Source organism: Hippocampus guttulatus, chromosome 2, assembly GCF_054856545.1.
Source record: "Hippocampus guttulatus isolate MCC_2025c chromosome 2, RoL_Hgut_1.0, whole genome shotgun sequence".
NCBI classification, from domain to species: domain Eukaryota; kingdom Metazoa; phylum Chordata; class Actinopteri; order Syngnathiformes; family Syngnathidae; genus Hippocampus; species Hippocampus guttulatus.
The window spans coordinates 18,011,704-18,155,882 of record NC_141262.1 but is presented as its reverse complement, the minus strand read 5'-3'; the positions used below and the strand labels follow the sequence as shown (position 1 = coordinate 18,155,882).

At 43.4% G+C, this 144,179-nt stretch overlaps 6 protein-coding genes across 10 annotated transcripts in view; 1 reads left to right on the top strand and 5 right to left on the bottom strand.

Annotated features, from left to right (window-relative positions):
* adam19b (ADAM metallopeptidase domain 19b) overlaps positions 1 to 4,643 on the bottom strand; it is a 21,756-nt gene extending 17,113 nt beyond the window's left edge. Inside the window, exons 1-3 of the mRNA XM_086100206.1 lie at positions 4,386 to 4,643; positions 3,491 to 3,576; positions 3,325 to 3,395 (exon numbers count right to left, since the gene is read on the bottom strand). Of these exons, the coding sequence (XP_085956332.1) occupies positions 3,325 to 3,395; positions 3,491 to 3,576; positions 4,386 to 4,500 (272 nt within the window). The 5' untranslated portion in view covers positions 4,501 to 4,643. The remainder of the gene's footprint in view (positions 1 to 3,324; positions 3,396 to 3,490; positions 3,577 to 4,385) is intronic.
* Positions 4,644 to 8,650: 4,007 nt separating this feature from the next.
* On the bottom strand, positions 8,651 to 12,593 carry thg1l (tRNA-histidine guanylyltransferase 1-like). 3 transcript variants are annotated; one of them, XM_086100194.1, is made up of 7 exons: positions 12,177 to 12,593; positions 11,626 to 11,829; positions 11,353 to 11,547; positions 11,105 to 11,274; positions 10,900 to 10,988; positions 9,935 to 10,042; positions 8,651 to 8,842 (listed from the first exon to the last, which is right to left on the bottom strand). In XM_086100194.1, the coding sequence occupies exons 2-7, from the start codon at positions 11,817 to 11,819 to the stop codon at positions 8,681 to 8,683; spliced, it is 918 nt and encodes a 305-aa protein (XP_085956320.1). In that variant the 5' UTR covers positions 11,820 to 11,829; positions 12,177 to 12,593; the 3' UTR covers positions 8,651 to 8,680. The 3 variants fall into 3 exon arrangements, with proteins under 3 accessions (XP_085956320.1, XP_085956303.1, XP_085956312.1); XM_086100177.1 differs by having other exon boundaries at positions 11,626 to 12,593; XM_086100186.1 differs by having other exon boundaries at positions 11,353 to 11,529; positions 11,626 to 12,593.
* On the top strand, positions 12,581 to 14,815 carry lsm11 (LSM11, U7 small nuclear RNA associated). The gene is made up of 4 exons (XM_086100165.1): positions 12,581 to 13,036; positions 13,462 to 13,601; positions 13,673 to 13,756; positions 14,311 to 14,815. Exons 1-4 carry the CDS (start codon positions 12,598 to 12,600, stop codon positions 14,605 to 14,607), a joined length of 960 nt encoding a protein of 319 aa, XP_085956291.1. The 5' UTR covers positions 12,581 to 12,597; the 3' UTR covers positions 14,608 to 14,815.
* Positions 14,816 to 16,798: 1,983 nt separating this feature from the next.
* clint1a (clathrin interactor 1a) lies at positions 16,799 to 30,301 on the bottom strand. Its single transcript, XM_086100152.1, has 12 exons — positions 30,141 to 30,301; positions 26,655 to 26,759; positions 25,354 to 25,450; positions 24,942 to 25,050; positions 24,349 to 24,513; positions 24,069 to 24,252; positions 23,566 to 23,785; positions 23,398 to 23,485; positions 22,527 to 22,592; positions 21,818 to 22,116; positions 20,162 to 20,354; positions 16,799 to 18,820 (listed from the first exon to the last, which is right to left on the bottom strand). Exons 1-12 carry the CDS (start codon positions 30,179 to 30,181, stop codon positions 18,471 to 18,473), a joined length of 1,917 nt encoding a protein of 638 aa, XP_085956278.1. The 5' UTR covers positions 30,182 to 30,301; the 3' UTR covers positions 16,799 to 18,470.
* Positions 30,302 to 60,977: 30,676 nt separating this feature from the next.
* On the bottom strand, positions 60,978 to 124,970 carry LOC147208735 (transcription factor COE1). Of its 3 annotated transcripts, XM_086100122.1 has the most exons (17): positions 124,261 to 124,966; positions 123,442 to 123,598; positions 122,676 to 122,739; positions 122,105 to 122,160; positions 120,917 to 120,990; positions 119,510 to 119,578; positions 93,698 to 93,779; positions 92,239 to 92,380; positions 89,834 to 89,964; positions 86,267 to 86,393; positions 78,185 to 78,273; positions 74,072 to 74,137; positions 72,839 to 73,001; positions 70,397 to 70,576; positions 65,934 to 66,131; positions 65,631 to 65,699; positions 60,978 to 63,212 (listed from the first exon to the last, which is right to left on the bottom strand). In XM_086100122.1, exons 1-16 carry the CDS (start codon positions 124,392 to 124,394, stop codon positions 65,632 to 65,634), a joined length of 1,800 nt encoding a protein of 599 aa, XP_085956248.1. In that variant the 5' UTR covers positions 124,395 to 124,966; the 3' UTR covers positions 60,978 to 63,212; position 65,631. The 3 variants fall into 3 exon arrangements, with proteins under 3 accessions (XP_085956248.1, XP_085956258.1, XP_085956265.1); XM_086100132.1 differs by lacking the exon at positions 65,631 to 65,699; XM_086100139.1 differs by lacking the exons at positions 60,978 to 63,212; positions 65,631 to 65,699; positions 65,934 to 66,131 and adding an exon at positions 66,145 to 66,298 and having other exon boundaries at positions 124,261 to 124,970.
* A 6,824-nt stretch (positions 124,971 to 131,794) lies between these two features.
* On the bottom strand, positions 131,795 to 135,382 carry il12ba (interleukin 12Ba). The gene is made up of 7 exons (XM_086105986.1): positions 135,295 to 135,382; positions 134,924 to 135,202; positions 134,720 to 134,825; positions 134,273 to 134,505; positions 132,685 to 132,857; positions 132,449 to 132,570; positions 131,795 to 132,241 (listed from the first exon to the last, which is right to left on the bottom strand). Exons 1-7 carry the CDS (start codon positions 135,380 to 135,382, stop codon positions 132,232 to 132,234), a joined length of 1,011 nt encoding a protein of 336 aa, XP_085962112.1. The 3' UTR covers positions 131,795 to 132,231.
* Between the last annotated feature and the right edge of the window lie 8,797 nt (positions 135,383 to 144,179).

The window sequence follows — 144,179 nt, the reverse complement described above, 5'->3', positions numbered from 1 at the left end:
TATTTATTCAAATTGATTATGTATTTGTTACATTACTTGGAATCTTTATTTGAAGAGGAGAAAATGGATAGATGGATAAAATGAGCTTGTTCTTGATGTCACCAGAAAATCATGCAGAGGATTTTCTCAAAATTTGCAGGTACATGAATACATTTTAAAATCTCTTAAATTAACCTTTGGACATATTATTTTTCCTTTTTGTCATTTTTAACGAAAATAATTTGACGATTAATAGATCCATGTGTGAGGAAATATGTGTATTTAATCAGGCTCATTTTTGCAAGTGTAGTTATACACTCAAATGTGAAGCTGAACCAAGGATGAGTTGAATTTAGACACAAGAATCAACAACACAATGATCGAAACTAAACTATGTACAATGAACAGTGACTGAGAAAGATGAAGACAACCAGTTTGGGAGGGGGTGGGGGGATTAAAAAAAAAAAGCATTTCTCCATTTAGCCTTAACTTACAAAACCCCTTGAACTGAGACTCAACTTGTTCTGCCACTCATGACATCGCATACAGCACATTACGCCGATTGACTGCTGAGTCCAAACTGCGGCGTATCTAAAAGCCTCTCAGTTTAATTCTATGCTGCTCAATGACGCAAGTCCTTTTAAATGAAGACTATTAAAAAGCGGGCAAATAAATGTGCCAGCCTTCGGGGACTTTGCAGAGTTTGGATGATGTCCAGGATGAGGACAGATGCTGTGATTGAGAAGCACATTGCTGGCTGAATTAGGCTTGTTTGACACTGAGACAAAGATTTGGTTCAGCTTCTGTTGGGAGGGAGGCGGGGGGTAGCAGCGGGAAGCTACTTTGGAGATGGTGAAGGAGGGGGGGTGAGGTGAAGAGAAGAGAAGGGGATGTGGGGTAATGCATTAGGGTCAGTGGGTCGCATTCTCTCATCGTATCAGATGACATCACTGCACACAAGGAGAGGGGAGACAGGACGCCGATGCTTGGCAGAGGACGATTTACAGGCTTTTACTGCGCGGCGAAATGGTGCGGTTGGACGGCCCGCGTGTTTGTCATGAGGCGAGCACAGGCGTCTGCAGGCGGACCTTTGAGCAGACTAAACATAATGTGAACCGGGGACAAGGAACGACATCTCCTACTGTCTGATCCCTAACCCTGAAATCCATCAAGTGTAGCCAGCTTGAAGCCTTGTTTATGTATTCTGTGAGCATGAGTGGCGTGTCTGCGTGAGGTCAAAAAAAGCAGGACACCAGTCAACGAGCGGGAGATGCATGTTTGTCCTCGAAGCTCTGCGGAATGTCGGAGGAGAAGAAAAGAAAGGTGGATGGTCTCGCTTGTTTGAACACGGGTTTTCCTATAAGGATGTTCTGCTGCCGAATCCTATCGCATCCATGCGTGATATCAATTATGTTTTCGATTTTGGATCTGCTCACTAATGAGTATTTTAACAATCAAATAATCTGTAAAAGATTATTTTTTTTGATTCATTGACGAATCTGATGTAAAAAAAATTCACATACGATCCAAACTTCCATCCCATCACGATATAAAAACAGGATATCATATTAAATTGAAATTGCCGAAAATAAGAAAACATTTAATATGATTCAGTTACTCTGCGGACTGCTGGTGATTGTTTTTTTCTTTTTTGTTGCTGTTGTGATTAGCAATGTAAAGGCATTGATCGGCATATGCCAATCACGTACTTTTCCACAATAATTGGCTGACCACGATCTGTGGCCGAGCGATCAGACTGTTTCAACATAGTATGAAGAACAATTAAAAAGTTCAATTATTTACTTCAAATTATGAATTATTTATATTCAACAACACCTAAAAAAAAACAATCAAAAAAACATATAGTTGCTGGATCTAATCAACTAAACTCGCTGAAGGAAATCCTTACTGCTACCCGTGATGATTGACATAAACTAAGCGTGAATGAGAAAAGCCACCAACCAATAGGGCTGAGTGTAATGACTGACATGTCGACGAACCAATGAAAACTGAGTATCATAGGATTGAAAAAAATCTGTCTGAAGAGGACCCACTTTTTTTGTATTTACATTTTCCTTTTTGCTTTTCCATTTTTCACCCTACAAATGATCAATATCATTCACGCACAAAACACAATCTTTAACCAAATCACCGCCTTTCATTAAAAGATAAGACCAGGCAGACACACGAACCAAAAAGGGAAGATAAATGGATTGGGTCTGGACAACGTCGAGCGCTAAGGAGTTGTGCAAACAACTGAACCCCTCTGATGTGGCTCAATACAATATTCTGAATATCAGGAACACTTCTGTGACAGATGCAAACTACAACCACAAAAACAAACATTGTCAGATGAAGACTTGTCTGATAATGTATTGGTGATGTATTTCTTTTCTTTTTTTATTTTTATTATGTCATGCCCAACACGCCATGGCCAAAACATATCACGCAAAGACAACATTGTGACCCCTGTTCTGCATTAATCTCCATATTCCCCACATGACTTCTCTGCAACGATCAAGTCTATAACTTCAGCGAATTAAAGTGAAGCTCGCAAGATGTTGAAATAATTTACATTCCTGAAAACTGATGGGAAGTTGCTCAAAAAAGTTTCAAAACGTTTCTGGCCGGTAAGTGAATAATGTAATCAAGTGGAACATGCTGTCGTTGTGTGTGTGTGTGTGTGTGTTTCACTCCACATCCAGTAGCTACACCATCAAGTGATTGATGAAGCATCCCTGCCCAGAAGGAAATACAAGAGTGCGACCACCTGCTGGGGAGGGAGCACATATGGGGTAAATCCCTCAGGGGAAAGACTGGAGTCGTGACTTGTTAATTCTGTTTGTGTGGCTGTGCGAAGGTGAAGGAATGGAGAACTAAAGGCATACATACATTCTTGGGGTAAAATATGCTTCTAATGCTCATAAAACCAATTGCACTTGTGTGTTGGTTGTCACCGGGGACATCTCAAGAGCACCGACTGACAACCTGCCACACTACTTTGTACCGCACTGTCCATTAAATAAGACACAGTCTTATTTATTGAAATATCACACGGACTGGACGGGAAACGCACTCAGAACCAACAGATTGTGGGATGTTAAAAGACTGACTTCCTGTTAGGCAAAGGCGCACAGATCGGGTGACAGCAAGCATAACCCTCTGTCTTCCAAACACATTACCAGTCATCTCCATCTGTGTACCAACGGAGGCCCTGATGTCATCCATGTGCCTATACGTCGATTAACATGTAATAAGCCGATTGGGGCCGGATCAATTTAGCATCTCTATATGTGCCTATAAAGTTGCCATGCATAATGTCTATGCAAGTGAAAAAAGACTCACTGATTCCTCTCCAGATGCAGCAGCAGCTGCTGGCCCTCAGCTGAGATGAGAACTTCAGCCTCGGCAGGATGCTGGGAAGACACAGTAGAGACTCAGAGCTCAGAAAAACAATGCGCCACTGTGTCTTTAATCATCTTGTGACGTTAACCGAGTGAGACCGACTCACCTCTCTGTCGACAGACCTGCCGTGCCTGCGAGGATGCAGCCATACGGGATAGGTGATCTCATAACTCTCCGCCGCACCGCTTTCTCCTGCAGAAAGTTGGAATTTATGATAGCACCAGACATACTGATTAGATGAATTAGTTAATGCGATTGTGGCCCAGTGGCCTGATACACGCCAATAATTATTTAAGGCCACTGTATTTTAGCTTGTTGTGCGCACCAGACAGAATTTACTGAAACATCCTACAGGGCACTCATTGAAATACTACAAGCATCATCCAAATTGGAACCCTCAAAAATTATTGTGGCAAAAAAAGTGTGTGTGTGTATATACTGTATATGTATATATATATATATATATATATATATATATATAGAGAGAGAGAGAGAGAGAGAGAGAGAGAGAGAGAGAGAGAGAGAGAGAGAGAGAGAGAGAGTGCTCATTAAGTTTTGCCTGGTGAGAGGAAGCACCACTTGAATGAGGCCACAGTACATTTCAACGCAGTTGAGTTTGCACTCTGATGGATTAGATTGTAGATTGCACAAAAGAGACGAAATTCGATACTGATGTAAATAGTGGTTTTCGAAACCGAAAACAGCAGACTGGTATTTTTTATTTACTCTATCCTATTGAGTTTTGTGCAAATCTACCTTTAGTTGTGACCAGCGAGTGTACATTACTCCAAACAGCAATTTTCCATCATGCAACTTTTATAAATACCCGACCTGTTTAATGCATACAGCTGTTTGTTGAAGGCTACACAGAAACTATAATCGTATCGATTGCTTCGTGCGCGGTAGTGAGCGTCTCTCCTTCATGCAACGAATCGTGAACGCTTCGTCGAAGGAAAATCACGAATCATAGCTATTTATCGATGTAAACAAGTGAGACTCACGGCGGCCAATAGCGACTTGCGCAGCCGGCTGAACCCAGTGAAGAAGCGCTATGAGGGACACGCAGAGGAGAAAGGACGGCGCGCCATGGAGAGGAGGCGGCGGAGGAGGACGCATCCTAAACCCAAGACGACCCCGGTGGACTGGGACGGGAGAGACATCAATGTACGCGCTGGCTGGGATGGCTCACATTCGACGCAAGGAGAGTGAGTCTCCCGTCGGTGTGCCACGGCGAGGAGGCGCCGCTCTTCTGAGAGATGATGGACATTCTCCTTGAGCCCTCCCCTTCAAGTACACGCGCGAACACACCCATGCGCGCGTATAGGCAAGACAACAAGACCAGTACGTACATTCAACTAGACTTCATTCGTTGTACTGTCTGTACAGTGATCCCCACGACGGTCAGAGATCCTGATGTTGAACACACACACACACACACACACACACACACACACACACACACACACACACACACACACACACACACACACACGCACGCACCACTATAAGCAATTTAGCCCACAATATTATTGGCCAAACTCGCATTGCGAAATCATGACTACAAAACAGGGGTGGGTAATTAATTTTGAGCCAACGTGAGAAACTACAATACATTCCAACAGCCAAGCCAAATGCTAACCTTAACCCTGTACTGTACAGCCTGCAATGCATGTTTTTGGAATGTGGGAGGAAACCGGAGTACCCGGAGAAAATCCACACAGGCTCAGGGAGAACATGCAAACTCCACACAAGGAGGCCAAAGCTGGAATTGAACCCGGTACCATAACACTGTGAGGGCGACGCGCTAACCAGTAGGGCACCGGGCCACCCACAACTTCATCTATTGCTGATTTACCTATTTTGTTGGGGTTCTTGCAATTTTTTCTTCTAAGTCAAACCAGTTTTAAAAAAAAGCAATTTTTGAGGGGATTTATATATGTCCTGTATATTTTTTACATTAACCGAGCCATTGAATATTAGACAGCTCATTAACCCTCTGTGGTCAAGCCAACTGCTCTCCTGCACTATTGGTGTACAATATAAAAAGCAGGATTATCCATTGCATTTATATCGAGTTAACAGTAATCACTGTTGAATTATTATTCTGGTGATTATGGCCTGCTGTGTTGTGTAAAATTAAAAAAAAGACCACTGTACCTTTAATAGTTCAATGAAAAAAAAACATTGCAAAATAAGGACAATTATTTAATGACCTACAAAAATACAAACAACACAACAATATTCCATAACCCGAGTGGACACCTGGCACTATGAATAAATAAACAGCCGGCCACTACTTTAGGAAATATGATATTCCTAACAAGTTTCAAGAGCAGGCTCGAATGTAAACACATAGTGACTTTAAATACAGTAAGTGAGCCACTTGCTGCAACATGACCTGCTAAATGAAATGTGTTCCATGAGGTCAGAAACTGGGTTGAGTTTTGTTGTGTCCTAAGAGAAATCTCCTGAATGCAGCTGTGTTGGTCTTTTTTTTATTATTTAAGAACACCAGCGGAACATTCATTCATTGGCCATACAGAAGCATTTCTGAAGCATTTGTGGGGCATCTACAGGAGCTTGAGAGAAGTCACCTGACCCAAAAATAAAGCACTTACAGTTGCTGTAGTGAGATTATGACAGAAATGAAATGCAGCCGGGTCGCTCCGCCGCAGCCATTCATATCAAGGTTGTCATTTAGAAGTGCAATGATAAATATGCCACGGAGCACATGTCAGGGGGATCGAGTGTACTCCGGGTGTGTGAGGGTATTCTTAGCACTGATGGCGGTGCAGGCCCACACATCCATTCACTTCTCTAAATGGCGTCCTGGCAGTGAGACAAGACAGAGCACTCCTGCCAAGCGTTTTAGTGTGTACTGTACTTCAAGCACACTGAGTGCGGTGTGTGAACAATGTATAATGTCTTTGGCCAAAAATAATGATTGGTTGTGAGTGCATGATAGTTTATAAGTAGCTTTAGTCTTTGGGGAAGCTGTGGATGAGTGGTTAAAAAATAGCCCTGTGAATAGCAGAACCACAAGCTTGATTTTGGGCTGAGTTAAGGACCTAGTTCCGCCCAAATATGATGGTTTGACGACACAAATTTTGTACATGCACACACCTGACACGGACGTGCAGTCAGGCAGGGATGGGGCTCCACCGGGGTAGGGGTGCTACATGCCTGTCAAAAATCTTTGTAGCTCAGTTGAGCACCTCCAGCATCTTATTTGATCTTCTGTAATATCCATCCATCCATTTTCCGAACCGCTTGATCCTCACTAGGGTCGCGGGGGGTGCTGGAGCCTATCCCAGCTGTCTTCGGGCAGTAGGCGGGGGACACCCTGAATCGGTTGCCAGCCAATCGCAGGGGACACAGAGACGAACAACCATCCACGCTCACATTCACACCTAGGGACAATTTAGAGCGTTCAATCAGCCTGCCATGCATGTTTTTGGAATGTGGGAGGAAACCGGAGTACCCGGAGAAAACCCACGCAGGCCCGGGGAGAACATGCAAACTCCACACAGGGAGGCCGGAGCTGGAATTGAACCCGGTACCTCTGCACTGTGAAGTCGACGTGCTAACCACTGGACTACCGGGCCGCCCTTCTGTAATATATATTTGAAATTATTTTTTTTAGACCAACATGTATCGATCAAGCCCCCTTTTAGCCCTGTGAGAGAAAAAAAATCCTGGACTGCAGGTGACTTTTGTGTTCATGTGAAGAGTAAAAAAGCAGAATAAAAAAAATATTTTCCATTCTAGTCCTAGAGTCAGTGCTTTATATTTTCTTTTTTAATCTTAATCCAATAGTGTCCGTGATTTAATTGTTAGAATAACCCCCCACCCACACACACATATTATTCTTGTGCTGTGGCTCACTGATGCAGAGATTGCATTGTGCAACAGCACCTTTCATGGTACTACAACAGGGACGGGTTTTGGGAAATGCATGTTCTCCTCACCTCTCGGAAGGCCGTCTTCAAAGATGTTGAGATATATTGCGAACATTTCTTTTCATCAATCCCCATTAAAAATACGTTAAGTGTAATATTTGAATAATGTTTTTTTTTTTTTACTGGCCTCTGATTTCAAAACTAGTTATAATTTTGTTGCGTACGGTATATGTAATATGAGGGTATCATACATTATATTTGGGTTCACAGTCATGACCCTCCAATTATGATGTAGCGCACGACAAAAATCTGTGTTTGCATTCAGATTAATATCGTGTTTGTGTAATATTCATTTGGGATTCAGTGGATTAAAAGGGGTCTTACCATTTTATTTATTTTTGCTGAGAAACTGTATAAACGGGTGTCTACTAATGCTGTCTACAGGTCCTGGTCATTATTTTGACATTTTTATGTACGGGTTGGAAACTCGGGCGGCCCGGTAGTCCAGTGGTTAGCACGTCGGCTTCACAGTGCAGAGGTACCGGGTTCGATTCCAGCTCCGGCCTCCCTGTGTGGAGTTTGCATGTTCTCCCCGGGCCTGTGTGGGTTTTCTCCGGGTGCTCCGGTTTCCTCCCACATTCCAAAAACATGTATGGCAGGCTGATTGGGCGCTCTGATTGTCCCTCGGTGTGAGTGTGGGCGTGGATGGTTGTTCGTCTCTGGCAACTGATTCAGGGTGTCCCCCGCCTACTGCCCGAAGACGGCTGGGATAGGCTCCAGCACCCCCCGCGACCCTAGTGAGGATCAAGCGGTTCGGAAAATGGATGGATGGATGGATGGGTTGGAAACTCCGGTTCCTCGAGAGCCATATCCTGTCTGTTTGAGATAGCCTCCCTCCTCATACACATTTGATTCAAATGTTCATGATCGTTTCAGGCCTCTACAGAGTTTGCTGATGAGCGGATCATTTGAATCAGGCGTGTTGAAGTACAGAGAAATCTAAAAACAAGCAGCATATGGCTCTCGGAGCCCGAGTTCCCTACCGCCGTTTAAGTGTTTGTTAAAACCTTTAATTTGGGTCAAAAACCCTCGGTGTGGCGCCATCTTCAGGTTAAGAACAGTACTCCACGTGTAGTGTCATTTTCAGTCGACTGCAAGCGGCGCAATGACCCCCCCCCCCCCCCCCCCTCCCGAAATAGATAAACATGCGTGGACATTGCTGCTAAATTCACAATCCAGAAACACAATATTAATCAGAATACTGTGTTCAGACTAGCGGGGTCGCATGGAACGTGTTCTTGTAAAGAACATTTCTGACTTGACTTTCACTTTTAGTAAACAAACTGATCCAAACGGACTCTCGCACGCACCGTGATGTGTGTTTATTTTTCACAACACTAACAGCCATCGTCTTCTAGAATGTTTGAGTGTTGCTGCCAAAACTCTTCTCCTATTATGTCACAGTGGTAGGCCTGCACAATCTTCTTGCTTCGGGTCACGCGTATGTCCTTCCTCTCGTCAGTCACTCCTATTATTTGTTTGGTAACAGTTTCATCATGCTGCAATATAAAAAAGGTAAATGGTTACACTCTATAAATATTTTTATGAGGACATACAATGGGAATTTCAGAGTGAGTAATTAAATATCTTAAAGTTGAAAAGGATACTCACATATGCATGCCATTTGCAGCAGATACGTTCATATTTTATTGGTAATTAATTTGATATGTTTAAAATGATTTTAAAAATAATAGAGCTGGCCACCATGTTCAGTGAACACAACACTCGATAATGTTTGAGGTGTACCTTAACACAGGGGTCCCCAACCGCCGGTCCGCGGACCGGTACCGGTCCGCAGGACATTTGGTACCGGGCCGCACAGAAAGAACTTGCCTTATTTCCGTTTTATTTATTTCGGAATACGAAAGATGTTTTATTTTGAAAAATTACCGGATTCTCCGTTACATCCGTATGTGTCACGCTTGACTCACGTCAAGCCACGCTTCTCGGTCATGTGACCGATGACGCTCAAAAACAAAACGCTGAAGCCTGCAAAATGAGTAAAAAAAGCTGCTTGGAGATCGCAAATGACGGCGGCCTTAAAAGTACGTTCGAGACAACTGGATTCAAGTTATGGCTGAATACTCTGAGATCGCCACAATAGCACTGTTGCTATTTCCGACATCCTACCTGTGTGAAGTGGGGAGTTTCTGCAGCAACGGCGACTAAAACAAAATTACGAAGTAGACTGGACATAAACCACACACTTGAGGTGTCATTGTCTCCTATTACCTCGAGATGGGACTGTCTGATTGCAGAAAATCAAGCTCGGGGCTGTGGTGAGTCATCATTTTCATGCACTTTGAATTAGCGTTGTATCGTATTTTGAAGGCATTAAACATTACCATAGCGATAAGAGTGTTGCGACCAGATTAGACGCTCCTTGTGTTTATTATTATATTTCGAAAACACCACGGTTTTCATGCAGCTTATACCATATTATTTGGTTGTATTAATCCGCCACACCTTAAATGCCGGTCTCTGAAAATATTGTCTGACTTAAACCGGTCCGTGGGGTAAAAAAGGTTGGGGACCCCTGCCTTAACAGATCTCATGCAGTAATCAATAAAATGAGCATCATATCATCTGACCTTTTCCCAGATAAGAGTTGTGCCTTTCCTATGAATGGCCGCTTCATTGTTGTAGTTGAGGTCAAACTCTGAGAACAGGATTTCATTTTTGTCAGCAGCTAACGTTCCCTGTATGACAACACAAATGTGAAAACGTGTGCAGAGACTGTATTAAATTAGGCGTACAAAGGGTGAAGATTGAATGCATAACTCCACAATTCAATTTCTAAGAGTACAGCTGTAGGTAAAAATGATCGAAACCCCTCCCCCAAACATTTTAATGCATCATCATCAATAACTTTTTCTGTCATGTTTAAAACAGTCAAAAGCATGCCACGTGTTGTCAGACTCTTAAATGAACTATCAATGATTATTCATTGCGTACAGATGGTTAGAGAAATTGCGAGAATTCGGAAAAAACTGTAGGTTGCGAGAAACATAATCAGTTCCATCTTGTGGCAGAAAAAGAAAAACCTTTCAATGTGGTACTAGAAGACTGAAATCCACCAATTTTCGACCACTATAGAGGAGAAATATTTGCTGGTGTATATCTTCCAAAAAAAAAAACTTTCATCATGTATTGGTACATTGCATTGAGAAAGTTGGCATGCAGCATCCTCTGCCAGTACGCGGATGCAGTGAAATCGCAGTGGGTCGGACACATTGGTTGATGCATTTCACAGACAGGAACAGCGCAGGATGAACTAATTTGGTCTCCTTAAGCGTGCAAGCCAAACCACTGTAGTAGAGCTATTGCTTTTTTGTTTCGCTTTTGTAACGGCTTTTCAATTGATTACTTGAATGGCCTAAAAGTATTTAAAATCAAATAGTTCCTGTAATCATGACTTTACCACTGCGTTAGCATTGGTTAGTAATAGAGAGGAACTCTGTCATGAACCTGATGACTCTCTGCATTCTATATACAGTACTGTAAATATGAATACAACTCAGATCTGAATTCACTATACCAAGTGTAATATGGTCACCTTTAAGCGCTCTTCTGCTTGAACTGTGGTTAGTTCACCTTTCTGCACAAGAGTCCAAAAGACTGTGTTGTACAAATTATTTATGTGACCTGCAAGAGACAACAAATACAGTGATACTTTGGTCATCATCGCCTTCATTATCATCATCATCATCGTCACCACCATCATAATCGGTGTAATGATAGTTATAACATACTGTACTTACAGTCTGCTTGCCTCCAGCTCAGATAGTCTTTCAGGTTGCGGTTGCTAGGATACAGTACCACACGTCCATCAAATCCTGGTGGGTAGAGGAGAGGCTGCTCTCCAAAAAACTCTTTCCAGTAAAAGACATAAGAGGACGAGAATTGCGAGGCCACGTGGGTCATCAGCTTGCTACCAGGAGAAATTAGGTCAAACACAGAACAACAACAACAACAACAATAACACAAGTATAATTACACACCCAATTACCTAGCTCTCCTTTTGAACCAGTTGGAGGTCCTCTTGAAAACAAAACTAAACTCATCACTTTGTCCATATGCAATGATAATATCTTCAAGCTCCTCCATGACCGAGCGGGCGCTGCGGGTCATCAGGCCCAGGGCCCTGTTGTCATTGGGTTTGGTGAACTTGTGCTGCTCTGAAAACCTGAAACACAACATGATACTATGATTCTGGACTATAGGACCACAAATCTACTTTCCCACAAAGGTCAAAGGTGTGCATTGAGAAAAGAAGACTAACTTGTGGAAGTTGCGCCCATCCAGCCTCACGACAATGTAGCAGTTTCTCAGACAGGTGTCATCTACTTCAAAGTTACGCACATATTCAAACTTGCTCTTGGCCATGGTACGAGAAGAAGTAAAGAAACAGGCCAGGGGCTTTATAACACGCAATTTGACACCGTTGCGGAATCGGCACACATTTATAATCTGCATCAATCTGCCTCTGCAACAAAAACACATCCAAATTCATTAATAAGTGGTGTAATATGTAGTTTCAACGCTAATATGACTAATTGGACAAAATGAAGACGACATACAATGTATTTTACCTTTTCAGTGCGTAACTGTATGACTGTTTATAGACAGTATATGGTATATAATGCAATAAATGTAAGCTATATGTGTCATAATATGGTGTTAAATTAATTACAACACGATACAAGTTTTTCAATGCAATACGATTCGCATTTGTATTTGCGTTTATTCTAACTAAATAATAACACAATAAAAAACACAAATGACAATGTACTCCTCAGTGGTCACCAGTGCTCTGAAAGGAAACAGGCTTACCATACCACACTTGGAAAGATGGAAATCTTTCAGACGCACGATAAACAAAACTTTTAACTTAAAACGATTTCCTGATCACCGTCTTATCTTGACAGTTAAAGTGGATTTCATAAATATCTTATACACTGAAGAATGTAATACAGCGAAAGACGTTTCTGACGCATGTTCTATTTGGTCCGTCAGTGTGTACAGTCATATTAAAACACGGACAGGATTATAAATGGTTCCGGATTACAAACAACGACTATTACAAAAAATACACGCCAACACTTCCATCGTGTGAAATAAAAATTATAATACACTGAATTATAGTAAAGCTAACATTTTGTGGCGTGAATTTACTGTGTAACTTCAGAGTTGATCAATTTCCCATCATGCTTTGCAGTACGCGTTCGCCTGCTTGCGGCTGTTTCAAACAAACATGGAGGAGAAAGAGAGGGACAGGCGAAACACGCCAGATCCTAAAGAAGAAGAATCTGCTTCCAGCTCTTTTGCCTCATCGGTGCCAAGAGACGATGACGCTTCTAAAACAGATGTGTGTTCTGAAAAGTTCGACCCACTTCTGGCCCTATACTCGCCCGCGGTGCCGCTCCCGTTTCCGAACATAAAATGTTTCAACAACGTCGCCGAGTACGAGGGCTTCCTGAAGGGGGGCCCCGGTAGAGCCAAGCCGGAGAATGTGGAGAAAAAGCGCCTGCAGGCCATGAAAGGAGTCGCCGACCCGGAGCGCATCGAGAGGCTCAAGAAGCTCATGGTGACCAAGAAGTCAGCGGACGAGGAAGACGAGGGGGGAAACAGCAGCCGAACGCCGCAGTCACGGAGACGCAAGCCTCAGAAAAATGTGCTGACAAGGATGACCCGTACGTCCAATACACAGCATTGACAATACACTTCAAGTAAATCACTGTCAATATTTTTTTTTGTGTCAGAGAAGGAGATGTAAACGTGTAAAATAATTGTATCAGCTTATTTTTTTTGGGGGGGGGGTGAAATTATTCATTTTTCCAATATATATTCGTGACTGCGAGGGTTGACCATAGAATAAATATACAAGTTATTTAAATACGTACATATATTGCTCCATCTTCTGATTGAGTATCATCTTTATCAGACCTTCTGATCGCTGATCTACCCCAAAACCCCGATCTCGTGAAGTCTAATCGACATGTGTTACCTATTTATTTGAATTCATCTCCCAACACTCACTCGGGCAAGGAGGTTGTCCAACACACTGAACTCTAAAATGTCACAGTTGAAGTTAACCTGAGATCTGTTTTGTGTGCAGTTTGCAAAGGCAGTCCTTTGGGCGAACTGCACAGATGTGTGGAGGAGAGGATTCGAGTCAAAGTTCACATCAGGACCTTCAAAGGACTGAGGGGTGTGTGCTCTGGCTTCGTTGTGGCCTTTGACAAGTTCTGGAATTTGGTGAGTGCTTGGATGCGTTTGTGATTATGATTGCGATTAGAGACAGTTGCCGATTGTTGTCTCGTCGTCAGGCCATGGTGGACGTTGATGAGACCTACAGAGAGCCTCTTATCGGGAAGGCCCTCTACCATGAGAAGGCCCTCACTATTTCACGGGTATGCCATTTTCTTCCAAGTGTCTGCTAAAATTTCAGCGCACATTTTTGCCAGCTGCTCCAAGGCCCTCAGATTTACAGGGTGCCTCTTCCCAGCTACTGTGAAATCTGGAGTCGGGTATTCTCCAGGTTTTCAAAGTTCCAAATAAAATGATTTCATTTGAGGAGCAGCTTTTGAATCTCCAACGCTTTATCTTAAATGATTTCTGTGTGCTTTTTGAAGCCTGCTTTGGGTCATCCTGCTTTAAGACCTCTGATGAGGAAATCGACACCTGGCCCTACATTGTCCACTAAAATTAATTGATAGTCTTCATGCTTCATAATGCCATCCAAAAAATTAAGACGTCCGGTACTAGAAACAGAAGAGCAACATGACGATAGGTTGTGACAACTGCCTTGATCCAGTTTCAAAGAGGAATCAGAAGCTTGGGTCTTCTTGAAAGCATGTTTATTGTAGGACAGGCATAATCCGCGCATAATTTCTGGGAATTTACACTGTGGGAATGTTTCACATACATGTTGACTCATTCCAATGTGGTTGAACCTTTTGCCTAGCTCTTTGAGAAGCTGAAGCTACAGGAGAGCTCAACAAGTGAAGGAGCAACAAAGAAACACTGTGTCCTCGGAGAAAGTGGCCAGTGTCTGCCTTCAAACCTGAAGGTGACTTCAGAACACTCATCCGCTCGCCCTGCCAGGCAGAGAAGTGACGACAAGCCAACGGAGCCACCGAAGGGGACGAAGACAGGCCAAGAGAAAGAGTGCAGGGTGTATGGCAAGGTCCATACTCGCCACATCAACCAGTTATTCATCAGGGGAGAAAACGTTCTCCTTATCAACCCTCAACCGCTCTGACAGCTCCGGACTGCATTTCTTTTTGTACCACTTCATCTAAAGCTACGTGTTACCATCTGCATTGATAGACATTAAATGCTGCTGAGGAGCTGTCAGAAATCTCTGCCCAGAGTTGCTCATACTGTATATCATGTTGATATGTAAGATTTGCTTTGTGTTCCACAGAAATCACCTTGTGGTTTAGGAATTAAAGCTTGTTGCTTGTTCATTTTGGTGTCCTTTTACAGTACATGTCACACCGTCTTCAAGATGAGAACTCAGTCATGCACAGGCCTAGATTACATCAGCATGAAATAATATGTCCACGTGTTGCACACACGGACACACATAAAACCAGCCGTGGGGGCGAGTTGAGAGTTGATCCCCTCCTGAGCACATTAGTAAGCATTGGTGGAAGTATAGCAGTTTATTTGTAAGGGCCTGGGGGATTCACTGTTCCAATTTCCTCTGCAGAGAAGTGTAAAAGTGGCCACTGGCTTTTGGAGAGAGGCTGGTCTGCTTCCTGCCATTCAGCAAGGCACTGACCCTGCTCTCCCAACACAAGAGGCTATTCACACTCACACTTCTGCTTGCATGCCAGCATGCTAATGACGTGGGCGGTGTAAATTGAAATTCTCTCAAAGAGATTATAACGAGTATAATAAAATAACTAAAATGAAATTGGACTTTAATTGAACCTTATATGACCCCAAATTTAGAGGGCCTGCTGTCTCATTTGCTTAAATGCTCAGTGGGCCAGATTAAAGAACGCAGTGGAACACGTATGGCCCATAGGCCACACGAGCCATCACCAAATAATTTGGAAGGGGTCTTCGATTTACGACAGGAATATTCCTGCGTTGGCAACATAATCTGTGTGTAAATTGGAATGTATGCGTCTCAGACACAGTAGTAAAGTCCCAATAATAAAGTAAGTTTTATTAAACACACTAAACCACAGAAGAAGAAAAAAACCTAATCAAATAAAAAAACGGCTGTAACTGAGCATGCAATGTTTTATATTATTTGTTCTAGCCAGAAGTGAACAAAGATGAAATTGGTTCGTTGGCGTCACGTGTACCATCCACCCATTAAATTGGCCGGAAATCATCACCCCCCCCCCCCCCCCCGCGACACCTCCATTAGTGCGTCCCCGCACCATCCAGCAGGTGTCAGCAAACACACGTTACTTCCGGCGAGGCTGCCATCTCCAGCTTGTCTCTTGATGTTGCTTTTCCAGTTAGTTTGAACAAGAATGACAGCGCGGTCTCAGCGGACTTCATAAATGCATTATGAATAATTGAGTTTGCGATGGTCGAGATTGCAGATGGCACTCAAAAGCTGTCATTTGTCTTGACGTCTCGAATTGCTTTTACTCTTTAATGGGCACATTACTCATAAAAGCACAATTTACTGCATCTCGTGGAAGATTTTTTTTCACGGCAGAGGTTGCTCATTGTCTCACTATTTCTTGTGTATTTTTCACATTTTATTCATATTGCAATGAAAGTAGGTCAGTGGCCTTAATTTGAAACCAGAACGTATTTTTAGGAATTGCTTAAAGAATCAACGTACTGAACGTTTTATGGCGTACAGTCACGTCCACAATTCGTCAACGCTTCACGTGTCCTCCAAAATTATATGTATAAAAAAAAATTTAAAAAAGGAAAAAAAATGTTGTCCATCCATCCGTTCACTATCCGAACCACTTTATTTTCACCAGGGTCGCGGGGAAGATGGAGCCTCTCCCAGCTGTCTTTTCTCAATAAATTAAAAATAATAAACCATACCTGGTGTTTATTTTCCCTCTGAGCCCAGTCAGGTGTTGTGGTCATAAAAACTAAACTTTCTGCAGTAATCTTGGCCACAACATTCAAACTTGTACAAGATGTCCTATAGCAAATTGCACTTGAGACGTCATCTACTGCAATTACAAAACAGAAATTGGTTTGGTCTATAAATGCTGCCAAAAGTGAGCCATGACAATAAAATGTCAAACAATTATGTAGTCACTATTAAGATGACGATCCCAAATTCTAAACGTTGCTTCTACGGCAGGGCTTTGAGTATTCACTTGCCTTGCACTTTTGATCACGTTGATATTAACATGAAGTAATTTCTACATTGAATACAAACAATCCACTTGTGCTGCTTGAAGCTCTTTCTAATGACGCAAATGACAAAACGCACCAAAATAACACAGACCATTACATCATTTTAATCAACGGTTTAATGTTGTAGATAAGCAATATTGCTGTGTAAATCAAAATGGGAATAATGCAACAATTCTCCAAGGACTTTCTTTTTGATATTTGCATATACTAGTGTTTCTATAACAACCCGATTCTTACTTACAGAAGATCAAAAGTAGATTAAAAAAAACCCTGGATAAAACAAACTAATGAAAGAGAACAGATTTTGGTCATTGTAATGTTCCAGACTTCAATAATAAAAGGCTACATTGTATCGGTGTGCAAGACCTCTTGAGGCCCTCCAAAGCTGCAGGATCCACATCCTTATACTCTGGCGTGTGAATTATTTATAACATCATTGGCCAAAAAAAAAAAAAAAAAAAACCAAAAAAAAAAACAGGCACCCAAAATTGATGTCATGTTACAGTTACAAGGGTCAGGAGGCACTTGGTCCATCCAGCGAGGAGCTGTGCCTTGTATGTACACACCAACAGATTGGCATCACAGTTCGTCCTCTTGCTCATCTGCTTAGTCGTAAGGGAAATGCACACACATACACACGACCCGACGAATACTGCATGGGAGCTGTTGTAAATGCGAAAATAAAAAGTTCAACGCAAATGTGATGCAATCGGCAAACAGTCTGCGTTAATAGTATGACACAACAAAAGAGAGGAAGTAAATATGTCGAAGGGACAAACCGCTTGAGTGAACTAGTTAAGACAACTGCCATGGTGTACTGACAGTTTACTTGGCTTGAGGCACGAGTACAAACCGGCATTATTTGTACATGGTGTGGTTGCTGCCTTCAACACTGCATATGGTCATATTGTCTTCTTTATGGACGTGAACAGAAGAGGAAAGGCAAAGGTCTCGCAGGCACTCTGGGTTGTACTCGGGAGGGGGAGGGGAGGCGGAGGGGGGAAAGAAAAAGAACATTCCCCAAGTATTGATTATCTTCTTTAAACGCAAAGCGATCATACTCTTCTTTAGAAGTCATTTATATATGTACAGCAACAAGAAGAGCCATAACATTGTACCAGTAACAAAGGGTGGGTGGTCTGGATGTGGGGAATCTGCTTTTTGCAGCCAAAGGTCATCGCGGCATGTCGGAGAGAAGGTAACAATGTGCTCTTAATTCAAATCGCTTTTATGTGGATGGCGTAACTGTTAGCAGCCAACTCAACTCACTGCAGATCAAAGTTCTTTCTAGCTTCGAGGAAAGAGATGGAGATTTCAATTGACAGGTTAAAGAAAGACAGAGGACAAAATGAGAGGTAACTTGGAAGTTAAAATGGCTGATCATGTTCACCAAAAGCATCATTCAATAGGAGCCATCTCGAAAAGTGATGCATCTACCGATATATATATACACATACATCCATTTTTGCTATTCTGCTGATTCCGTTTGATTGAGGTCATAAAAGCAAACACAACTGACATTCATGACCAGCAAGGCACACAATTTACAGTAGCCGTCTGAAGACCGCATTGATCATTGGTTCAAACGGCACACGCATGCATTCGCTCGCACGCACGCGCGCACACACACACACCCATTTAGATTTGCTTAAAAGAAAGAGATTGCAGGGTGTCGGTAGAGTGAGAGTTGACATGATTCAAGTACTCTTTGTTTGGAGCTCAGAACAATCCTTCACCAATGACCTCTTGGCTCATCTCTGCTTTTCTTCATCACTTCCCGAAGTTCCCAAAGTCAGCGAAACTGTCATGTTTGGACTGCTGAACCATTGCCGGGTTCATTCCCATTCCCATTCCCATGGCGCCGGGCATCGCCATCGTCACCCCTCCCATGTGCATGCCCATGCCCATTCCCATCATGCCCTGGTTGGAAGCCATTGACATCCCCATCATTGCCTGGTTGGGGGGCATCCCCATGACCATCATTCCAGGGTTGGGCGCCATCCCCATTCCCATTCCAGCACTGGGGTGCATCATAGCATTGACAGGCGGTCTGACTGCCGAGGGTCCAAGGCTCATGGTCGAAAATCCCTGTGACAGCATGCTGGCATTGGCCTGGCTGCCTGCAATGTATTCAAAAAGTTACATTTAACTGGGCTCTTTCGGGGCACGCATAGCACACACGCACACACAGTGGTACTTTGGTTCATAAAGCAATTTATTAGTGAACTGAGGTTCCATGTATCCGAGTTCTGTTTCACAGCAAATTATTGCTGATGAATCCTTCAACATAATTCCATCGTGGTTGCCGGGTTCAATTGCTCGCCATCATTGAGGTAGCAGGAGATGATGACTGAGGTTGCTCTGTCGTATTTCCACATTTGGGCATCTCTTGTCTGAATTTGTTGGCAATTACTTTCAGTGAGCTTGCTGATGGCAAAATATAAATCTCGCTTATTCTTACAAATATCTTATACAGCATCACCATATTGTGCGGAACGTCAGCTCGACAAGAACGGCCGAACATCAGTTAAGTGAGCATCAAAAGATTAACTGGGTCTGCACGCATTGTTTAGTTAAAAAAAAATAATTTTTTTTTACTTTGCTTTGTGGCAACTTGTTATTCAAGATAAGGGGTTTACAAGAAGATGGATAACACAGCCAATTGTTGAATGATATTTACATTCCAAGCTGTAAGCCATCAACATAACATCCGCATTTTACTGTCAAAGATATGAATTTGATTTGGTTTGAAAGTGAAGCCTGCTTCACACTTGCCATGGCAGTCATGTTTTTCCGCTTTCTGAATAGTGTGTAAAGTACCGATGCAGGGCTGCTGGGCCATGTCAACCCAGGCATTTGCCAGCTTCCGTCAGCTAAAAGAGGCAGAACGGCGTCAGCTGTTTAACTTGCCGTCTTTAGAGCAACTGCCATCGCACATCTAATCATCTTAATGGGGAAAGTCACAGCTATGAAGAAAAGCGTGAGGAGCCCCAGTGGCGCAGTGAACGTCTCTTTACCTTTTTACCGACAATTGTTTTAATTGTTTATACATTTTGCCAATAGCAGTTCTTTTAAGACTGTTAACATGCCATTTTTGTTTCTCTCCCTTTATCTCTGGAAGAGATTAGCGGTTCCACTGTTGATGAAATCACATTCATTGCAAGCCTGACTGTTTGCTGCCACATTCTTTAGGACAACATCGCCATAAAATTGCCAGATTGACAAAATTCTTAATGACCTGAATGATTATTTATTTACGAGCATCCTCCTAGTTAGCCTACTTGCGAGTGTACAAGCCTTTCAGCTTGAGGTTGAACCATGTGGCTCCACCAACAAAGATGCTAATTAATTCCTTGTTGAATGCAATCGCAGACTGCGCTGTATTATTAACGGGATGCTTAAAAAACAACAGCCGCAGCACGTCAACAGAGTTAGAATTTATGTCTATGTCTTTCCTTTACCTTGTTGAAGTGTGTTGAGGGTGGGTTGACTCTGCTTGGGCGCCTGCATGCCGGGTCCCAGCGAGTCGAGGCTGATGTTCACCGAGTGGTCTGACCAGGTGGAAGGGAGCGACGCTTTGGCTGCAGCGCCCTGAGAAACGACTCCCTGCTGAGCAGTCTGCGGTTGTAGAGGCGTCCCAATGTTCTGTAGGGGCTGGCAAAAGCATCAATAAAAATGGACCTTGAAAGTGCAGTCTTAACCACAAAGAGCTCTGCCAAGACCTTTGTCATAAATAATTAAATAAATAAACATCAGGTTTTTACAACACTAAAGAAATCGTAATCTTGATACGATGCGAGCAACAGTAATCTCATGACACAAGTCTCCTCTTTGTTCTTGGCAGAGAAAATTATACTCATTTTGAGAGAATTATTCCATGCTACAAATTAATCACCGTATTATACACTCTAGTGTAGATGATAAAGAGCCGGAGGTGCAAGTACTGATCTCAATTCATTTTAAGGAAGTGGCGGTTGCCTACTTTTTATGAAAGGGGAATTCAACTCAACAGCCCCTGGGAGTAAAACCACAGCATTTTGACTAATATTGCGTTTGCGGAATATGAATTAAGCAGCAAAATTCACCCGTTTTTAGCCTTCTCTGGTGGCAGCCATTTTGACACTTGCTGTCAACTAAAACGATGACAGCACAGTAGCTCTGTTTTTCCAAGTTTGGTCATGGGACTTTTGCAAGATGAGCCACGATTGCTCGTTACTTGAGCAAGCACCTCTTTGCATGGTTTTGTTAATGTTCATGTTTTTCATGAACATTAACAAAAACAATTGAATCATGTATTTACCTTCATCTCAAGCCATGAATACAATTTCTCACTCCCTATTTAGTTCCTTGTAGGTAGACTTTGTACTGCGCATAATAATCACCTTTGATCATATGCCTGTGTTGAAGTAATTATCTCTTTTGTTTCTTCACCGTCATGTTTCTCTTGATCACGTTGTTTCTTTTCTTTTTGGAGTTGGAGAAGATAAAAAAAAAAAAAAACTACTGGCAAAATGATGCGTCTCCAGAGGCAACATTGTTTTAGCAATTCCGACAGCAGATGTCACGAAAGGTCATGTCTCCTCTCCTCGTACTTAATGCGGAATAACAGTTATTCCAGCTCAGGTTTTGCAACAACATATGTAAATGTGCAATGCCAAACTCCACAAAGTGAGCGAAAAGGTTTGTTGCTCCAAAATTGGCCTCCGAAGTCAATATGTTGCACGTCATGTTTTGTTGCGTTTTCATTAAGAAGGTATCTATTAGCTTTTTTCATTTTGTTCAGTTTTTTTAAAAAACATTCCCAAAAGGCTTTACTTTCACAAAGTTGTAGTTAAAAAGTATTTATCGATTATAGCACAAATTTTCTCATGCGATGCACTCGTCGTCACACTATTGTGATTGAGTATATTGTGTATTCTTTACGTGGCATGCTGTCTGGTCCATTTTGAATCGTACGCATCAGTCAAGCAACATTAACTGCTCATTTCAGCACCCCAACTCTTGTCAATGCAAGCCCCCCCCAAAATGTCAGCATGAAACCGATGTCATGTAATGCTAAGCATGTTGATAAATTATTAAGAATGGACACGTTGGTGTTTGAGTGTAACCACGCATACCTGTGACCTCGACTGAGGCAGGCCTGTGGTGTTCATGCTCTGTGTACTATTCATGCTGAAGTTGAGGCTCTGAGAGGAAGTAAATGTCTGAGTTGGCCCCATCAAGTCAAATAGATCCGCTGAGGTCGAACTGGAGCCCACAGTGGCGACGGGGGCGGGGGCAGGAGTGGGGCTGGCTTTCATGGCTCCAAAAAAGTCATTCCCACTGGTGTCTACAGGCTGAGCAGATGCTGGCATCTGGCCACCAGGGAATGCATTCCACTCTCCAAAGTCTCTATTGTTGCTGGAGACTGGTGCGCCTGCAGGATGAAAGAGCAAGAAAAAAAAAAGTTATTTGTGTAAACTGAGACAAATAAATGAGACCGGTCCTGGCAAAATCAACAGTTGAGTCAGAGTTTGCTCAGTCCGATTTTACGGATGGTATTCTCAGTGATAACTGATGCCACATTTTAAAATTTAATTGAATTGATTCTGCTTGTTGTCTCTCCATCTAACCCCCCCCCGCCCCCCCCCACACACACACACACTTCTGTCTTCCTCTGTCCCTGTCTCCTTGTCATCCATAACTGGAGCTGATGTGTGTCTGTTCTTGTTATGCAGAGCAGGTAGCACGCACCATATGGCCAGCTTTCCTTCTGAATATTCTAGTAGTATGCTGGAGTAGCTACAAAGGCACAACACACACTTAAAAGGAAGCCTTGAATCCTACCAGATCCCGCGGAAAGTCCGGCAGAAGCAGCAGGTGAAGAGAAGTCGGCAAATCCACTCATCAAGTCTGCAATGAGAAAAGTCATAAAGATGTCCATCTGAGAGAAGAGCTCCAGGTGCTCAGCTGACAGTTAACATTCCTTCAGTGTGTTCAAGAGTGTTAGGCAGAAAGGAGGGGTGCTGACATCTGTTCAGTCCTCCCGCCCTCTTCATTCACCAGGGACGACTCCAAAAAACATCTGGTGCACTTAGTTCCTATACATTAGCTCCCTCCTCCAACTGTCCTCAAAATCTGATGCTAGCACCAGCAGCTGCACATTGTGACAAGTGCGCAACTGTCGGTTTGACGCAAGCTAGCTTGACGGCTAGCTTGTTAGGCCATCAGATCGGCATTTCCCATTGCCTGGAAAAGCCAGGTGCACAGACTCAACAAATCAAATCGACTGGTTGGGCCTGGATTGATCGCGGGGCGTGAGAGAAAAAGTAACCCCAGACAGGCACATTGCAAGTTACGCATTCAAACTCTTACATCTCATGACACTGCAGTATCATTCGCATGATGGGTAGGTATTGATGAAGGAATTTCATTCGTATGCAGTTAAGCTTTGCTGATGCTGACGCAGACTAAACTAGTTGCAAAACTTATCTTTTACACTGTGATGTTTTCAGGTGGAAGTTGTGTCCTTGTGACCACAGCTCATTTTTTGAACGCACCGCACTGCAAACGGCATGTACATGCTTTCATGGTATATTTTGAAATAGCGAGAGCAGCTGGTGACGACTGCAGCAGACGCAACTAGATAAACTAACACGGATATTACAGCCACTAAAACCACGTTTTAAAAAGAAAAGGGTATGACCCAAAATTTTACCAGCGGAAGGAGGCTGAGAAGGAGTTGACTCCACCATAAGTAGGTCAACTAGTCCACTACTCGAGGGCTGCGTTGCTGCTGATTGTGTCTGAAATAGAGAATACAGATAGATCAGAAGCGGGGCATTGTATGGTACTTGCAGCCACATTAAGTGTATTCACACACAACCTGTTTGCTGGTAGCGTTTGGGCTCTTGTCTCCTGTGTACTGGGCCGCCGCCCCCAAGTCCACTTTCTTTGACGGGACGCCTCCTCTCTTGCGGGTGGCTGTCGTCTCTGTAGCTTGGACTATTTGTACACTCTTGGTGGTCACGGTTTCTTCTTCATCTTTGAACTCTTTGCCCGATTTGCCATTCTGAGACGAGCGGCCTCGATCCTCCTCATTGTCACTGGTCGAGGGCAAATGAACAAATTACAGAATGCCAATGCGTAATGCTCTCTGCTGGAGAGATTGTGACATTTTGGATACTGTATTAAAGTCTCTTTGCCCAAGTGATGACATACAAGTCACGTAGGAGAAAATCTAAATTTTGAGCTAGAGGCATTTGTTTGTGGCCACGCATGCATTGACGACTGTAAGTTGGAGGCTTGGGTGCATGCGTGTGTACATACAGAGATATATTTGCTGATTGTTAATATTTGGGACATTGCCACTCACTTCTCTTCCCTTACCTGAATCTGTCTGGTGAGTCATCTCTGTCCTTCTTCCTAAACCTGTTGATGGTATCGTCAATCGTGCTTCCAATCTTGTCACTGATCTCTCCTAACTTATCGCTGAAAGGGAACTGCCCTTTGTTACCCTCCCAGTCATCATCCCACTGGTGACGGGTTTCACTGGAGTCATACTTGTCCCCCGCTGGAAGAAATCACAGTGGTAGCTTTAGGTCAAATAACCTTTTTTTTCTGGCGAAAAGGACTGCGATTAGTTTAGATTGGCCATGAATGTACTTACAGTAACCTCTGTATCCTCTACTGTCGGAAGACACACCAACATATTTATCTTTGTTTTTCTTGGCTTTTTTCCGCTCTTCCCTCAGCCTTTCATCATCCTGGACGAACTCAACCATCTCCTTCACCTTCTGGCGCACATTCACTCCTTGGTCCTTCCCATGCTCATCTTGGAACAGAACATATGTGTCGCATTACAAAATGGACTGATTAAAAAAAAGTGTTACTTTTTAAGTGCTGACTCGCATACACTAAGAACACTGTATATAACCATCGCTGAGCAAACATTGACAAATGATCTTACTTCTTGCACCTTAGACACACACACATGGCTGAAAATAATGAAAGCAGCTTTTGGGGTGTGTATGTGTGTGTGTGTGTGTAATTGTGGAATAAGCAAAGCTGTCATCATAGCTCACACTAAAGCTTTTGTTAATTAACATTCTGTTCGAAGAAAGGCTCTCATTATCAAAGCAGAGCTTGAGAATTAAAGTGACAATTGGGGGGGGGGGGCTTCACATGCCGGCGAATGCACCCCTCCTCCAAACTGCAAAAGGGAAACCCTGAGTAAGTTAGAAGAGAGGGGGAAACACTTACCAACAAAGTGGTAGCTTTCTAATGATCTCAAGTCATAGAGATGTTCTCTGGCACTAGTTACAACCCGCTCTGATCCATTCCTGATTAGATGAGCAAGTAGCAGTAGGGACTGCAAGGCAGGACAGATAGCAATAAGAGTATTAATTTTGAACGTACATACTGTAGTATATGACCCAAAATGATCAAGAGGGACTTTTTTTTTTCCTGGGCCGCTGCAGACAATTCAGCACATGTTAAAAATATCAAACATCAAAATACTTTCAAACCATAGCTGATGTGTGTTAATGAGTCGTAAAATAATAATATTTCTTGCATTATTAAAAAAAGGGCCTGTCAAATGTGAACATGGGTCTTTGCCCTTGTTTCACATACTGTCTGTCTGCAAAGAGTTTGCGGTACATGGCCAGCAGACCTTGTAGACTCTCCTCCAGTTCTTCTTGTTATCTCTCAGCATGCGGGTCCACAGCATGTTCATCACCTCTGGGAACTGCTCATACATGAAGGTCGCTCTGAACGTTGACACATGCACAGAGGCAAGACAAATTCAACATTTTAATCTAGAATGCATCACACCCTATATTTTATCTGGCCAAGTCCTGTAAACATTGTGACCGGGCAAAATGTTGAGTTCACTCAAATGATCTCATGTAAGAGCAAGCATAGAATCAATATTATGGCTGTAAATTAGAGCTCGACTGATATGGATTTTTTTGGGAGGCAGAAAAAATATATAGATTGCCAGTTAAAACAAATATACAATGCATAAAATACCTTCTTTTTTTTTGGTCCTCTAGAGATTTAAATACATAAATTGCATGAAAGGCAACTTTCTAATTTTATTGTTCCCGTTTTTTAAATTAAATATATATTTTGTATCAACCGCACACAATAAAATGAAATATCCACAAATATCCAGTGGCCAGAATGTCCCAAACACGGTTGTACAACTTCTTTTCAAGGAATACAGTCAAGTGCAAAGAATAAGATGGAATACAAGAGTGACAAGTAACATTTAAGGAGCACCAACCAATAATTTAACTATAGTTTTAGAAACACACATTTGTCTTGTTAAAGGCACCGTTTTATTCAATTGTGGTGTCTCAGTCTCTCTCTCTCTCTTTTTTAAACATTTATCGAATATAAAAGTCAAGTATAACAATCAAGAAAAATATCCTCATTCAAGATAAAAAAATGAACAAAGCAACAAAAGAAAATGAAGGAAGGAAAAAAATAGAAAGGTAGAAAAAGGTTATGCTGCATCATGCTTGAGGGGATCAGGGTTTATATCCTGTCAACACTTTTAAATCAATGCAAACTTTTATGTGTCAGAGTACTTGAGTGAAAGAATGTATTGTCAGTGGTGTTTAATTTGTTACGAAATACAAGACTGATTCTTCTTGAGAATTTCAGACTGACCAAGCCCGTACGTCCCGTCCAGCCCAGACAGCGACCCCCACCCACTATTAAAACTTGATGGTGATCGATGGCTTTCACTTGCTGTAATGGGTGGCGCAACTATGCTCGCTGCTAATGCTAATGTGACACACCGTTGGTGCGCTTCTTGCCTCCCGTCAATATATCGGAGGTGAAACATCATGCCACAATAAATCAAATGGAACCCAATTTACAGCTATGTTGTTTCAAAGTATAATGGACCGGCAAAATAATAGGCACAGCAAACAAACCCTTAACATTGTGGACTGTTGTGCTAACCTTGAAATTTCACTCATCAGTTGTCCTGATGGTCCCCAGGGATCATCATTTGTTGCCTCTCTGACTTTAGACTCCACCTCTGAGTAGTTCATCACCACATTGGTTCTGTGAAGGAGAGTAAAAAAAAAAAAAAAGAGAGAGAGACAGGGAGAGAGAGGACACGTAACATACACATGAAAAGTTGCTGAAGTGGAAAAGCATGTTCTGTATTTAATATACAAATCACATAGTCGCTGTTTAAACAAGGAGCGAAAAAAAAACATGAATTCTAAACCCACACATACTTTAGCTTGTCCCGACAGTGAGATATGGGGACTTCTTGCCTGTGCTTGGATTCAGATAAAAACACTGACACTAAACGATACAGAGGGGTGTGGAGGGGTGTGCAAGAGAGAGCGCTCTTGTTTGGTGACATTTAAATGAAATTAAAATGAAAAAGTAGGTCAGCGAAATACGATTTGGCTTGTCTAACTGTAAATGTAAATCTGCAAAAAATATAAACTGTAAAAAGAAAAACAGCAACATTGGTACCGAAGCGTGCACAATGTAATTAATGACGGCGATTCAGTCATCTGTAAAAATACCGGTACTCAGAATTGACAAAATAAACTAACGGCACATGTTGAATTTATCCATTCGATCATTCAGAACAACATGATGCAACTTCTCTTTCTGGTTAGAATCTGACCTCATTGAACAGTCACAAAATGCTGACGAGTAAGTAGAGATCGAACCACAAAATACATGCTTGGAAAAAAAAAAGAATGTGGGGCCAACTGCTGTTCTAGATCGTAACCCTCATGTTCCTCCATTTTCGTAAGTGATGAACTTTTCAGAACGGTAGATCTCAAACGTCTTTGGTGGACCATCATGACAGACATCAAAATAATGAGCTAGACATGGAAAAATCTCATGAGCATCTAATAGACTCCATAATTTATTCTTTTTTTTTTTACATACTTGGGATGCAAGTTGCCACTGATAAAATAGCGAAAAGTTGTAGCGGCCTCGAGGTGAAGACGAACCTGCCAGACACAGGCGGGAATCCTTCCACTGCATCGCGTCAATCATGCCATAACCGTTAATGGCAAGTGGACAGCGTTTTGCTATACAAGAGGAACTCTCCGACCCCATTTAAGAATGACAATCAAGATCATTACAAAGTATAATCTACATTACAATGAACTCATTTCCAGCAAGCCTTGCTTTCCACTTCCTTTGGTTCAGTCACATGTCATAGTGCGAATGATATCCTTCATTTTTATTTCCCAGCAGCTCATTTATTTTTACACTTGAAAGAAAGCTAAGAACATTAGTATTGCCTATACAGTAAAATATATGATTTAAAATTGTTACTCAATCGTCATTATTTACAATAGGGGAAGAAAAAAACTCAATTCGAACACTAAGAAGTCAACTGGTCAACTGAAAATTTGTGTTGGACTACCTATGTGTTGAGTACAGTACTCAACACTGTTCTCGTGTTCATTCTTAAAGTTAGTTCAGAGACGTATGGTTTCTGAAGACTTCAAAATCATAATCTACAGTTTGGTATAACCAAACATTTTATTACGATGAATGAATTAACTTGAAACTGAGCTTCAGCCAAAACATGGCGGAGTTAATGTTTGGTTCCAGCACATGCCAACATGTTCATGTCACCTCAGCAGGAGGCCTGAAAGAGCAGCATTGATTTGGTGGAAGTCAAACCGGGATCCACCCTTTTCTGTGGTTGTGGAGACATGCTACGTCACTATGTCCAGCTGCACGGGACGGAAACAACCATAAAACATTTATGGATGTGGAAAAATAAGTCCAAGGAAATAAAATATTTTTTTTTAACTTGTTGTTTTTCAATAATGGAAAGAAGTCCCTATTTGTGATCCGTTACCCTGATAAAACTTTATGACAATTAATCAATTTCAAGTTCTTTCTGTATGTTCTACGATCAGGATGTATCCTCAGCCTCTTTAGGACACTGCCCAACATCTTGTCTCCTCTTAAAGGAGCATTCAGAAAGGATGTGGTGATGCAATACTTTATCTATGATATTGCAAAGATATTGGCGATAAAGTGGAAGTCACGTTACTAACAGTTCTGACAGTGAAGCACATAAACTTCCGTCGTGAGTCACAAGTGTGTAGATACTCATGAGCTACTATTCACACACCCAGCCATCTTCAACGACATGAACAAACTAAACAAACAAAAGATAACCGAAGCACACTTGTTAAACTGATGATATAACATCAATATGAATGACGCATGACACACTTCATTTTGTGTTAATACTTAAAAATGATCATAATATGCTTCTCAAAATGTACCCCACCCCCACCTTTTTTTAAACATACTTTCAATGTCATATTTCCAATGAGTCTTAGTCCTCAAAATTTGGAAGAAAAAAAAAAAAGAACAGTGAGAGAAGAATTACTCTGGCTATGAGGTTGCTATAATAAAAGCTATTTGAAAATCCTGAAATGTAAAAAGAAAACCATTACAAGTTGCTGGTTGAGTTCAAGGCTAGTATAAATATTTACTTCTGGCTTATGCGTAACGCACAACATAACTGACATTATGATGACTGACACCTAAGTACCACAGTGTAAACCTGAATTATTTGCAAATGCTTGTTCAATCAATTCGCTTAACAGCCTGAATTTATACCTGGTTTGCTTGACCTGGTGATACTGAGAACATAAACGTCTTGTTAGCGCAAATTGCTTTTGGAATACGCTGTTGGACACACGCCAAAAAAACTTATATAACTAACGTTATAGTACAGTGAATTGGCGTCCCTCCATCTTTTTATCATATCTTATTTAGTTGTTCTAGTTTTATTTTCGCAAGCCATGGGACTTGCTGATCCAACCTGGGACCTCGGGTAACGGATTTTGTGCCATATTATGGGGAAATGTGTGTTGGTGTGACGCAATTCCTTGAGTCACTGAGTGCAGTGGATGGTACACATGCACATACTGTACATTCATACAGAGTGGCTCAAGAGAGTACAAGTCGGCGACAAGTAGAATAACTGCCACGTCACAAGGTGAATGGATGCATTGAAATAATATTATTTCAAACTAGGCGTCGAGATTGTGTCACGACAACGTTCTCACTTCATTATCCAAAGCTGTCAAACTAGCTTAGCTGGCTACCCTGGTCAGTTAGCCAACTAGCCAGTACGCTCATGAATTAGCATGTTGGCTAAGTTTGTTAGCTGCCTTGACCTGTCAGGAAGAAACGCCAACAACACACTCAAGTGCCGTGACGGTATAAGCTATCTCACATCAGCTGTCACGAAAGTGACACCTCCATATAAATTGTATCTGTGGTCGTGCAGGGTGATATCCGCTGTTTATGATTAGCAGCGTTCAGGTTAGCTAACTTGTTCGAGCAATGTGACGTCAAAGTTTTTGATACGTGTCTCTTACAAACAGGTAAACTCCGTACTCAAATAAAGCGAAAGATCTGCGAGCTACTCACGCTTTGTCAACCAGCTCCCGAACCTTCCACATGTTCAGCATCTTGGCTCTGTGCTCAGGAAGCTCTCCGCCTCGCTAAAACGCTTTAGTCGAGCCCAACACCGATACCAAACCTTGAAATGGGGAAAAAGTAAAGTGTCGTTACACCTCTCGGTCAACAGACAGGAGGCGCAAACGCACCACCAGGCCGTCAGGAAAAGTTACTGCGGTAATTCGCAACTGCGTGGCGTCATTTCTTTTCACGCGAGCATTTCTAAATAGCATTGCAAAGTGGAAGCTCTTCCATTAATACAATGGTTACACAGTCATGTTTACGTGCGGTCGTAGTAGAATCGGGGGTGCAAATACCTCGATGCATCATTGTAAAACAAATGTAAAGACCAACTGATCGAACACAGCATTGAATTTAGGATCCAAAATGTGATCATAAACGCTACGTCGCTTCATTATTGCCGTACAATTACGTTTAGATAAAAAAAAATAGCCCGAGCAACAGTGAATAAACACATTTGCCCAGTTTAAATGTGCCTCCGCTTTTCATGTTTTCAATTGCATTCGTTATTATTATTATTATAATACTCATGATAAACCTCAAGGGCAAATTCAACTCGCAGACTTCTGTATTTTTGTGCTGTGCACCACACAGGACCACTTCACACATATGCAAGCATGCAGTGAAAGGTGTCAGTGAAAGGGGTATGCAAATGCAGGTAAAACATGCAATTTGAATTATGAAAAGGTGGAGTCGGTACCTTGCTCAAGAACACCTCAACAGTAGTTAGGAAGGAGCCTAGCTTACTTGACCCACCCATCCATCCATTTTCTGATGTGCTTATCCTCACGAGGATCGCGGGCATGCTGGACCCTATTCCAGCTGTTTTTGGACAGTAGGCGGGGGACACCCTAAACTGGTTGCCAGCCAATGACAGGTTACTTGACCCCCGGTTCCAAAGCTCAACTCCTCAACAGATGAGTTAATTCCACTCAAAAATGATTGAATACCTATGATGAAAAATAGAGCATAATGCATGGACTGTATATTAATATTGCATTGGAACTCTTTAGTGTTGTTGTTTAAATAAAACAACGTACGAGGTTCATTCAGTACATAAGGTGAATCTTTTTGGTATCAGGACTTCTAATACAGATACAAGCTAACTTTTTTTTTTTCTCAACATAATCTCCCAGCACTGTCACACACTTTTCCCATCAGTTGAACCTTCCACCTGATCAGGGTGGAGAGTACCACTGGCCAGAAACATGTTTACAATTTCAAGTGACTACAGCTACATTGTGTCACCACTACCTGTTAGATTTTAGTTACACTGTAGCCCAAAAAGTTGGGATACATTTCTTAAAGACATAGTCTTGGTTTATTCGTCCTCACATGCATCAGTAATTACAGTACTTTCGTCCCGTTGTAATAATTACATTTTGTGTCTAATTAGCCATTTGTTTGGTGCTACAGTTCTAAAAGATGTTTGATTTCCACTCCATGAGCAACAGTGTATTTTATATAAAAGGGAACAGGATGTTTAAAGCGAGGCCGATTTATTAGGTTATTGGGTTGTTTTGATCAAGTGGACTAATTGAGGCAGGATGTCGCTTAGGGCGGATGCCACGACTTGCAGGTTGAGTGACTGTTCTTGTTGGAGGTCTGCACTCTATTGAGTCGTTTTCAGTGAATTTTTGTAGTATCTCGATAAACTTCTCACGCTCTCCAAGTCAAACCAAAACCTTTCATTTGTGTCCAAATGTGCTCCAGCCACATGAAAGTGAGCAGGTCATCGCTTCTGCAATCCCTCACTCTCACTCCCTCCTCATCTAGCATTCAGGCATGCAATGGCCAAGTGATGCTGTGTGACAGGCCAGCTCGAGCACTGGCTGTTTGTGTCAATCCAGATCAATCACTCCCTCTTCTGGACAGACGACGTCATCAACACACACAAAGGTCACGGGGGCGCACTAAAAGCCAGGCCTGATGTGGCGAGCGGCGAGGTCAGCGTAGCATGTGAACACTTGACTGACTTGAGTGTCAGTTTAGATATAGAAGAGGAAGTTCATGAGGAGGAAGGAGAATAAAATGACGGGCACTTGATGTCTGGTCATGTTTTTAAATACACATCCGATTCTCATGTGACTTGCGTGCTTATAGGAAAAAACAGCCAAAGCCTTTTTGTCTTATTGATTAATATAACACTGGGACAGAAGGCCAAAGTCCAAGAAGACGCTCTAATGATACGCGTAAATCGGCCAGTGACTTAGACTACTGCCGGAGAGCGGGAGGAAACAACACAATAGCCAAAATACAAGCCTTTGGAGAGAAGAACAACAACAAGAAACAGCACTTAACGGCCCAGAATGCACTGCACCCGTGGGAGCAACCTCAATTACCGTTACACATCTGAAGAGCAGAACTCTCGGAGAAGTGATTGCCCAGATGGAAATGGCCACGTGTGATTGTGCATGTGTGAATGTGTGTTAGACGATGGGTAGAAAGGCACTCAGTAAAAAGATCTTTCTGGAACACTTTGCCTCTGTGACGTTGACGCGAGCTGTTGATTGACATGCACTTCTCGACACAAGCCAGAGCTATCAAGCTATCTGCCACGCATTAGGCATGGCGTGCTCCTCTGGGAGGGGCCTAAGTGGTAAATGATGTTGCTCGGGAGTCGAGACACTCTCTGTCAACAACGTGTGTGTTTTTTAGACTCTGTGAATGCTGAGGAGAGCAAAGTATTCAATCAAAGATTTGATTGAGAAGCCCATGTGTCCTGAAAAATCAGTAATCTGGCGGGGATAGCCTAGGGGCCTGTTGAAAAGCAAGCACACTTGTGATCATACCAAACAATATCGGGCAATTAGAGTTTCACATTAGTAAAAAGAAAAACAAAATTCTGTTTTACATTCATCTCATCTCATGTGACACAGGATGTTTCAAGTGACGACCTTACTGCTTCCCCTGATAAGAAAAAGCAAACAAATGACATGTAATTAGGATACTGGCAGCTAGGGGGCACTCAGACTTCTCTGAAACCGAGATGATTTCCCTGAGCACGATCAGCAGATCCATTCGGGTTTCGTTTATGAAAGCATATTCAAGTGCAATACTGTCAATGAAAGACAGTAGAAAATCCAGGCTGTGATTTTACACGTCCAAAATTTCAGTTCAAAACGTGCGTATAAACATCATCTCAACTCAGAAATGTGCAAGGAAATGACATTTTTATGCCTATTGTTTTTCTGTATTAACGTTTCATAACAGTGCTTATTGTTTTCCTCGCATTAGCTGGAGTTAAACAACTGCGGAGTGGAGTATTTCTGTGGAGTCATTCTGTGAGGCTCCACTTCCCTCCTGTCCTTGTGAGTGTTCTTTCTCCAGCGTTGTATTCCGTGCTGTTTTTGTTGGCCCCTTTGCAGCCCCAGTTAGATCTTAGGTCCTTTTCCCAAGCGATATAACCCTCACACACATCAAGCAGTATCTGACCCCTGTCTCCATGACACATGACAGGTCCACTGTGTTTGTGTGTGTGTTTGGGCATGTGAGCGAGCATTGTGTATGTCAAGTTTTCCTATAACTATGCGTCACACAGATATATACACACAATTACATAGAAGATAGCTATCTCGTTATGCAAGTAGTGAGTGTACCGAAGAAATCAGTCACTTGTGACATGCTCAAAGTCTCTCTCTCTTTCTCTCTCTCTCTCTCTCTCTCTCTCTCTCTCTCTCTCTCTCTCTCTCACACACACACACACACACACACACACACACACACGCACACACACACACACACACACACACGCACACACACACACACACGCACACACACACACACACACACACACACATCCTGCTGTGATCTTAAACCGCACACACAGATGTTCCTAATGGGACAAAAGCAGCGTTCCCATTCCTGTGGATAACCAGTCTGTTTATTTTTCTCTTCAAACTAAACTTGACTGCCACTTTCTCTGGTGAGAAAAAGGATGAGAGATGATAAAATAAAACTGCAGAGAAAGGCTCCCACTGCAGTTTAGGCTTCCATAGTCAGCTGACAGAACTAAACAGCAATTGTGATTTAAAGGGGACACTCATGCACTGTGTAATAGAAGCTGATACCTGGGCAGATTTGTGCGTCTTCCGACATGAGGAAATTAGCTTATTGTAATGTTGAAAGCTTATATTTACGAGTCGCGATGTTCCACTAAATCCGGTTTCCTTGTACGAGGGCGAGACATCATAGGAAGCCACGCAGGTACGCTCAAATCCGGAGAGCATCTGCTCCTTTACTACCTGATTGAATTAGCAATTACAGAGAGTAAAAAGCAGAACAAAACATCTGGAGCTGTAAGGAGTAGAGGTTATAAATCTGAGCGAGAGGAAAGGGGGTATGAAAATGAGCCAAAGTGAGATTGTCAAGGACAGCGTCTCTGATTGGTCCATTACCATGGCAGAGGTGTCAACCAAGGACCCGAGGCAATGGAAGAAATTGGACAGAGCACGGGACTTCAGAGGGCATCGGAGAAATAGAGCCGTGCTGTTCAGTGCCAACGGCAGCGTGATATCCGTGATGTAGGCTCACGAGATACAGCACGCTGACTGTCCTTCCAGGAAGTAGTGGGGGGAAAAACAACAGGGGCAAAATACCTAAACTAGGGCTTCAAAAGAATATGATCTTCATTGGCATAGGAAGGAAAGTTTACAAAGATGCAGAAGAACCCCATCGTATTTAAACAAAATACTTTGTGAAGTGGATTGACATTTTGCTGGACAAAGTGGCGCAGGCAGGATTATCTTTAACGCCTTTGTAAACATGAGGCAAGACACTACCACTTGCATTTTCCTCCAAATTTTGGGTCACATTGCCATGAATAAATTACAATAGCCTACAGTGTAAACGATCACCACTCGCTTTGTTGTTTTAATGTTCTCCATTGTAGTTTAATGTCATTTTGGCAAAGTTCAATAGTCACAGGACAAATAGGGAAGCCCAACGATGGAGTGGTTCTAGCTGTCCCCCACACAGACAGAAAGTTCCAGATTTGAATGTGCATTGGCTGAGGCTTTGGAGTTTCCATGGTCTCCTTTTACTTGGGTGGGTTTCCTGCAGGTACTGCAGCTTCCTCCCATCGTCCAAAACGAGGCATGTTAGGTTAATTGAAAATCTTAAATTGCCCGAAGGTGCGAATGTGAGTGTGAATGTGTCATGTCAGCCTTGAAAGACTCCGGCATCCCCACAATCCTGCATTGGTTCAATTATTTCACCAAATTAGCAAAAATGAATGTAATAAGGGGAACTCACTGACATGGCGATCAATGAAGTAAGACACACCAACCTTGGCCGTGATAAAATTGAGCCTGTCATGATTCAACAACTATATTAATGCAGGCGTGGGGATAAATCACTGCTGAATTAAATATTGCAGATCGTTTGCAACATCAGTCCAGTGGTTGTTGGTGAAAAAAAGGCCGCGGGAAGCAAAAGAGGACGATCCTAACTGAAAGAGCCTGACGCAAAAGTCAGTGTTATTGAAGGACATTATCAAATGCACTTTAGCAATTAAAAGCCAGTGTTTACATTTCCAATCCAATGCCAGATACACGGTGGATGTTTCAAATAGGTCAAGGTTGAAGTGAAAACAAAAATTCGTCGATTAGCAGTCGAGGTGCGCCATTCCTAATTTGTATGCTAATCTGGTCGATCATCGCACAGGCCCCGTTTACCAATCTACATCTGCATGTACTCATTTAATTATCCAAACACAATTCACAAAAGTCGCTGGAAACAAACCAAACCAAAATAAAATCATTTGCATATATTTAAAAGAGCAGATAAACTCCCTGGAGGTTGGTTAATATTTTAGAGGCATAATAATAAGATGCAAAATCATTCACATTTTACCCGGCACCAAAACAAAGTGGCTTTGTCGATGTAATTAGGGTGTTTTAGAGTTGAATCACCCTGCCAAATGACTATGTTTTTCTCTCTGGATGATCCGTGTGCGAACGTAGACACACCTCTCCCCACGTTCGTGAGTGTGTGTGCGCGCGTGTGTGTCATATTGTCATGGTTCTCCTCCATGTGCGTGCAGTCTTAGAAAAGGATTGATTAAAGAACGAGTGTCTGTCTCGGAGCAGTTAATGAGGTTTAGTCCCATGAGCTGTGAGGATTTCAGTGTGCGTGAGTGCACACGCAAGTGTGTTTGTGTGTGCACGCAGACCTCGTGGAAGACACTGTTAATTGGCTAAGACTTACTTTCAGCAGAGGAGGGAGGGAGGGGGCGTAGTCAAGGGCACAGCGCCTTCACAATTGGGAAGCATGGGGCATTTGCAGAACACAGTTTGAATTGTTTTTTTGATATCATTTGACGATGCATCACTATTGCATGCTTGGATTTAAAAAAAACAAACAAACACACAAACAAAAAAAAACATCAACATGCCCCCGTTTGTGAATGATACAGAAAACAAAATGCTCATTGAAAAGTGAACGGGAAATCAGTTGTCATTCTGGGCTTTACCTGAAGTTTAGGATGTGAATGAAACATATTTATTGCCATCTCTGGGGATGAGAATGAAAACATAAAAAGAACAAAAGAGGAGATTAAAACAAGAAAGTCATAAATGGAAGGCATCACCAGGAAGAATGGCGAATGGGGCATAATAGTGTAGAGAGAGCGGCCATGATGGATGGACGCCATGTTACCTGCTTGCATTTCGTGACACACCTGTCCATCTACAAGAATGGAAAGACCTGCACGTTCCTTTGCAGTGCAACACTCAGCTAGTCTCAATGATGCTTTCAAGTGGAGCACAGCTCAAAGTAGAGCAAGACTGTGTGTGTGTGTGTGTGTGTGTGTGTGTGTGTGTGTGTGTGTGCGCACGTGTGTAAAACCCAGGCATTTCCCCCCTTGGGACCCGCACAAACACGCTTCCCATCTTTCCTTTGAGTTTTACATTCAAAGGTTCCACTCGTTCAACTGTCAATCATCCTCTCAGCCAATCAAGGCCTTCCCTTCTCAGTCTGTTTATAGATCAAGAGTGGTTTAAGCGTATGGATGTGATGTGACTGGAATTTTTGCTATGACTAATACTAATAGTGTAAATATTCATATTTTATTTCAGACCTCACCATTGGTGTCAATCAAAATCAAATCTATTGTGTCATACTGAGAGTACACTGGAACAATTTTTAAGACCTCAAGCTCTGGAAACACACTAACAATAAATCTGAAAGAAATGCAGACCAAGAGAAATATGTTTAAAATGACTGAATGAGGTAGTACTAAGCATGCATGAAGCAATAGTGAGAACATTCTGTGCACAGACGGAGGTTATTAAAGACATATCTTTGTGTTTATGAAGGCTGGTGAGTGTGTGTCTGCGCAGATATGTGTCATCGGTGGTGTATATAGCACTTTTCTGTGTACGGGGCTGTCGCAACCCAGATATGTCGTGCTTAATTTAGTGGCTGGGGGTGAGGGGGGAGAACAAGAGAAAGAATTATATTGCGTAGGAAATTTGCTTTTATTTATTTATTTATATTATGGTGCAGCAGTCTTACGGAAACGGAAAACACTACAGCAGACTACTTCCTGTTCGATGTACTGTATGATGACGGTTATATACGATTACTCGAATGGTGAATACGAATTCCTTCATGTGCAACTTCAATTAGATTCTGGGCAAAATTTAAACGCTTCACACAAGAGATGTCAAAAATGTCATTCAATCAACAACGCCAGTGGTGGCCTAAGACTTGACTGCAACAGTCCTTCGTACAGTATGTACGGATACATCACATCTTCACATGGAAAGTTAAGAGTGTGATGAACAAATACATCACCCATTAGGTGACAGCTGGCATCACCTCTGATTGCCATCTATTAGGATGGAACAACAGTTTCCTGTGGGATATGCTCACGGGTGCAACAGGGGAAATTAACTCAGTTATACTTTGTCTTCTTTATGCCAGTAGGGAAATTGACAAAAGAGAATGGGCACGATGGGAAAAAAGCGCAATCTCTCATACACCTGTTATTTGGTGAGATAGATAGTTGCCATATGTTCGTACCTGCCTGCCAAGCGTGGGGAATGAGTGGTGACTTGTAATGACCAATAGAGGGCAGCAGAGAACTTCTGAGCTGGATTGGCCCTCAGAGGCCTGTTGGAAAACTTCTTTTTGAGCTAAACTGTCTGGAGTTACTGTAAATGTCACCTCACAGAAGGAACCCACTCAACCTTTTCTGTGCTTAATTCAAGTATAATTGATGAGCTGATGCGGTTTGTGCGTGGAGCAAAGATCGGTTCATCACTTGCCAGACTGCCACGGTGGTCTCACTTTGTCATTCCTAAGTGTTTACCCTCAAATGAAATGAGGTGACAGTTAGGTTTGACCTGCAGGCCACTGGTAATAGTGGACTGCGTGTTCACAGCACGTCTCATTGAGAAACTAGCTGGATCTATTCACACAACATGCAGAGCCGTGGCCTCCAGGCTTGGGTTCCTGCTTCGGTAATGATTGTGTTCCCCTGTGGAATGTACAACATTGTCTCTCCTCAAATGAGGGAGGCACACAAACACAAGCACTTCAATATGCATGAAACACACAAGGTTGTCAACACGTGCAGGCAAAATATGATACACACTTACACACCCACACCCACACCCATACACACGCACACACGCACACACACACACACACACACACGCTTGTCACATACATTAGTGGCACAGTATCAGAAGCATTGATTTTGACTCCCTCTCAGGCTTGCTGGGCTCTGGTGTGATCAATCAGTCAGTGAGCAGTGAGCTGATAGCCCACAATGTGTGGCAGCTTGTATTGCTCTTTCTCCTTCTTCTCGAGCGATCAGAGAAAATCCCACTCCAAGCAAGCGCAATGCACATTCATGCAACTTTAATGACTCTTAAATTAACCATCATAATTTTTTTTGCTTCACTTCTTCACTGACTAAATCGCTTAATATGCATCAACGCTGGCTTCACTTGTGGATTAGCCCTGACATTTTTATAATTCCTTTGCACATTGTGTTTATTTATGAGTGTGTAGGCTTTTTGGGCTGATAAATGGCACAATTAAGCGGCACTGAGACACTTGAGCAGGCGTTTCAGGCTGCTGACAGATTTTTAGTGTCCTCTTCCATGGCTAACGATGAAAGTAAATAATGCCTTAACGAAGTTGCCGCAGCAGTTGTTTTAGGATTCATTTTATGCGTTATATGTGCTTTGAGCAGCGGCGGATGTTGCACACGGCACAGACGCAGCCTGGATTTTGACACTTTGAATCGAATTTAAAAAGCTTGTTAACAAAATCCCCTTATAATCACTTCCAAGGCTACGAGTGAACTTTGAATTTTTGCCACATTTCAACATTTTCCTCGCTGAAGACCAAATGCACGCTTGAGTTTTGCGTCTCATTTTTCACGACAATACTTGGTATTCCTTGGCATGTGGGAGGTGTAGATTGAAATCAGACAGGGATCTTGTCGCTTCCAGTATGCGCTGTTGAAGGGCCCCCGTTGGCTGCTGCTGGTTTCGACATGAAAGCAGTCTGACGCAATACTTTGCAACTGTGCTTTACGCTATTGTTTTACAAACTATCGTAAAGCGTCACTCGAACAGGGGGGAGGATGAGCCCGCTACCTAGGTGGGGGGAGGGCCGGCTTTATGAGCCCTCTGAGGCCGACCAGGGAGCGCCAGGGCTCCTGTGTAGTCAAGCGGTGGGCTGTGGCCCTACAAGCTGCCCCCACATTTACAGAATGCCCTTGGACGGAGTGCGTGCCTGGGAGAAAGAGTGCGGGGCATGCATGCTCATGGGCTAATGAGTGCATGTGTTAATGCCTATGTGTGTTTGTGTGTGCATGTGAGTGCGCACGGACGAGATGTTGCCGGGTTGAGTCAGTCTCCAGAGGGAAGGAGAAGGACAAATGCTCCTTAAAAATAGCCCCTGGGCAGCTGGTGTACACAGTCTATCAGCAGTCCGTCCCTGGGGCTGATGAGGGAGAGGGGGTTGGGGGTGGAGAGACGGAATGGATGTAAGACAGAAGTGTAGTGAGAGAAATGTAGAGAAATGGGCTCGAATAGGAGTGCAATTGAGTGAGAGGAGGGAACAAAAGCTGTCGAAGAGAAATGACCTAGCGTTCGAAATAAAAAGGGCCCAAAAGTCAAAGAGGAAAGAACAAAGTTGGTGGTCAGTGAAAGAAAAAAGGATGGAGAGCGCATCCTCAGTTCCGGCAGAGGTCACAGTGCAGGCGAAGGATTTTAGAGAGCAGCTTTGTCCCCAGACATCTTCAGTTACTAATACAGCAGTGTGCCTTTCTCTAAATCGCTCCCAGTCGGCGAGAGTCGAGATCCACGAGACCCGCTGAGACCCTTTGTGGAAATAACTCGACTCCATTTGCTCTCGATAACGGCCGCTAACAACCTGCTCGCACAGAATATGTGTGTGCGTGTGTGTGTACGTGTGTGCGCGCGTGTGTGCGTGTATGTGTGTGTGTATTTGAATTCACTGTTCACTGCGAGCAATGGCCATGCGCTCATTAGGAATCTTGATGTTTTACAATTCGCTTCAGCAAAGTTATCAAGCTATTAGATATTTATGGCACTGGAATGTTTCAGATTTTAAGGCTCCGGCGTGTGCGTTATGCAGAAAAATGATTAAACCCGGAGAGATAAGATAAGACTCTCCAAAGGAATATCAGGTAGAATACAGTGCGACTGAGAACATTTGTGGGAGTATTTCAACTTTAAAATGAGAAATAAAGAAGTGGAAGTCATTCTGTTTGCCTGAAGGATCCCACACTCTCACAGTATCATCTACACACCAATTAGAGCCCCAGACTTGGGAAGGATCAATGCATTTCTGAGTGTGTGTGTGTGAGTGCAGGTGTGTGTGTGTGTGTGTGTGTGTGTGTGTGTGTGGGCGGTGGATGTGTCTATGGATGTATTTCACTGGTTCCTCCACCAAGCTAATTGAGCTGTTTTTTTTTCTCCAACAGTTGGGAGCTCTTAGGCTGCGGACAGATGCCCTTGGTGTGTATGTGTTTGTCCCAGCGGTCATGTGCTCCACCCCTCCACAGTGATTGTGAGTGTTTGTCTATGCATGCCACAGGAAAACACGGGTGCGCGGGTGTGCGCGCGAGGTGTTTGTGTGCACGGCATGCAGGTCGTTGGTCTGTCACTGGCGTATTTAGCGGTCTCTAGGCATCATTAGTACAGCCGGACTGTCACATTGGACTGTCCTCGCTGAGCTCTTTATAAAGCTCTGTTTAGAATACTCTGGCCACATGTGCTCCATTGCGACTGACGGGCCTTGAGCGGGTGGTGATGGAGTGTGTGGGTGTGTGTGTGCGCGTGAAAGTGGGGTGGTGATGGAGCAAAGCCATCCTGACTGAGATGTTAGCCGGCAGCGGCATCCTGTGCACCACACATACGGTAACTTCGCTTCTCAAACAACCTGTCGTATCAGATTGACTTTAAGAGGAAGGGATACTTGTTGTGGAGCTAAATATGTTTTCCACTCCCAACTTGAGGAGCCCAAAAATGTTTTCTGCTGGTCACATTGACATCCTTCATTTTAATACTACGAGCATGAAATGTATTTTCTTTGATTTGGTTACCAGTTGGGTTGACATCGGCAAATGTAATTACAAATGCACCGACATGCTGTGTTCCTTTCGTTCAGTGCTCCAATGTGCCATCAAAGTTGACAAATAAAGGATATCTTATCTTATCTTATCTTAAAATGTCAAACAAGTTAAAAATAAGTTAAACACCGTAAATAACGTCATAACAAAACAAACATATAAAACACTGTTCACTTTAACAGTTATCAGTTTGATGACAAATGATGGATGGTGATGCTGGAGTCTTGTTTTGAAGAATCCACAAAATGCCCAAATTGCACATTGCTGTATAATCATCTCTTAATAGCCCTTGCGGCAGATCCTGTTGCAATTTGAATACAGCATCCCCACACTATACTGCAGTTCGGCCATGACAGATCAAAGGTTTTTATTTCTAATCTGGGATATACACTTTATGAGCTTTTTAGTTGTATTAAGCCCAAATTTAGAATTGTGCTGCTTTGATGACAATGCTGGACTGCAACATACTTGGTGATAAGGTCTCCTGAAAGAGATGCAGTGTCATAAAGCATATGAAGCAGAGGGCATACCTTTCTTATAACATAGTTATGACATATTTATAATTTATATGCAGTGATAACATACTTTGGTTGGACATTTTTAGTGTTAGTTAACTACCCATATGCAACCTTTAATTCTCTTTTGTTTTATGTCTCAGTAGTGCAGCAGTTTTTCCAAGAACAAAATCTTCAGACTTGGCTCTCTAAAAAGAGCCGGCTCCTCAATTTCTTTGTTGCTTCTATTAATTCATTTAACAAATTAGGTGTCAAATGAATTTCTAAAAAAATCCTGACATATATATATATATATATGTATATATATAATTCACAGGGAGGTAATTTTACATTCGAACAAAGTACTGGCTACCGATATTCTCATTAATGAAAGCAAAAACAGATTTTATCTCAAACTGATACTAAGATCTTACAAAGCACTCAGTGTCTTTTGAATTTCACTTTGAAAAGAGCGCAGAGACAATTGAGCTGCACTAAAGAGAAGGATGCACTCATGACCCTGGAATGGCAGGCTTTGGTTACCAGCATCTGGTTACTAGCATCTGTCACCAGTATGTTTCTTAAGGTGTAAGGACATGAGTCAGGAGTAGACAAACTGTTCGTTCGAAAAAGAGTTGAAGCTAGCATTTCATACATCTGCATGATCAACCGCAACAATAAACAGATTGTTAAATAAATGTCTCTGTCAGTCTGCCAAAGTAAAGAACACTTTTAACATTGTCAACTCAGATTTTTCATTTTAGAACGTCTCTCGTCATGGGATTGTGCAGTGTTGGAGTCATTCTTTTAATAAGTTCATCATTTTACATTGAAGGAATGTCGTCCAGCCTGATTTCAATGATGAATGAAATTGACCAACAGTGCAAAATGTACAGTGTCGTGCAATACATTTGTAACAAGATTGGTTGCAAAACATTTGAGATCCCTTTAATGCACGACTCCCGCTCTTGTGAGAACGACTGAATTTGTTTGGCTTGCAACTTATTTTTCATTTATATACATCTGTTGCTAAATATTGAATGAAAGCTTTCACAAAGCTTTGATGTGGTAGATTCAAGCATCCATTGAATCAACAAGTTGACAATGTCGTTTTCAAGGAAATTTCGAGCTGGTGTTTGCCGTCTCTCTTCACCACAGCAGCTGCCTCTGATGGTTATCTCTCATTCATTTTCAAACACACACGCCTGCAACTCATACACTTGAGCACACACTTCTTTTCTCTCGCATTCTTTTTTTTTTTTTTTTTTTGGATAACTTCCAGCTTAACTTCCAATCAAAATTTGCCACTCGGTCCTCGGGCGTGCATGTGTTGTGTCTTTGAGATACATATGGCAATAGTGTCTAACTTTTTTATTCATTTTCATTTTTATTCATTTTTTTACTCATCATTGGGTTTCACCCCAGGGAGCTTTATCATCAAACTTCTACTTACTTTATAGGATTTACATGTTGTTTTTTTTGGTAGCAGAATTGAAGCAGGAGTTGCGACAACGTTGTTTTGTGGGGAGCTATCCTATGTGAAAGGCTACGGCTTTGCGATGGAAATGACAAAGTTAGTTTGGACCTTTCAGATCTTGAAACTCCCTTGGGTCACCGTCCCTCTCTGTGCTGATTGTGCGCGTGTGTCGCATGATTGCTACCTGGGATAACAGAGGCGAGTCCCTCAGGTCCCTCTGTGGAGCTTCTTGGGTCTGCTCAGTTAACCTCCATCTTTCTCTTTGATCGCAGTCGCTCAGACGACCCGCTGGGATAGCAAAACAAATCTCCGTCAAATGTCTTTGAGCACACACACGCGCACGCCCGCACACACACACACACACACACACACACACACACACGCGCGCACACACACACACACACACGGAAATTCCTCTCTGATTCACTACACATACCAAAAAAACTTCAACATGGACATATGCCAATGCCCACATGGCGTCATTCGCACATCTAGACTAAAGGGGGTAATGCTATACAGGCAGTGTCAGTGAGAGTACGGTACTTAAGGTGCTATTACACCTCCATTACCTTTACGCTCATGTGCAATCAGGGAGAGGTGATGGCCCGCGCTCTGGCAACACTCTTTCCTCTGCTGACAAAACTCGGGCCTGCTGCTCCTCCACAATCATAAGGCAGGCTAGAGGAGAGGATTTCATCAGACACGTGCGTATGTGTTTGTTAAATCGAGAAGGACGCAAGTGCAGCTAAGAGAGAGGGGTCTTACTGCACCAGTGATGAATGGAATGATGGAAATGCCAAGTTTCATGCAACTGTGAATTCCCTTAATGAAACAAATGAAAAGAAAACAGATTCCCTCCCATTCTCTCTCTCGCTCTCCATCTCTCTCTCTCTCTCTCTCTCTCTCTCAACTAGCCCTAGATAGTTTTGCCCACCCCACCCCCCCACCCCTCCATGATCCTCTGGGACCCCTTCTCTGTGTCGTTAATCAGAGCTCCTCTGCTCAGCTTCCCTCTCTTTTCCTTTTTCCAGCCAAGACACACACACACACACACACACACACACACACACACACACACACACACACACACACACACACACACACACACACACACACACACACACACACACCTACAGTACATGCACATGTGCAGTCTTCAAGCCTCCCCCACCCTCCCATGCATCCTCCGCCCCATCCATCATAAAACAGCATTGGGGAAGGTGGGGCTATGTATGTGCAAGTGTAAGTGCACATGACATTGCGTGTGTGTGTGTGTGTGTGTGTGTGCGCACGCGCGCACAGGCACACATCGTCGTGTCTCCTCAGCAAAAATGAATTGAGACTTTACAAGAAGAAAGCAATTAGGCCGGGGCTCTGCCCTATCATTCACTAGCTAATGTATCAGAGGCAGAGTGAATATTATTAACACACAGGGAGGGGGGGAAAGGCTCTGTGGGTTTTTACAGCCAGAAGGTAGGACAAGAAAAGACTAATGATTGTGATGAAGTAACCCTGAGTTGACGGGTTTTAATCACTTGTAGGCTTTGTGGCTTTGCACTTGATGTGCTTTATACGATAACTGCATGGCTTCCAGCTACATGTGCCCGTCATTCGCCAAAGCACTGGAATGGAACAATCAAAAGAGTCATTATCAAACATGGACAAGGATGACTGCATGCTATGCAACACCATCACTCATTCATCAGGACTAGCGGGAGAGTGCATCAGGGCCATGGGGCTCACGAAAAAAAAAAAATGGAAAGCACGATGCACCAGTGTTGAAGAGTGGTGGCATTCAAGTGCAGTATTTGAGGTCCGTAACGTGGGAACCTGTAGTATTTGACTGTCAATTGGTCCAGGTGTTACCACCTCTCACCAAAGCCACTTGCGATATCACAAAAGAGATTGTGTTGGGAGGTTCTGCTTATGAGTTTGTAACAAGTCGCAAAACATTTGTTCATAGAAATATATTGTAAATGTCAGTGGCATACAGTGATATCATTGTTTTCTTCCTGATACCGTTCAGAAACTCAGAATGTTGTTCAAATGTGCCGTTCAGCCATTCACAGTGCCACAGAAAAGGGAAACCAGTACAGACAGTGCAAGGAGAGTAAACAGATTCAGAAATTGGGACGCAGAACGCTCACCCTCCGACGGCACACGAGGATGATGAAATGTCCGCCTAATAGCTATGTTAAAGTTTTTCTTTTTATCGTAAAATGGCTCACCTTAACCAGAATCCCGTGAATCACACTGTAGCAATTTTCCTGAAGTTCAAGGTAACAGGTCAGCGCAAAGCTGCGAGGGTGTGCCTGCGACTACCTTTTTATCCTTTATCCTTTATTTGTCCCACACTGGGGAAATTTACAGTCTACAGCAGCAAGATTGTGGGTGGAAAGAAAAAAGAAGAAAAACAAAGTGTTTGCGTTCACAAAATAAATGTTACAGTTTCAATGTACACCGTTCAATTAAGTGCAATATAAATATAGATATAGTTAAGGTGGCTGTGCTATTTACAATTGTTTTTCGCATCATTTTATTTTTTTATTCAGCAGCCTGACAGCAGTCGGTAGGAACGAGCGGTGGTATCTCTCCTTCTTGCAGTGCGGGTGTAACAGTCTCTGGCTGAAGGAGCTACCTCGTGCTGTCAGGGCGGGCTGGAGGGGGTGGGAAGGACTGTCCATCATAGCTTTTAGCTACACGGCAAATGATTGACACATCGTCAGTCTCAGCCACGTCGTCGTCGGTCTCTGATTCTTTGTTTTTCCTCAGGCACGATAGTTTCATATGATTCAAATTAGAGGTACAAGTTGGGGTCAGAAAGAGCTGGGGGTTTTTCACAGATCATTTTACTCCTGTACCACTGTAGGGTCAATGTTAACAAATACAGTCATACCTCGGTTTTTGACCATAATCCGTTCCAGAAGGCTGTTCGAAAAGCGATTTGTCCGAAATAAAAATTATTTTATTCGCCCATGATTAGGGGCTAATTGTCATGTTCCATATTTGACAGCAGCGGGCAGGCGTTCATGTTTGCCGCCTGCACACCTGCTACCATTTGTCGGTGCTTGCACCAGCTATAGCTAGGCGCTCCGGCAGTCGACTCACTGCCGGAGTATTCCATGCCGTGCCACTGCTGTTGCCCATACCTTCTTGAAAGAACGTTACTTTAATATTACAGATGATTGTTGCCTTTCTTGACTTCTCTCGTGTGTAATGTTAGTTTTTGCCTATTCTTACCCCTTGCCGTTTTTTCGCAAGCGCCTTTTGTTGTCTCGTTACTATTAATTCCTGGTTCCCATTATTAACCAGCGTTTTCTGTTTTTCGTTTAGACGGGGTTCTTTTTGGTTATAATAAATATTATTTTTGTAACAAAGTTCCTCTCTGTGCCTGCTGTTTCGGTGATCCACTTATTCCCGTTTTTGGATGTTACGCACGAAGCGACTCCTCTGCCGTTTCGAGCGTAACGTGACACTAATACACTATGCAGAAAAAAACAGTTCAGATTTGCGTAAATCACAACAAACACAATGAACGCTACACGAGGAAGCGTCACTTCCTCTTGTAAGGAAGCCAAGAGGAGTCAAGTGGCGTATTCGGGTTTGCTCAGTTTGGTCGAAAACCGGTTTTCGGTCGTAATCCAAGGCGTAAAAATCTCGAAACTTTCTGGTCGAAAACCGATTTGGTCGAGAACAAAGACGTTCGAAACCGATGTTTGACAAAAAGTGAATTTTGGAAAATTGAAAACTCCGCATTTAGAGTAGCAGTTGTTTGAAGATTTATAATTACTATTACATCTATGCTAATTTTTTTTGTCGGCTAACATAAATTAGCATAGATGCAATCGTATTTCACATTATATGTTAGCATTAAGCTAGTGGTGCGGAAACAAATTTACATTGCTAGGTTCAGACCGTGTTTAAATTATAATATTTAATTCTCCTTTGTGTCAGTTTTACAGTAACTTTCAAGTGGGAGTGACGAATAAATAGCTTGAAGCAACACACCAAAGCTCGTATATGTAGAACTGCGAGGTGGTAAGAAATTATTTTACAAGCTTTTTCATTTCACTGTTATTTTATTATTTTTTAAATTTAAGTTGGGTCTCACCTTACAGATTTTCGCTCTTCGTATGTGGGTCTGGAATGTATCCCCCCTTGATGAACAGGCATTACTGTACAAAATAGCCGTGGCCCAAATCTTGGAAACCTCATAGCAAACAATGACTGACAAGGACCGAAGCAGGTGTTTTTATTTCAACCATTTCTGCTAAAGTACGACTTCATTATTTGTTTCCGCACCCCCTTTGCCCTTCCCATGATACGCTGCCGTTCAAGTGAAGAAGAGTCAACCCTATAAAGGAGACAGAGGTTACTGAGGTGGAATTTTGATGGACAGAGTCAAGAAGGAGCAGGCAGGAGAGAAGGTGAAGGAGCAGTCTTGGTTCACTGATGCGGAGAGAGAAACCATTTGCACCTCAGCAGAGTGTCCCTCTTCTGTCCGTGTGTGTGTGTGTGTGTGTTGTGAGGGACTAGGTTGAGATCTAGGATAGGTCACAGACTAATGGTGAGGGGTTTTTTTTCCCCCCAACAGCATTTTAGTCGGACATCTCCGCAACGGCCTTAAATGTCATGCATTTTAAAAAGTCGGGACTCACTGGGGACATGCCGACATGGCTGTGTGCACCGTCTTCAAACAGGAACCTGATTTAAAGCAACATTTCATGCTCTCTGGTTACATTTGTTGACATCACTCAGCTCTTAACAGCAAATGTGATATGATAACTCAATCAGGCAAAACGCTAAATATTGAGATAAGCCTGTCGTGACCCTGAAGAAAAATAGGAGGCCCATGTGTTCCAGCCTGGTTCTGTGTTACAGTCACAATTACTGGAGATTACGGCGAAATCACTTCCACATGGGCTCAATGAAAACTTTACAATCTCCCACAATACATGGCCAGGTGACTTTGTTTGGACAGAACCAGAAGAGGAGTGGACGTGAAGGAAATAAAGCAGAAAGCCTCTGTACAACAGGGACTACATGACCTGGCCTTGGTTCAAGATTTTACATGCGAACCATCATGCAGCCATCATTCACTCTCCCGTGGATGGCTTTTCCAAAATCAAATCAAATTGAAAGCAAATGTGCCGGGTCAGACCACACGAGAATAAAACACATTCTTGTTGTTTCACAATCTACCACCAGAAAATAGCTGGCTCAAAGGAGGACTAAAAAAGAATGAGCAAGCAAATGTGAAAATCAACATCAGTGGAAGGAGAGAGGAATGCTACAGAACGGAAGCCCTTGAAAGGTATTTGTTTTCCACAAAGAAAAGACAAGAGCCATCAAGGCTTTTGCGCAAAAAAACTTTTCATTCAGGAAAGCTGGGCGGTTTTTCTTTTGACCGAAGCTTCATTAGGACCATTCCAAAAGATTATTTTAGTGCTTAATTTTGTTGGATTTAGACAAAAATTTAGGAAGTGTTGTAAATCTCGAGCAGTGGAAAAGTGGGGCCACCAACCAAAATTGCACTGCACCACAACAGCTTTGAGAATTCCAACGGTGTTCTAAATTTGCACAGACAACAGAAAGGATTCACCATTTATTCTGAAATGCCAACATTAACAAAAGCACATGTACCGTCTAGACCAGGGGTCAGCAACCCAAAATGTTGAAAGAGCCATATCGGACCAAAAAAAAAAAAAAAAATCTGTCTGGAGCCGCAAGATACATTAATAAATAAAAGCGTTATAACGAAGGAAACACATTCTGTATGTATCTATGTGAGCTATATTAGCCTACTATCTGACTACTATAAATGACTAAGTTCGCTACAAATACACAATGAGCCTTGATGATTAAATGTTTTTTTCCCCTGCACTGCATCCTGTAGAGCAGGGGTGCCCAACCTTTTATGACCGAAGATCTACTTTTCGATCAACCAACCTACCTCGATTGTCCCATTACCACACGTACTTACCAACGCATGCCGACCTACCTTCGTCGAGACTTGACGCGGAGGCATGGGACGCACTTTTGCAACGTGTTCACTATCGTAGCTCACGTGTACCATTTTAAAATGCTTGTCTCTGCCCTTCACATTCTCATTCTTTGCCAGTACCCTCGTTGAATTGTACATGAAACGCAGTTTGTCTTTTTGCAACAGCCACCTGCCTGGCATCCCGCTCTGCTAATAGAAACACGTGTCGCAGGCTATGACACAAATATATATAAAAAAAAAACAACAACTATTTATTCTACACATTTTTACAGCATTGGAAAACGTTAAGAATGTTGGTATCATGTTTTTCCTCCTACAGAAACTATATTAAAACAAAAATATATTTCCCTCCCCCATGTTTATCCATTTTGGAACATTTTTGAAAAAGCTCCAGGGAGCCACTAGGACGGCGCTAAAGAGCTGCATGCGGCTCTGGAGCCGCAGGTTGCCGACCCCCGGTCTACACCGACAGAATTGCTCAGGTTTACTTTCATGTCATGTCTATGCAACCGCTTGTCATTAGGCAGATTTCGCATGGCTCTGTCATATCCGCCCTGCAGGTCAAGGAACACATTGGCCCAAACCATTTGCACCGACTAGGCTTTTAATGCCAAATAATCAATTACATACATAATTTTTTTTAAATCATATAAAAAATAGCTTCCTTAGTTTACCAAACACATTTTATGCATCCACATGAATCAAACCCTCTGGTTCGCTTGGATTTTCAAAGAAACATTTTCACAGAGGAACCACAAAAGCCACAAAAAGAGAATAAAAAGCAAAACACATGCAGAGATGAACACAAAACGCTCTGAGCCGAGGCGTGGCAGCTCAAATTCATGTTTTGCTTGACTTTAGAGGCAAGTTTTCCCCCAAAATTTTGAGTTCTATTCTGAATTTTAGAGATTCCACTAAAGATTATGAAATGGATTGTATTTATACAAGTTCATTTGAAAATGGCATCATAATATTTGTCGTCGAAAAAGGACTGGTGTCAGAGCTGTCATTGGTCTTTGTGTTTGAAGCCTGATACACGCCACAAAAATTACGTCTCCGGGACCAAGGTAATGGACGGCTGTCAATGATTATTCCACTGACATACTAAAGTTTTAACTAGGTTAAACCATCTTTGATTCCCAGTGCATGCTGGATTAGCATTCTTCAGAAATTCAACCAATTAAGAGCTTTAATATCATTTTTATGTGCCGGGGTTGGGTGCTGCATTTTTCCTCTCGCTTGCCGCTTCCAAAAACCCAATGTTTGCCTTTTTTGTGCTCCTCTCCCCACTCAATCATTTTATACAGTCTTGAAGTCATTTAAAGGAATTGTTAGCAAAGGGAAGTTATTTCAACTTTCCCACCCTTAGTCCATAAAGTAAATGTTTTTAGTGTCTAAAAAGTGAAACAATGGAGGGTAAAGTCAGATCATGCAGTCTTTAACTCAGGCTGGCATACCTGTCTTGCTTTTATAGGTGGCAAAAACTACTAATCCTTCAGTCCAATATTTATTTAGTCCAAGTTTTGCTTTCCTGGACCCTTGCTATGCATCTCCTCGGCTCACTGCTTATATATTCCTGGCCCTTGATGTATTCCTGGCTCAGGAAACACGTTTTAGTGGCCCGCAAGGGCTGAGTGAGAATTGACAGTGTGTGCCAAAGTGAGAGGGAGACGTGGGGGGGGGGGGCTGTTTTACTTTGTAAGGTCACCCAGGGTACATCTGTATGGAGTGGGAACTCACTCGCTTTCACTGTCACAACCACTCACAACAGCCATCTGTAATGTTGTTATGTGGAGCACTGTGTCCCTTTGTCCCTCTCACGCGCACGCACACGTGCACGCACACACACACGCACATGCACACACATGCGGGGGCTACACACGCACGCTTCAAAAGGTGAGCGTACACACGCATTGACCTTCAACCTGGACGCTTGCGCGGCTTTTCACACGAAAGCAAATGAACCGGCGCGAGCACACATCGTCATCATCACGCCGACTTCTAATTGCGACTCCATGTGTTTCTCATGAAAAAGTTGTTTTAGGGTTTTATTCCGCTCGGCTGTCAAACAATCCAGCCGTGTTTTGAAATATAATTGTGGGGACCGTAAGAGGTTCAAACCCAAACCAAAACATCGTGGCGATCCTGGTTTCTAATGTTTCTAATTTGTTAAAATATGCTGAGTGAATGACAAAAGTAGAAGTCCGAGCTGCCAAGAAAAACATATCAGAGGCCGAGCTGCGTGGAAATACAGAGTCTCTTTTAGAAACATGATCAATGTAACCTTTGTTACAGGAAGGCGGGGGAGGGCGAGGGGCGACTGGGAGTGAGGGGGCCAAAGAGACAACTTACACAGACACTTGTGTACATGTTTATTTATCACCATATCCTCTGTGGATGCAAGGGTCAAAGGAATCCTCCAAATCTGAGCTGCCTTTTGGCTACGCGTGCAGCAGACGCCGATAGATGCTGCAGATGTACACATGCGCTGTTGTGGTGAAGCCAGTTGCGGTGCGAATATGTTAGAGAGCAATTTTGGTGTGTCAAAGTGTCAAAAGTGGAGTGGAAGAGGAGAGAGCTTTAATCATTCACAGATGGGAAGTGGATCTTTTTCTTCTCATTTATGCTTGTTCGCTCCCAGGCTGGACTCAGAAGGATGTGTAACTCCCCCAAACACACACACACACACACACACACACACACACACACACATACACGCACGCACACACACACACACACACATGCACACACATACTTCCACCCCTCACTTTTCAACCCAAAACTAACATACAGCCTGGAAATGATGTGTGCGCAATGGAGGGAGAGGGAGAAGCAAATTCAGATGGTTGCAACATATCTTTCCTCCACCCCACCCCCGCTGCTTTCTGTTACTCTTTCCCTCGCTCTCTCGTTCCTTCCCCACATATCTGTTTCGCCGAAGAATAACATACAAACCCTCTGTGAAAGGATTCATGGTTTATTAAACCAGAGGTCCTTTTCCTGTTTCAACGCGGACAAGAAAAAATAAATACCACTGTTTGCTTTCTCTCCCTTCTTCTCCATATAGCTGTCAGATTTTAATTTTTTTTTTGGACCTCCGCCAAAGGAAGTTATCCTTGCTGCGGGTTTATTTGTTGTGTTTGTGGGTGTACAGACTCCTCAGATGGCTTTTTGATGTATCTACCTGAATTTTTACCTGAGCCAATCCAAGGCTACAGGGAGGTAATCATGAGTGTGTTTATTATCTCCACCAAGCGACCGACACCCCATTTGATTTGGGAGCAAATCCGGATAAAAATACCCCTATAGGAATTGATTTTCTCTTTGTGCTGTTGAAGTGACAATGGATTTGTTCGCCTTGACCCAGGATGCAATTGGTAGAGTGCAGCATTCCTCACGGTTGCAATGGAATGCATGTGATAGCATTACGTATGCGAGGTGCAAACACATTTAACTTAATTCCGTTACAGAAGTAAAACAGTTGACAGGTACTGTACATTCATTAAAAACCGGGATTACAATTTTCATGCAGACAGAGAGAGGACACCTGGTTGTTCATTTAATCCCTCATTAGATTTAAAGTGGGGGGAGCAACCTTGTTAGCCGTGCAACAGGTGGATAAATTGTGTTAATACATGACGGGGGAGAAACGGGGAAGGTGACACAAGGAAGTGGCTGTTTTGTTTTGCCCCCACAAAAAAAGCAACACAGAGGAAATGAGAAGTAGTGCTATTCACTGTTAGGAAGACACACATTGAAGGACTGATTTTTCTTTAAATGACAATATGACGGGGTGAGCTGGACTCCAGACTGGTATGGCGGAACCATCTGGTAGCCTGCTGCACTGCTAACAAGCGATGTCCCAATCACAATTTTTGAACCAGAGTTAGAGTCCAAGTCACTTGATTTTGAGTATCTACTGATACTGAGTCCTGTTCCAATACCTCTGCAATGCAATCAAGAAGAAAAGGAAGACCACATCCCCAATTTAGTTTTTAAATAAACTTTTTCATGATACCTTTTTATATGGCTGTAAAACATATGACTCAAACAATTAAACACAGCAAATACTGATCAACTGAATATCATGTGATCTGCCCCCGATTTACGATCATGTCGATCGGATTGGGACAACCCTACCGCTAACGTAGATCAAGATTTACCTTCATGTCACAATCACCCCACTGATTTAAACACTATATTGACAAACGGAGTGGAAAAGCAAGTGGTTTTCTGCAGTTAATGTCACATACTGTTGTCATCATCGTTCCATAATCTAGTACAGAGGCGTACAATCAAACTGAACACTGTCATTCTGAAACTACTCTCTTTGACACAATCAAAAATTGCATGGTCTCATCATCTTACATCATCTTCCATAAACCAGGAATATGCAAAGAGTCATCCCCGCATTTTATTAGCAATGTCTGTGCTCTTCTTTTATTTTACACTAGAGTTGGAAAAAAAAATATGACGAGGTGTCCTGATGGAAACTTTGTGAAGGAGTTCAGCACGGGCCAAGGAACAGTCCATTAATTTTTGTCTCAACTTCAGGTGACGGCTCCATCAGTGTTTCCTTGGACATACACCAGGCAGACCTGGCAATTTGGGGACCGGAAATCAACGAAACTTTATGATATGTCTAACACCCTCAATGGCGTATATCTAGTCAGGAAGTGTGCGGATCTCTGTAGTCGCCTCAGATGAATAATTGTGGCCCCCTCCAGGATTTAAGTTGCCCATGCCTGGCTTAAAGGGTTATAATACCGCAACACAATTGCTCTTCATTAGGCTGTTTAACATTTTGCATCGTTTGTTAGCGTTAAGCTAAAAAAAAAACAACAAAAAAAACAAAAAACATTTTTTAAATTTTTTTATTGTGGTCACACTATGTGGTTCTTTTGAAATATGAAATGTCTCTTTGTTTTATATTTAGTTTGACATGACACTTCCACCGGGAGTGGCATTAAACAGCTGGAAGCCTCTTTTTCGAAGAATTGATCACTAGTTGTCCAACAGCTGCTTATTGTTAAGCGAGTTGAACTGAGTTCACGGCTACCAGACAGTGCTCGGATCTCTAACTTTTATTTGCAAGTCGAAGCAAAAAAGCTGAACAGCGACTTCTTTCTCGAAAAACCAGTCACTCACATCTCAAGCTACCACCATATTAAAAAATATATAAAAATATAAAAAAAATGGAAGTGTTAACTTGAGAAGACATTTATCATCTTGGGGGTGAAATTATCAGCTCAGTTTGTAATTAATTTTGAATGAGTCAAATCTTTACTTTACTTTCATTTTACTTTCAACCAAAAGAAATGGTGCCTTTCTTGACTTCTATTTAGCTATTTTGAGCCTCGGCCTCCCTTTGACTTTTCAGGGGATGAATTTGTAAGCCTTGGGGGTGGTCTCTTGTTTTTGTCCTCAAGTCTCCTAGTTGCGTCGCTCAATCTTTTAACTTTGCTCATTTAGTGTTTTGAACGTCCGATAACGTTCTGTTGTGAAATTAACTTTTATTCTTTGGGACACCAATCAGGCACACGGCCCCATTAAAGTCGAGTGTGTGACCGCTGAATGGGTCCCTTTGGTTTACACGCTGTGTCTGCATGGCCGCCGCGTGTATTAGAGCGGGCCAGACTTGGATAACTCAGGCTAATGTATTGTCCTGAGCCTGCACCCTGACACTTCCCCCTGCTGGCGCCTGCCCATTCATTACTGCTAATTTGACATGTTTACGAACCCCCCTCCTTACATTACATACTTAAGGCGATCGACTGACCTTAAATGGAAACACCTACAGCCGCGCGCCACATCAATACCACATGACGATGTTTGTGGCTGTGTCCGTGCACGCTCTCGTGTCTGCGCATCGCTGTGACGCCCTGCATCAATACCGGGTTAGTTATTAGTGGATAATCTGGAGGAGCGGCTGAATTATGTCTTCCAGCATTATCGCGGTAAGTGCGTATAATGCGGCTAAGAGGTCAGCAATTCAAAGTAATGCAAGGTGTGTGTGTTGTGTGTGTGTGTGTGTGTGGTGTGTGTGTGGGAGGATCCAGAAGATGTAAAAAGATCTAGATAAGTCCCAATCGCTTTTGTTTGCATTTTCCCATATTCAGCACTTAAATACAGCATTGTGTCATTAAATGAGCAATCTTGCGTTGTCTTTCACTGATACACAACATTAATCACCAATTAGCTTGTCCTGCGACCAGCCACCTCTCTCATTAGAATATGATCGAAAATAATGGTACTTAATGATGCTTAGGAAACATAATTAAATGACTGAGCTGTAGAACATGTGGATGGACCGCGGTGCATCAATCAAAGAGGACCCTGTCAATCCAGCGTTCATCGAGAGCGCACAGATTTAAATTAAAAAAACAAAACAATGCGCCTGCATATGTGTGCATGTGTGCCAAAAACCACTGGCCTCTATCGCGACCTCATTAGTGGAAAATGAAGGGTGGATGTGTCCCCATCATAAGATAGCGCTGGTGCTTCAAAGTGTGAATGACATTAATATGTGCCTCAGTCACTTGGCCTATCTAGCTGCACTGGAACAGATGAAGAAAGAAAAAAAAAAGCAAAATAAAGGGCGTATCTCTTTCTGAGGTAGGTGCTTCTCGCCCTAATTAGCATCTGAATAAATGGAATAAATAATCTACATTATTTATGGATTTGCTTTTATCATTAATCAACATAACAAAAAGCGTGTCTAATGTGCTTGCCAAGGGGGATGCGTATGGGGAAGAGATCGAAAGAAAAATACTTTTTTTTGAACACACACACACACACACACACACACACACACACACACACACACACACACACACACACACACACACACACACACACACACACTTTGCAGGGCTCGCCTCGCCTTCTCGCTCTCTATATACGATAAAATCTATCTTTGTATCTCTATCGCTCTAACATCCATTACACACCTCAGCCCCTCACGCTCCCCACTCATTAGACCACTGCACAGTAAATTAGCAGCAGCAATTACAAGGCGTATAAAGCATGTGCTCTGCCGGTTTCCCTCTGACAGGTACCACACAGATCATAGACAGACACACAGAGTCACCGCCATAATTACTGTGGGAAACGACCACACACCCTCCTAAGTGAGAGCACAAACCTCAAATGTGAGTGCGCGCTCGTCCGCCGTGTAGCTGCGGAGCTCAAACGTGCTCTGTCTTACTGGCAGCCAGATGTAGAACGGTGCACCTGCAAAAGCACCCACATTCAGTCGCCAAAAATGCACATTTCAGTAAACTTGAGTTCTGGTAATCACAGTGTGGTTCGGAATGTTTAAAAATGTCATCTGGTACAGGTGTGTCGTTGGGAGGGCAAGCAAAACAATAATTGATGACCAAATTAGCACATCGACCCTTCATCTCATTGATGCTTAAATAATGATGTCGTTTTAGGCTCACTGATTAAACTAATCTCAAGAGGTCAGTTGCTTTAAACATTTCACTTTGAGTGCCACTGGTATGCTTCACCATAAAGCAAACTTCCAGAAATAACTTTTGGACCATTAACAGATCAACATTGATCAATCAAGAGGAAGTTATGTCAGTGATTCTCAAACTTTGTGCAGTTTTTTATTAATATACAGGTGTATATCCATCCATCCATCCATCCATGTTCTAATCCGCTTATCCTCAAAGGGTCGCGGGGCATGCTGGAGCCCATCCCAGCTGTCTTCGAGCAGTAGGCGGGGGACACCCTGAACTGGTTGCAAGATAATCACAGGGTACACACAGACCAACAACCATTCACTCTCACACCCAGGGACAATTTAGAGTTTTCCGAATGACCTGACATGCATGTTTTTAGAATGCGGGAGGAAACTGGATTATCAGGAGAAAACTCACGCAGGCATGGGGAGAACATGCAAACCCCACACAGGAAGGGCGAAGCCAAAATCGAACCCTGCACCTCTTTACTGTGAGGCCGACGCGCTAATCAGCCGACCACCGGGCTATATCACTTTTCATTTGTTATATTTTATTGTAACTTTTTGATAATTAATTGCTGGTTTCAAACCAATTGTATACACGGTATGTTTTGTATTGCCTATCTTTGCTTCGTCAACCGATCTGCCTCACTGTTTTTGTTCACATTCACATCAGCTGGTGGTACTTCATTCTGAACTGCCCATTACATAGACTATTGACATCCATATAGCTTAAGCCACATGCAATGCAACTCACTATTCTTGCTGCTGCTCACCTTTACAGCGGTAAGTCCATCCCTATTTCCTGTAGCGCCTGTCCTCAGTATGATTACAGGTGAGCTGGAGCCTAACCCAGCTGACTTTGGGGCATAGTCGGTGTACACACTGGATTGGTTGCCAGCCTGTCGCCGGGCACATCATGTGCAGACAAAACACCCTTTACAGATTCACCCCAATACAGTAAGGACAGTTTCACTTTACCAAACATGCATGTCTCTCCAATGTGGGACGAAGACGAAGTGTGTGCCCTCACATACATATGGTATGTAAGTATTTATTTACAGTTTGCCTGGACAGTTAAATGTGTATTTGATGCGATTAATTTTGAATTGGTGAGAAGCTCGGCCATCCGGGAGGGGCTCAGAGTCGAGCCGCTTCTCCTCCACATCGAGAGGAGCCAGATGAGGTGGCTTGGGCATCTGATTCGGATGTCTCCTGAACGCCTCCCTGGTGAGGTTTTCCGGGCATGTCCCACCGGGAGGAGACCCCGAGGACGACCCAGGACACATTGGAGAGACTATATCACCCAGCTGGCCTGAGAACGCCTCGGGATCCCCCGGGAAGAGCTGGAAGAAGTAGCTAGGGAGAGGGAAGTCTGGGCTTCCCTGCTAAAGCTGCTGCCTCCGCGACCCGGCCCCGGATAAGCGGTAGAAGATGGATGGATGGGTAATTTTGAATTGGATTCTATGTCGAATGCTGACAAACTGCACACTGTACTGCAAAACCCTCAACCTGTGACCTGGACCGCCTCCTAACAGTTAATAAGTGCGATGAGGAATTCGGCTCTATGTCCACTGGAGCTATTTTCCTAACACTGAATATGATTAATATTCATTCCTTGTCCTTGTCTTTTTGCTCACTGACTAGCTGTGCTTCCATTGTCAAACCCACACCGACTACACCCCCCCCCCCGCCCCCCCGCCATCCTCTCCTCTCTCCATTTCTTTCCTTTCTTTATGCAGGATCCCCATGGGGGAATCCTGTTTTTGCTTTCAAATACGCCTCTCCACTATCCTTCCTCTCTTCATGTGTCCATACGGAGAGGGGAATGTGCGAGATGGTGCGGAATATGTGCATTAATATATTTCATTAGGCTACTAGTAGCGCAGAAACTCCTGAGCGGCACCACTCTTGATGTGCGCTGAGGCTGTTGGCGCCTCTGGTTCTTCAGGAGGAATAGTGCCTTTGAATACAAAGTCTCCAGAGGCTGCTGAGGTCTGCCCGGGGCCTCCCACTCCTATTGTCCTCCTCCGCACTGACCACTCTATCTGGGCCTGCAAAGCTGGAGCAAAATGGCATCACCTTTTGTCTTGGTGTATTTATGATTTATGTGTTTGAATGTGTGTCTGCTCAGATGCTGGGTGTGAGTGCGTGCACATTTGGGGAGAGTCCCTGGAGCCGCGTGTTGATGCTCGGCGCGCTAATCAAAAGCATTAGGCTTTTCCTCTGCATGTAGTCACCTCGGTAATTCAATATTCTACCTCTTACAGCTAAATCATGCACACACTTTACTGTTTGTCAGCAAACTATTAACTCTCTTATTAGATCGACAGATCTGCACCATTAGAAACCTGCAAGCCATTAAAGAGAGCACGCAGTGTTTACAAATCCTTCATTCATCACCTCTTCCAGGTTACGCTCCCCGGGCGCTACGGAAGCCTGCGGTTACCGCGGAGACCCCGCAACACTCGGAGGTCAGCAGAATCCCAGGATCCACTAAGGTAATCCAATCGCGGCCTACCTACATTACATATGCAAAAATAAAAAAGAAATTAATTTTCTGCTGATGACCGGGTATGCAAATGATGATTCAATTATGGTGGGCTGGTGCATTTGCAATTAATAACCTTGGAATCATCATTAACTAATATGTTTAGGAGAAAACTTGTCAGGCTAACCATGTTCACCATGCCATCGCTAATGAAGAAATGAATTTGATTCATTAATTAGAGAGAGAGAGAGAAGGGGGAAGGGATGCAGACTTGCTCTTGACCTGAGGAATTACGCAGTACGGGCAACTCCTCTTCCTGTTTGTCAATCTGATGAAGCCGATGATTGCTCCCCTTCAATGGGTGGAAAGTACCTTGAAAAATGATCATAACAAATAGACCTCCTTGTTGGTGCTCCAATTACTTGCAGTTGTCTAGCACGGTACAGAGCAAGGAACCGTAATTAGGAACCTAATGCTGATAATAAAAATAATAATGCTAACCAAGATTCATGTCGAGCCTTTAGCCGAAATAAATATGACAAACCTCTGTTAAGAAACATTAAGAGTTAGATTTTTTGTTTTATTTATGCATTTCAAGATCGTGTTACTTTTTCAGATTTTTCTTTATAGCACTTTAACTTGGCTGTCACTTTTTTCACTTCAGGCACAATAAAATTTGTGAAAAAGAAAGCTTAAGGTCATAATAAAGTACAATGATGGAAATGTAGTCAAAACATTACAAATGTAATAATAATAATAATCTATTCATCCATCACTTTACCAGACTGCCTTGACTCATTGGACTGGTCACCAACAAACATGTAGACAACCAATCATTCACTTATGTACATTCACACTTACTAACTATTGAAAGTTTTCCGTTTGCCTTACATGCATGCATTCAGGAGTGTGAAGGAGACATGCTACCCACAAGACTGCCAAGGTTCAAATCTATTCTTGCAATTTCAATGCATACACTTTCCATGTCGTGTTGTCATCTGCTCAAGTCAAATTACTGAGGGGAGGGAGCGGTGGGGAAGGAATAAACCTTGAGAAAGGAACATAGACGGAGGAATTCCCCTTCCAGGATGACCAGACTGCAATTCATGCAGCCTGGGAAACTTTTATCACATAGTATGGTGCTGTACGATGTTAGTTTCAACAGCATGTCCATTCTATTTAATTTTTTTTTTTAATGTAGCTCTTGATTAGTCATAATAAACATGAGGACCAAGTCACAGACAAGAGGTAAATTTAATTCAACATTGTGAAGAGTCCAAAAGTTATCTTACAGCTCATCAAAAACAATAACAATCTATACAGTAGACTTTTTTTCTTCTCTTAGAGCTTTTGAGTGTATTTGCAGTCCAAGACAAAAAAACAACAACAAACAAACAAACAAAAAAAAACACAGAAGAAAAAAAATAGACACTGGCTATTTGGTTTGCATCGGTCATTTTCGTTGTACAAAACGTTACCAATAATCATAATGGGGATGGAGCTAAGTTTCCAAAGAAGCCATTCATTTGTGTATGACAATAGACCTCTGTGGTGTTTGTGAAACAGATATGGCGCGGCCCCTCGCAGAGAACAACAACCCAAGTGCCTGAAAACACTCATCTGTCAGCGGGCGTCTCTCTCTTCAAATACTCCTGAACAAAACCAGAAAAGCAGAAAGAAAAGCCCCATTCTCTGTCACTCTGTCTGTCCAGCAACAGCTTAAACACGCAAGCACACACACTAATCATTAAAAAAAAAAGAAAAAAAAAGACAACAGATATGAGCTCCTGCTTAGCTTGTAATGAAACCATGTAAGTTGTGGAGTGGACATGTGGTGTTCATGACACAGGCATTGGCTACTCAAGTCTGGACTGCGATTCCATCTGTGTGATAAGATTGTGCTGTGGCAGCGCGTCACTGTGCTACGTACAATTAAACAGCTCAATAAGGTCAAAGAATTTCTCGAAGCAAGACAAGACGTGCCGTCGCTGTTGTCGTTTCCAATGTTTTTGAATTATGGCTCTTTGTGTTCTCGTGTATGTTTGTGCTTTGTCCACCAAGTTCCCACGAATTCCTCTGTGGCAAAGAGACAATTGCGGCGAGGCTAGAAAACTGTACACGTGATTGAATGAAGAATGGGATTGCATTGTTAAGGCATCTAGACTGCTGGTAAAGATTACAGGGATAGAAAATAAGAGTGTAGAGATACCGTATGTAAGCGGGAATAAATAACATGGGGAAAGAAAGGAGAATGTGTGCGCACACGCACACAAGGACAGTGCCACTCAAGAGAAGAGCCCATGCATATTAACAGCATCAATCTGGAAAAAAAAAGGAAACAAAAAAGATATAGCTTTACAGTATATATTAATGTGTGTTTATATATTCTTCAAAAAATCTACTTCAAACAAATACTCTGTATAAGATGCTACTTTTTGCCATACAATAAACATTTTCATGAGGAAACAAACAAAAGCCAAAAACAAAACAAAACAAAAAAACAACAACAACGGACACATTTTATTAACTTATACAAAAATAGACAATGGCGTGTTGGTGAGTGCCATACAAAACCAAAAAAAGGGGAAAAAAAGTCACATTTAAATAGTGAGACGACAGTGAATCGTAACAAAACATGGTGAAGTATGTTCACATTACAACGAAACAAAGGTGATGTACAAATACAAGGGATAAATACAGTATTTATAGGATATCTTACACAAACCCCTTTTTTTTGTATCCAAATCCTTGTTGTATCTCAAAATCTTCTGTACTGAGAAGCTGCCTTAAGACGTTTTTTTTAAACCAGAGCTACTGCAAAAAAAAAGAAAAAAGAAAAAAAAAGCCAAATGAAACTAACCACACCACCACAAAAAGAATCACCTTTTTTATATACAAAAATATATCAAAATTTATTCTAATGTAATATTTGCTTGACTCCTTCAGTACAGTGCTGGCTGGACACACTCGTCATCGGACTTTTCAAGTTTTTACAAACCCTTTTTGGCTAAAGAATCACATCGTATTTTTTCAACTCCTGTGACAAGCTCCGCGGTCACAGTTTTAGTAGAATTCAGACAGCATAAATAGAATAGGATCACTGTGTTATGCTCTTTCATTTTGTTTTATTCGTGTGTGTGTATGTGTGTGTGCGTTTATACCGAGCAAGCTTCACACTCGACTGTTGTTTGTGCACATTACAGTTGGCTTCTCCAGTAATCAAATAAGCAAAGATACATCTCATGAATACGAATCCCCAAGCGACACCAATTCAACCAAAAGAGAAATGACATGGCAAAGGTTGTTCCGTTTTCTAAATCCCAGTGGAGTGGAAAGGCCTGAGTTTTGAACAGAGTTCTTCTCGTCATTTCAGCTGCGGAGTCCAACCAACACGCACTCGTGTCTTGTTCCGCTCAACATTCTTCTTTTCCAGATCGTCTACATGGGTGGAACAATCATCCCCGGAATTGCTGCTTGTGGGAAAAGAGGGGGAGGAAAGTGGGAGAAAGTGAGGCAGTGGGGCGGGGGCAAAGAAAAAGGGAGCGAGAGGTCAGTCATGTGATAGCTGGGTTTCATCTGTCATCACAACAGTGCCATAACCCAAATGTGCTGCAGCAAGGACACGTCTCCCTCCCTCATTATCTCCTCAAATCAAAACATTTCCCCGCTAACTCGCCACACACGGACCCCATCATTCCAGTTTGGCACTGGCTTCTCCCCGAATAGTTTCATGCGAGCACCGCCACTGCTAATTGCTAGCAGCTACACAAAAGTGTGTGAACAAATGCAACATGGCTGACGGGGGTGATGAGATTATGTTTGACTCATGGAAATGGATCGTGAGCCTTTTCGTGCACTCAACCTTGGAGTGTATCATCACACTTGCATTTGGTGCACTTGCACAGCCAATAAAGAGAGAATGATATCACAAATGGCGTGACAAATTTAATAATGTGTGTGTGTGGGGGGGGGGGGTACTTAACTGAACAATATGTTGACAATTGTGGTTGGAGTTTGCACTACATCCCACCGAGAGTTCTTTCTAATATTTATGCAACCTTATAAAACTACACAAGAGTTCAAATATACTATATTAGACAACTCTCTTTATGAAGCAGCACATCTAAATCTTTGGAGAAAAAAAAATCAATAATGACTAATGCAGGGCTCCAGACGGCGATGAAATGGTGGCATTTTGCGACTAAAATTTGAGACTGTGCGACTAAATTCCGCATCAACTCACACATGTGACCAGTAAACGTGATGTTTGTTTTTAAAATATTGAAAAGTTTTTGTTTCAGACAAACTTCTTTACACTTGCGCTCATTTATCAGTAATACAGTGAAAATGAATGGAAATGTGAATATTTACTTCGCAAGTCGATTTGTTATTCGTGTGCGCTCCGAAATTTTCCACTTGTGCCCCTGAACATTCACGTGTAAAATTATTCGGGATCCCTAGACTAATGCATACATGAATGTTGAAACTTGTACTGCCTTTTATGCCAATGGCACCTCATGTGAACGGCTTGAAATTTGGAAAAAAAATATCTTATGAAAGTCAAACAAAGACTTGAACTGAAGGTTGAGCAGTCGTCGTGCGCAAAGTCAGGATAGATTTCAAAAATCATCAGCTCAGTGAGCATGAGACGGGCGGGGTGGGAAAGGTCATCCCCACGAGGGAGGATTTCAGGCCTCATGCCATACTGCATTGATAAAAAAATAGAACTCAACAATTGAACAAATGTTTATTATTATCTATTTTGAGCATTTGAGAGATGTTTACATTTTATTCTCATATAGTTCTTCGGAGGCCTTTATTTGTTTTTTAGAATTGTGTCCAATGCTGCATCCAATACTCTCGCAGGTTTTGTTTTTATGTTTCTCTCTTTTGTTCTTTTTTGACATACACATATTAATTCAAGCAATCACGGTATGATGCCAGTAGGTAGCGGTTGCTCTACGCAAACCCTGACCTGTTCCCTTTCAATTAGGTGTGTCAATTGTCTTTGAAGGGCAATGAATAATTTTCAATGAATACATGACCGACTGAGCATTATTATCTTTGTAAGGGTAGATTCTTTTTCTGACTGCTCTCGTACTGTACTTGATCATGCAGCTCTAGCCAATTTGGTCCATCTATCCAGTCATGCTTCACTCCTTAAGCTATTCCCTGCCTCCCGTTTTACACATAAGCCATCACATAGAGGAATTTTTCATATAAGACATTGGCTTCCTATTGATTCCCCTCTCTCTTTTCACTCCACTAATTCCCGGGTTATTTCCTAAATGCGTTCGTCTTGTTGGGATTAACTGAATGGTACGTGTGTGTGTGTGTGTGTGTGTGTGTGTGTGTGTGTGTGTGTGTGTGTGTGTGTGTGTGTGTGTGTGTGTGTGTGTGTGTATGTGTGTGTGTGTGTGTGTGATCAGCGTGCAGTGGCCCCCCCGGGTCACCATGTTCAATGCTCATCAACGCCGACAGAGGAAGTGAGGAAGTGCTTAGCTTGGGGCTCTGATAAAAATCCCCATCCATCATTTCTCTGGCTCGGGATCTCAACACCATACTATATCCTGCCTAGACGGGCCAACTATGAGCCATTTTGGATGGAAACGGGAGAGCAGAATGACCCCTTGTGGCACGGCACACACCTCCCCATGGATGGCGGACATAGCACAAGGCAGGAAACAGGAAGTGAAAGCAGGAAATGGAACACATATGCGTTCTCACTGACAAGTGGAGCGTGACCAAAAAAAAAAAAAAAAACGAGAAGGAAGGGCAGGGCAGGATGAGCTGGTGCTGTGAACGAGCCGGGTGGGACAGCGTGGGATGGAAAGAAACAGAGGAATAGCAGACAAAAAAAAAAAAAGAGAAAGAGCGGGGTAACATACTTCAGGAGAAGGCCAGGCCCTGCAGGGAGCTGGCTGATGAGTACTTGCTAGAGTCCACAAAAGACTGATCTGAAGTCAGGGGGGACAGTCGGGGATCAAGGAGGGTAGAGGAAGAAATAAAAGGGTGAAGTGGAGGAAGAAAGGGGTAATAAGAGGCAAGAGGAAAAGGAAAGGGTGAGAAATTGTTATTAAAAGGAGGTTAATGTAGCGGCACTGGTGCTTAGCTAGTCATGGGCAGTAGATTGTGTTGGGCTTTCAAGGATCCAGTGTGTACACGTGACTACTCGGCTACCTCATTCTTACCTTGCAGGCTGTTAGCGGTGGCGCTGGTGCACGTGGGGGGTGGCGAGTTTTGGGGTCGTACGACGGGGGCAAAGGCGCTCTTCTGCTTGACGGCGGCGGACACCATGTTAGCAGGGGAGAAGGAGAAGATGCCGGAGGAGCTGCTGCAGTTGGAGGGCAGGCTGGTGGACGACGCCATGGTGGGGCTGGACGGGACGACTGGGAGGTGCGCAAGAGGGGGGGGGGGGAAGTTGGATGGAGGGCAGGAGAGGGAGGTGGAGGGTGTCAGGGAAGAGGGATGGGAGGAAAGATGAAGACGGAAAAGAGACGGGGTTAGAGAGAGGGCCGAGGGCAGAGGACAGGCAGACGGGACGAACAGAAGGGGACTGGTCAACGGATGATGGCAGGAGGGATAATAGTTCAGATAGCTAGCTCACATACCTTACACAGACAAAACCATTCATTTTATATATATATATCAGTTATTGAATCATTCATGTTATTCTCACCCTGGAACATGCTTTGATATCGTCAGACCTGACCCCTCTAGAATTTGACTGGTTGACAGTTACATCCTTGGTGGTATTACCCCCTCCCCCACCCCCCACTTCCCTTCCCCGATAAAAAAAGAGTTTCAACTGAAAGTGGCAGTTCAGCAGAAAGAAAAACAATGTGTGGACACCTGCACAACAAGAAGTGGATCGTGAATCCTGCCTTGACAAAGACTGTACTGCTCATATTTAACAGAGTCACTTCTGGGTGAATATCGTCAGCAGCCTATTGCGTTCGCGCCGACTCACTTTGTTTCTTTCTCCTTTATTGTATTCCCCCCACCCAATTGCTGTTTCCTGTTTTTGTATTGTAGATGTATTGTTAGTGAGTGTCAACACGATCAGACTTATTTTTCCCCTTCTTGTTTGTGATGCCTAACGTACAACCACGACAAAATCGTGCTCGGCGGCTTCTCCTTCGCGATGAATGCTATCCTGGAGGAGTTATGGAGAGGGACGAGAGCTGGCGCAAAAGGGGAGTACTGTACTGTGGTGCCTTGAGATGAGAGTTAAATTAATTGTCAAATTCTCACTCAAAACATTTGCATTCCAAATCATCTTTCACCATTGGCATGAATAGGAATGCCATTTATCCATTCCAGCTTCCAGTCTGCGGGCCACTTGGTACAGTGGTACAGAGACAGACGGAATTTATTAAATTTTTTTGCAGCGCATATACAAAAGCCCCCCAGTGGAACGTGCAGCTGATGGACAGCCAAGCGTTATCTTCCCAGCATTGCTTGTCTGGTGGTATCAGGTATCTCCAAAGGGATGTTAAGTAAAAGAAACAGTTGTGCAAGGTACAGTTAGTCCTCAAAAACAGGCAACATAACAATCCTGTTGAAACAGTTTAAGGAGCATCCGAGTGATGATGTGGAAGGCATGATAATGCGAAACTAATTTGAACAGAATGCATATCATTGGCGTTTTCACCGCTGACAAAACTAGCCCTGAATCTACCGACCAAATCAAAGGAGAATATGGCAGACAAATACACACTGTGGTTTTAGCAAAGAAAAAAAAATTGATGAAGGCTGTGCTGAAAAATGTTTCTCATTTCATCTGTAATTGACTGTTTATTAAATTTTGAGATTTTTTTTCAACACTTGCACTTCCTGACCATTTCTGGTTTGCGGTTGCCTCTTTTTTTCCTATTATTTTTTTTGAACAAAAGAACAAACACATTTTATTTTCACACTGAATGGGAGGACAAATTCTATTTTATGACTGTGGAAAAAAAAATCCCGTGTGTCTCATTTGTGCAGCGACTGTGGTGACGACAAAGTGGCACAATGGGGAGAGACATTTCAAAACATGTCACACAACCTGCCATGCTAATTACCCACCGGACAAAAATCCAGAGAGTTGAAGGGAGCTGTGTGCAAACAACAATTTTTTTTTTCTTCAAAAAAGGCCCCCAAATCGGTTAAAGCCTCATTTAGAGATCTACATTTCTTGATGGCATGCAGGGGGGAAAGAAGGCATTTTCAGATGGTACGGTAATTTATAATTTCTCCACAAACAAAAAACTTCGAACACTCCTGCCCTTAAGGACAACTGTGAGGGAGTTGACATCTGTAATGCGGTGAAGGGAGTTTTTCACAGAGACAAGGGTTCCTTGGGAAAAAAATTGGTGTCCGTGAATACGGACGGGGCTCCCGCAATGATCGGCCGACCTGCAGGAGTCATTGCTCACTTTAAAGGTGACACACAGTTCTGAAGGTTTCTGCACGATCACTGCATTCGTCACCAGCAGACGTTATGTGCAAAAGTGATCGACTTTGAACATGGGATGACTCCTGTCGTGAAGCAGCTGACAGCTGAAAATGGTGACCCGCTATGAGACATACAAATCCGATGGCTCAGAAGTATTGTTGGTTGGTTCGTTTATTTATTTTTTTTGCCATTTTTGAGAGACATCAGAGTGTTCTCGCAAATCAAAGGTGAAGACACCTTGCTGCTGAAGAACAGTGAGTGGACACTTGATCTGGCATTTGGAACGGACATAACTGTGAAACTGAACCATTTGAACTGCAGGCTAGAAGGAAAAGGTAAGACCATTGCTGATATGATGAGCGCTCTAAATGCATTTTAAGCACAGATGAACATTTTCTCCGTGCATTTACAGAGCAAAAAAAAACATTCCGTTCTTTCCCTCTAATGGTGCTGAAAACTAATGTAAATGGGTAATTATAATTACGGTACTGATAACTTCCAAAAAGATGGGGATGATTGTCTTTGATGATAAAGAATATATGCGTAACAGTTGTGTTGTGTTATCTGCGTGTTGTTCCAACATCAGTGTTCAAATATACGTTGCTTCTAAAATTGCGATTAACAATGCTAACCTTCAGAAATGTCAATGGCGTTTTGCATTTTTTTTGTTAGCATTAATTGAAGCAGACCTGCCTAAGGCAAAAGCTGCAGCTGTTTTCAATACACTAAGTTAATGGCCTTTGTTTTATGTTTAATTTGACAATAAAATCGAATTGGGTGTGGCATAAACAGCTTTAAGTTATTCAGTCCTGTTCCTTTTTCTTCCCTCCTAACTACTTCACACAACGTAAAGACTGTGGAACAAGAGCGACTAAAACTCTGGACCTCCTTGAAGCCACTGTGAAGGGAGCATTAGAAACCTTTTTGATGTGAAATCCACAACCACATCACTGAATATGATAGAAAGTTGGAGGTGCTGACTCAATGTTTGGTTCCAGATTAAGACAAATATGGACACCCTGGACTTTGACCTTTATTGATCTTCATTGAGACATTTGTACACACAATTGTTGTTGCGCTGAATGGGTTTTTCGGGATGTCAATTGTTTTGCTTTTGATTTTTGACTGTTGTCCTTGTTTTTTTTGTGTGTGGTTTGGTAATGTTCATAATAATAACATCAAAAAAATAATCCAAATAAGGTAAAGTTCCAAGGTAGAGCAGTATCATTCGTAAATGGACAATATTTTCTCAAATTGTGCAGAGATAATTTGCATGTATTCAAAAGACAAGTTTAGATGCAACTGCCATCCTGAATTCTGCATTGACAAAGATTTTAATGCTCACATCAAAGTCATTTTCACAGCTTTGCATGATACCATGTGAAGATTCTCGTGAAAGGGGCTACAAAGTAAAAACAGAGACTGTATACACAATGGCTATTAGCTGTATTTACTGTACTGTACATGTACGGCACCGGCTTCCTCGGCCAAATTCTGTCTCTCCGACTGACATCATCCCATCCATCCACCTCTCAAGGGTTTGTCTTTTGTCTGCTAATACACTTAGAGCATGTTCCCCCCTCAGTGATTTTACAATCAGCCAAGTCGTATTTCACCTGCCCTCTGATATCTGCTTCTGCCTTTATTGTTGTTATTATCCAACACTTAGCTTTTATGGCCCTTCCTGCCAAATCCTTGCAATAAAGTCATAATCCATTTATGAAGGGGCCTAACTAATCAATTAATGAAAATTGGACTTACAAAGGCAGGCTGAGGGGCCATTGATTGAAAGTGTCTGTGTGGGGCCGATGAGCCTGTTAAAATACTTGTTAACACCCAGGAATCAAAGAGCTGAAATGGAATTGCTTCTCTAGCAATTAGTTTATTGATTTAATCAAGGGTCTTTAATGTAGAGAGTGAATGTGTGTGTGTGTGTGCGCGTGTGTGTGTGTGTGTGTGTGTGCGTGTGTGTGTGTGCGTGTGTCTCGGGGGGAGGGCGGTGATCTGCTCCCCTTTGCCAATAAAGTGAGAATTTGTGTTTGACTCTGTTCTTAAAGAAATAGATGAGCCAGCTAAACGTCTCAATTTGCTCCTCGTCCATCAAATTTTGTGTCCCCCTCACACTGTTTAACAGCATCTCTGCTTTCGGTACCTCCTCATCTGACTCACGTGAGGACCAATTGGCCATAGGCTCGAAGGTGTGATGAATTTACTCACTAGCATACGGTGAGTTGCCTGCGGATCCATTGAGGAAGTTGGGCGAGGTGCCCAGGGTTGCCATGCCAGAGTTAGCGTAGCCATTCATGCTAGTGGAGACAGAGCTGTAGCTACCCTGCTGGGGAGTGGAGCTGGGGACATAACCATGAGGGGACACACTGCTTGTTGTCCTACTGAAACCTATAGACAGGGAAAGATGGGGAGGCAGAGAAGAAGATAGAAGGGAATAGAAGAGAGAGCGAGAGAGAGAGAGAGAGAGAGAAAAGGTGTTAAGGATCGAGAAGAAGGCAGACAAAAATAAATCCATGCAGCACTGCCTTTGAGAGAGCAGGCATCAAACCGGAGAGGCAGACGTCTCTGAGATCAAACCCCCCTGAGTGGCAGCGAGTGATAGACATCACACATTTCACAGAAGAGCCACCATATTGTGTAATTGACTGTAATGAGGAGATGTTGTCCCTCGTTACTTTTGGGTTAATGTTCCCTGAATTTTAACAGGTATCTTAAGGTGCTGCTCAAAAGTCACAATGCATATGAAAGGGTACAGGCGGATGCAATTTGGTACAATTACACCATGCAGGATTTGGTATTTGCAGTTGGGCTCTGTCCCTCTCCACCGAATGCCACATTAACAGTGAAAGTTAACGCTTTTTTACATTTGCGTGAATTGGAAACGTGATTCCCTATCAGTGTATACCTTCATTTATTTGAATAGTAATGTTTTTTTTTGGTTTTTGCACCAAGGAAAAAATAAAAAGACCTGTCCCCATTCTGATTACCGTATTCTCCACACTAAAAGGCGCACTGGATTATGAGGCACACCTTCAATGAATGGCCTATTTTGTAATTGTTTTCATATATTGGACGCACCGCATTATAAGACGCAATCTACAATGCATCCACTAGATAGAGCTACGCTCAAGGAAATGCAAACAGAACAATTAGATGTCAGTAAAACTTGTTTAAAAAGTGACACAGTTCACTTGACCAACAGCAAGTTATAACATTGACTCGTTAATGTTGAACTCTCTTGCCGCTGCTCGATTTCCATGTTCAACTGCGAAACCGATCGCCTTAAGTTTGAACTCTGTGTTGTAAGCGTGTCTCTAGCAAGGAGCAATTTTGGGGTTGACATGTTACCGTAATGACCATACACAAGGCGCATCAGATTTTAAGGCGCTGTGAGCTTTTCATAAAATGGAAGGCTTTTCGGTGCCCCTTTTAGTGCGGAAAATACTGTATTATTTTTATTTTTATTTTTACAATGGCCATAATTTGTACAGAAATAATACTTCAAAATTCAACTTCAGAAGTTTCACTGTAACAGTTTCTTGGATGTGAAGGTGTGTTCCCCAAGTGTCAAGGGTACAAAAGCCGAAAGATTTTAGGGTACAACGCCACTGCACCTCGAAAAGTAGAATGGTGCACCATAGCTCAGTGTATGCACCAACAGTGCTACATGACACAAAGGATGAAGATGACTAATTATGGTGGCATAAATACATCACTTGATACCTTATACGGGAATAATGGCCATGGGGACGAAAGCCAAAAGAAATGTTCGGACAGTCGTGGATGGCATATGGCACGATGAGATGGCAATGAACAGAATGGAGGAGGAGCGATTAAAGGAGTAGTCCAAATACTAAAACAAGCGGCCTCTAACCTGACTGGCTTATCTCCAACAACAACAAAAAAATGTATGTACAGTATATACGGATAAGGCAATTCATACAAAAAAACTTGTGTAGCCTCCTCCGAGATGTGATGATTTCTGCTCTTTATTGTCAGTGGGCTGTAGGCTACGAGGCAGTGAATAGTAGGAGCGCAAGATGAAAGACTCGGAGTATACATCCCAGGTCCAAATGCTGATACAGCAGAAAAAAAAACACCTGGAATTGATCACGAGTGTACTTGCTAGTGCAATAGTGGTTGCACTTTAACCATCAAAGTAGCCTCTTCTACCATAATGAGCACATACTCCGGTAGCAAATAAACCCGCAAGTCAAGAGGCTGTTGTTTTGCTCAGCGCAGAAAGACATTTTGCGATGATGCTCATCGGAAGTATTGCGAGACATCCAGCGGCTGATCCATCCACCCGCTTTTCTCTCCTTCCTTAGATCCATGTGATGAATCACCCCAGACTGCACGCGCATCTCTCTCTGTCAGACGAGGGGGCCGACCCCAGTCCAATAAACACACCCCTAGGACCCACTCATATTTCTCCATCGTGCCTCATCCGTGACTTCCTACTTCTCCACTCGTTGCGATTTCGCAGTCTTTCTCGCCTCAACCGCACTTTTCACTTTTTGTTGGTCCTCCCGCTGCTCGCGGTCCCGGTTTCCCCGTTGTACCTCCTTTGATGGTCTAATATGACTCACACTTGACAATGAGATGATGAAATGATGACCCTCCTCCCCGATCCGTGTCATGTTCACTCACCCTGATTGGCCGTTTGAGCCACCTCTGACCCGGTGAAGGAGTTTACGGCCATCATACCCGCGTGGACAGACCCACTGCCGAGGCCGGCTAGCTGGTTGTGCCCTCGCGGCACAGTCGTATAGAGTGCCTCTGCGATGTCTGCTGCTCGTTTCAGGATCATCTCCTGGCAGTGAGGGAGGTTCAGAAGAAGAGAAGTCAGGTCCTATGCCTTTGTTTGCCCTCCTCTGGTCTTCTTTTCCGAGTGTCGGCACTCTTTTGAACTTGAGTGGATAAAAGCCACAAATCCTTCCACGATACTGTTACTTGTATCCTGCCTTATGAGGGGACAGTGCAAATGTGCTTTTATATTTCAGAAATAGAAACTGAAGCATCTTTTATGGTCACATGGCAGAACAGAAGGTGCAACAAATGAACAGTTTGGACTTTATCAATGATATTTCTATTTTATGGCATTTTAAGATTGGAATACATAACCTTTAATATCATCGCGCGGGGGTCAATTTGCTCAGTTCTGGCACAAAAGGATTCATTCTGGGCTTGTATTTTGCTTTTACTTTAGCGATTTTTTTTCTCAACAATTATTCTAATGACGTGAAAAAAGACAGAGCCTTCTGTTATCAAACTAAATGTAGTGCTTCTATTGTTTTCATAGTTCACTTTACATTGTATTATGTTGTTTATCCCATGATGTCATGTGGTTTTAACTATTTATACCGTTCCAACAATGTTGAAAAGAGAGAAAGGTGAGATGAATCTGTGAGGTGATGTACCATAGCATTGCAGCTTCATCATGAGAGTAAAGCAGGTTGTGTCCAAACCGGGACCTCGAGGGCCGCTGTCCTGCGCATGTTTTACATGTCTTCCGAATTCAACACACTTGATTCAAATGATCAGGATTGTTATTCGGCTTGTTCAGAGCTTGCTGATGAACTGATCATTTGTGATGGTGGAGGGAGACATGTAAAACATGCAGGACAGCGGCTCTCGAGGATCGGAGCTGGACATGCTTGGAGTAAAGGCGTTATTGTATTGGAAGTGGCCAACAGTTTACAGTTGTATGACTGCCAGAATCTTAAAAATAACCGTTTCTCTTATTATTGGTTTTGCCGATGCTATGCAGATTTTAAGATATTTTTAAAAAGAAACTTTGATTTTGTGCTACTTTCAAGAAATCCCACAAAAGAGAGACAACCAATGCATCCGACACAGGACGCTGAAGTTTCTGTGCGCTACCTGGTTGTTGTGAGGCATCCCGTACAAGGCTTCGACCAGGTCTGCCGCTCTCTTTAAGATTACCTCCTACAATCAGGAGCGAAAAAAGGAGGGTGATTGATCATGAGTGTGGCAGCTGGAGGAGTTCAGTCACTTTCATTACATTTCACTTGTAGCATTATGCTGTGAATGCAGAACAGAGACTGCACGACACGAAGACGGCGGTGAGAGCAGGCTGGAGGAAGAGAAATGGCTCTGGCCGTGCACTTTGTTACTGGCTGGGCAGTTTGGGAGCGCAAAGGGAAGATACCGTGAGCTGTGAATAAAACATGAGCCTGTATCTCTTGATCAGTCAAGCATGTTTTGCATCTCCTCCCTCCTTCCTGCTGGATCATGTATCTCCTGGTCTTGATCACATGTCCGTCTAGCGACGTATCAGCGGGGTTACGGGGGATGCGATTCCCCTCTTAGCTGAGGGCACACCTGTCGTCTGACCCTGACAAACCTCGATAATGTTCCACGTGAATAGTCAAGCACCCACTTTGGGAGACAAATGTAGTTGTGGTGTGGAATGGAGTGGAATTTCCCATATCAAACATTTATCCTTGCATAGTGTTGCTAGTCTTTGTGCTCATTTTCCTTCACTTACCCTCCTTTTAGCCTCTCTGTTCTTTTCATTCGTTTAGTCTATGTGTGTCTCAAGGCAGTTCTTATACGTGTGCGCGTGTGTATGTGTGATGTAGACACCTTCAGCCCTACGAAACCCTTTTTAAAAGTTAATGTGCCGGGGCCAGGATATATGCTGGAGGCGCGACAACCAGAAAATTGCAGCCCCCTTCCCTCCTTTGCTCCCTCATTTCTTTCTCCCCCCCCCCCCACACACACGCTGTGCGTTCTACCCTCCTCAGTGTATCCCTCGCTGTGAACAAGCCCCGGAGCATGTGTGCTCTCTGTTCCGTGACACACCGCCTTTCAATCAGACCTCATATCACACATGTACCGACTCACACACACACACACACACACACACACACACACACACACACACACACACACACACACACACACACACACACACACACACACACACACACACACACACACACGCACACACACACACACACACACACACAGCCACACTCATGTGGAGGCTGTCGAGCACGCCCAGGACATGACGGGAGGGTCAGCAAAGCAATAAAGATTGTAGAGCGCTGTCCGAGGTGCTAAATTCACTCAATAATGGGAGCGCTGCTTCTGTGTTAACCTCCCATTACTAGCACTATCTGGGGGAGGGGGGGGGGGAAGCGGCGGCGGCAGGGGTGCGGTTGGTGGTTTTTTGAGAGACAGGAGAAGAGGGGGGAACATAGACGAGGCCCGCTAGGTGTGATTGAGAAACGTCGAGGCCCGAGTGAGGTAAGTGGTTCTTTAGTATGTATGCGTTGTTCCTCGCTTGCCTCTCGCTACTTTTCCACCATGCCAGATGCCTCCTAGGGATTGCTGGATAGGTAAATGGATGGCTGGGGGGGTGGAGGAGAGGAGCTAGGAGGGGAAATGAGGGAAGGTAGAAGCATTATGGCACAAACAGATCCCCAGCTGGAGAAGGACAGTGTTCATGCAAGACGTGTGAGATGAAAAAGGCTCTCAGGGGCCTTCATCCGTTCTCCCCATGTATTTGAGGAAAACATTGGACCAAAATAAAAGTGTGTACTCCATCTTAGTCCCATATTCCAAAAACATGCAGGTTAGGTTACGTTCATATGTGTGAATGTGAGAGTGATGGTTTTTTTGTCTATATGTGCCCAACAAGAAACAAGTCTTGGGCTCCTAATGCAGACAGGCACTATAGAAAATGGATGCCTGGATAGGTAGTAAGCCAAAGAGTCGAGTTACTTCTGATGTGCAGCAATCAACAATCTATTCCAAATATGCCAAGATCTGTCTGATCGGAAAGGCATCAGCTGCACGCAGCCTGCCTCAGGTCACCCCGCAATTTTTAATAAATAAAATTCAAGTCTGGACTATAGTTGGTCATTATTATTATTTTTTGTTGATATCACTGTAGAGTTTGAATTCACATTTATTGTGTCATTTTAATTGGAGATGTAGTGTTGGGTAGAGATAGACGATTATGGAAAAAAAACGTCATGATTGTTTTTTTTGATTGAGACTGAAGTTATGATTATATAACGATTATATAATAAAGCGATTATTCATTGATATTAGTAAAATCTTTTTGGGGGGTAATTTCCAACACTTTTTTCATATCAGTCTACTTTAGACAATGCTATATAAACCGCCATTGAATGATTTGTAAAATCCACTTGACTGAGAGCAACTGGATTCTGTAGGTGTCTTTAAAAAAAAATCTGACGATGCTAGCAAAAGTCCATAAGCATTAACAAGTGACTATAGCAACTACTGTATTTATCATGATGCGTAACTGGTTAATAATGACAATGTGTAGTATTTTTTTTTCATGGTCCCTTTTTAATTTGTATGGACACAATTGTAAATGACATTTTAGGGGGCTGTTGACAACCTGGCCACACATACAGCATCAATTTTCTCTTCACTCATCTATTTCATGTCTCCTCTTCTTCTCCCTCGTTCCCATTTTCTCAATTAATCACCCTTTCATGGTCCAGTGCCCGTCTACTTATCGGTCTCTCGTTAGCGAAGGGATCTGTCCAGAAGCTAAACGCGATTAGGCAGCGCTCCAGAGTCATTCTGATAAACAGATAAATGTGGTTAGCGCCGTGCTGCCTGCCTTGCCTCGCTGCTGTAAGGAGAGACCATTTCCTGGGCGCAGGGTCTCTTCCCGTAAAGTCAGGCCCGCCGAGACGTCAACAGGAAGGGGAACCTGATCCAGAGCAGAGCCTGGCTTCGTCTGGCAGGACGGTCACTCATTAGCCGGCCCCAGATCCCCTCCCCTGCACCACAACCTGAGCTACTAAGCACGTGGGACGCCTGTGATCCGGCTTCCAGCACTCCCTGCTTACATGTCGCCGGAATATTAGCGGCAACACGATGCAGCTGGACACTGGATCATCATCACAACATATGGAGACAAAGCAGGCATTTCCAGGGTTCATTAAGAATCTCCTCACTAAAGGTGCCTGGGGGAAAACTTTGTTCCTCATTTGAGAATCGGCCGGAAAAACAGACAAAAGAAAAGGCTTGGCTTGCACTGAATGGGCGCAAAAAAGTTGCCAGTGTGTGCCCCTCTAATGATTGAGGCCAACCGTTGAGAGGAGTGTGGTCAACAAACTGTTATTACCTAATAAAGGCACAAATCAATAGAGCTGAAATGAACAACTGGGCCTGCCAGCTACTGCTGTTCATTTGGAAGAGAAGGAGACACCGCATAGCGAGGGAAGACTAGGAGGTGAAAGAAGCGAGATGGAGAGGGTTAAAGACATCACCAGGACACGTCCCGTATCCACCGGACATGACACACAACCACGGACAAGTGATTTCTTTATCTTCTCTCTACATCTACCTGGGCTCTCCATCTCCACCTCACGGTGACGTTTGCCGTGTGTACGTGTGTGTCTGCGCATGCTTGTGTGTATGTGCCAAGACGTGTGCATGTGCACGCTGCTCTGTGAGAGGGTGTGTGTTGGAAGTAATAAAGTCCACCCGGGGTTGACTTCGATCCACTGACCCAGCAGGAGGTAAGACTGGACAGCTATGATGGATCACCTAACCTCCTTCTGCCTCTCTCTCTCTCTCTCTCTCTCTCTCCCCCTCAACCTCCCTTCATCCTCCCCCTTTTCCTCCCACCGTCACTCCCCCTTTGCCAATCTAAACGACCTTACACACGGCGCGAGCATGAATAGAGCTGCTTGTGCGTTTTCGGCGCAAAATAAACTGCAGAAAATGACCATGAACGTGTAATAAAATGTTAATGTTCACACTGCAAAGTGTGTCAGCGTCCAGGGAATACAGTCATTTGTCTGTATGTGAGGTCATGCTGCCCTTGTGGCATGTATATCCATGCGCCATATGAAACCGGAGAAGAAAGATAAATACATCTCGGTATCAGTGTTACCAAGACAAATTGCGATGCAATAATTGCGTGTGGCAGAGTGACATGAGCACGGACAAATGAGAGGAGTTGTGGATGCACGGTACCTTGGGTAATCTCTCCTGGTCTCCAGGGTGTCTGGGGATGACCTTCTGTAACCTCTGGAAGCCGTAGTCTATGGTGGGCTCGTTCAGCGCTGAGCACAAACAAGAACAGACAGATGGGAAATTCAAATGCTTGATTCTTAGTAATGAAAACACGTGTGTGCTATGATCTGGCCAAGATGAATGAGTGATTCGCTTCTGCTGTAGAAATGACTGAATTAAGCACGGTTGTGCATGAATACCGCAACATTTAGGCAAACCAGCAGAAAAAAGTGCATATTCAATTAGTCCTGCGTGTGCCTTTGTTTGCTTGTGATGTAATGAATCTGCCTCTCTCTCTCGCTCTTTCTCTCTCTCTCTTTCTCTCTCTGTCGCCCGCTTTGTTGCTTAATAAAAAGCCAGGATTGAGTGTATTTTTGGGCAAGCATGCGTGTAAATATGTGTGTGTGTGCGCGCGCGCGTGTGTGTGTGTGTGTGTGTGTGTGTGTGTGTTTAGTTTGTTCCCCGGAGCGATCAAGCCTTTGTTATATTGGAACCCAGCGCTGTAATTGCTTATATTAGTCGCTGATCAACGCAGGTCCACAGGACACACACACACACACACACACACACACACACACACACACACACACACACACACACACACACACACACACACACACACACACACACACACACACAACGCACACACACAGAAACTGTGTACACAGAGAGAGTCAGATCATCCAGACAACAGGGAGAAAGCATTCGCTCTGTATGCTGTGGTCGCACTACTGTAATTGAATATGAGAAGATTTACTATGAATATTTCAACATTTGAATAAATACAATGAAGATCTGAGGCTTACAGTACAAACACTTCAGAGAAGGATTGTTGGATAAATGCTCTCTCCATATAATTAATTCCAAATGTAGTCAGTCTCATGCTCCCCTTTTTCTCTATGCCCCCTCCCAGCCACCCACTAACCTCCCCCTGCCTCATGGAGGTTGCCCGGGGAGTTCTAGTTCAGTATCATTGCTTCTGTAAAGAGCCTGTGTGGACATAGAAGAGACCTACATAAAGTGCTTAACAAAAGTATCTGACCACCACGCTTTCCAAGGTCTATGCCACAGCTGTCCTAAAGTAATAGCATTGTTAATTACCGACATCAAATGCTCTTTTTAAAGAACTACGAATTACTTTCAAATGCACAGCTTTAAAAAAAAAAAAAAAAAAGAACAGGAGATTTAGTTTTCATAGCTGAACATTCTTCAGTGAGCCGGCTCAAATGTGGGTATAAAAAGATGACTTGAGTTGAACAATTCTGTTCCAAATGGTTAAAATGAGAGTTGTTTTCCAGAGAAAAAAAAAGGGGTGGTGCGGTATATGTGAGGGATTGCCCTTATGTGTTCATGCCGTCCGTCTGTCTCCCCTGTGGGTCACAGCTTGGACGTTTCCTGGGGGCCGATGCCCTGCTCGCCTCACATCTGAGCAGCCAGGCTGACTAGACGGCCCCTAGAAAAAAGGCCCCCAGAGGCTATGAGTACAAGCTGTCCTGCTGGACCTCCAGTAGCTTCCGCACGGCTCCTCCCCGAATGGTTCACTTAAGAAGAAGGCCAAAACAAAGCAAAGTGCAGGGATGGTGGATGATCTCTTTTAATAGCCGGCATGCATTTATACAAGACCTGTCAATCTCCCAATGGAAATGCCTAGCTTGACACACTCACACACAACTGAAAATGAGTAGAGGTAACAGGCTATGGAATTAAAGAGAGTAACTACAGTGTAAACGCAGAGGTCACCACACAATCCATTGCGGGACACTCGATTTCCAATTTGATTTCAAAACTTTCCCTTAAATAAGTGAAATTGAATCGAACCCTTTCCAAAGTCAAACTACTTTTTCCAAACAGTCATCAGTCGGGGCAATGATTGAGGGAACCTTTGGGTAAGGAGTGAAAAGAAAGAATATGTAACATATAACACTGTTTTAACTTGCATCTCATGATGAATGAGGAGAATCAAAGAAAAATTCTAATTTTAGGATGGTATAAATAGAACTTAACGTCAAATCAATCAAACATTTGATAACACGGGGAGTGGGGGGCCCCTATTTTCATTCCCAGTGTAAGTGTAGCACAAAGTGCAGTTCAACTGTGCGCATGGGTGGTGTTTTCTTTCTTTTATTATTTTCCTGCACTCGCACAGATACAAGTGGGCATTTGCACCTTTGTGCCCCATCGTGGGATGGAACGCAGCCGACTCCTGACCAATCGAAGTGGCTCCCTTTATTCCCTTCAAAATCAGGGCGGTGGAGGGGCACGCACGCAGTCCTTGACATTACGGAAGCAGGAAATGACGTGCGACTGTGTGTGATGAATTTTGGCGAACTGGCCGTCATCTCCAGCCTCCGTGTTGCATCGTCTGTGGCTGGCATAGCTTTGAAAGTCTTACGAGGCCGGACTTGCTTTCAATTGGGCCTGTGCTGTCAATCAAAAATTTGCCATTTTCTCTGAAAGGCTTTTGTTGTTATTGCAGATTTTTAAAAAAAATGCTATTATTAGTTCTCCACAAAATGGCAGATGAGTCTCAGATGAACACTCACAAATTTAAAAAATGTACAGTGATAGCCCTGATAAATAAAGAGGCAATGAAAGTAAATGAGAGAGGAAGTCCCATCCTCTGCTAGTTTTCAAGGACCATAAAACAGAAGAGTAACGCACAATCAGCTCTACCTGGCGGTGTCTCTTTGGGAATTTTTGACTCATACATCTTTTTTCGATACCTCCCATTTCACATTGGGAATTAATGCTGGAAGAAAACTCAAGAAGAGTACAACTGGAGAACGCGAGCACGCAGGTGCACTCTGAGATTCACGGCACACTCTCCTGTACAGGTATATTTATAATCTTTAGCTGTCGCTGTGCAGAACAGCAAATCAAAGTCAGTAAAACATAAATGCCATAAATAAATGAATAGATGAGCAACAGCCCTGGACTGGAGGGATTCACCTAGCAATCACCCGCATCAGATCAGATCAATGCTCATGGAAATTTCATGAAGCTTAGAATCTACACCGCTTCATATTTCACTATAATAACCCGCAGAGCCGCAGGGGGAGACGGACCTAAGGGGTGAGCGGCTAAGAGGAAGCGGGGAGGAAGAGACAGAGGTGGGATGGAGAGATGGAGGTACGTACTGGAGGGGAGGACAAAATGGGAGGCAGGAGGGTTGTGGGTTCCAGGAGGTGGAGGACGATAATTGAGAGGTCACATCGTCAGTTGTTACTGAGAGTGGAGGAGGAAAAGATGAAGGACGAGGAGGGGCAAGTACACCAGTCCACCAGTCCAGCGTCACAACTCGTGGGGCCGGGTGAGCGTGTACTTGCAGGGTGAGCTAATTGGCTCTGAGGTTGGGTGTTAGCGCCTTCTCAGGTCCTCCGACAGTAGGTTTTATAGGAGCTGATCATATCACAACATTGCGTCTCGCTGTCTTTCTCCCTCTCAACTCATTCGTATCCCCCCCCCCCTTGCAACTCGGCCCCCCTCCCTTCAACAGTCTCCAGTGCTCAGGTGTGATCTCATAAGCGCTGCTTGGCGATCGATGCCGCCAGTGGCAGGGGGTTCAATAGCCCTGAATTACGGCTTCATTTCTCCCCCTCACCCCCCTACACACAGATGAGAGCTGCCCCCTCCCGCTCACCCACCACTACGCGCACACCTCCCCACCCTCTACTCCAGATCAATACCCTACAATCTAATTTTTATCCATTTTTCCATAAACCCTGAGATTGCGTTTATTTGGAGAATCCGACAAGCTAAATAAAGCATTGCTTGAAAATGTCAGGGAGACTAATGCATGGCTGGAAATTCATACAGAGAAAACAGACGAGTGGAGCTTTTTGCTCTTAAAGCAAGGGGGAGAATGGGAGGAGGAGGGGGTGGAGGGCTGCTAAAAGATTCTACAAATCAATTGAGGTGTGGAAGCTACTACAACCTAAGCTCTAATTATCTGTTGCAAAAAAAAAAAAAAAAAGTGCATGTCGACAGTTAACAATACCTGACAGCACAGATCCTCAGTGGGAGAATGCAAATTCCGAAAGTATAGATGAAAAGTGCGCGCTTGAATTAAGAGACAACAAAACACAAGGAATCGTTTCCCTCGGTGCGTGCTGCTCATTTCAGCGGGGTATAAAACAACCTACATTCCAAATTCATTTACATCATCATCATGGAGCAGATGCTTGTGTAATAAGACTGAGCATGCTAAAGAGGGAAAGACAAGCCACATGATGCAGAAAATGAATCTCAATCTCAAATAGAGGTGTGAATTTCCTTGCAGTTAAGATGGCGTGATTGCGAGCGTGTGGCGCTATCTCAGCTGGCCCTCTGTCTCCAGCTGGAGGCCAGCCGTTTTAATCAACAGCAGGCCTCCACCCAAGCTCAATAAAAGACAGCATTCACAAATAGGAGCAAGACAAGTAATTGATCTCCTCATGCTCACACCCCACTTTTATTGCCAGATGACTACATGCTGCAGTTGAGTGTCGGGGATGTGTGCGAATGCGCTCCTTAAATCGCATGTGCATATGAATGAGGAGTATATCTGGGAGTCTCTGTTTGGGTGGAAAGGCAGCCAGAGGATTTTCCACTCTCATTATGTTGCCTTTTGCACAGGCATTATTGATGGGTGCCTGCATTGGCACCTGCACTATTTAATGAGATCCCGTACAAGAGCAAGGATCAAACATTCTCCCGCAACACATACAATGATTCTCGGTTTTGATTGACATTGACAACGAGGTAATACGTTTAGTAGTGCGGGTGTAGTTTGCGGTGGTGTGGAATTGCACTCACTCAAACTAACAGCTCGGTCCTACTGTATATTTTGCTTCGCTCATATATGGAATAAGCCAATGCTCCACGTAGAGCCATCCATCCATTTTCTATGTCTCTTTTCCTGTTCCCGGTCATGAGTAGGTGGAGCCCACCCTGGACCTTTGCCAGTCAATCACAGTTCACAATGACAGAAAAGAATGCGACTCTGATTAGATTGTGCGAGTGTTCGCTTCGCCTTTGTTTACAAACAGTTTGCAACGTATTCATCTGTCATGATGATTTCAAATGTCATTGTAAAATCAGAAGCTTGGAAATGATGTCCATGCAAGCAGCTTTTCCTGAAACCTCACCTTTTGCGTCGCCCCGCGGTCTGGGTTTTGTCAAATAAGCAGACAACTTTTTTGCCCTTAAAACTAATTTGGATGCCGGGAGCAAATGTGAATGGAGATGTCACTCGTCATCTCATCTGGTTTAAATTCAGTTCATGACTTGTGTCTTTCCCCCTCACTCTGCCTGCTCCTGAATGATGTCTCCCACACGCCTATAATATCCAGCGAGCACGGAAAGACTATCCCTAATGTTTGTCCGTGCGTGTGTGCGGATGCCCTTCTGCTGCATGCGGCGGCAGCCTTAATGTGAGCAAGCAGGGCCTTTTAATATCAGCACATACTGGAGTGGAAGCACTAAGCAGACAAGGCTGCATACTGAGGAGGGAGGGATTGCCTTTTGAACGACAAGGGCGATTCATCAATTTTCTCAATCTGTGGCCGGCACCTCTGCGCCACACACAAAAACACACGAGCAAGGGCCCCTCTGACACGCATTATTATTACCGCCTTATATTGCATGGAGAAAAGAAAAGCGAGCGCTTCGCTGATGAATGTTCTAAAGACAGCAATCCGGTTAAAGGTGAGACACAGCCAAACATGCAATGCATTTATACAGAGTGGAGAGGAGGGTGGGGCTCGGGGGGGGGGGGGGGCGCTGCGGTGGTAAGCAATGACCTGATAATAAGAGAGAGAGAGAGAGAGATTAGGGTGGAATCGAAGCCTCAGAGGTGGGTAAGGCAGAGGGCAGAGAGGGGATAAGGGGATAAAAAGACAGTAGAAGAGCAGAGAATGAAAAAAAATTCTTTTATTCTTATCAGTGGAGAGCTTAATTGCCTTTGATGAGTCTAATTGGAGCTTTCTGAAGTCTAATGGCGAAGGAGTCCTCAGAGACAGTGGAGAACACATTACAGTAATGGCTTCTCTCCCAATCTTTTCTCCAGCATAAAGTCCCCTCCGTCCTGGACTGCGACTGTGCGGAATGTTTGTGTTTGTGCGGTCACACGCTGGTTCTTCTGAAGTGCCAATGAGCACCAAGAGCAGGACTAAGAGAGCAAGCTTATGGTTGATGGAGAGTGTGTGTGTGTGTGTGTGTGTGTGTGTGTGTGTGTGTGTGTGTGTGTGTGTGTGTGGGTGTGTGCGTTTTTGCAAAATAGCAGGAGCAGCAGGATTGGGTAGTGTTGACTTAATTAGGTCTGTGTGCTGCTCGCTTTCCTCTCCTCAGCAGAAGTTGATTAGCAGTGCCAGCTGTCCCCAATGTAATTCAGGGTGCGCATGTGTGCGTGCGCATGCGATATACGAGCGTATGTGTGCGTCTGTGAGCGGGGAACTGTGGTGGCGGCGGCGTGTGCGTATGCGCGCGCTGCCAGCTGCCACGCCGTGCTGCCAATCCTCCATGATTAGTACCCACTGGCAACTGGGCTCAAACTGGTGCCAAACAGACCCAGGAGGGCAACATGGCCCACGGTAATCCAGCATCTCTCCCCAGCATCCGCCTGTTCTCATCCACCTCTCCCTCTCCTCTCATCAATTGCTTTGTTCCTCCAAATGGTTTGCCTATCATTCTCGTAAAGCTGGGTAGGCGGATACAAGTGCCCTCTGAGAGTGCAGACTGTGAAGAGGGCAAAGAGCGGAGTGGGATCTCTGCCTTGACACAGTTGACTGTATCACTGTGAAGCTGCCAGTTCTTGGCAAGTAGCATCACTGCCGGTGTGCGTGTGTGTGTGTGTGTGCGCGTGTGTGCGTGTGTGTGTGTGTGTGTGTGTGTGCGTGTGCGTGTGTGTGTGTGTGTGTGTGTGTGTGTGTATGTGTTAAGCTCCCAGTGGATGACCTCTGCTAAATCTCACCTGTTGAGATTCTTCAATGCGCCAATGCAGAAGCCAAGAGGTAGAGGGGGGATGAATTCATTCACAGGGGCAAGTTTTGAATAAGTGAATGTGACAAGGTGAAAGAGTGGAGGGCTGGGATAAGATGGGATGTTTATGCATACGCTTCCCACATGTCTGGCACATTAAAAGGCTGCGCGCGCGAACACTCACCCACACCCACACACACACACTTACACACATTTATAGGCTTGGCAAAGTTGAGGTCTGTTGGACATCTCTGGCATGGCAAAGTCTGCCCACCCATCTGCCCTCTGTCTTAGTAATGCAGTTAGTGTCAATGTGCTCGTGTGTGCCTAGACTACCTTCACACATATATGCTAGCTCAGGAAGCCAATTGCCGCCTTTGCCACAAGTATGCAAACATGGACATGGATCCTGTCAATGTACAGTAATTAAAAGACATCCAAACGCATGCCAGCGACGCAGCCAGCGCGTTCACACAAATGTGATTTTGTCAAATGTTGGCACTTCCAGCAGGGGCTTACATGCTAAATCCATCAGTAGTTGAGATTACAGACAGATTTATGTGATTCACATTCTCCCCAGAGACTTGTGTCCACGCGTTGGTTAATCACTGCTTCACATTCACTCTCTGTGCCGCTCTTTTCAACCGGGCGGCAATAAATCTACACCGATACATTCTGATGTAACACTCCTGCTATTCTCTCCATCAGAAACCACGCTCTCTGTATGGATCATTCTCCCGCTGTATCCCGCCTTCGACAGGGTTAAATCTCAATAATCCCACTAATCAAAAGGTTAACCCTTCCCTTGACCTTCACTTGCTTCATAAAAGACAGCAAACACATTCCTTCCCTGCTGTGTCAGTTTTGCTACTGCATGACTCTTAGTCATGCTTATGCATTTATTTTTCACAATGAATACAACAAAATGAATCACTGCTATACCTTCACCAACCTCAACTTTGTGGCACAACCTTTTTTTGGGGTCGGAACCTATTTGAAGGAGCAAAGTTGCATGGTACTCTTGGCTAGCAGATCCCTATTCAATTCCACTATAAACCAAAAGAGTGATTGGTGCTTTGGTCATACCTGTGTAGATGAAACGTCCAGGTGTGCCTTTGCAGAACTGTTTGGATTTGTAGGACAGCGTGACCTCCACCACCCCGGGGATGTGTCTGGGTGGAGTCTGCACTCGGATGGCGTGCGGGGTAATCAGCTACGGGGGAGGCAGAATGTGCATTAATTGCATGAATTGGAGCAACTTGCATTTCAATGTGACACTATTTTGCAAAAGGTCACAAGAGTCGCAAGAGGTGCAGTCCTTGACATGACAGAAGAAGAAATGGCTCAAGTCGATGCAAGTAGGTCAAAGCGTACAAAGTGCATTTCTAAGGACCTCCATGGACAGAAGATGCAAAATTGATCAGGGTGATCACAGATCTACGCTGTGATGCGGGCCCTTCTTTTGAGAGCTCCTTCCACCATGATCATTTACACCCGTGTGTTTGAAGTTTAGTAAAATGACATGCAAACATCTGAGCGCGACTGTAAAACATAATAGATATTTCCAGATATTTTGATCATTTAAGAATCATACCCAAAAAAACCTTCCTTTTGATTAAGCTTTTTCTTTATGATCGTATCGTTCTTTTTAGTTTTACACATGACCTCGAAATCAGTTTGCTCTTAAGGCCTGAGGTGAGTTGACAAAGCCCGAGCGATGTCATGCTAGAGATGGTTATGGTTGCTGACAAGGATCTTTACAGAGGACTTCAAAGGTAGTTATGTGTATGTGATTAAGGAGAAAAAAAAACTCTCACTGCATAAATAAACGCATGATATGCTCATCCTCGATGCCCCCTTGTCTCGGTGTCTGCCAGCGTTGGCTGTCTAGCTGCCGTTAGCTTACATTAAAGCGCCGCGGTGTCTTTAAGAGGCTCACTTAGTGTGGCTGATGGGCCCAATTGTCGTGCGTGCGTGCATGCGTGCGTGTGTGCGTGCGTGTGCTGAAGGCTCTTTGAAGGAGGAAAGCGGCAACAAGACAAAACACAGATGAGACCTCACTGAGTGCTCGTTTTCCGCATCCTGTGTCGAACTAGCACTCAAAGCTAGAGGCGCTCAAAAGCTCTCAGCGCTCCTGCCAGCGTGCGATGCATGTGTACGTGCATGTGTGTTGTTCAAACCGTCTCTTTTATTGCTCACTTAACTAGGCTTTCATTCTGCCATTGTCTGACCCCCCACTCACGTTCCAGCGCGATAATATAGGAGCTTTTTATAGAATAATTCTTTTACTAAAGAGAAAGCTGTTTCGCTGTGCCGCTCGCTGACCTTCAATTTCTCACATGGACTGCATTTACATTTTTGTTATGTGGCAGATGCTCCTTGCAAAGTGATTCATACGGCACAGCGTGTATGCTCCTTCGATACAAATTTCGCAAAAGATTAACTGGGAGCTGAGCATTCAGGTGGTTGACAAAAATGTGAGATGACAATAAGAAAAACAAAAGGCTGGGAATACGCTCACATTCCTTTGAATGATTAGTTGGTTGTTTTTTTTTTTGCAGGAATTTTTTTTTTCAGTATACATAGTATATGTATATAAAGTACCCACTGGCCGATAGGTGTATATTATACTACTTGTGCTTGCTGCTTATTGTAAATGTTTGTTTTGTTTGTTATCAGATCTTCACTATTCCTAGTTTGTTTTTACACACAAACACAACCTTTTTAAACAAACTGCAGGCCCAAATTTTGGGGCAGGACCCCATTGGGCTTTGTTTTGTTGCAGTAACGCATGGCATGGCCTTGTGTATTGTGCTGCTAGCGTCAGATTCAAGGTTGCAACACGTGCGTGCACTGGGATGTGCTTCGACAATGAGCCTTGGGCCAAATTCATACCAAAAGAAATATGGTACTTTAAAAGACATAATTGAATAAAAGATTTTTCATGCACTTTGGCCTTGAGAAAACAGAATAACTAGGGTGAAATATTTCACGGAACTTTTCAGCTTTAATGGGTTGACTTTCCTATTTGATTTACCTTGATTTATTTCTCTAATTATTTCAACGGTCGAATAGACGGATCGTTACATTAACTATATTCAAGAGTGACAAGTCTATGTAGCTCTGTGTGGGGGCTTGTCGCTTAGCTGGAAACCTGGGACTTGTTTTGACAGTTATTGTTTAATACTTGACAGTAACTTTGTTATCCACTGCAGCAAATCTCAAGGTGGTGATTCATTTTTGTTCACCCCCACGGAGACACCAATAGAGTGACATTATGTGATTGGGATGCTTTCTCATACTCAATACGTACGGTATATCTTCTTCATCTGATCATTTGTCAATCAGGGATAAATCAGTGATTACTGTGTCATCTTGCAGACCAAATATATTGACTTTTTTACTGTCAAGACTGAGATGCAGTGTGGCTTGAAATCGTTCAAACTTTTAAAATTTGTTTGACAAAGCGAATGTAGAGTAATGTGACTTGTTTCCATCAAGTTAGGATGAATGAGGGGCCTCATAATGCGCACACAATAAGCTCTAAACGCTCCGATTGCTAAACAGATTATTGTGCTAAAATCCACTACTACCTTCTTCGTAGCAGTCATTTTGGCATATTAGCACAGCAAATGCTGCATTTTCTGCAAATAGTGCCCAGAGGCATTGGTTCACTCAATTGTACAATATTGCAGGCACACTGCCATCCATAATTATTAGCACCCCTGGTTAGGATACATTTTCGAAATAATATAGGACTTCAATTGAAAAAAAACCCCGGAACATCCAGCCTGTAATTCAAGTGCATTTATCTAGAAAATCCAAATTTAAGGAATCATTAGTTTACATCCGATAATGCGTGCCATAATTATTTGCATATCTGACAACCACCTCTTCCCAACAAAACAGCACCTAAATATTTCACAAGATTGGAGAATATAGAAAACGGCATATTTGACCTTTGCTCTTTGCACAATCCCTGGAGGGCACTGACTAGCAAAGCACGTTAAGTGTAACTGGATTTGAAAGCAAAATTTTAACACTACTATTGAGAAATAGAGTGAAGTGAAGTCACTCCTCTTTGCTCCTCAGAATATAAATAGAATGAAAGATGCGCATAACATTGTGGAAAGTTCATGTCAGTGCCTGCTGCAATGTTGTTTCTCGTAAAAGATGAGAATTGAACAGAATGTACATTCATCTTAGATACCATGCAGGGCACTTGTTTCCAACAAGCTGTTATTATAAGTTAACCGAGAGATTGTTGACATGTTCATCTTTAATGATACACTATGCATCTGGAGGGGCATATTGCAATTAGGAATTTCTCCATTGCGAGACTAATAAAGGTTTTCTTATCTTTTCTTATATGCTGTTGGGGGGGGGGGGAATACGATCCAAGGATAAAAACTCATATAAGTAATTCCATTCGTTAATATAGCATGGTGAAGGAGTGGTTATCATGTCTGCGTCACAATTCGGAGAATCAGGATTCCAACCTTGGCATCTGTCTTCCCGTGTGGAGTTTTCACATTCAGCTAGGTCCAGAGTTCCAATTAAACATAAGGGAGCCAAGGAGCACCGATGTGATGGTGGCCATAGACTTATGAAAAGTGCTGTATACGCCTTTCGAGTGACTATAGGGTGACGAACCTCGCTCCAAACCAGCATGGTGCCAAAAATGACCTGCAGCCCGTCAAAGAAGTTGTCTCCGATGATGATGACTGTAGCGCCTCCTGTGGTCCAGCCTTCACTGGGGCTAATGGCTTTGATGCTGGGGGTTGCTGCGAAGATTAAGGGACAGAAAAAGATGAGATGTTAAGTAACCTAAAGACAAGCCCATAAAGGTCTTTGCTGCTGGCACCGCTGCAAAGACCTTTATGGATATGACACGTGTAACAGTCCCCATTTTCGCACACAGGCGCTCACACCCACACGCGCACACACTACCTGCTCCGCTCATCTCTTCTATCCCAGGGGTTGAGAGCAAGCGAGGAATACTAATCAGAGTGATTATACGCACCCCGTTATTAAACATCACCCCTGCCCCGTGTGTGAGGGCAGCAGCGGTGTGCTTGTTTTATGACACGTAGCAAAGCGCAAAGGCGTGTAAATGTCAGGTGCGCTGAGTGTCTGATCAAAGGCCACGCGACCGGGGAGCGGGGCCGACCCAACAGTAGCGCCGCCCTCGGAATACACTGCCCTCATTAAGCAAACACTTAGCACTTGCTCGGTTATCTTGCTTCCTGCACGCGCTTGTCTCAGTGCTCGGCCAGTCGGCGCACGGTCGCATGCAGTTATTACGGTTCGGGTCTTTTCGTAATGCCTTTCACAAGCTGTTTCGGACTTCCCCACTAAACACACACAGAATAACAACAACAAACCATATTTTCAATAATGAGCGCTCCACTCTTCTTCATGACCTTATCCGCTGGTATTATGGATTTAGAGATTGCGGGATGTGATTGAAGAAAAGAACAACCCGGGGAAAATATTTGTTTATACAAGCTGAACCTCTTTCTTTTGCTTGTCGGACATGCTGTAATTCTGCAAAGCGGTGTAATCCACTTTAGACTAGGCCGACTTTTTTCACCCGCAGCCCAGCCTTTGCTCTTGGCCTAACTCCGTGCTCTGTTGATCCTCCCCAACAAGCCGGAATGATATTTTGCCTGCCGATACGCCTGCAGAGATCACCATTCAGCAAGCGGCAATCTGTGGCTGTAATCACGGCCTAAAATGCCTTCTTTTCACAGCCGTTGATATTATGTGCGCTCCATGCATGTGCGGATGTGTGTGTGTGTGTGTGTGTGTGTTTGGATTAACCAGATGGTGGAACATGAATCCATGTGATAGGATTATACTTTGGGGTGTTCCTCTGTGCCATCTGTTCAACTCTATGCACTGTTATCTATTATCGCCTGAAATGAGCCCCCCCAAAGTTGTGTATGCTGCACATACTCTCAACACGGCGGTGGATGAAAAGTGATGGCAAAAAAACAAAAAACAAAAAAACCCAAAAAGAAAGCATGATGTCTCCTTGCTTTGCATTTCATCTTTTCTTTGTACCATCAAGCACTCTTGCTCATTCCTCATTTCACGGCTGCTGCTTCCCCTCTCCTGTCAGGCCCTCTCTCTTCTCTTCCTTCACTCCTGTTGTTGCGCCTTCTCACCCCCCATCATCGGGAGAATAGAAAATCACAGGGAGGAAATTCCCAAACAAATCTCTCTGACACAGGGAACATCTGTTAGCGTGGTGTGCCGTACTGTTTTTTTTCTTTGTCAGAGCCAAGCCCTTCATGATGACTCCAGTATGTCTTGTCTTTGCGAAAACTTTCCTAATCGGCTCGGAGGCCAGGCCAAGTGGTGCGCAGCACCTCCGGAGAATAGTCATTGAAAATACTTAACCATAGCATTCGACCCTAATGCAATCTACCACAGGCCATCATGTAAATCTTTTTTTGGGGGGGGGGGGGTGATTATCATGCCCGAGGTTGACTTTCCTCAAAGAGAAAAAGAAATATGTTTCTCTTATTTAATCTCTAGGAAATAGAAATGAGAAAATAACTGGATTAGAGATTTGGGAATCAGTGCATGCTCCCTAAATCATGTGCACATGTCATTATGAAGTATTAAAGGTTTTGGTCTGACAGTGCAAGTGCATTGTGCATGGGTGTGTTTAAAAACCTGAGGGAAAGGGAGTGATGGAGGGCTGCGGGATAAAAGCGGGTCTCCGAGGAAATAAAGCCAGTGTTGGCTTTAAGCAGAACAGACCTCATACGACACATAGTGCTTATGCGAGACGGAGTAGAAGGCCTCGAGGCAGAGACCTGAGGGGAGCAAGCCACCAGGGACAGACAAGAGACTCACTAGCTACCACTTTCTCCTCTCTTAGCACAATCTAGAAACACTGCAAGAGACAAAAAAGTGAGAAACACGAGTCACAAGAAAGACGGGAGGGATTGAGACAAGACAGTAAGGAGGGGATGAGGAGTGTCGACGGGAAGGGAAGGAGAGGACCGAGACAAAGAAGTCTGATATTATGTTGCTGATTTTACTACCGTGTTCCAGGTAGGACTGCGTTCCCTCCGACGGGTCCAGTCTTCGAGCTCTGCGCCCGTGTTTGGAGTTGTTGTGCACAAACATGTTGTCGGACACTGCTAGCACGTGACCCTCCACGCTCACCGTCGTTGACACAACCACCTGAGTCGGAGAAAGCGAAATGGAATCGGGTCAACTGGGTGGAGTACAAAGCATTGAAAACTGAACAATCCTAATTTGGATCAGACCCCAAATGTTTGTTTTTATACCTTCATATCAACTCATCTCCTGCAAATGGCTGCATTTGATCTTCAAGTTCATGCATGACTCAATTGAAAATCAAGGAAAACAAAACAAGCACTTCTGAAACATTTATTTTGTGCAATAAGATAAGATAAGAAAACCTTTATTAGTCTCGCAATGGAGAAATTCCCGATTCACAGCAGCGAAGTTATGAAAGGAAGAAGTAGAACAACAAAATATAGGAGCTGCTGGAAAGGCAGCCACTCTCGCGGCGCCATTTTGAAGTCAAAATAACAAAAATAACACAACACAACACATAGGACACAGATGAAACACTTAGTTTTTTTCTTCCCCCACCCCAATTAGCTGCTGTAGACTGCAAATTTCCCCAGTGTGGGACAAATAAAGGTTATCTTATCGTATTTTATACTGTTCAAATCCAGATCCAACTTGATCCCAATCCGACAAAACAGTTTTCTCTGCCGTGCACCAGCACCAACCCTCCACAAAGTTCATGGAGATTTGATGAATCATGAACTCATTTGAGCATAATTCTGACCATTAACAAAGAAAAGAATGCCAATCGATACAGAACCTCAGAGGTGATGAAAACAAATCTGGGTGATAATTTCAAGGTTGATAAAACTGATGCCTTTCTCGCCTCTTCTTGAAAAAGGGGGTTTTCACAGATACTATTTAGCACTTTGAGCTGATCTTGTCTTTTTAATTGTACCATTACATAACATGTTGTATACTGACACATTTCGGTCATTCATTGTAGAAGTTGCAAGTTGTTCAAGCTTCTATAATTCTTTTGTTTAATTGTTACCTATCGTAACCAACGCCCTATTTGGAACGTGGTTAATGTATTTGAGCATTGTTGTGTTTTGAGATTTCTCATTGTAAAAACTATTGTCTGCTCACAGAGCCGAGTGACTATGGATGCAGACAATCGACAGAAAGCGACACAAGAAACTCTTTGTCGAGCTGAGAGGAGTCGCTGGCGTCAGATTTGCATTCATTGATTCCATCGACTCCAAAACTGTAGCTCATGTCTACAAGTTATTTTGACTGCATTTTGTTTGAGTTTCAGAGCAGATTGATTCATACCATACTATATGTATGCTGTATTCTTTGCGCATGCTCATACTTCCTTTTTTTTTCTTCTCCACATTGTTTCTTTTGATTTGCAGCTAAGCCCAGGAAGTCCATTTGTACATTTTAGTTGCATGTTACCTGAAAACGCCTCATGTCTCGAGGGTTGCCGGCATTCTTCAGACAGTTCTGGTTGCACTTCAGGAAGAATTTGAGGAAGAACCTACACATCAACACAGACGAAAAAAAAAAGATGAAGAAATTAGTTGTTGAGTTTGAAGAAGAGCACCTGTCTGTCCGTGAAACTATTGTGTCTGTGCTGAAAACATAAAACGGGACCAAAACAAAATAAAGTAGCAGCGGCAGCGGCAGACAGGGCTCACGCGCTGCGTGCCGCAGCCTCATCCATCAGTTCTTTATGACAAAAGGCAGTTTTGGATGTAAAAACTGCTCCGGGATATTGAGTAAGATGCTACCTTGTATATCCATCTCGGGGCTGCTGTCACAGCTTGCCATAAACTCAAATGGGCAGATGCGCATCCCCCACCACCCGCTCCCACCGCCACCCCTCGCCCCCAGCAGAGCCCAGTGACGAAGGTTGTACTGTAGCTACCATGCATCTCAGTCTTGCCATTCCTGCCGCTCTCAATCTCAGTGTGAGAGACCACATCAACAGCACCTGCCATGCATTATTAATAGGCTGAGATGGCAAGTATGGCTACCCACATCAATACTTAATGAGGGAGGGAGGAGGGTGGGTTGGAGTAGTAAAGGAGGGTGTGTATGCGTGTGTATGTGTGTGTGGTGGGGCGGAGGGGGGGTACCGGAGGCCTGAAAAGCAGAAAGAGGATGGCTGGCAATTTATTCCCTAACACACACATATACACCCCCCCCACCTCCACCCTATTGCTTGAAGCCTGACAACTTCTTCCTTAACAGATACTACAGTAAATCTCTCCTCGTTTCACGCTGCTGCATTGTCTGTCTACCTGACAAATAAATCACACTATCAAATGAACAACTAATATAAACAGCACTGCGAACAAATAAACAGGAACCCTCAAAAAAGGGGATTTTTTTTTTTCCCAGAAGAAACGCTACATTTCCTGATCACGCCCCTCCTCATCCTCCCTTTGAGGTAGCTCAAAGAAGTGCTGACAGCCAAAAGTGCTTACAATACAGATCTCCACCAGCTCGAGAGAGAATCGTTCCTTTGCTCAGCTTTTCTCTCTTATGTCTTATTTTCTCCCCTTCTGTTCATTTATTACGGCTGGGATTCTGCACTGGGCAGCGCCTTTGGAGCCAACTTGCCTCAGATATATAATCATGCAGTGGCAAACGTGTCACATGTACCGATACATATAGTGGTGTGCCAAGTGAGAGGAGAGGGTGGGTGGGGGCGGGGGTGGGGGTCAAGAAAGAAACAAAGATAAATGGACAGAACAGAGTTCCGTCTCATTTCAAGGGCTGCCCTTCTGCTGTGTGCACTACATGCATCTGATGTAACTCAAGAACTTGTGAATTTATCCCTGACAACTTTTAAATGCATGACAGCTGGTTAGTGGTAGATGCTTTTCCGTAAGCAAAGAAGAGAAAAAAAAGCCTGTTATGATCTGAACAACAAAGTGTCTTTTGGCGCTGCCTTCTTCTTCCCCCTCCTGCTTTGTTTGTGTTCTGATTTACAATCGTGTTGGTGCAAAGAAGATACACTAAATCTGAAAGAGAGGGATGTGGGGGGGAGGTTGGAAGAAGAAACTGATGGAAGGACGAAGTAGAGAAAGTGTGAAATTCGAAAGGAGAGACAGACCACCCTCCTGTATATTTTAGAAGCTGTGGACCAATAGCTCAATAATTCATGAAGCTGAGCGATGGAGTTTTTTTTTTCTACCTTTTTATTTTTTACAGCGGCCGTTGGAGCCCACAGGCTGATGGTCTCCTAACTTCCTTATCCATGAGGGGTCAAAGGGCATCTTTGCAGACAGCTGCGGACTACATCCTCTACCTTCCTATCGGCACCTCCTGTTTAATTCATTGACTCCGATCTTTCCCCAAGTGTCCTCCTTTTCCTCCTCTGAGGCGTTTATGATCGCGGAATGATGCATAAGCGAAAGTAGGAAAGCTAAGGTCACTGCAGTCAGAGGTGACTAAATCAGCAGGTTAAATATCAAGTTTAGGCGGTGGAATAAAAAAAAGTGAGATGGTGCTGGATATCACCCGTGAGGCTTTGTGCTAAAAAAGGGGGAAGTTGTTATGCTTTATCCGCCATGCCATATGCCAGCGTGTCCCGCACACGGATCATCTGATTCATTATTTAGGTAACTTAAGGTGTCTGGAATCAGTCGTACGGAAACATTACAAAACTGCAGCAAGTTGATTCCTCGGTGCTCGAGCTCATCAACCCGGGTGTCGGGGGACGGGAATCAACACGGCGCACATTTACAGTACACGGCTCGACATAGTGGGTGGGTGCGGACAAAGCGATAAAGGGCAACGCATGTTGATGGGCAAGAGCAAAGAGATTACTGCAAGGATTTATGGATAATCTGATTGACAGATGACCAGTAAATATGAACAGAATACTGATGATAGCCTAGAATTTGTCCTTTTATTTCATCATATTTTCACCCTCTTAAAATGTTTTACTGAGCCAGATGGGTTGGTCTTCTCCCTCTATGGATTGAACTAAGGGGAATTAAAATAAAATAAAAAAAGAGTTGTTGTTGTTGCTGGGTTGTGGAGACATCAAGTCAGTTCCATTACAATTCAACATTCAATTCAAGCAAAAAAACTGTTTTGTGCTTTTGTTGGATTTTTGTAGCTGTTCTGCCAAAAGAAGCCTTTGCAAGGGATAGAAAGAGAAAATAAAGAGGAAGGAACTGTACGCACAACCTTGTGTGGACCGATTCAAATTCAAAGCAAAAGGCTCCCCTGTCAACATATTGTGAACATCGTTCGTTGCTTGACAGCGATCAAAAGAGTGCTTCATTGTTTTTGAGTTTTACTGCGGTGTCAAGCTGTTTTTATACTTGACTGATAACAGAATGTTAGAATGTCCCTTCAAAATGACTTAGCTGTAAAATTAAACAAAGTTTGATCCAGTAACAGATTTCTCTCAATTATTTCCTGTTGGACATAAACTGTGAAGTGAATTTTGTTCAGCTTCAGAGTTTCCTCAATCACGTTGACTTTTATGACTTTGTTTTTCGGTGCCGTGACCCGGACAGCATAATACGGAGCGCCGTTTCAAATTGATGTTCACATTATTCAGCAATGCGCGAGGTCGGAATTTGGAGATTTTTCTGGCCCGGTACTGTTTGAAAAGCGAGCAATATTCCCATACACTCCCGATGCACATTTTGGCATCTGTACCTAATTGTGGCTGCCGCGATGCTTGTTTTTTTTCCACCTCCTGCAAATACCTTTGTTTGTGCTGAGCACTCTTGCAGGTTTCACGCTGTTTTAACTGCACGCACTCCACTGCTACAAATATTACCACTGCAAATTGCTGCACGGGCTGGATTAAATGAAATAAAACCACCGCCGTCTCTCATAATTAGACCCCCCCCTCCCAACTCCCAAATCCAGAAATGGCCGCGGAAGTGAATTTGTGTAAATTACTGCTCGGCCTCTTGACGGCACATGGCAAAAATGTGTAGCGGCGCAAACGGGTGAATTACACATGCAGTGGAAGTGTAACGCTGTCGTAATTTAATGATCTCATACTTTCATCATGAGCTGGCATTATTTGTCACTCCGGAGCAATTAAACACCAAATCACCCACTGCCCATAAAAACAAAACAAGGAAAGCAATTAGAACACAACTTTTAAGTAATCCCCGTAGCATCTAAATATTATTACTCCAGCGGAGTTACAGAATGTCTACGTGATTAGCCAACAGCAAGCAAGCCTCAAAGGGACCATTGTGTTAAATTCTCTAATAATTTTCCGACATTAGTCACAAATGAGGAGAACAGTATACTTCCGTGTCAAATTTAACACGGGGAGGAAACTTTACAACGTTGCGGTTTTATCTACCTCAGTCGTTTCAGTTGATTCATCTTCTCTCCTATTCTCATTGTGCTGCGCGTTTTTGTGTCACATTTCTTGATTATTCTCTCTCGCTCTCGCCCTCTCTCGCTCTCTCCGCTGTCAGTTTTCTTACAATGCTGACACACATTGTAAGAATAGCCATGCCATAACTCAGCCTTCTCCGCCTCTCTCCATCCATTTCTGCCAAACACATCATCTCCACAAGAAAAGCTGTGTATCAGGCCCCTAATATGCTTCATGAGGTGTGTAATTCAGCGTGCTCCGGAGGGGAGCCATTTATCTCGAAGGTTAACTAAGTGACACAACAGCACTTCCCCGTGCCTGTTAACCGCCGCGCGACATGTTGAACTAATCTAGGCAGGTAGAGGAATGGGACATCCTCCATTGCGGCAATTAAGCGATACGATTTGTTCAGGAAATCCATCCTGATGAATTCACTGGTGCTTCAAATGAAGTGTAAATATTTGTAAGTACAATGGAGCGCCATTCCGAATGTCCTTCCTCTGTTTTCCGCATTTTCTTTCCCGCTCCTCGTGTGTCATTTCTCGTATTCTTTCTTGGCTTTGCAACTCTCCACTTCCCTCCTTCCCCCATGCATCACTGACACTTCAACCGGGAGCCTGCCTGCCTGCCTTGTTTTCCTGGTGACCTGTCTGCTTTCCCGCAGTACATATTTAAGCCTGTAAGCGCACACACACATAAACACACACGCTCACTAATTTAGGGAGATTTATGAGGGGAGCCTTGCACCAGGAGCCACGGAGGCTGACCCCAGGGGTGTAGGGGGCCACTAGGCGGGGGAGGTGCCCTGGCTCCACAGGAGGGACATTAATAATCCAGAACCAGGTCTGTCTCTGGGTCTGGCCCTGGGCCTTGGATACAACTGCAATGGCCCAGTTTACACTGAGGTCCAAGTATAATAGATAGATCGATAGATCGATAGATCGATAGCTAGATAGATAGATAGATAGATAGATAGATAGATAGATAGATAGATAGATAGATAGATAGATAGATAGACAGACACTGTAGAGTGCAACTCCTGAAAGTCATGTTGTGCACCTTCATATTGGCCTCATGTCTATCTTAAGTGTCATGATTTATTCAAATAGAACATCTCACTTTGCTGAAAAATTCATTCCCAGCTTGGTCGCCGCATCGCCCCATCCTCCCGCTCCTCCGTATCCGCTGCCTTGTCTGTGCATGTCATGTCAGCCGAATTTGCCCCGTCGTTAAATATTTCTCAGAACAAATGGACCCTGGAGAAGGGAGACGGTGGGTCAGGGGAATCGGCACAGTGCCGTCGCCGCTCGGGGAGAAACCACGCTTGGGAGAGATAGTCGGTCGTCTTCCCCTCCGAATCAGAGTTGTAATGCTAGCTCGGGGACAGAAGTCCCAGAGACACTTAACAAATTGTGTTTCATCTGAAAAGGATCATTCAAAATTCAACTCTGAGGATGCTGAAAGACAGGCGGGGAATCGTGTCCAGCTTGTCGGTGCTGACTTCAACCACTTGTAACTGGTGACCCGGTTTTTCCTCTGTGCCACACGGAGGGGTAAAAGGCAGCCAAATAAACATCAAACAGGGAAGAGCGTGTTTTTATATGTCATGAAGAATAAGTGGCTGCCTGAGTGACGGACAAGCTTGGCAGGCGGTGCTGATTGAAATACTTCCTCTGTAAGGCCTGGGCCATTAATCTGATGAAGACAGAGACCGAGCGCGCCGGGGTGAGACAGACACACGGAGGCAGTGAGAGAGCAAGTGGGAGCTGCCGGCCTCCGGATCAGAGGCATAATGAAGGGTCCTGGTCCTTCTCACCTCGGCGCCGTCCTGCCAAGCTGTGAGGCTCTACTACCCTGTCCAGTCCAAACGCTGCACTCGTGGGACTGACCGGTGAATAATGGCCCTGTCATCAGCTTGGGCGGACGCCACCACACAGCCCCAAGGTGCGTGTGACCGCGTGCGGGAACGTATTTGCGGCCGCCCGCGAAAGCTCGTCGTTCATTCAACCTTAATGTTGCCTCCTCTAACTTCAGTCAAGACCGTATTCATATTGAACAGTGTTGATTTAAGTACATGTTAAACTCAATGCATAATGCATCGACTAAATATAGTTTGATAAAGAGCTTTGTGTCAACCCGGGACCAGCTCCATATGTTGTGGGGATGAATGTAGCACTTGCAAAAGTTCTTTCTTTTTGTTCCATTTAAGCAGTGTATTAAATCATACATACAACCGTGAGTGCACACGGGCTCAAGGTTATTGATTCTAAATGCAGTTGGATCACAAATCTGAAACTTAATTAGTGTGCCGTGTTTGTTCTTGGGTGAAAAGTTGCACCTCCAATGGGTCTTGAGGGAGGAATGTGAACTTGTGTGTGTGTGTGTTTATGCAGGAATGCAGAGACAGACTGATGCTGAGCAGAAACTATATGGCTCACTGCGACTCGTGTGTGTGTGTGTGTGTGTGTGTTTTGGCCTTGCGTCCCTCTGTGTTGATGAAACATATTACAGCTCCTTCTAGATTCCTCACCTGCACTCCCCCAGCTTGCTACATATGGCCCACCAATCACAAAATAAGGAATCATGCATATATTAGCATAGTTAATGGCCTCCCCTCTCCATTTAATATGCAAATTTCCTGAAACATTACTGAATGCCGTCTGTTCTAAATGAATAAATTTGAATCGCAATTAGAATAATCCTTTATAATTAATGAAAACTGTCAATTTTGGTTCACGAGTAATTTGATTAAAGTGGTGATGGGACACTTATGAAGTTCACGGGGGTCGGCGAGGAGTGTGAGCTCATACTTACACATGCAAACACACAAGCGGCACGGCGACCAACGGTGGGGCTGCGGGTGCATTATTGATGACAATGATTAATAAACTAAAGTTGGTGCTTGTCACACATGGGGAGACCCCCCCCCCTCCCCCACAACCCCCCCGACCTTTTTTAAGTTTTTTTTTCCCCCCCCGCTCCTTTACGCTTGTGGAGCAACAACAGATCAATCTGGCACCTGACAGAGGGGGAAAAGTGGGGGAGTGATTGAAAAGGTTTAGCGGCCTCATGGCGCTGTGTCAGTGGACTGTCTGTCCAGTGGGAGAGCCTGATGGACTGTCACACAGAGGGCACCGCGCGCAGGCACACACACACACACACGCACACACACAAACACACATACACACTCTCTCTCACGCACCCACACTTGCAGAGTCAGTACAAGGTGTTTAAAGGCTTCCCAGAGGAGGGCACAGGCCAGTTCTGCTGTTTACTCACTTTCATTAGTGTATCACATACATTAAGATGCTATGAGGAGAATAAAGAGGGCGAGCTGTTTGTCACTGTTCATAACCATCGTCTTCCTCACCATGAGCCCTCTCATGTTGTGCGATATGTGCTGAGGCGCCTAATGGTGCCACTTAAAATAGGGTCACTCAACTGTGGGCAATTGTTGCAAATGCAAAGACACCAATGTGAACGCAGGAGCGTTTGCGCATCAACTTGAACACGAGGCGAGCGTATTTGCATGGCTTCAACCCAACAATAATGGTCGAGATAGTGTAGCGCCTCACAGACTAATTAGTCAAATCACTGAGAAAATAGCAGCCGGATAATTAATGGGTATTATGGCATTTCAGAAATCACGGCTCTAATTGGGAGGGAAGTGAGCCTCACATTTCCATGCAGCAATACTAGCGGCTTTATCCATCCGTCTGTCTGTCTGTCTTCCTACTTGGCAAGCTTGCTTTTAAAAACAGCCTGCCAACAGGCAAAAATAATTACCCGGCACACGGTCACGCATCTAAACATACATACAAAATACATGCGTACTGTATGATTTTTGCAGGATGGCCGCCATCCAACTTTAGCCACAAGAGTCAAAGATCACCAGATTAAACATATCTGTACCCTCTAAGTTATTGTTTTATGTTTTATGAGCGAGCTGCCCATCATATTGCCTTCAGAGCAAAAAGCGCCTGATGCAATTGAATCCTCGAGTCATATAATGCATCTGAATAATTCCCCATTTTCTGTGTGTGCGTGTCGCTGCCCAGAAAGCCCCTTGACACACATGCATACATGCATGCACATCCCCAATAGGTTCCTCTTAACCCTATCAGACAGTGGGACGATCAAAATAGATTTGCATTCAAATGCCACATGCTCGCTATCAAATATCAAATCAAGTCGCTGAGACAGACAGGCAGTCACCTCCTCCTTTTTCCTTTCAGGGTCCCAGGGAGTCCCGGTCCCCACCGGACGAGCTCTATCGAAGAGTGACAGCCTGCGGCCGGCGCTTGATTGACAGTCAGTTGAGACTTCCTTTTCCACGACACTCACACTGCCTCAATTCACCTCCACCATCACCCCTGCCCGAGGACTGCCGCCCGCATCCGCGACAGCCCCCGGGCTTGTGCCCCGCAGGCTGCGCAGCGCCATACATACAAATCACAGTGCGTCAGTCCCGTGAAAGGGCTCATTTTGACTTTGTCCTTGTAAAGTCAGCCCCCCCCCCCTTGAAACGGGTTCAATCTGAAGACTGCTTTCATTACTTTCCCACTTTTTCTAATATCTACGCACAAGCAGACACAATACACACTTAAAACAAACCGGCATTGCAGAAATGGCTTTTTTTTTCACGGCGAAGCGCTAAAGGGCAGGATCTCACAGAGGCACAATATAAATACATCAACAAAAACACAAGCAGACAGTCAAGACACACCACAACAGGCCAAGACCCAGGGCTTAATCTCACATACTCAGCAAGTACACCTGGTTAATGTTAAGAGAGCAGTTATAGTCAATTACATCCCCATATAACGCATAAACCTCCACCCCGCCTGCGCCCAGAAAGTAATTGAAAACAGGCGCCCGATGCAACGGGGTCCAAGTAAAAAAAGTTAACTTCCCACCCCTAACTTTGCCATTCACGAGAATTCTCCTGGTGGCCCCGGGGCAAATGTAAGAGGGTAATAGGAGGCGGGTACTGCCATTTCCACATACAGCAGCGAAAAGAGCAGGCGGATATGAAGTCATGCAAGCTATAGGAGAGAGGAAGACAAAAGTAATAGGATGGAGGCATGAAGGCTCCGTCTATGGGGGTTAGATGGCGGGCCGGGGTGAAAGGGTGTTCCAGTGGTTTTGGTGGGGGAGTGTTGGGGGAAGGAGGGGGTGGCAGAAAATGGTTGTAAGTGGGAGTTCAAGACTGACAGGTGACATTACCTTGCGTCATGGCTGGACGGACTGGGGGACAGGGGGCTCGATGGTTATCCAAGCAGAGAAATGTCACCGTCCAGACGTCTCTCACACACACACATGCACACACACACACACACACACACACGTACGCACACACTTATGCATACAAAGTCTACACGCAGATCCAGGACAAAGGAGTCTGGAGTCTTTGAGCAATGAAAAAAAGGCAGCCTGCACCGGACAGAGATGAATAGATTACATCTTCTCCATTTAAAATAGGAAGAGATGAGAATAAAAAGACAACGCCAAAGAAAAGGCGAAGAGTCAAAGACTGATACAGCCTTGCATCTATCTTCTTTGGAAACAGAAGCTTCTCCTCCTGAAGTTCCTTCAATTTTCTTTGTCATTATTTTTTTTATTTATTTCTTCACAATCTGTTGTCTGCGGTTTTCATTAAAGCCTCACCTAATTTTGGCAAAGCTTATAAAATGTCCATATTGCTGCTCATTCGGCCCCATTGATTTAGCGTTTGGTTAAATATTCACGACTGTGGATGCAATTAACATGCTGTTAATGAATAATTGATCGCATCTTAAGCGGCCATAAAACTCATGCATATTAATTATTGAAACAGGAAATCTGAAAAAAAAAACAACCTTCCTTGTTTTGCCTCAATCAGGCTTCTTTCATTTTTCTTTCGTCAGGAAGGCATGTGGAAAGTATTCAGGAGGGAAAAGTGTCGTGTGTATTCGTGCGAGTGTGTGTGTGTGTGTGTGTGTGTGTGTGTGTGTGTGTGAGGCAGCAGGCAGAATGAGCAATGAACGCTATGCAAATGCTTCCTATAAACATCACTTTAAGAGCTCTTATACGGCTCTAAGCTGCTCGTCAGTACATCCATTCCGCTCATGCAAACGTCTGAAAGTACAGTTTGTAACACAGGAAAGTGAGGAATGACCGCCACTGTCACTGAGTCTCACTGATCATTTTTGGGGGGTTGTAGTTGCATATTTTGGTAAGTTGCTCACGCAAAACCAGTAAAGGTTTAACTGCTTAGCCTGGCAGAATGTCTCAACTTTAAGGCTAACCAAAACAGCAGCACCTTGTTGTAACCCAACATGCTGAGCTGAACTGAGCGGAATTAGGAAAAGAGAAGAAAGCAAATGAGAAGATCCCTTCTTAAGGAGAGAACATAGATTTATATAGTATATGGGCATAAGTAATGTACTGAATGGTTTGGCCGAACCTTTGGTGTGTAAATACTGTATATACTGTATAATTCTTTGTTTGTCTGTGTTAAAGTAGCATTTTTTTTTTAACTTTGCAAATCCCATCTCTGCTAATTTCTGTTGACCCACATTTGCTGTTTCACATCACAGGCCCTATTTCCGTGCCCAACTCTAGCGCAAAGAGCGCTCGAACTGGTACACGAGTGGAATCTTCTTTCTGTTGGTATTTTCCGGGTGCAGTTAGATATGGGTGTTTACACCGTTGTGGGAGTGAACACAGCCAGCTTGAGTCCCGGCCAATCAAAGCGGCTCCTCTCATTCACTTTGATTCCATGAATTGATTTTTACAATAATTCAGAGTGTTGTACTTATGAATGATATAGGACATATCGGCATGCCCACGAACCTTGTGAGGATAAGCACATTCGAAAACGGATGGATGGATGAAGCCAAAAAAGATCAGACAAATATTTATAAATACACATTGTGTTGACATTTAATTTCCCTTGTCTTCATGAGCATATTTGGCATTAGATTCATCCAAAAATAATTTAAAATGTTCAAGTTACAATACTTAAATATTATGGTAACTGGATTACATTATGAACTACATTTTTGACTTGAATTAATCGGAATGCAGTTTTAAAGTCGCTCTCCCAACCCTGTTTATGGGATAATGATCACTGTTCTGCACACTAATGGCGGAGAACCCTAACATCTACAGAGTTGGATTGTGTCTCACACTTGCGTAGGCAGTAGATCTTTGGTCCAATGAATATCACCCTGCATGGGGGGGTTGTATTTACGCACATGGCACATGGTTCCAGGGATGCTGGGGGCAGGGTTACATTTATTAACCATGCACACTACTAAACCACTGTAAAATGTTTTGACATGAAAAATACATCCCAGAAGCAACCACACACTCCAGGAAAACACCAATTTACATCGTCGCTTGTTATTTATTTAGCACGTCAGGCTCTTGAAGGTGTGTGTGTGTGTGTGTGTGTGTGTGTGTGTGTGTGTGCGTGTGTGTGTGCGTGTGTGTGTTACTTTCCACCATCTACATCTGAGATACCTCACTAACTACTCTGCAACATTGGTGCCTCGGAGCTAAAAGTGACAAGCCGTCAATTGTGCTTCGATTAAAAAAAAAAAAAAACTTCTCGTTGTCTGCGTGCATGTCTTCCGCTGTGTGATGTCGGTTTGATCAAAGAAGCGGCACTTTGGTAAAAATAGGAAGACACCATGCTGCTACACAGACTGATGAACGACGGCCAGACTTTCTGCAAAAACACGCTCCCCATTTCTTTGCTTCGTCTGTCCATCGCTGTCTTTCTCATTATCTCCTGCGTTCTCTCTCATGGTAACTGTGCCTCCTATATACGGCCAGCAAGTAAGTAATGTCTTGTGTAGTTTTATAGCTGGGAAGAGTACTGTTTGCAGGCTATATCGCCATTGTAAAGATTTTTTTTTACTACAGGGAGAAGTGGCTGGGAGGGGGATAAAAGCGAGAAGCGTAAGCACTAGCAAAACCGAATAGAATAGAAAGATGTCCCATGCTTGTGTTTCATCTCATCTTAGCAGGTTCACCTCGCGGTGAAATTCCTCAAACGTACCTTCAGTCATCATTGACGGAGGGGGGGCTTAAGAGAACAGGATGAGGCAGAAAACCGACAAAGTAAGCAAGAAAGGCGAAGGGGGAGGGGGTTGGGGTTGGGGGGGCCATGCGCACGGCAGGTGGATCTGGCTGTGGCTAATTCTCAGGGTGTGGGAAAGCGGAGCACCTAACACAGGTTGGCCTGGTTTCTGTAATGAGTTTGATTCTTCTCTATGCCTGCTAAGTCTCACTGGGGACCGAGGCTGCATAATAACATCTTACGCATACACACACACGCGCGCGCACACACACACACAGACAGGTCTATGGGGAGCTAATTATTCTCACCTGTGTTAATTATTGCTGTAAGCCAATCAGTGGACTCTGTGCTAATTAGGCAGCGTTCGGTCTGATTAGTGTTTTGCAGGCAGCTCCCCTCAAACTGTTCTCCACCATACTAGTGCCCTCAGGCGAGAGAGGAGAACAGGTGGATGCTTGCCCTGCGTGCATGTGTGTGAGTGTGTGTGTGTATGTGCTCATCCTTCATAATAAATAACTGAAGGACAGCTTGGATTCACAATAAAACAAAAGTCTGATCAGCTACTTTTGGATTGAAACTTGGGATAAACAAAGCAACTTAAGTTGTCAATTCCTCACAGTTAATTGGCCCTACTTTGGGGTCATTTTCTTTGATCTGGACAAACAGCCCTCCTGCCCTTTAAGTTAATGAGGGATGATCCAGGATCACGTCTGTCACTAATGGCTGCCTTTGCCCAGATAACCTCACAGATTGATCCACACATGACATATGAAACCTTTGTGCTGTCCTATTGTGCGTGTGCGCTTGTCTTTGGCAAGGAAGCACATCTTTTTTTTTTTCAAGAACCAAACGAAAAGGACGGCAACCGGAGAAGAGGAGAGAGGTAAATGTGTAAAGTGAAGCGCCTGTAGAGATTCTCTCAGCTGAAAAAGAATGAGAATAAAATGGGGAAAGAAGAAGAACGGGGGAGAAGAAGGCTGGAGGAAACCTTCCTCTTATGACACAATTGATTTTCTTTCAGATGCTTGAGCCTGTCACTACTGAACACTTGGTCCCCCATTCCTCCTCCTCCACACACGCTCTCACACACACACACACACACACACACACACACACACACACACGTGCACAAACTCTGTGCCCTGACCTCCACGTGTGCCTGCTGGTCCATACTGGGTCTAATGACATGGGGCCTCCCACAGATCAATACGAGGCTGTCACTCAGCTGGCAAGCCCACACACATAAACACATCAGAAAGGCACAACACACACATGCACACGTATGCAGGGCCTATATACAAACACGGGGTCAGGTACGCGTTTGCACATTTGTGTATGCTGGAAGCGACGTTTTCTACAACCTCAGCAGATGCCCTCCTCCACCCGCACACACCCCTACCACACAAACACATACGCACTCACACAGTGGACAAAAGCCATATTCTCTCCCCTCAGCCATTTTCTAAGCTCCTACTCCCTTGCCATGAGCGTCAGGGTCCTGATGTAATATTGATGAGCAAGGATGGAGGCTCCATAAAAAAGTGATAGGTCCTTGTGATTGTGAATTACAAATTGTCATCGATTTAACGTCAATTATCACATACATGGAAAGGCTCTCAGACAAATAAAAAGGGGACACACTAGCTTTTAGCTGAGGAGGGTTTTTGTGTGTGTGTGTGTGTGTGTGTGTGTGTGTGTGTGTGTGTATGTGTGTTGCCTAACTGATCCCATGTCATTCAGCACCATCACTTCCAGCGTCTTTTTTGTCTTTCCTCCGCCTCCTCCTCAACCATCTCAAGCACTCATCCTCCTCTCGCCATACACATCTCAAGTGGCTCTTAGAAAACCAGACTGGGTCACGAGCCAAACCGGCCGCGCAGGGCTTCGGCGTGTTTGTGTTTAATTCTTGCAGTGACAACACTGGAGACATGTGTGTCTCAAAGAAAACTTGACAAATCATCATCAAGCCACAATTTTCCTTTTAAGGGAGATAAGAAATAAAACTCTGGGTGAAAAGCTCGGGAAAACTCTGGGTGAACACATTTGTTTGTCTTTGTTGAATCACTAATTATAGTTGAGCACAACAGAGGGCAGATGCAGGCTAATTCTCCATTAGGCCGTTTGGTGTTTATTAAACTTTTATAATATGATCACTCTGATAAGGCCACAATTGTTTCCTACGGCGTGTGTGATTACACTGTTGTACCTTTCAGTCCCCCTATAATGGTTCCTGTCGAGTGTGTGTCCATTTGTTCGTGTGCGTGTGTGTGTGTGTGTATGTGTTTGCATGTCTTGGAGCATGTGGAGTAGTGTTTTCCATTTCTCATTAGAGTGCCACAGACTCCTGCTGCAGGGTCAATGCATGGGGAGAGGGGTGTGTGTGTGTGTGTGCGTGTGCGTGTTTGAGGGAGAGTGGGGTGGTAATGAGAGCAGCAACATAATACTACGGCGTCCATTAATGCTCGGAGGCAGTGACATTAGGCATACTTAACTAATAGAGCCAGTCTCTGCAATTACCCACTGTTATCTCTGCAGCTTTAGAGGGGAACCGGCTTTAATAAATGTTTGTAGTAATGTGATAAATGCCAGGTTTACTCATTTGTAATCAACACTGCAGGACTGCGAAGGGGGAAGCGGGTGCATCTAATTGTTTTCCTTTGGATTCCAGAATGCGGTCCTGTGATAGGGCCCAAAAAAAAAAAAGAAAAAGAAAAAGAAAAAAAGCAGAGCATCTTTCCTTCGGAGCGTTTCCCTACAGGTACATCTCTCCCTCTGTGCGCCTGTCTGGCTGGTGAATCCTCCCCATGTCTCTGTCTGCGCTCTCAGTGGGCTACTGTTACAACTGTCCTCCTGTCAAACAGAGAGATGCAGACACTCACCATCACATCCCTGCCTCCACTTCTTTCCTCCTCACTCGTCTCCCTTTCATCCCCGCCCGCATCAGAGGCGCCACCGTGATTGTTCGTGTAAACATCTTGTCACACTAACAGAGGCGTCATGACAGAAGAGAGACGTCCTTCATTAACGGCGGCGCTTGCAAGTATTGTCTCTGTGTTTGAATGCGGGAGCTACACAACCCCTTGCAAGGGAGACGCATGGGAGCCATGGATTATCTGGGGGTCAAAAGCAGGAATCAAGTGCAGTCGCTTGTCTTGTACAAATAAGACACAAGTCAAGGGTTCCCATGAACCTCGCTTTACATTCACCTCTGAATAACTGCCAATTAAGTAGCGAGTAATCACCTGCATCTGAACAGACTGTATGAAGTCCCGAATTTCACTAATAGGAAGGGGAAGCCGCATAAAGGAAAGTACCTAAAAACTTTTGAGAATTTGCAAGTCAATTAGAAATTCGCACGGAGCTTTGTAACAAAAGCTGATGAATAGCATACCCATAGCATAGCAACCCCAAGACACCACACCAACATTCCACCTCAAATGTATAAGCCGTGCAAATTGAAGCAAGTCATCTGAATTTCTGACTATGCATTAATCTTCCCCAAAAAGTTTGATACTTAGAAAAAAAAGACAATAGTTGACAGGCCGGAAATTTGTATTCATTTGTTTGTTCATTCATTCATTTGTTGGTGACATACTAAAAAGAGAACGTAAATTGTGAGCCACCAGGAGCTCCAGAAGGGCGTGTCGATAGCCTTTGTGGCATTAACTCAAATCACCCTCCAAATTGTATACCAATAACGTATATGCCTTCGAGGCAGTGGATAAGTAAAAAAAAAAAAAAAAAGTCGACTCCTATCATCTGTTGTAAAATTTGTCATTGTCTTCCGCCTAATGCATGCCTCACCACAGATGTGTGTGAGTTCATGCAGTTATGCAAGGCACAGCAATAAATTTTGGACAAACATACCTGTCAACTTTTCAGAGCGCCAACCTGTATAACCTACCAAAAAAATCCTTATAAAGAGCATAAAATCCTTATAACATACCAAAGCATTTTATATGTCAAAATAACTGCAGAAAAAAACCCCACGAAATTTTCAATGATATTTATTGTAGATCTCCATAATACAATGTCTGGTTAATGTCTAATCATCATTCTACTTAGTGGCATTACTGTGTTCAGAGTTGTATTCCGGAAATGAAAGCATTCGAGTAGACGAGCACCACTCTGGGCAAAAGCAAATGGAACTACCTGTTAGGAGAAAAAAAAATAAAACTGAAATTTTCAGAATCCGTATGATTTGTGCGATACGGCCATATACGTAAGATTCACCACAAAATCCGTATGAACTATGGCTAAACCGTATGAGTTGACAGGTATGGACAAATAAAGAATTCAAAATATATTTTTAGAAATAACCACCACTGGATGGCAACCAGTTCAGGGTTTACCCCGCCTGCTCCCTCAAGACTGGGATAGGCTCCAAGCACACCCGCCACCCTCGTGAGGATAAGTGGCTTGGATACTGGATGGAATAAATCAAATAGGTAACTCGTTGGGACTTGGTCATTTTATAAGTAGCTAACGTGCTGAAAAAGCGTGGCCACCCATGATGGAGAACATCTGGAATTCAGCTTTTTTTTTTTTTTTGCTGTGAGGTAAGGCTAGGAAGTGTGACGAAAATTGTGTCTGAATGCTGTTGCCAAGCCCAGAAATTCAAAAAGGATGAGAACGTTCATTCGTCACATCATCGCATATCACAGCAATGGAAACATGCGCTCTAGATACAAAGCAGTCTGATTAGATGGATGAGAAGATGGAATTTCTTCGACGATGTCATGTCTGCATCATTTCATTGTTGATGTTCCTGCTGCATTATTTGAGAACCGGTGACTGATAATAGCTCACAAGACCTTGAAATAAATAAAAGTGTTTGGCAAAGCTGTAGTATAATATCACTCACTTTCTTACGCAAAGCACCAGTCATCAAGTTCTGTCAGTTTTGTATTTCTATCTGATGTTGCTTTTTTTTCCCGTCATTTGAAAAGGACCCCAGCGGTGTGACTGGAAAGCTAACCTTTTGAAATGTGGAGGTAGAACTTCATTTTGTACCTTTTATTACCTCCCAAATCCCGTTTCAGGTACACCCTGATATCATAAAATAACACTGTTGGAAAGCTCAGAGCTTTGTTCGGATAAAAATAGAAATGAAAAAAAAAACACGGAAACACAACATTTGGAGATACATGCTATTCATTGGACAGCAGTCGGTGTGGGTGTGCGTCCGTTTCGCTCTCAGCGTTGACAGAATAATAGGGCCCCACTTGGTATATTTTTACAAGGCCCATAATTCTTTTTAAAATGTGCCTGCTTGCAAATACGCTCACTTCTTTGCCTGCAAGCTTGCTGTATTAGTGAAGACAATAGCCAGAGGAAGAGAGCGAGGGAGTGGCGCATCAGGAGCAAAAGAGGATACAGGAGAACGCCTTGCTGTTAATTGTTTTCCCAAAAAAAGCAGCCAAGGTCTCTGTGTTTGAACTGGATGTCACCTCATGTAAATCAAGGCCGCTCTGCAGGAGAAGCCAATAACTGGGATAATTAGCGTGACTCACCCCCGCGTCACACGCAGGAATCAACAAAGATGCGAGTAAGGGTGTTCAAAAGCGGAAAGACTCCATGTGTGATTAGCCCCCTCCAATAAAAGAAAAAAAACAGGAGTGGGAGTGGGAGGACCAAAGAAAATAGTATAGTCAAAAGGTGCAAAGAGCAAGAGAAAGTAGTGGAGAGACGCACGGGTGGCAGTCGGCAAGGCAAACACGAGGAGGAGAGAACACTCCTCTCAGCGAGGTCAAGCCACTCAGACAGCAAACAAACAAACACACACGCTCAAGGGCTGAGGCAGTGTACAACAACAAAGTGTCTGTCGATTGCCTACGCCTTACTTTGTCTCCCCCATCAGTTACACAAACACAAACAAAGGCCTTTAAATTCGAGCTCGGCTTTTTGAAGTGAAACAGTGACATGCGCTAGGTCTCATTTGTCGATGATTAATGCATTCAAAAAAAAAGAATATATTAGGAGTGAAGGGATATATACATTCCTTTGATGAATGCTGCTGTTGACCATAATTGCCTGCTTGCTGACGGGCCTGCTTTAGGTTTTAATTATGTCCCTTGAAGAATTGTTTTGTACCTTAACATTGGAGCTCAAATTAGTCAAGCTCAATGTCGTAAAACTCAAACAAGTTTGGAGATGAGGAGATGTTTTCTTAAGGAGAATAGACATGACAAATCTTGTATCTTAAAAAAGATCTGTCCGGTATTCTTTAGTTGCACTGCCCAAATCACTCGACTTGAAAAGTATTCACCCTATTCTTAAATTCTTCTTCTTCTTCTTCTTTTGCCTTGTTCCCCACTTTAATGTTGAAGACCTTCATGCAAAAAGAACATATGAGAAATCAAGTCACTGACATCTCAGTCGTGATTTATCCTTATTCACAAATGGAGAAAACACAGAACCGTAGTGAACCTTCCCAGTGGTGAATGGCCAACAAAAAATACCCAAAGAGCAGAGCAACGACTCATTCAGGAGGTCTCAAAGGAACCCAGGCCGTGATCTGACAAATTCCAGGCCTCACTTTCCTCATGTTCGTGACTCAACAATATGGAAGAAATGATTTCCAAGAGTTTGGGGAGGATATACGATGGACCGATGAGAATGTGTGTGTCTCCTTGGATCTGTTATAAACATAAGAGCAGCATTTCCGGAAAAGTCAAGCATGGTGGTCGCACTATGATGGTCCAGGGCTGCTCTGCTCATTCAGGACCTTGATGAAGGCTGTGATCGATGGAACATGAATTCTGCTCTTTAATAGAAAATCCTAAGGCAGAATGTCCTGCCAACAGTCCGTGACCTTAGCAAAAAGTAGTTTATTCAAGTAAACTTAAATTTTCTACTAATTTGGAGGCAGTATTTTTTCAGTGTATTTTTAAATACTATTTTTTTCTAAAGTATACTTGGCTTTTACTGAAAAGTATAAAAGATACTTAAAGCAAACTCTTCAAACTTAATTTTTCAGATACTTCTACTCGAGTATGAAGCGTACTTCATTAAAACTACTTTTTCGGAAGAGTGAAGCGCACTTGGGTTTGCAGCAGGACTGATCCAAAACACAAGCAGCAAGTCAACTTTTGAATGGCTTGAAAAAACAAAATCAAGATTTTAGAGTGGCCTAGTCAAAATCCAGATTTGAATTTGATTTTAAAGGGTTTTTTATATTAGAGCCCTTCACATTCTGCAGTAATTCAAATTCAGATTTGAGTGGATGAGGAACAGCTAGCTAGCTAATAAGCATTAAATGAGACTCTACTGTGCAGTCCAGTCAATTAAGCCCATCTCGGCGGTATATCAGTGCCTCTGCCATTACTTTGCTGCTGGCCTGTCACTCAGTCATCGCGACAAATGACGGCAGCTAGCCCAAAGAGGCACCTTCCCATCCACGTAGCCCATCGTCCCAGTCAACAAGGATTTATGTAGGTGCAAAAATCAACCTCAGGTTCAACTTTTGGCCATGGTACAGAAAGGGTCCCTGGTTAATGTAAGCCTTTTTAAACTAAAAAGGAAATCTTTTCTGGCATTACAAGTGGCTGACAAAATGTGGTTGAAGAAATAAGTTTTCAATAAGTTAATGTGAGGCTTTTTCGATGGGCACAATGTGGTGTACTGTAAATAAAGCGGCATACAGTATAATTGCATTCCATTTACCATTTACAATTTTCACATTTGTCGCTATGTGTTTATTTGGGAGAAGTACAAGGAGTAACTCTTCAATTCTTTACAGAAGTCATTCTTTACTGTCAACATTGTTGCTGAATTAAAGCAGCTCTGCAAGGAAGCGGGGGCCTGAAAACTCCCCGACGATGTGAAAGACTCACGGTCAATTCTAGAACCGGTATCGAAAACGCTTGACTTCATTTGTTGCTGCTGCGAGGCTGGCCCAACCAGTTCGGTTTAGAGTGCATGTACTTTTTTTCATGCGGGGTCAGGTAGCTTTGAATATTTATTTCTTTAATACATAAAATGATCATTTAAAAACAGGTTTTCATATTTCCTTGACCTATCTTTGTCTTATATTTACATTTGTGTTTGATCATCGTAATCATTAAAGTGGTGAAACTGTACAAAGAAAATATAAGAATTTGAAAGAAGGACCAATACTTTTTCACGACACTGTATGGCCTCTCAACTCCCACCATCGGACCCCCACCCCTGCAGGTCTTCCTTCCATTGTGGCGTGTGAAACTGAGAGCAACAATTTTACATCGCCTGGCCAGTGATCCATTCTTCCTGAACAGATTGATGAAAAACAATCAACAGACTATACATTGCGTTCGGGCACAGCGGGTCAACAGAGCGCTCATCCTGGACACCTGGATTTACATCCTGGGCTACGACGCTGAGGTAACCCTCCCTAGAAGAGGGGCTGGGATGGAGACGGGCTCGGAGGAAATGAGACGCCAGCTTGGGGGGTATCGAGCTGGCATGACGCGGACTGTCTGTGTTCTCACTTAGCAGGAGTAAACAATGCATCGTTGGGTCTGAGATCAGGGTGCGTACGTGTGTGTGTGTGTGTGTGTGTGTGTGTATTGCAGCTCAATGACACACTGCTGCTGAGTCTTTTCTATTACAGGCACAAACAGACAGCCGTGTAACACATTGGCCATGAGAGCGCACTTAAGCTGCGCTCTGACTGTCTACAGGCATCAGTAGTGAGAAAACAAAGCTTTGCTTCTGCCACACACACACACACACACACACACACACACACACACACGCACACGCACGGACAAATATACCATCACACTGAGAGGCACACGCTTGTGCTCTTCACGCCTCATTTGAAAAGCAAATTGAGCGCATCTTCTAGGGCATGGACTAAGTCCTGGAAAATGTTACTCTTTCATCACTTGCAGGATAGACACACACACACACACTCATACACTCACCCACACACACACAAGGCCTTTTGTACAGTAAATATATCTTTATTCTATTTCGCTCCCCTTCTCTCTCTATCTCCCCGGCCTGCAATTTCCACACCAAAAATGTCCTTCAGAGAAGTAGGACGCTACTCATTTGGACCAGTTCTGGCCGGCCAAACCCTGTCATTCTGGGTCAGAACAAACACTGGCACCAAAGGAGAGGAGAAGAGGGCCAGGTCAAGGAGGGAAAGTAAACAATAATGACGAAGCAGTTTTGGCAGTAAAGGGAGCTACTTACTAGCTATTTTCAGTGTTATGACATTTGTAAATTGCCTTTTATGAGGCCTAATAAAGTGTTTGTTACCTGCGTTCAGCTGTAGGGCATTAGTTTTACAACCTACAAAGTGTGATAGCATCTGACTTATTGGGGGGAGAATTAAAACACAAGGAAATACGGGCACATTCATATGTGAAGTTTGCAGTTAAAGTTAAGAATTTAAATTAAGACCCCCTCCATCCCGGGCACATACACAATTGTTTTCCCTGCCCCAAAGCAACGCTTGAAATTGATGTTTCATATTTGGATAAACTAAGCCAACACATGTATGCGGTGCCCCCCCCCCCCCCCCGCCCCCCTTTACAAGTGAAAGCGCAGCAGTTGTTGGGGTTTACAGTACTGGAGTGAGAGAAAAAAGAGGCAGCCCTGTTTGAGAGGCTCCCCGACCTCCAAACTCTCTGCTGTCAATCATCCCAGCCGTCCTTCCCCTGGGGCCGCGGTTTCTTCCAACCCTGAGGGGGGAAACCACTGCAGGGAAGAAAGAACACAGCCAAACAGATGCAGGCAACTGCAGGTCAAAACGCATTTGTGTATGTGTGTGTGTTTTTATAGTCATGGCAGTGGGTTCTTGTCTCCATACATATTTGCGAATGAGTTTATCTGAGAGTGTGAGCTCTCTGTATATATTTATGTTCTTCTCAGAGCAGCCGGCACCTTAGGGAGGGTGCCGGCTTTGTGCATATCGATGAGGCAGTAAGTCAGCCTCTTTGGCCCTATGCCCTGCTCAACTTCAAGTAGCTGCAAGTCAACCCACCAAATGTCTATTGCAGTTGACCCCCAACTGCGAGAAGTACAATGGAAACCCATACACCAGCTCAAGCCAAGTACAAAAATAGCAGCAACATCTGCACTGATGTATTTAAATGTGTAGCACGCCGAGGTCACATGACTCAGTCTCGCACTAAACTGGTCTCGTGTGGCATTTTAAAGTGGCAAAAAGAGTAAAAATACAAAAATGAGTCAACGATGTTGCTGGTAACGTTGAGGGAATGACAGACTTATCGACAATTAGTAGGTTTTCACCTTCTCTCTGACACAGTCATGGATATGAAAGTGAACCTAGGCGGCAGCAACGGAAGGCGCTGCCAGTAAACCACATTAGCATCAAATGCAAATTAGAAGCGGGCTAATGGCTGGACAGGTGCAGACTGGGCCTCTAAATGACACAAATTCGTAAGCGTGTGCGCTCACAAACGTGAACACACACGCGCGCGCGGACACACAAATGAGACGGATGAATTAAACATGGGTGGGCTCGGCTTGGGGGGCTGGCAGAGCTGACATAAAGTCAATGAAATACATTATTCACTAGCGCACGTTAGCTCAGCCAAGGCAACACATGAACTCTCACCTCAGGAAGTGGATCCAAACACAACAACCAAAACAATGAGGGGGTGCCCCACTAAAGAGAGACAATTAGCAGAAGAGCGACAAACAAGCGGCAGAATGCACAAGCTTGCAAAACAACCTTTTCAAAACATGCCCGACTCCCACGAGTATTTGCTCCTCTCACACACGTCGCCAAGAGAGTTGTAGCCGTGAAGCGGCGAAGAGGTGATCAAAAATCTGGTGCTAGCCACTCGGCTCCAATAGCAGAACAGGAAACCGCCATGACATCATCCTCCGCGGGAGGAGCACTTCCCGCCCGACATTCTTCACTCAAGACACACACACACTCGCCAGGAAATGGCCTCTATCACCGCACACACTCCCAGGGAAACAACCAACATCGACGCCGATACAACGGCACAGACGCGCATGCAAGGAAATGGGCCGCATCAACAGCGGGCCGCGGGAGTGTGCGCAAACACAAACACCCAAGAGCTCACACTTGAAAACAGCAATTAACCTGAAATAACATCGCCTGCACATGTAAACACGGCAACCTCATAACACACACTGCAAAACACCGCCACTGGAAAAGTGGCTGTTGACGGGGAGGGGGAGGGCAGGGGTGCTCATGTGAATATGCAGGGGTGTCCGATGGATCCTTATCTGTGGCCACAGAGTGCCCCCCCCCCCCCCCAAAAGAGGGGAAGCCAGCCTGGGGGACTCCCTCCGGAAAGCCTACGGGAGCTGGGCAGGCCAGAAAGGGCCACGGGACACAGGTGGCGTGAGGCGTGAGAGGACACGCGTACGTGCGGGGGACATTCGGCACCAGAGCCGGCGCGCGAGGCCGACAGATTAGTCTGCAATCAAAGCTATTCAGAAAGAGCAGGAAGTGGATTGACAGAAGCTATGCAACGTGCTCGCAAAGGTTTCCACGGGTGAGAGGGAGATGTGTTCATGATGTGAGGCCCATCCAGGCAAAGCACAGAGTGACTGGCAGCGTCTGCATACGATTAACCCCGTGCTAAGCAGGAGTGATGACGAGAGCTGAAAGTGGAGGTGAAGGGGTTAAGGGCTCCCCCTCATATTATCCTGTTTCTGTAAGAGGCTAAAGTGGACCACATGTTTCCCCGGGGAAGACATAGAGAGGTGCCCAGGAGTGTCTCACCTTCCCCCTGACATACATTTGCCAGGTTAACTCGTTGAATTCCCCAAAAAAAGGAAAGCCCCCTTCAAGCTGCAGTAAAACTAACAAGAGACTTCAACTCATCCAAAGTAACGCCGGTCGGGTGCGGATTGAAGACATCTCCCACTTCTCAACAGATATACTTCATAATTAAAGTCAACATCATGTAAGTGCTTGTCGACGCTTATCTTGCCAAACAAATTCTCTGATGAACAGGAGCTGCTTGGAGGGCGTCTCCTGAAGAGAGTGGCGTACCGTAACCGGATGCTGTGAGATTCGCACTGTACTGATTTGTTCTCCTAACAATCAAATAAGTTTCTCATTAGCTGCCTTTATTTTTCCTCATTCCTGCGGTTTTTGCTGCCGTGGCCCGTTTCACCAATCTTAACGAGAGAGAGCTAATTAGGCAATAAGACCCATTACTCTTCCACAAGAGTTTGAGCGAGCCCAGATAATTAGGGCTGTAAAATCTAATCATCTCTGCGAAATAGCAGCGGGCTAACGAGCCCTTATTTAACGAACTAAATAACTTCAAGGGTGGAGAGGGGCTGCTGATGGTATTTCTTTATGAATTTGAAGGAGGGGGGTTCATGTTAATTGAGTCAGCTTTGGCATCGCCGTGGTTTGTTTGTTTCTGAATCCCTGATTATTACAACTGCCAAGACGATGTTGATGCTAAATGAGCAAACACATCAACCTGTCTTCTTATTCCCCTTCAATCTACAGTTTGAGCAACCATCTCCACCCCCCACCATTGACACTCCTCTCACCTGACCTAATTTCCCTGTCCAGGAAGAATCGAAGAGGAAAGCGAAGATATGGCCGTTGTTTTCCCGTTGCCTGCTCTAATTTGTTGTTGCTTTATGTGGCCTTGCACACCTGAGCCATTAAATATCAGGGGAAGAACGCCACGGAGAGACCACGGTACGCTCGATGCGGGGATGGCGGTGCCTCCGCCTGTTCTGCAAGTCGCGACCGCCCCAAACTTGCAGGCCAATTTGAGGAGAAAGGCCATGTGATGAGAAATTCAACAAGTACGGATGCACGCAAACAAAAACGGTTGGGGCAAACGGTGATGGGGCAGGCGTGTTGTCTAAAGCCGTGTGGCTGGGGTGCAGCTGTCTCAGGGAGCACTGAGGTGAGGCCTTCCGCTTCACTGGAGCGGAACCAGGGTGGCGCTCACACACAAAAACACTCACACACACACACACACACACACACACACACAGGTAAAAGTCGCTTTTGACAGAGCAGCAATGAGAACAGGACAGCTGTGTTCATCAGATAGCTCAGGTCACTGCCTCATTAACACACGCACATACTCTTGTACATGTCAAAGCAACATAAAAACTCAAGTAGCAAATATGTATATATATTTTTTTAACATGACCAGAATGCGCATCCGAAAATACAATCAGCTTGAATATCGTGTTCTCCTAACGTGACCAATGATGATTCAATGCCAGGATAAAATTAATCACTGTGATTAATCACTGTGATTAATCACTGTGACCAAGAGTCCCACACAACAAAGGCCAGACTGTAAATCTACAACCAGGGCTTTTCCTTTTGTTGTTGTTGTTGTTGTTGTTTTCTCCTTTCCGAAGTGTTAATCAGGTCAACTGCTGCATTAGTCATTGGCACTTTATGATGACAGGAGGATCGGCGGCGCACACTCTAAGAAAAAAGTGCAAGGAGTGCGGGCTCAAAACAACAAAGCATGTTCGGATGGTTAGCATTTAACCAGCAATACACACGCATTCACGCATCAGCCTTGAGTTGTAACTCGAACTGCTCATCAGCTAAGTCATCAGGCTAACCACTCAAACATTGTGTGTGACCACACATGTAGGAGTCCACACACACACACACACACACACACGCACCACTACTATGGTATTTACTGATGCTTCACACATTTTGCTCAGAGATGATTAAGGCTGCTGAAATGTAAACAGCTAGGCGTTCTGCTTCTCTCTGACCAAGCGCACGCCTCAGCCGTGTGACATTTCCTCCAGATTTAGGGATTTATTAAATGTCAACACGCGACACGTCTTTCCCACGATGGGCCAAGTCGACAAGTCAGTCTTTGCCTACCTGTCGATGATGACCGGGTCTGATGGGGTCTCGTTCCTGTTCCCGCAGCTCTTCTTATCGCAGCATCGACTGTGGGGCGACAAGAGGGGTGTTAGAACGCGCAGCAGTGATGACACTGGGAAGGGGTGTGAGAAGGGTGAAGGGAGACTCCTTGGAAAGGTAAAGATGGAGCAGGAGCTGACTTTTCCTGGGTTTGTCTAGGTAAGACCAGGCTCAAGCCACTGTTGTACAGGTGGGATCAACAGGGTGCTTTCGACCACAGTTTGGAGGTGAGCGAAAGTGGTGCACTTGAGCCGGGCTGGATTTTGCGACGAACTTAAATCACAATCGGGAACTCAGGTTAGCTCCGTTTCTGTCAGACATCACACAAGCAGACATCTTGTCTTCTCAATTTTTCCTCCTCAGAGCTCGTCCCCTCCCTCTATCCCGCCTCGCTCTTTCTCTGCCTCAGAAGTGGGTCACAGAGAGGTCCCACCGGACCTGGGGAGTAGTGCATGCTGGGTAAAAGGGGGTTGCATACTGATGTGACGAGTCCTTTTTCCAATGACTTGACTGCAGCACAATGTAACGGTGTGTTGTCATGCCGCCCATCTCTTTCCACCTTCAAAAATACATCACATCTACCTTTTCTTCCCTCGCCCGCTCTGCACTGCGCCTGCATACATGCGTGTCGGCGTGTACCTGCATCTGACTACATGTGAGCATCTGCTCTCGTGGTGTATGACGGGAGATGGAGAAACACACAAAAGAGTGGCGCGAGGGGAATTGACCTTCCCCCTACTTTCTTGCATCCCCCAGGACAGGAGGCTTGGAGAGCCAGATCAGATTTCTGATCTCAGGCCATTTCCTGCAGCATATGAAAACAAGTGGTCTAAATTGCCTTGTGTGATAACCAGGAAGTGCCACGGGCCATTTATTTCCACGTGTAAGTCGACATGTATTTTTAGATGGCCATCGGCCGTGTGATGCCTTCATTGAAACACTGAGTGTGTTTGAGTGTGTGAATGTATTTTAATGTGCGGTCCGAGTGTGTCCTCGTCGGCACATAGCTCACTGTCAGGACGATGCAAACTGCATGTGTTACGCACACTAAGGAGGATGGGTTTGAGTAATGAGCTTTTCCTTGTCCTAATTAGCTGAACATGAGAAGGATACGCACACACACCCGCACGCTCACACACATTCTCACACCCCTACCAACTGAAATAGGCCAGGGCCAATCTTGCCAACCCACTTTGAAGAAAATGATAAGATTTCAACAGTAATTTAGCACTGCTCTTCATATCTTTGCCCTCTCTTTACTCCGGTAGAGACACTTTCAAAATGAAAAATAAATAAATAAAAAACAAGAAGGCCCATTGTGGACTAAAATAATGACATTTGCAGCAATGTGGGACTCAGCCTTACCTGCACATGATCTCGTGGGTCAGCAGAACCCGACACATCTCTGGATTTTTATCCTGGCCTTCATAGACGATCGCCTGGAGTTGAGCAAAAACAATACGGCTCTTTTAATTGGGTATTGTTTCATGTATGTGATCAAAGAACGATGCACACAAAAATATTCATGTCTTCACATAGGAAGCTTCTCCTCCTGAACACTCTGTTCTAACAACAAGGAAGAATGCATTTTTTGTGCCTATGTTGCATTGTGCCGTGTGCACACGCGTGTCAGTGTGCACACGTATGTTTTTGTGTGCTGTACAGTGAGCAGTTGGGCTGCCAGACTGGAGTATAGTGCACCATCTGCTCCCTATAGCTGGGTGTCCAAAATTGTAGTCTGGTTTCCCCTGCTACCTCACTCAGCATTCACTCTCGGGCCACGATCAACACGCGCGCTCACACGCACAAAGGCACACGGTAAACAATAAACACACACAAGCATCAACTCAAAATAAACTGTAATGCCTCTCCTTGAATGTAAATTCCATTCAACACCAGTGTCACCTGATATCAAACCGAAAAGGTTAGCTTTACCAGTCTACTAATTCATCATAATTTTTTTTTTTAATTCCACACTTTTTGTGGCATATGTACATATCTTGCGGGGGTTTTTGGGTTTTTTTTATGTTTTGTTTTTGTTTTTTTGATTGGCAAAAAAGCACTCTGGGATAGAGTGTGTTCTGTTCCACATTGAGGAAATGAGGGTCAAGGTCTTCTAAGAGTGAGCTGGCATGTATCACTGTCTCTCCGCAACACTAACACACTAATACACTTCTTCGACATTCTCACACACACACACACACACACACACACACACACACACACACACACACACACACACACACACACACACACACATCTCACATGTACACGCAAATGCTTATAAAATGCAACATTCCAGTTACTGGCTGCTATAAGCGGCGGCTGGGTATAGGAGGACACATGTCCTCTACGTTCTTGGGCCTTCGTAAATGTATTCCACAGGTAAGACAGGTCGTTTATCACGCTGGCTGTGCAGTGCTGAAGTTGAGGGTCTCCGACACAGGGTGAGAGGGTGTAGGGGTTGTGGTGGGTCCAGAATTAAGACCAGTACAAGTACAGAATTGCTGCAAAGTTGAATCTGTGGCAGTATAGTATAACGGAAAATCTCACCTGTTTGGTCATGGAGTCAATTAGTCGCACATATAAGTCCTGTTCTGTCCTGATCCCTGCGAGACAATCAGGAAGTTCTTGTTTATGATTTAACATCCCAAGAGAATTAGCAACATCACATCGTTTCCTCCTTTGGGCACTTTAGAAAAGATGAGAAGTTTAAACTTTTAACCATAGGGTTTTTTTTAATACTTAAATTGAAAATGTGATGCATGTAACGTTTGATTAAAAAAACCACACGTTTCTTAAATGTAAAACATTTTAATCACAGGACCATGAAGCCTTCAAATTATGGGAAGGTAAAAAGATATAAAATTTCGTCTGTTTTTAATTCAAAAGAGTCATACTCAGAATATTATTCTTACAGTGTTTACAACAATTAAGATACACGTCATGGTTAAATTAACTTCTATCTCGTCATTCTCCAAAAGAAACACTTAAGAAGCTTTTTTTTTTTTTTTGTATTAGAACGTCATAAAATTGGACGGCTTTCGCTCTCAGCTTCAAGTGTTTAGAGTGTATCACTCACTCGATGCATTTGTTCTATCAAAATGCCGGAAAGGAAACTCACCGTTACTGTAGAGGAGCTGAAGTCTATAATGGATCCCATTGTTGGTCTTTTCTCCTGTCGTTTCCTACGAATAAAATATTAAATTAACTGGTATGGACATCCGTTTCAGTTTTTGTAATAAAAACAAATAAACAAAAACAAAGACTATATCATGACAAATCTCTCTTGCAAAGGCGTTTCTTTTCATTTTCTGTATTGATGTGATGTTTTTAATTATCATTTTAAAATATGAGACAATCGTAAATGTTCGTATGACACACCATAAAATGTTTCGTGAACATCATGTTGACGAGTACAAAGTGGTGTTTAGCATTTAAAAAAAACAACAACAAGCAAATAACAAATTTGAACCAACAACATTATCACTTCAATTTAAACGTTATGTCCGAGGTATATTTACATTTAATAAAAATTACTTCCATTTCGTTTTTCCTTAATTAAATGTGTTTTTTGGCAGCTCCGAAATGGGCAGTAAAATGTTTCCATATTATTCCTACGAACGCGTGCCCACTCGGGTTTTTATGCACTTTCAACTTTGCGAGCCTCACTGTTGAAACTCACACGAGCATAATTGTAACGACGTCTGCTGTGAAACTGCACACTTTATTTTCGGCAATAAATTAATTTGATTAAACGGGCCGGCTAACGGTACTCGGGCGTTCATGGTGAAATCCAAACCACCTCCTTTAGATATTTCTTTCAAAAAAATACATATATATACTGTATATATTTTAAATCTGTTGACTCGAAAAATGTTTGCACTCACCTTTTCCTTCTCCACAAAATCAACGAAGGTGGTTCTCTCGATCTCCACGGGCTGACCCTGTCGGTCGTACAGAGCCAGCACAAAGTGGAAGAAGTTGGATTTGCGCAGGTTGGAAGGGGGCTGCTTCTCAAAGTGTGCCCGGGCCAGACCCACTCCGCTGCGGACACGACAGGCAAAACATCAGCGCTGGGAGCCACCCTTACAATTCATTGCATATCAAAAAGCAAACGCGTCTTTTAAGGCTCACGCACATTCTCGCTTTTAAAAAAAACAACAAAAGCCAAACGATGTGCAAATGAATTAATTTTACGTTGAAGTCCAATTGTTGAGTTATTACCGAAGTATAAAAAAGAACTAAATCTGCTGAATTCAAAGACGCTGATTTTTTTTTTATTAGGCCTGCAGTCAATAACTACAATGTGAATTTTAACTGTTGGTCGTATTGAACACAAATCCCAAATAATTCATTTTAATACGGCTTAATTATTCCATGCGTGAGTTCCAGAAAAAAAAACGTCATCACTACAAAATTCAGGAGCAAAAGTTGACATTTCGAGCTCGCACGCCTAAAGTAGCATTTTCATGCTGAAATGCCGCCACGCCGCTTAAGTCCCGTTGGGCGTCAAGCGGATCTCGACTCATGAAGTCGCCAAGCCAGCCAGCGGTGGTTCAGGTGATCCAACAACTGCCTCCTCTGGGACCGCGTGCTGCCCCAAGTGGTACCGGCTCGTGGAGCTCAAAACGCCGCGGATGCGATCCCCCACCCCTCCTCTGCCGCCGCTTCATGTCCCGTCTCGCAGCAGCCCTCCTCCGGCTCACCTCTGGGCGGCTGTGTTGGCGTCCAGCACTCCGGCACCTTGCATCCATGTCCGAACCGCATTCATGCCGGCCACCATGGGCTCTTCTTTCATACTACTCCCACTCCTGTGGATGCTGTCGTGGATGCCGAACATCAAAACGCACCTTCACGCCGTCTCTCTCCCTCTCGCTCAGTCTCTCTCTCTCTTTCTCTCTCCACTGCTCCGTTTGAAGGCGCTGTCACCGTAGCCAAGTGTCGCGCGCTCTATTTCACTTTAGCGCTTCTCAAAGTCAACAAAAGATGCGACATGTGGAAGAAGCGAGAGGCTGTCAGTGTGCACCTCGTGTCAATGAGAGCGGAGGGTGGGAGTGGAGAGAGTGAACACAAGGCTGCGACACTCCCGCGGATCAAGGTGCAAGCTGACAAAAAAAAAAAACAAATGCAAAATGTCAGTTTTGGCAACAAACAGTCCACGCGAGGAAGAAACACCCAGGTGACATCACTCCTTCCCTCTGTTCCTTTATTCACTGAGTCTTCCCCGGCGCAAATTAGGAGGCAGTCCTCGGCGACAGCGAGTGCAGCTCCTCCGCAGCTCCAGCTCGCGTGGTTTGCGCTCTTTTCTTCCCAGAGGAATCACTTTAGACCTTCCGTGGCACGCCGAAGAGGAGTGGGCGAAGGGGGCGTGGCCTACAAGGAGAAAAGCAACGCCCCCCTCTCTCCAAACACGGTTAATAAGGCGGACAATCAGCTGTCCACCAGAGAGACCAGCCTGCCGCTTACACCCTATCCCCCCTCCTGCTCCAAGCTCCACCACTTGCAACGTCCCGCCCCATGCAGCCGCTTTAGTCAGAAACTGGGCACAGCGTGAACGTACGTGCCCACCGCGCGCCTGTGCAATGATTCCATGTGCGCGGGTTTGCATGTGACTAACTGTGGTCTGTGCACGTTTGAGTATAATATCAATAAAAACACGCCGCAGAATGCCTCAAATGGTGTTGAATCACACAAATCAAGCACATAGAATTTAGATTACGGACTGTAGAATCATAAATGTTCCAATTTCATCAAATTAACTCAAAAATTGATGGTAACTGGCATACTATATGCTGTAATGTGCATTAGTTATTTTTAATATACTCTTCAGGGTCTTAAATGGAAAGCAGAAGAACCGCATTAAAAACTGCATCTCCTCCCAAAAAGTTGCATGAATAATATGTCGTCATTAAAAAAACAAAAGGCAACAAAGCCGTTGTGCACATTTTTTCAGTTTCAATCCGACAGCGACAGAACAGAGAGCTTCGATTTGATGCGAGACATAAATCATTTGGGACCAAGCGGTGGATGCAACATGAATGTGAGGATTACAACTCATCTGTGCTTCGTCTTATAGTTGTCCCACTGTATCGCCACAAGCCAAGAAAGAAGTGCAGACACGGAATAACAAGAAAGAAATGCATCACACTTCATGTGCACATACTCTGTAGGAGGATTTGACTCTGGCCATACACAGACGCCCGAATGAGATCCCTGCAGCATATACTTTTGCTTTTAAAAAAATAATATAGGTTGACACTGTCCGAATAATCCTTCTGCATTAAGATTTACACCTCGACTACAGCAAATAAACACTGAACTGAGCGGAAAAGATGCGTTATTTTGGAAATTTTTGTATTAGATTTTCATAAAGAATTTGTACCTCATAAAATGCCAGTCAGTGCAACACACGAGAAAGTAAAGTCATTTAATAAATATATATATAGATATCTATATATCTACTGTATATATCTATCTATATATATATATATATATATATATATATATATATATATATATATATATATATGTGTGTGTGTGTGTGTGCGCACACATACACACACACACACACACACACACACGCTTAGCCCAAATATAAACTGTGCATTTCTATTGTATGCCTGTGTAATTAAATATAGCTAATGTTCGTGCCATTGATTATCAGAAATCCTTTTGATTGCTGTACATTGCTTAACTTGGAATGAATAATGGTTTGAACAGTGGGAAAAGATTTAGGAACAGCGTAAATTTGATTAGCAGCAGAATGAAAGCCCTCGAAACTATTTGTTCCGTCACAAAATGCTCATATGCTAATATTTCGTAATATTTTCCACTCTGAAGTCCAAAGAGTCCTAACAAGCAGCAATCATGTCTTCTTTTATCTGTTTATGTCTCCTGCTGTTGAAGGAGAAATGGGAGCGCTTCCCCGCGTGAATACACAATATTCTCAATGCTGTTAAAGAGCAGCAATACACACACACACACACACACACACACGCACGCACGCACGCGCGCGCGCACACACACACACACACACACACACACACACACACACACACACACAGACGCACACACGCACACACACAGTCGTTCAGAGTTATCCTTCAGCACATTTATTTGATTGTGGCTCGCCATGATCCGCCTGCCGAGAGAAGGCCCCACGGGTGGCTATATTTATATTCGCGCAGCTCTCTCTCTTTCTCTCTCTCTCTCTCACACACACACACACACACACACACACACACACACACACATAAACGCTTCGCCCAAATATCAGTGTATCGCCCTCCACAAACAGAGATGTCACTTGGGCCCTGGTGATCCCCAACACTGTGATCTTCTAACGCCGTGGCACCCACGCAGACATTAGGTTGGCAATACACACTGTGTCTCTTTGGCTGTTGAACAAAGCGTGTCGCAGAGTGTGTGAATGTGTGTGTGTGCGCGCGCATATGGGAAGGGCCATAAAAACATCTGCGTAAAAACTAATCTCCAAGGGGCTTAAGTGACCAGAAAGGAGTTGTGAGAGCGAACGGCTGCATCCACCGCCAGATGTTGTCGTATATCAAAAAGGTGGGGCTGATGATAATAATGGCCCGATTGAATTGAAGACTCGTAAAATGACCCGTTGTAAAACTCAGGCATATGTTTATAAGAGTGCCTATCGCGCCTCACAATATGCTCTCTTGTCGCCGTTAAAAGAGCCAAATATGCATCCTGCATGTAAGCGACTTGCAGATTAATGCAGTGTCTAATTGACTTAATAAGTGGAGTTAGAATACAGTCGAGTTGTGTATTTTGCATTGAATTGAAAATATAGAATGTATATATATGCATATTGTAATATTTAAAAAGTGTTTATTGAGTTTGAATATGCATGACAAAACCCCATCAAGCAGTCCACTTAGGTATTTGGTGCAATGTGACCATCTAGTGGCTGATAAGAGAAATTGCATGAAAACTCATCATTTGCGTCCTGTAAAGAATCCCGTTTTCTGAAATGCAGTTGGTGCACGGTAAACGACCCGCAAAAAAAAAAGAAAAAAAAGGCCACTTGCCCGATTTGCTTTGGGTCCGTTAACTTAATGAATAGGGTGAATAGATGTGGGAATTCCAAGGTCAATATGATGTGTCAAGTCAAGCCAAGTTAAGTCAGCTATTATTATCAAATATGCTCCTTGTGAAATCAAGAGAGCAACTTGTGCACACCATTGATCCTGTTTGGGGAAATCAGATGGGGGAAACTGGTGGAAATGATGCCTTTAACTTTTACTGTAAAGCACCAAGAACATAGTTACTACAGTGGGTGGTGGTGGTGGTGGGGGTGTCTTTCTAATCTTGTAAATCAGAAGGTAACCAAATGACTATTTTGTAACCCAAATAATGAACAATAGTATTTTGATAGTGAACAGAATCCGTGTAGAACTGTAAGGACAGGAATCTCCCTCATAAAGGCCACAATTTTATGCATTGCCCTTTTTTCTCTAAAAAGTGAAAGTTCCTTAACAAATACAGTACATCAATTTGTCAGAGGACTAATAAAAAAGATTCAAAATCATCGCCCAATTTAGGGTTTTCTAGAAGCATTAAGAACAGACACAATAATGTCATACATGCCACAGAGTGTAACACCATGATTTGGGTTTTTGCAGTTCACATTAATGCACGTCAGACCATCCTGATAGGCAGCTCAACATTATCTAACAGGTTATCGGTTACAGTAAAATATCGATGTATTTTATCATTTGCTTTGGATCGTAAACCCTTGACTCTCCCTTCTCTGAAGCTAAGATCCGACAGCCCTATATTCACGCTGTAGTAATTACTTATATACAGTAGGCTCCTTGTCAAAACTTTGGACACATGCTATCGAATGAGAAGGATGTATCCGGTTGTTTGACCAGTACTGTTTTTTACTTGGACCTTTTTCAAGCTTTAATGAAAAGACCAGCATCCATTTGACTGTGGAAAAGAATAACCACAGATGACAAATGTCCCACTAAAGGTCAAATAATTATCGCTTGAGGTGAGACATCTGAGACAGATCTCATCACTATTTCTTCACCTCTTCCGCTTTTCTAATCAGGGAAGTGATGGGAGAGCTCCCTGCTTCCTCTTTAGTGAGTGCTCTATTGTGTCATTTTATAATGTCGGTAGGGTGTGCTTTATTTGGGCTTTTCCCTCGTTGAATGAGGTCAGTACATCTGCTTTCACTTTATATGGAAACGAACATTGTTCAACACGTCATGATGAAATAAGTGTCTGTTTAATATAATGTTTTACCAACTTTTAATCTTTGATTCTGTATATTTCACTGTTCTGAGCTTCTCTCTCTCGCTCTCTTTCTCTCTCTCTACTATATACAATATATATACAGGTATATATATATATATATATATCCATCCATCCATTTTCCGAACCGCTTGATCCTCACTAGGGTCGCGGGGGGTGCTGGAGCCTATCCCAGCCATCTCCGGGCAGCAGGCGGGGGACACCCTGAATCAGTTGCCAGCCAATCGCAGGGCACACAGAGACGAACAACCATCCACGCCCACACTCACACCTAGGGACAATTTAGAGCGTCCAATCAGCCTGACATGCATGTTTTTTTGGAATGTGGGAGGAAACCGGAGCACCCGGAGAAAACCCACGCAGGCCCGGGGAGAACATGCAAACTCCACACAGGGAGGCCAGAGCTGGAATCGAACCCGGTACCTCTGCACTGTGAAGCCGACGTGCTAACCACTGGACTACCGGGCCGCCCTATATACAGTATATATATATATATATATATATATATATATATATATATATATATATATATATATATATATATATATATATATATATATATATACTGGTATATGAGATAGACTGGTTAGCATGTCCGCCACAGAGGTGCAGGGTTCGATTCTGGTTGCGGCCTTCCTGTCTGGAGTTGCATCTTCTTCCCGTGTCTGCGTGAGATTTCTCCTGGTACTCCGTTTTCCTCCTATATTCCAAAAACATGCATGACAGGCTGATTAAACACTCTAAATTGTCCCTAGGTGTGAGTGTGAGCGCGGATGGTTGCTCGTCTATGTGTGCCCTGCGATTGGCTGGCAACCGGTTCAGGGTGTCCCCCGCCTATTGCCCGAAGACAGCTGGGATAGGCTCCAGCACGCCCGAGACCCTTTGTGTGGGGTTTTGGCGTGGTGTCCCTGTGTCATTTTCGTAAGTCATTCACATATGACATTAAATGTAATGATTGAATTATGTCCATGAATTCTACACAACCAATTTTGTGACCATTGCTTCTTCAGTTCGGTTTGTCTCAATGGCTTATTTCAGTCTGTGTGTAATACTACTACCATTACTACGACTACTAATAATAAGCCGGCTCTATGGTTGACTGATTAGCATGTTCTCATCACAGTGCAGGGGTGCAGGTTTTGATTCTGATTCCGGCCTACCTGTGTGGAGTTTGTTCCTCCCTTATGAGGATAAGCGGATTAGAACATGGATGATGGATAATAATAATAATAATATTAATAATAAAAACAATAATAATAATATTAATAATAATAATAAGAAGAAATCTTTATTTGACAGCGGCAATGCAGTCAAACATAGTTACAAGACTCCAGCTAATGTGATGGATATAGAGTGTATTCTCAACTCCAGCCCTGAGTTAGGCTCCTCCACAACATCGCAGTAAAATATAAAATGTAAAAATACATCAATGTACTTTTTCACTCTGGCAAAAAAGCACAGGTATGTTTCCATCCAAGCAAATCTAGGAGACACAGGTATAAAACCAGTATCTTTGAGACTCACACCCCAATCACCAGACAGACAAACAGCCCAAACGTTCAATAGCTAGATAGCTAGCTAGATAGCCAGCACGTTAGCTAGATGGATGGATGGATGGATGGATGGATAGATAGATAGATAGATAGATAGATAGATAGATAGATAGATAGATAGATAGATAGATAGATAGATAGATAGATAGATAGATAGATAGATAGATAGATAGATAGATAGATGCTTAATATTTAACTGGTGGCCTGAGAGGTTAATTCTGAGAGGAAGTCTAAACTACTGTACATGTTTGTTTTGCCACTCAGTGCATAAAACACCACACAGTCCACATCCCTTTACAGAGAATATGCAATTTGTCAAAGGAATTTTCATCAAATGCCAATCTGGTCAATGTGGTTTGAAAATGAGGAAGAGAATGACAACCTGATGTCCATATACTACACATGAACGAGTGTTGTAACCTCCTCATCAGCAAACTCAAAGTGTACTGAAACTGGTCACAGGATGGGGAATATTAAGAATGATCGAGAGTCCTGTGAAAAACATTCTTTTATACAATCGGCCCTTCATGTACTGTATGAGAGACCCTACTTAAAAATCCTTGAGTCATCATTAATTTTTTGCTTTGACTTGCCAGCAAAAAATAGAGATAAAAACACTCAAAAGGTGGCAGTGACTTCAACTCTCTTCACAGCACCCAGCGATTTAACAGACGGTGATCAACCCTTCCAAAAAGAGGCTTCAAGTTGCTGGCCTTTCCCAGCTGAAGTTTACTGAAAAAAAACCCCCAAAAGCAAAACCCAACAATTTACACCGTTAATATTCAAAACAACCATAAAGCTTTGCCTGAAATAAATCCCTGTATCTTAATGCTAACAATCAGAATCAGAATCTGATTTATTGGCCAGGTATGTAAAACATAAGGAATTTTCCTTCCCAGTTACAACCGGTCGAGAGGAACATAAACAAAACAATGACCAACAGAGGAAGACAGAATGGGAAGCCTGGTAGGTCACGGTTTTAGCGCCAGATATCTGGGGTGTAAAAGGAAGGAGAAACAATAGAGAAGAAGGAGAACCCCCCCCCCCCCCCCCCCAAGAGACTACCGATCCCAACCATGAGCACCTCAATATCCTTTTGCGTTGTTTGATTCTCTTTGTTTTACGTTTAGTTTGACAGTAATCTTCAACTGGGAGTGACGTTAAAGAGCTGGAAACTTCTTTTTTGATGGATTGTTCATTACATCAAAGTGGTGCTTCTTATGAAGTGAGCTGAATTGATTTCACTGCCACCATACTGTTGCTCGTATCTGAAGTTTGCGCTTGCAAGATTCAGCAGAAAATTGTCCGAATGACTGTGCTAAAAAAAATTAATAATAATTCAGGCTATTTTCAACTCAACTTTATTTGTAGAGCATTTAAAAACGACCATCACTCCATACAAAGCAATAAATTAATAACATAAAAACATTAGACAATACATGGGTAAAACACAAAAACAAGTCTCATGCTGGGTCAATATAAGTACAACGTCACAGTGCTGTTTTTCTCATTAAAAACAAATTACATTCTTTTGTTGTTGTTGCTGTTTTTGGGAGCCTGGAATGGATCAATGGCATTTGAGGTCATTTCAATGATGCAAGTTGATTTCCGATACAGATATGAGCTACTTTTATCACTAAGGTGCAGGACTGCTTCAGCATTCATGAGGAAAACAACTTTCAATTACACATACAAGCAAGCATTTTATTCACCCCCCCAAAACAATATAATATATAATAAATACTGTTCCTACAGATGCCCAGATGCTCCTTCTCATCAACTGCATATGTTCTCAGCTGGTATGATTCCTCTGTTTGCTTTTTCGCTTCTTTCTCAGTCTGTGCTGGGAGAGAAAAAAATCAACACATTTTATCAATGATAATAATTATTCTGAATATATGAAAACAGAGAGAGTGTAGGATAACAATGTTTATCAACCCCCCGCCCCCCAAAAAACCCAAAACAAAACAAAACAACAGGGCGTTCAAATTCCCTTAAACAATGAATGAATGAAATGCTTACTGGTCACCATTCCTGCAATGATACTAACCTGAGGTGGCTCCAGTCACTCCATTGCGAGTTGCAGAGGGCATCCTTAGCTCGGACACAGACAGTCTTAAACTCGGACTTGACCTCAAATCGACAAGTGCTTGAGGAGTTCACCGTCACAGTCTGACCGAGATAAACAGTCACATTTTCAACTGACATACCTTGTGTGGTATCCACTCAAATATTTTGTGGCTACTTTGACCATTTTATTCATGACAGTGACAATGTGGACCTTACCTCCGCAGCGGTTAAGTCTTCGCAGGGGTTGTCACAGTTTTTACACCCGCGTGTACTCTGTGTAACCTGGAAAGTGAGTGGGAAGTAAGACGAAGGACTGCTCCAGGAACCTGGGTAAGTCACTTCTATCATCGATGCGTTGACTCTCCTGATCTTCACTTTGTCAGGCTTCACTGTATAAGGAAAAGCACAAAGAGGGAGAAAAGGATGAACACACGCATGAATGAACGGTAAACCCGCCGCATCAACAGCGAAAAATGTTGCTATCGCTGTTGCTCAAGTGACAAAACATGAACACACCGGGTACAATTTTTCCATTTTTTTTCTGAATACTTCAGCTCAACTCTTCACACCAACAAGAAAACCTCCCACCAAATTGAAATAAAATTTGCTAAAGCAAATCAGTCCTGCTTAACTTGTCAAACCTTTGTATAAATTCAATTTTTGCATCAAACAATAACACAAGCTGTCACGTTTGCTTTCTCTCTGCGCAAGGTAGGCTATGACCATTTAAGGTCACACACAGGGATTCATTTTTTTTTTACCTGTTTACTGTATGCACTGTACATCCAAACAAGCGTTTTTCGTGTCAAAACACCGCCGTCACACCCACCCGAGCAATTTCACTGAGAGATAAAGAGGTAAACCTCCATGTCTTCTTCTTCGGCCTCCTCTACTTCTGACTCTTCTCATTGTTCCTGCTCCGTCCATTGTACGCCATATCAACAGCCAGGGATTTACTGGGACCAAAATTTATGGTGGGGGTAGGGCTCGAGAGGGTGGAGTTCAAGTGTCACACACCGAAATTCCCGATGGCCACCACACTCCCACCGACAGCTTACCTGTGGCTTATTTCTAGCGCTCAGGCTGATGTCAAAGTGAACTCATGTCCTAAAAAAAAAAATTCTTGTGACAATGTCACCAGATTGTTGGCAGAATTGTGTCAATAAGAGCCATAAATGTGTAGGTGCCCCCCTCCCCCTCCCAAGGATTGTGTTGATCATTTCAAAATTGAGTTGAAAGCAGTGAGTTGTGTTTACGGTTCTGCAAAAAGTGTTGCTGGGCCATCAGAGTGTGTGCTACTGAATTTGAAATTCAAAATTAACCCTTTCATACACCCTGTAACCCAATAACATGATAGGCTGCTCACTGTAGTAACCGCTGTCCCTGAAGGCGTTAATCAGTGCCTGTGCTTTTAGTTTTTCAAACTTTGTGAGTAGTTTTTGCGATGGATATGAATAGTTTTAGAAATGGCGCTACAAGAATCGCTGCTAGAGGTTAGAAGACGACATATGTTGTTCTTGATCTGACTCACATTTAAATACGCATTTAACTAAGCAATTAGGATATTCTGATGTCAAATATACACTACAGCTGAATATAAACATGCCTTGCAGAGTGATTTAACCTGACCGACACTACATAAAAAATCTTGCGTCTGTAAAAGTAGGATCAACATAAAATGCTGCACTTGATTACAAAATCCTTCTGCTGAATGTGCTTCGAAATCAGTTGAAAAATGTGTCAAGGACAGCATTTTACCTTCCCATCCAGGGCAAGAGGTCTTGTAAGCAAAACGCAAACGTACCAATTTCAGACAAGTAGAAGTGTTTGGAGTAGCTCTCCACCAGGAAACGCTCCGTCTTAACGTAGACCGTCAAGAAGATACGGTGTTTCTCCTCTGCAAATGCGCAGTGCCGCTTGTCCACACAGGAGATCCCATCTCCGGTGCCTTCCACCGAGCAGCTGATTTGACCTTGACCAGAGGAGCACGTCCATCGTTGCCCACTGGCGTCCACAGAACACTCAACATCTCTGCCTCTGAACGAGCAGAACAGAAGAAGATTCAAGTTTTTTTTTTGTTGTTGTTTTTAATTTTCTGGACAAACGTGTCAACCATCATTGCGAACTACATTCATCGGTAAGTCAATCTGGCTGTTGTCTGGCTCTTCCTCTCAGCGCTGCAGTGAGCCCGAGGTGTGTGTTATTATTGGACAAATGACAGAGGAAACATGGTTGCAGTGTGTGCGCTTACCGTCCTGCTCTGATCATTGCTACTTTTCCAACGCGGGTCCTGTGCCAAGTCCAAGAGCATCGGAATGCTCCCTCGAAATTTTGGGTTGAGCACTTTAAATACTCCTCTACACATGAAGAGACGTAGCAACACAAATATTTCATGTGAGTTGAAATCCTGTTTGGAGATCTTAGATTATCGTGGTGGTTAAAAAAAGTGACTTACCCTGGTCAGTTTTCATCAGAATCTTCCTTCTGGTGGTGTCCTCTTGAATAAGGACGACAGTGTGATTGAGAAGAGATCCGTTTGTGCTGGAGCAGCTGTAGCGGCCTCCTCCTAAACTCTCCTCTAGCCGCACCAGGTATGAATTACCCCTCTGTTTCTCTTCTCTGCCGTTCTTCTTCCATAATATATCCTTGTCATCGCCATTCGTTAATCCCTCTGCCGAGTGCAGGCACTTGAGGGCTTGTTGACTCGGCGATCCGTTGACTTTCACAACTAAAACTAAAGTGAAAATAAACGCACACCGCAAAATAGTCAAGGAGAGGATCACTTGAACTTTCTGCTCCAAGCGTTTTCATGGTGATCAAACCTACCGTTAGGTTGAAGAGTCCAGGCGCTCAGAGGGTTTTGATAGCCCACATGAAGAAATGCACACATAAGGATGAAATCAATGAAATTCATCTGCAAGGAGAATTTATAGAAAAAATATATCATATGGACAGGCTGGCATGTTTTTTTCTTTTTCATAGCATGCCCTCTAATATATTTAATATCACAGCTTCTATGAATAAATAACTACAACACAATAACTCTAGTCCAACCGGTCATTGTCAATAGGAATAAAAATAGCACAGGCACTGATAAATTCTTACAGGCAAACAATTTTACTGTCTACCGGTATACGAATAAAGATCGCAAAGGTCTGTGCCGCATTTATTCAATTTTGTCATGAGAGGCATCTTACCTTGTCTTCGATGCCACTGGCAATAAAGGCGATTGTCTGCTCACTCTTTTATATAGGAGGGTGACCTTTCATTTACAAATTTCCCTGAAAACTCCTGAGGAACTGCTGTTGTCAACCACGGTAATAAGCCACCTTTTGTCACTTCCACCACAGCGTATGTACACACTCCTCGATGGACTGCATTCACATTCACTTTCAGACTGACATTTGTTCTTGTTTCTGAAAAGTTCTGCGGCAACCTTTGCCCACTTCTTTTATCTTTAACCCTCACTATGCTAATAGTAACTTCCAGAAGACTGCATCATTATTCTTGGTTGACCTGTTTTGTTTGGCTCTGCTTAAGAACCTTTCGTGATCTCATTTCTAAGTAAGAATATTTCAAGCCTTGAGGAATTCCTCAGTGCCACATTCAGCAAAAGGCCACCCAAAGAAATGCAACTGATACATGCTTAAAACTTGTAATATCCATCCATCCGTTTTCCGAACCGCTTGATCCTCACTAGGGTCGCGGGGGGTGCTGGAGCCTATCCCAGCCGTCTCCGGGCAGTAGGCGGGGGACACCCTGAATCAGTTGCCAGCCAATCGCAGGGCACACAGAGACGAACAACCATCCACGCCCACACTCACACCTAGGGACAATTTAGAGCATCCAATCAACCTGCCATGCAAGTTTTTGGAATGTGGGAGGGAACCGGAGCACCCGGAGAAAACCCACACAGGCCCGGGGAGAACACGCAAACTCCACACAGGGAGGCCGGAGCTGGAATCGAACCCGGTACCTTTGCACTGTGAAGCCGACGTGCTAACCACTGGACTACTGGGCCGCCCTAAAACTTGTAATATGAATAAGGCATTTGTAAATTTGACTAATTTCAAGCTGCGGAAAGGATTTAAAGTGATGCGAATCATTCAGCCTTGCTAAAGTCACTTAAATTATACTATCCTGTGCTTGTATTCCAAAGAGGAGCTATCAGTCACATAGCTTGTTAAAACCAACACGTACTGTATTAAATGAAAGGAATAAATCACTCCAAAGCTTGTCTCAGGCTTTGATGCAGCACTGACAAAGTTTTTGCCCGGATGTGTTTCTAAATCAAGATTAGGCTTCAGAATTGCAGGTTTTACTCAGTGCTAGGCAATCTAAAGTTTTATTTGTCTCACTGTGCTATTTTAGAAAGCTGCCTTGCGACTACGGCTAAAAATGAGCATTTATGCTAAATCCGCCGCATTTACACTGTTTATTCTTGCGTTGGTTAATGTGCACTATCCCAATGAAATAAATGATTCAAAACATTTTTTTGAGTCATCGTAGTAGTTGATGGTCGTGTCGTTTTTATTTCTCCAATCAGTGTTGGTCCAAGTGATTTCATGTTGTTCTTCATCAGGTCATAGCTTAATATAGCGATATGTGTTTCTTGCCAAGTAGCGTATGCAGGTCGACTTGATGAATGCAGGTGTCGTTTTCTTTGCTTTATGGATTCGAATGTTCGTATAGAATTTGTAAAATGCAAAATGTGATTTATGTCCCATGAGTTTACCAGTGATTGTACACGTGGAATCAAGTAGTACAGTCCATGTGATCACGTTTCAAAACTGACATTTTAGACGTGTATTTTAGCTGATACTTTCTTTACAGCTGCTTCATCAGTGGTTTCCATTCACTTTTTGAGTGTTCCTATTGCTGATATTTCTGCTTTTCTGTTAGTGAGTAACAGTTGTTCCTATTGTTCTTTAGTTTGCATCTGCTCTGGGTCCAAGTATTGAAATGTCACCTGGTGATGATGTGAGCTGCGTCAGAGTGATGAGTCATAGGTTGTTCAATAAAACTCTACTTTATTCACAGTACGAGTCCACATCAACACGCCCACGCACACACATGCACACCCACGCACACAAATGTCAAACAATTCCATCTACAATGGTGTTTATTTTCAAAAAGATTTACTTCGGGGCGAGTTGCTCAAGTAATCAGATCAGCCAAAATGATTTTGTCCCTCAGTTAGAGAAAGTGCAACTAAAGTGTTCATCTACCCGCACTAGAACAATGAGTATATTTGCATTTTTAAAAATTTTATAATTACATAATTACTATTCTTGAATACTTTTGATTGCTGATAAACCAAGATAACCCAAAACAAAAGGTCACCACAAAATAAAAAGTCCATCAAATAAATAACCATTGTGGGGGGGGGAAATGATGATATTTATTCAACATGTATAGTTTGCCCTATTCTCCTTTGGGGTTATTTTATTTTAAATTCCCGCCCCCAAAAAAGGCCAATCCTTAAACACTGGTTGGACTTATCTGCGGTATTTTGCAAAACATTCTCAGTCACTCGAAGCATTTCACCCTACGATACACTTGTGTTGCACAATTGTAAACGCCGGCAGTAAAAGGTAAATCTAACTCCAAAACAGCTGTCATGTTTTGAAACACAACACTCAAAATTGAACACACAAGATTCTAATGATGTGATAAGACTAACTGCGCATTGACATGAGAGTGGGAGGACTGTTATGTTCTCCCAAAAAGAAGCATTCAGCTTGTTGACAGGATACCCAGCAGATCGAAATGTTGCCTGTGACGTGGCAAAGTCCTTTGGCCAGAACTCACTCAAACATTTTGACTTTTTTTCCCAAATGCATTTTGATATTTCTATTGTCTACATGTCCATGAATTGCATGCCCAAAATTATTTTATGTAGTATCTTACAAATGTTCAATGGTGAGTATATTTTTACTAGATGTGTGTAGGATCGGAACACATTGTTCGGTTTGGAACACAAGACAGACAGGCTATCTGATTTTGAGGTTTTGGAAAAGTTTGGGGTTAAGCAAAGGTATTTAAAAAAATCTTTGCATTTGTGTTTGTGGTTTTGAGAAAATTGAGGAATTTTCAAGAAATTTGTTATCACAATTGTGAGAAACGAATTTGATACCCCTGTGCTGCATGCACATGCCATACCAACCACTAGATGCTCCCAGAGGACAAGATGTGAACTGAAAACAGCATCTACGTTTCACAAAAAGCAAAGTTAGCATTTGCGGGGTTGATTAGTTTGTTCTGCAAACACAATCCGGCATCCTACGTGCCGATTAACAATAACAGCATTTCCAGTGCAGATAGAGGTTTTGATGTGGCAAGCAGCTGTCCTAACCAATGTCCTACAGTTGTTAAGAAATGCACAGCTGCATAGAATTTATAGTCTTCAAATGGTGTAAACTAGCAGTTGGGTTAAAATCAAGAGCAGTGATCCCATACGTGGGGTGGCTTGAGAAAACAAACAAACAAACGGAACAAAATGAGAAGAGGAATTATTGTTTGGTTGTTTGTGAAAGGCGGGAGAGGGAGAGAGAGAGAGAGAGGGAGGGAGAGATCATCTATATCAAGTCAAACAACTGGCTGCCATCCTCACTGTTGAAACATCTTATGACCTTTAGATCACAGTAATCACACCAAAAGATGACCTACAGTACACGTTGTCTGAGACTTCTGAGTATACTGTAGTCTGTATGACTGTGTGTCACTCTTATGTACAAGGTTTGGCTAGTCGTGCGAACCCTTGATAGAACCGAGGTGACTAAATGTTGTTTCTGAGCAGATTCATATATTTTTTGCAAGCGCTACAGCGGGAGAAGTCATTAATGGACCCACGTCAGTTGAACACATTCTCTATCGTCTTCTCCCAGGAAAACTCTGGCTGGTGGCAAATCGTTTATCACTCGCTCTCAGAAGAACACGCTCACTGAAGGGAAACCAAGCTAGCCCGACGTTATATCACCTTTCGCCAGGCTCCCGATGAAAAGTTTCACCTCTACTGATAGATGAATGCCGTTTTAAACTTTGGCAATGTTTCAGGGAGAAATGGAGTTGGAAAAATAAGTGGATTCACAATGAGGCGGCATAGCAATGAGTGACTTGAGGGTGGCTCAGTCAAACCTATGATTTTCTCCCCAGACAAGAGGACGGTTCAATCAATAGAAAACACAACAGATATTAAAGCCATAGATTTTGCCATGCGTTGACAAGTGAGAACTCAGACTCTTCAGACGTCCTTCATTATGTTGTGATTGTCATTTTACAAGATATCCTTGCCTTTACTTTTCCTGACAATATTTTGTAATTTTGTTAAAATTGATAAGTCAGAAGTTTGAAACAAGATAAGAAGCAGAAAATGATGGATGGAATGATTTTACCTATGTAGCCTTAACTTAAAAATGTATTTAGGGTATGTATTTGTTTGTTTAACCAGACTACTTATTTTTATACCTAGTTTCAGTCGGTCACACGAGTCCCCCTTTATTCAAACTTGGAATGTTCTTCCCAATTTCAAAGTTTGATCTTGTTTCCCAACTCAGTCTGTGGTTTGAGGAATGCGCTCCACCTTCTTTGCTTCAAATTATTTTTGGGCGGTCCTGTGGTGCAGAAATAAAAGTTTGCAAATGAACAACATATTGTTTCATCTGACAAACTTATCAAAAAGTCTTCTCAAGTCAGTATGTGCATACAGTTGCGTGTGTGTGTGTGTGTGTGTGTGTGTGTATGTGTGACAGTGACAAAATTCAAGTGTTCTTTTTGGCCAATTTGTGGTGCAGCTAGCGAGACGGAGGCAGACAAGTCAAGTCAAGTACAACTTTATTGTCAACATACAGCACATATGAAATTTCCTCCCTTTTAAACAGACAACAGACAACAAGAGGAGCCGCTGCGGGTGCCCGCGCCGCCATCAAACTTAACATAAAATGACAAAATAATACAATACAATACAATACAATACAAGACAACACTCCGCAAATATGACAATGACAATAAAACAAAACCAAAAAAAAAGCTCAACTGCATGACACGGGAGCTCAAATTCCTTTATAAAAATAAGAAAACAAAAGTAAAATGATAAAGTGACCACAGCAAGTGCAGCGTGCCTTGAAAAACACAGAAACTCACTGACATTCGGGGTGGGGGGATGGGAGGGGGAAGACGACGACAATTTAACAGGGACACACGACACTCGACGACAAGTTGGAATAAATCCCACTGCCTTAGTGCAACACGAATAGACTGAACAAAATGAACCAAACCTAGTTATGGAGAATTTCCTCAACTAAACAAAAATGTCCGAAAAAAATAACTGGCGAAAAGAATGAATGAATGAATGGTTGGTGGGTATGGCGAATAACTAAATTTTTCGACGAATCGAAAGACAGTGGTACTAAAACACACGTGAGGGATAGGGGCTGACAAATACAACAAGACAACACACACGACACAGCCAGCCCCAAGTCATGACTACACACGCAACACACACAATTTTTACACCTGTATGAGCTCTGGGACATTTGGCTGCAAAGTTTCTATTGTATTATTTATGGATTTCACGACCAAAAGAGTACCGGCAATTCATTTTTGTGCGGTCAAATCAACCTGATCAGCTTCATTTTAACCCTTTCATGAACAAATAACGATAACCTACATCAGGATTTTTTTTCTCATGTGCTTTTATTAGTGGTTAGGCATGAAAAAAAAAACAATGACAATGGATGGCAACACGCATAAGAGCCCATTGTAGTGGTTGATGCACAACTGTGACATTAAGATTAATTAATATAAGAGAATACAACATTTAAATAGCTGTCCACTCTAGTCACCGCTGTCCCTGAAATGGTTAAGAGCTGCCTTAGTCCATCCATTCCTGACGTGTGAATATGCAGAATGACTTGTTGAATAAGTCACGAAACAAGTCCAACTGGGCCGTGTTAGGCACAATGCAAAGCAAAACATGCTCGAGTCTATTGTCGTAGTGAGTACTCTTTTGCACTGACTCATCCACCGCCTTTGTCTTAACCGCTAGACGTGAAGTGTAAGCATACAATTTTTCATGACATTATCACCTGTTAAATATGTAGATACTGTATATGCAAGAGCTACGTCGATGCATAACCTCTGGAATTAAACCTATAATTAGATCCATATTAGCACTTCTTATTAAGGCGATAACGGCGTTTCAATGGCTTTGTACCCGGACAAAGACAACCAAGGCTATATTTTATTTTAATAAATGTCATTCTTCCTGCAGGCCTGGTTGTGTTGTGTTGTCACACAGCTCAAATGAATGTGATTTGTATTGGGAGGTCACCATTTGAAACAAATGAGGCTAATCCATCCTGGTATGTGTAATTGTACCTTACCATGGTTACGTTAAGACCTTTTGCATGCAAAGAGGTGCGTGTGAGAAGGTGACAAAGGACCAAATGAACCATGCAAAAAAACTAAACAAAAAAAAAACATGAACCTACGCCACCAGTTTTACGAAGACAGCTCACTGAATGTTTCCCTGTTCTTGTAATTATCATTTTCAAGCATTTTTACAGTTATACAAGTGTATAAATGAGTTATAGTGTTTGATGTAATACATTAAACTGTACGCTTCTTACTGATTAAGGTGCCATATGCGAAGTCAGGTTGTCATGTAAGGTGGCGTAAATAGAAGTTGTGCACTGTTCATAGCAAAGCAATTAATCAACTATAACTCTATTTTTATGCTGTATGTGAAACTAGCCGTTCATTAAAATAAGTTGTTTTTGTCTAAAACGTATCCTGGGTGACTGAAAACAGTAATTAATAAATACTGCACTGTAGACTGTATGTCACAACCCTTCTTTCTTGCTTTCCCACTTGGCACAGAGAAGGCGCACTACTACCTTGGGGAACTGGAAACCCCATTTCACGAACTGCTTGTTCAAGTTACTTCCAATGTAACGACTGTATCTTGTTGGGCAAATATATCATGAGTAGAAATAAATCTCATTTGCTGCCAAGAGCTCCGTGTTGTGTGATATTGGATGTGCCACTATCGGTTACAACATGATCTTGCCAGCACACGATTCCCCTCCCCTGAATTGTCCGGAGAGGACTGAAGGTGTCCTCAAGCAACATGAGCATGTTTCAAGACCAGCTTGTTCAAGTTAAATGAGCATGTGACGTGTCCAGTATCTTTGAAAGCCTGGCAAGCAACTAAAAGCTTGCACTCGCATCTTCAGCCAACAAACGAAATGGAAGCGCACAATCTTTGCTGTTCCAGAATGCTGTACTCTCCTGCTGCTCTTGCTCCACCTTTAGATTTTGGCTCCTTTACTCCCCTCAGACATGACCGAGCCCCCAGATGGGAACCTCAGTATGCTACAGTGGAGAGTCAGTGACATGCAGGGGGGCAAGACGACGACAATTTAACAGGGACACACGACACTCGACGACAAGTTGGAATAAATCCCACTGCCTTAGTGCAACACGAATAGACTGAACAAAATGAACCAAACCTAGTTATGGAGAATTTCCTCAACTAAACAAAAATGTCTGAAAAAAATAACTGGCGAAAAGAATGAATGAACGAATGGTTGGTGGGTATGGCGAAGAACTAAATTGTTCGACGAATCGAAAGACAGTGGTACTAAAACACACGCGGGGGATAGGGGCTGACAAATACAACAAGACAGCACACACGACACAGCCAGCCCCAAGTCATGACTACACACGCAACACACACAATTTTTACACCTGTATGAGCTCTGGGACATTTGGCTGCAAAGTTTCTATTGTATTATTTATGGATTTCACGACCAAAAGAGTACAGGCAATTCGTTTTTGGGCGGGACGAGAGCTAACATGTCAGCCAGTCTGACTGAAACATTTATTCTAAGTGAGCCTGAAACTGCTTCATGTTGGAAGACGTGTTCATTTCTTACTTTGGTTGTGGTTTATGAATATGGGCTTTGAGGCTTCAGTTCTCTGGTTAAGTCACCTTTTAAATAAACTCATGGATCATTTTATAGCTTGGCTTTTGTTAAAGCAAACTTTGTACCATATTTTCGGCGCGATAAGGCGCCCCTCAAGGTATTCGATTTTCTCAACAGCATAATTCAACCGTAGCCACTAACGTAGCTTCTATTCTATATGCCTTATAATGCGGTGCACCCTATATATGAAAACAGTTCTAAAATAGGCCATTCACTGAAGGTGCACGTTGTACTCCGAAGCACCTTATAGTGCGGAAATTACGGTACTAATAAGGACACTGGAGCACTGTGACCCTTGTTTTCCTGGTTTAAACACCAGTCTCCCTGTGCTGAGAGGGCAGCTGTTTCCTCTTCTCTGGCAAGTCGAGCCATCTTTTGAAGATTTGGCGATGAATCCAAATCACACTGAAGGCTAATGGACCGGGACTCCAGACTCAGAGAGACATGGTGAGTGATACTGAACAGCCTGGTTATATTTACAGTAGAGATAATGTAAAGATTTTTTTGTGTACCTTGTCAAACATCAGATTCGTGTTAGTGCTCCATTTATCTCGTGTATGTTGAAGTAATTTTGGATCAAATAGCACGAAGGGCTATTTTCGTCCAGGCACTTTGTATTATCTTAACTGCACTTGCTGATATGCGAAGCAATGCTGTGAAGCTGCGCCAGGAGAATGTCAAATATGCAATGAGGCAGCTTGTTTAAAGGCATGATCATTTCAT

Coding starts and splice junctions, on each gene's coding strand:
- thg1l (XM_086100177.1), bottom strand. CDS start 11,846: ATGTGTTTTTGTTGCAGAGGCAGATTGATGCAGATTATAAATGTGTGC. Junction 11,275..11,352: donor TGGTTCAAAAGGAGAGCTAG/GTAATTGGGTGT, acceptor TTCTCCTGGTAG/CAAGCTGATGACCCACGTGG. Junction 8,843..9,934: donor CAACTCTTATCTGGGAAAAG/GTCAGATGATAT, acceptor TTTATATTGCAG/CATGATGAAACTGTTACCAA.
- lsm11 (XM_086100165.1), top strand. CDS start 12,598: ATGGAGGAGAAAGAGAGGGACAGGCGAAACACGCCAGATCCTAAAGAA. Junction 13,602..13,672: donor TTGACAAGTTCTGGAATTTG/GTGAGTGCTTGG, acceptor TCTCGTCGTCAG/GCCATGGTGGACGTTGATGA. Junction 13,757..14,310: donor AGGCCCTCACTATTTCACGG/GTATGCCATTTT, acceptor CCTTTTGCCTAG/CTCTTTGAGAAGCTGAAGCT.
- clint1a (XM_086100152.1), bottom strand. CDS start 30,181: ATGCTGAACATGTGGAAGGTTCGGGAGCTGGTTGACAAAGC. Junction 22,117..22,526: donor CGGACTTTCCGCGGGATCTG/GTAGGATTCAAG, acceptor TTCATCCTGCAG/GCGCACCAGTCTCCAGCAAC. Junction 20,355..21,817: donor TGCCTCAGTCGAGGTCACAG/GTATGCGTGGTT, acceptor TGCTTTTGCCAG/CCCCTACAGAACATTGGGAC.
- LOC147208735 (XM_086100122.1), bottom strand. CDS start 124,394: ATGTTCGGCATCCACGACAGCATCCACAGGAGTGGGAGTAGTATGAAA. Junction 123,599..124,260: donor GCCAACACAGCCGCCCAGAG/GTGAGCCGGAGG, acceptor TCGTGTCCGCAG/CGGAGTGGGTCTGGCCCGGG. Junction 120,991..122,104: donor TTGACTCCATGACCAAACAG/GTGAGATTTTCC, acceptor GCTCAACTCCAG/GCGATCGTCTATGAAGGCCA.
- il12ba (XM_086105986.1), bottom strand. CDS start 135,382: ATGAATTTCATTGATTTCATCCTTATGTGTGCATTTCTTCATGTGGGC. Junction 135,203..135,294: donor CTGGACTCTTCAACCTAACG/GTAGGTTTGATC, acceptor TTTTCACTTTAG/TTTTAGTTGTGAAAGTCAAC. Junction 134,506..134,719: donor GCAATGATCAGAGCAGGACG/GTAAGCGCACAC, acceptor CTGCTCGTTCAG/AGGCAGAGATGTTGAGTGTT.